The sequence below is a fragment of the Tachysurus fulvidraco genome, chromosome 22, assembly GCF_022655615.1.
Source record: "Tachysurus fulvidraco isolate hzauxx_2018 chromosome 22, HZAU_PFXX_2.0, whole genome shotgun sequence".
NCBI classification, from domain to species: domain Eukaryota; kingdom Metazoa; phylum Chordata; class Actinopteri; order Siluriformes; family Bagridae; genus Tachysurus; species Tachysurus fulvidraco.
In genome coordinates this window covers 15786555-15930222 of record NC_062539.1, presented here as the reverse complement: position 1 = coordinate 15930222, position 143668 = coordinate 15786555, and the positions used below count along the sequence as shown (strand labels likewise).

General features: G+C 40.4%; 10 protein-coding genes across 23 annotated transcripts; 3 read left to right on the top strand and 7 right to left on the bottom strand.

The window, feature by feature from the left end:
* The first annotated feature begins 6955 nt into the window (after positions 1-6955).
* Positions 6956-13679, top strand: LOC113640348 (myosin regulatory light chain 2B, cardiac muscle isoform-like). Its single transcript, XM_027142809.2, has 7 exons — positions 6956-7086; positions 8923-9009; positions 9260-9335; positions 10377-10481; positions 10562-10640; positions 11640-11688; positions 13412-13679. The coding sequence occupies exons 1-7, from the start codon at positions 7084-7086 to the stop codon at positions 13514-13516; spliced, it is 504 nt and encodes a 167-aa protein (XP_026998610.1). The 5' UTR covers positions 6956-7083; the 3' UTR covers positions 13517-13679.
* Positions 13680-17205: 3526 nt separating this feature from the next.
* On the bottom strand, positions 17206-57464 carry LOC113640227 (collagen alpha-1(XXVI) chain). Of its 3 annotated transcripts, none has more exons than XM_047806735.1 (14): positions 56915-57464; positions 54532-54654; positions 54170-54267; positions 39857-39918; positions 38503-38629; positions 33327-33407; positions 31480-31605; positions 22804-22842; positions 22007-22059; positions 21627-21689; positions 19942-19977; positions 19796-19849; positions 19492-19576; positions 17206-18751 (listed from the first exon to the last, which is right to left on the bottom strand). In XM_047806735.1, exons 1-14 carry the CDS (start codon positions 57082-57084, stop codon positions 18615-18617), a joined length of 1254 nt encoding a protein of 417 aa, XP_047662691.1. In that variant the 5' UTR covers positions 57085-57464; the 3' UTR covers positions 17206-18614. The 3 variants fall into 3 exon arrangements, with proteins under 3 accessions (XP_047662691.1, XP_026998421.2, XP_047662690.1); XM_027142620.2 differs by having other exon boundaries at positions 54170-54273; positions 56915-57447; XM_047806734.1 differs by having other exon boundaries at positions 22804-22839; positions 54170-54273; positions 56915-57442.
* A 2971-nt stretch (positions 57465-60435) lies between these two features.
* srprb (SRP receptor subunit beta) lies at positions 60436-64455 on the top strand. Its single transcript, XM_027142740.2, has 7 exons — positions 60436-60643; positions 60959-61053; positions 61144-61221; positions 61307-61383; positions 62533-62669; positions 62965-63019; positions 63860-64455. The coding sequence occupies exons 1-7, from the start codon at positions 60451-60453 to the stop codon at positions 64065-64067; spliced, it is 843 nt and encodes a 280-aa protein (XP_026998541.2). The 5' UTR covers positions 60436-60450; the 3' UTR covers positions 64068-64455.
* Positions 64456-65146: 691 nt separating this feature from the next.
* Positions 65147-68501, bottom strand: wdr53 (WD repeat domain 53). 4 transcript variants are annotated; one of them, XM_047806530.1, is made up of 3 exons: positions 68307-68501; positions 67165-67686; positions 65147-65896 (listed from the first exon to the last, which is right to left on the bottom strand). In XM_047806530.1, exons 2-3 carry the CDS (start codon positions 67651-67653, stop codon positions 65258-65260), a joined length of 1128 nt encoding a protein of 375 aa, XP_047662486.1. In that variant the 5' UTR covers positions 67654-67686; positions 68307-68501; the 3' UTR covers positions 65147-65257. The 4 variants fall into 4 exon arrangements, with proteins under 4 accessions (XP_047662486.1, XP_047662484.1, XP_047662485.1 ...); XM_047806528.1 differs by having other exon boundaries at positions 67165-67671; XM_047806529.1 differs by having other exon boundaries at positions 67165-67666.
* An 883-nt stretch (positions 68502-69384) lies between these two features.
* Positions 69385-76774, top strand: neu4 (sialidase 4). 3 transcript variants are annotated; one of them, XM_027142737.2, is made up of 6 exons: positions 69385-69626; positions 72074-72119; positions 72565-72627; positions 73866-74081; positions 74172-74427; positions 75668-76774. In XM_027142737.2, exons 4-6 carry the CDS (start codon positions 73872-73874, stop codon positions 76513-76515), a joined length of 1314 nt encoding a protein of 437 aa, XP_026998538.2. In that variant the 5' UTR covers positions 69385-69626; positions 72074-72119; positions 72565-72627; positions 73866-73871; the 3' UTR covers positions 76516-76774. The 3 variants fall into 3 exon arrangements, with proteins under 3 accessions (XP_026998538.2, XP_026998537.2, XP_026998536.2); XM_027142736.2 differs by lacking the exon at positions 72074-72119 and adding an exon at positions 70512-70621; XM_027142735.2 differs by lacking the exon at positions 72074-72119 and having other exon boundaries at positions 69386-69626.
* Positions 76775-78122: 1348 nt separating this feature from the next.
* On the bottom strand, positions 78123-80320 carry LOC113640232 (G-protein coupled receptor 87-like). Of its 2 annotated transcripts, none has more exons than XM_027142626.2 (2): positions 80186-80320; positions 78123-79268 (listed from the first exon to the last, which is right to left on the bottom strand). In XM_027142626.2, the coding sequence occupies exons 1-2, from the start codon at positions 80277-80279 to the stop codon at positions 78256-78258; spliced, it is 1107 nt and encodes a 368-aa protein (XP_026998427.1). In that variant the 5' UTR covers positions 80280-80320; the 3' UTR covers positions 78123-78255. The 2 variants fall into 2 exon arrangements, with proteins under 2 accessions (XP_026998427.1, XP_026998428.1); XM_027142627.2 differs by having other exon boundaries at positions 80178-80273.
* Positions 80321-87160: 6840 nt separating this feature from the next.
* On the bottom strand, positions 87161-93645 carry LOC113640391 (P2Y purinoceptor 13-like). Of its 2 annotated transcripts, none has more exons than XM_027142863.2 (3): positions 93324-93645; positions 89980-90700; positions 87161-89070 (listed from the first exon to the last, which is right to left on the bottom strand). In XM_027142863.2, exons 2-3 carry the CDS (start codon positions 90679-90681, stop codon positions 88726-88728), a joined length of 1047 nt encoding a protein of 348 aa, XP_026998664.1. In that variant the 5' UTR covers positions 90682-90700; positions 93324-93645; the 3' UTR covers positions 87161-88725. The 2 variants fall into 2 exon arrangements, with proteins under 2 accessions (XP_026998664.1, XP_047662604.1); XM_047806648.1 differs by lacking the exon at positions 93324-93645 and adding an exon at positions 92407-92508.
* Positions 93646-100548: 6903 nt separating this feature from the next.
* Positions 100549-103540, bottom strand: LOC113640414 (P2Y purinoceptor 13-like). Of its 3 annotated transcripts, XM_027142898.2 has the most exons (3): positions 103391-103432; positions 103161-103239; positions 100549-102044 (listed from the first exon to the last, which is right to left on the bottom strand). In XM_027142898.2, the coding sequence occupies exon 3, from the start codon at positions 102034-102036 to the stop codon at positions 101020-101022; it is 1017 nt and encodes a 338-aa protein (XP_026998699.1). In that variant the 5' UTR covers positions 102037-102044; positions 103161-103239; positions 103391-103432; the 3' UTR covers positions 100549-101019. The 3 variants fall into 3 exon arrangements, with proteins under 3 accessions (XP_026998699.1, XP_026998697.1, XP_026998698.1); XM_027142896.2 differs by lacking the exon at positions 103161-103239 and having other exon boundaries at positions 103391-103540; XM_027142897.2 differs by lacking the exons at positions 103161-103239; positions 103391-103432 and adding an exon at positions 102631-102998.
* A 1336-nt stretch (positions 103541-104876) lies between these two features.
* On the bottom strand, positions 104877-110373 carry p2ry12 (purinergic receptor P2Y12). 2 transcript variants are annotated; one of them, XM_047806638.1, is made up of 4 exons: positions 110203-110373; positions 109466-109581; positions 108280-108338; positions 104877-106255 (listed from the first exon to the last, which is right to left on the bottom strand). In XM_047806638.1, the coding sequence occupies exon 4, from the start codon at positions 106239-106241 to the stop codon at positions 105180-105182; it is 1062 nt and encodes a 353-aa protein (XP_047662594.1). In that variant the 5' UTR covers positions 106242-106255; positions 108280-108338; positions 109466-109581; positions 110203-110373; the 3' UTR covers positions 104877-105179. The 2 variants fall into 2 exon arrangements, with proteins under 2 accessions (XP_047662594.1, XP_026998696.1); XM_027142895.2 differs by lacking the exon at positions 110203-110373 and having other exon boundaries at positions 109466-109783.
* A 10409-nt stretch (positions 110374-120782) lies between these two features.
* Positions 120783-133608, bottom strand: igsf10 (immunoglobulin superfamily, member 10). Of its 2 annotated transcripts, XM_047806744.1 has the most exons (7): positions 133352-133608; positions 131782-132058; positions 130828-130957; positions 129460-129850; positions 125034-129194; positions 124014-124911; positions 120783-123346 (listed from the first exon to the last, which is right to left on the bottom strand). In XM_047806744.1, the coding sequence occupies exons 2-7, from the start codon at positions 131982-131984 to the stop codon at positions 121432-121434; spliced, it is 7698 nt and encodes a 2565-aa protein (XP_047662700.1). In that variant the 5' UTR covers positions 131985-132058; positions 133352-133608; the 3' UTR covers positions 120783-121431. The 2 variants fall into 2 exon arrangements, with proteins under 2 accessions (XP_047662700.1, XP_026998426.2); XM_027142625.2 differs by lacking the exon at positions 133352-133608 and having other exon boundaries at positions 131782-132419.
* Positions 133609-143668: the final 10060 nt, after the last annotated feature.

The following is a 143668-nucleotide window of genomic DNA, read 5'->3' as shown; positions in this document are numbered from 1 at the left end:
ACAGTAAGGCAGTTAGATAGTCAAACATTTATTTATTAAGTCATTTAGACAAGACTCAGGAAGCGCTAAATGAATTTACCTTCCTGTAAAGATGGTCTACCAGTTTGACCAGCTCGGCTTCGGTGTGTTAACAACCGATAGCGATGTTTGTTTTAGCAAGGTAATAAAGACTTGTGTTCGAAGCCTGAAATACCAAAACAAATCACCTTCACTGTAATTAAGAAGGAAGGGAGTTAGCTAAGTTAATCAGTCAAAAGTCCAAAAGAACAACAGAAAACTGCTGTCACTCCCTTGCTAACAAAACCAATGGAATAATAATCCACAAAGAAAAGACACACAGTCCTTACAGGTATTTTCACAATAACAGACGTGCATAGTTTACTCGTGTTACAAACATGCTATATACAGTAAGTGACCTATTTACGCTTCTTAGCCGCGTAGACAGTTTTCAATAATAACATTACTGTAAAGCAGGGCTCTCAAGTTTTGAAGACAGGCAAACATGACCCCCCCCCCCCCCCCTAAATAAATAAATAAATAAATAAATAATATTAGGGGCATTGTTGTATGAAGTATCACTGACCGCAATTTAACCAAATACTTAAACAAATATTTGTTTATTTTCCATTTATTCATTTGTCTGTGTGCGCATGGGTGTGTGTGTGTGTGTGTGTGTGTGTGTGTGTGTGTGTGTGTGTGTGTGTGAGAGAGAGAGAGAGAGAGAGAGAGAGAGAGAGAGAGAGAGAAAGAGAGAGAGAGAGAGAGAGAGAGAGAGAGATTATGACTGGTGGTGTTTATTGTAAGTGTTTGTCGCCTTTTTGGATTCCTTTATCATTTGTAATGCTGCTCCCATTTAAAACAGTTCAGCACAAGCCCAGACGTTTTTAGTGGCATGATTGAGGACAATGTCCCGTCCAGAGACAAGCTGATTCGTGTTGAGGTTTTGTTCAAACCGACCATCTAAAATACCCTCTCTAATGAATGTTTTTTTTTTCATTGGTCGTTGCGTTAAATCTTACCCAGATAGTGCTATTTTCTGATTGGCTATTTTCTCAATGCGTGACACTTGACAGCCCTGGTAAAGCAACAACAAATACATACATCATACCGTACATACTTAGAAGACACGATGCATTCCGCTCATACTATACTCGTTAATCGACCATAAACATTTTCGGTACGACAGAGACGGCGATTTTCCGAGTGATCTTGTAACGGTCTTCGTTTACTGTATTTAAAAATGCGACCTAATCATGCCATGTTAAAAAACAAAACATAGTGAAAAAAAATCTCCACACATTAACTAATTTATTGCCTGGGTGAACAAGCTAATGCTCATCGACGACCATTAGCGACGGCTAATTAAGCTTGATAATGTGCTTTTTTTTCTTCTCCTCTTTGCTGTGGCGGTTATGTCGGTTAACAAATTCACACATTCGATTTCAATAAATCAATTCAAAGTCTCTTTCCTAACTTGATGTTATGGTTCGATTGAAATCCGAACTAGAGGTCTTCTCGGGTCTAAAGAAATGTACCCGACCCGAAGTGACCCGAATCACTTTTTGCCTGAACCCGACGTGCATAATTTATTATTTCTTTTAAGAACGACCCGACCCGACTGGACCCGGATGTTGCGTAACTCTACACTAAAGTAACCGCTACAGCGTGGATTCAAAATTGATTGACAGGTCTGTTTCAACGAGAATTAGCTTAGCGACAGCCACACGTCGCCAGCCACATGTCGCAAACGGTCTTGGCAAACAGAGGAGAGGTTGGAAAAGGACTCGAGTCGATGCACACACACGAGATACAGTAGTTCGTGTCTTCTCGGGTCTGTTCGGTAAAAACACATTCATTTTAAATTACCCGAGACCCGATGCCGCTATTATTAGTTTTCGGATCTAAGTGTACCCGTGAAGACCTCTAATTCGAACAGAAAATGAGCTGTTTGTGCTAGTTAGCGTCAATCACTAAAAAGCTAGCATGAAATGTATGAAACTACTGAAAATACACAGATATCAAGGAAGTGGGGAAAATCTCAACAGATTTCTTCAATTCTTCAAGAAAGAAAAGTAGAAATTGGTCAGTTTACTCAAACTAAAAGTACTAGAAGGAAAACATACGATCTTTCACCGAGGAACCATCTGGGTCCTCATCTCTAAAACGCGAACTAGCCGAACGTACATAACTAGCTGCTAGTTAGATTACAGTTCGATATTGTGTCTCATTTCTTTTCTGTCGAATCGCGTTATATTTTAGATTTGTTCGGGATTAAGCTTCTTGACTCTAACGGATGCTATTAATAAAAATAAATACACCTTATGACAAGTATACTGTATGATTGTAGCCAAATATAGTGATGTTTGAGTACAGAGTTCAGAAAATGCAAAGAAAGAAAGAAAAGATAGTTGTAGTGTAACATGTACTGTATATTAGCTGCCATGAGCTTCTTCACCACACAAGATGTTACTGCTGTCTTTCCAAATAGCTGTTAAGGTTTGGCTTGTCTTTCTCCCAGGGGTTGCTTTCTTTCCATCTCTCTCTCTCTCTCTCTCTCTCTCTCTCTCTCTCTCTCTCTCTCTCTCTCTCTCTCTCTCTCTTTAAGACACTCATATCTCCTGCCAGTGATTTGTTCTTCCAGCCCACCGATGCTTTGCGTATCCCCCACTTCCCCACGCTCCTGCCATTTCTGTCTCCCTGGTGGACGCCCCCATCCTCCATCCCAGACACCCCTTGCTTCACTGCCTCCTCCTCCTCCTTCTTGTCCTGTCTTATCTTGCTTGTTTTAATCCAACGTTGCCTCTCAGGAGGCCAGGCCTAATTTTAAATAGCTTTTGGTACATGGGATTAAAGTTTAATTATGAGGGATGCCGGACCTCTCAGAACAATCGAGGAATTAAAGAAATGGGGCATGGGAAGTGCACTGGGTCCTGTCTCTGTGTGTATCTGTGAGAGATGATGTGTACGTGATAATCTGTATTAATGTTTAAGGCCTACATTATATTTCTGTAAGATGATGGAGATCAGACATGTTCATGGTTATGTATGCAGCTGAGGCGCCACTCAGTGGTAGCTGAATATTATTACACCTAATTTTATACTCTGTTTGATTACGGAAAACCGTGTACGGGTAAAAACCTTAATTTTTTTTAGTCTGAATATATTTCACAATTACAATGATTCATTTTCTTATGCTTTAATTCATTTGATTATAAAAAAAATAAATGCTGAAATTCGTAAGCATTAAATTCAGCAGTAAAACAGACTTAAGATCAGAAAGTAACCTCAAAACTAATATACATCCTGATGGACAAATAATCCAATTTACACTAAAGCGCTGTTAAATTCTCAGATCTGATTGGTCAGAAGCTCTGGCTACATCTAATTCTTTATTGTTTCTATGGTAACAACTTACACAGGGACTTGTGGTTATGTTATGGTCCACAGATTTAAAAGAAACGTCATAGTTGTTGATATGGTTAGAAGATTTCTGTCATTTTTTATTTACCATAACTTGATTATTAATCTTTTTTTTTTTTAGATTAAATATCATATTTCACGTGTAACGGTCAAAGTTTACGTTTTTGTGATGCAGTATTCAGAAGTCTTCAGCACAGACAGCTTTGTGGTTGGATTTTTTTTTATAAACAAACAGAGTCTGGTGTATGCATGTTCTCCCCGTGCCTCGGGGGTTTCCTCCGGGTACTCCGGTTTCCTCCCCCGGTCCAAACACCTGCATGGTAGGTTGATTGGCATCTCTGGAAAATTGTCCGTAGTGTGTGAGTGTGTGAGTGAATGCGAGTGTGTGTGCCCTGTGATGGGTTGGCACTCCGTCCAGGGTGTATCCTGCCTCGATGCCCGATGATGCCTGAGATAGGCACAGGCTCCCCGTGACCCGAGGTAGTTCGGATAAGCGGTTGAAAATGAATGAATGAATGAATGAATGAATGAATGAGTCTGGTGTAAATCTGTAGGACGCAAGCTGAGGTCCTATCTGATGGCTTGAAAATGACCTAAGTGCTGTGGAGTCCTGAATACGGCATGCAGCAACACGTGAATGTGCTATATATACATCTAGTAGCCAAGTAAAAAAAATAAAAATAAAATGACATGTAGAATACATTTACAGCATTTTCTTTCTTTCATTCATTCATCCTTAGTAACTGCCCGGTCAGTGGTTTAAATTAAACTACTGGATTGTTCAGATTATAAATATTGTAGCCTGGTACAAATCATGATAATAATGATGTGAGCCAGATTTAAATAATAATAATAATAATAATAATAATAATAATAATATTAATAATAATAATAATAATAATAATAATAATAATAATAATAATAATAATAATAATAATAATAATAACAATAATATTAATAATAATAATAATAATAATAACTGTCAGACTGTCAGAGTCAGAGTTCAGACCATGCCTACTTTGGGTGTCAATAATAATATAGATACAGTTCGGTCAGAACAACAAGTACAGACAGTGTCACTGCATTAATAACACAACATCAACAAAAGCTTCTCACAAAAGTAGCCTGATTATAAATATGACGAAACAGTAAACACACACAATGTTGATCCTTCTGACACCAGGGTTGATATATGATATGTTAATAGTGGGTCCAATTTTACACACACACACACACACACACACACACACACACATGCGCGCACACACACACACACATGCGCGCACACACACATGCACATACATGCAGATCAAACATGAAGATCACAATCTTTGAAAAAGTTAATTTCACACACAGACACACACAGACACACACACACTCACACACACACTCTCACACAAACACACACACTCGCACACACACAGACACACATTCACATGCAGATCAAACATGAAGATCACAATCTTTGAAAAAGTAAATTTCACACACATACACACACTCACACACACACACACACACTCACACACACACACACACACACACACACACACACACACACACACACACACACACACACACACACACACACACACACACACACACACACAAACACACACACAAACACACAGACACACACACACTCTCACACAAACACACACTCACATACACACTCACACACACACAAACACACACTCACATACACACTCACACTCTCACACACACACACACATAGACACACACACACAGTCACACACACATAGACACACACACACACACAGTCACACACACACAGTCACACACAGAGAGAGAGAGAGCCCGGCTGCTGCTAACCCGTTATAAGTCACCTCATACATAATGCCAATAATGCCCCAGTCTATATTTAGCCCCTGACCCCATATTAGGCTTACTCCTCCACCTGTCCAGGTTGTGTTCTCCTGATAGACGCCATCGTTTCCCTGCCAGCAGCCAAAAAAGTGCTCTGTCTGTCTGTCTGTTAGTTTTTTTGTGACAACTAAGAATAAACGCAGCACGGCTCATGTTAATCATTCATTTCTCTCCCAGTTTAGACGCAGACTCAGTGATGACATAATAACGACAGCGGTCTGGGTCACAGAATCAAGTACAATGGAGTACAATCATTTGCTCCATCCATTTAAACCTCGTTTACTACGTAGCATCTGGCTGCACGTGGATCAGCGCTGGAACGTCTGAGCTCTGGTCTATTTCGGTCGTCAATTCGTGGAAAGAGTTTAATCTGAAGCTTAGTTGGGGTGACTATACCTCGGTTCAGGGGGTAAGAGCGGCAATCCGTATTAGACAAGCGCCCGTAAAGTTAAAGAAGTCGACCACCGAACATGAGTATGTCTTGTTTATTTCCACCATTTTGCTCGATCTCGGCTTTAACTACAGACCGACCCGACTTATTGGTCTAACTCCACCGTCTGAAGGTTTGATGTTGCCACAAAAATTTAAAAAAATACTGACTTTGTGTATTGTACGTAGAATTTGTCAATAAAACTCTGTAGAATGCCATTGGAGGTTTAACATATTTAAATACAGTAATCCTTTTTGTGATTAAAGGAAAGTGCTTGTCCTTAGGGGCAGTCGTGGTTCAAGTGGTTAATGCACCGAGTTGTTGATTGGAAGGTCAGGGGTCAAACCCCAGCACTGCCAAACTGCCACTGTTGGGCCCTTGGTCTAGGGGTGCTGTATCATAGCAGCCCTAGCACTCTGACCCCAACATCCTCGGCGAGGATACGCAAAGGTAAGCCTTCTACTGAGCTGTAATATACGTATATGTGGTCATAATAAAGGCTTCTTTGCCCCAATTTAATTAATACTAAAGAAAAACCTGCTAGCTGCAGAGACGTGAACTACACGTAACACCCACGTTATGTCGCTCTTTGGATTTAAGTCGTCCTATATACTGTATATATTTCTATCTAATATAAAACCTGTACATGTTAATATGAGGTGTGTGCCAATCTGATAAATTATCCCATGCAGTGGTGATAAGAATAACTCTTGGCTCTTGTGAACACTCATCGTCAGGTCACGCACCAGCCGGACCCCATGATTCGTGATGAATTACGTTTATCGAGCTGATGATTTATCTGAACTATGCTAACGTGCCTGACAATGAATAACAGCTAGCGAAAATCAGATAGCATGATAACCCATATCTCTAGCTACTTTTCTCTATCTTTGTACCTTAAAAAATATTTATAACAAACAAAAAAACATCACCTTGAAATTTTAGCAATTAGCAACAGTTCCATTCTAGCTAGCGTATACTATTCTGCATGGATGTCTGCTACAGTATGTGTTGAGAATGAAGGTTTTTTTTTTTTTCATGTTAAACTGAACTGTTTCCTCTGGAACATAAGTACTACAGAGTATTTAGGTTCATATATAACTGTCCTGACCCCTGGCTGTCGATCACGAACACAGCTCTCTGTTTAAAGAAGCCAAAGAGTCGCACATGGTCTGAATACCACACAAGGGCGCTTAGTTATTGCATATTTCCAAGCTAGGATCTATTGTCTAAATTTAGAGCAGGTATGCCTGGCCACCGCAAGTTTCGTATATAAAACAACAGCGCTAGGACTCGATTGTCTCCCCAGGCTTTAACCGAGTGTCTGCAGGATCTCAGCCACCGTCACAATGGTAGGATATCATTCAAGCTTCGGTTTTTTATTAATGATTTTATAGTGATAAATGAGCAGAAATTAATTAACGTTACGGATGCATGCAGAGGATCGTGGACAGTCACCATGTCAAGGTCAATTGCATGTCGGGTAATAAATTGCAGTGTTTACAGATTAGTTTAAGATGGTTTCACGCTTGGAAATTTATAAAGGTTGGGTGTAAAGTCACTAAGATTAAGGGTAAGGGTTAGTTTTGTTTGAAATCGTACGTAAATCTTATGTCAGATCATTTGTGATGATTGTGCTGAAAATTAACGATAAAATACACAATTAAAAAAAAGGAAAAATATTCATCTTAAGGTGGAAGAGGGATTATACATTTTTATACATATTAAAAAAAAAATCCAACCCTATTGCCTTTATTTATTTGTTGTTGTTGTTTTTTTTTTGTAAAATTCCATCTTCTTTTTATGATATGCTAAAATTCTTTGTGAAAATAAAAATATATAAATATATATGAAGAGATACAGACAAACTGAGCTTGATGTTAAAGACTTGTATGTCATTTATAAATCTTTTAGTAAAGCTGTGTGCTGAAACTGTTTAGATCGGCTAGCGTAGCGTGCGCTAAATCTAGCAACAACGCGGTTTATCCGCTACACGGCACCTTGGCTACATCTGCTCTTCTCTATCACTGTTTTGCAGCATATCACTCCATATTTTTTGTCCAGATCAAATAGCGGGTATTTTACTATGGATTTGTATTGAATGGCTTTAATTAAATTTTAATTATAAATTGACATATTTTCCCAAGCTTTCCCAAATAAACTATCTAATAGTGACGGTGCAATCTGTAAGGTATATACATTGTTAGTAATTCAGAAGAATATCATGTACATATACTTACATTCGGCAAGAGAAATTAATAATTAATCCTATTATAAGGATTTAACCTTTATTTATCAGTACATTGACTTTCCATTCCAACAGCGAATTATCAGATATTTTTAATGAATAATGAATAAACAAATGAATTCTTTCACAGTCCGATAAAAAGATAATCAGGACACTGTTAGCTTTCAATGTCTAACGTATCGGGATTCTGCTGTTTAGCTGCTGTCGAGCAGGATGATGAGAAATGAGTAGTATGAGGAAGAGCCACTTACTGTACTGAGGAAATCATTCATTCCTCTCAACAGTAATGCTGAGATAAAATATAAAAGTTAGGCTGGGAATAAAACAGAATTTTTAATACAACTAATAATAATAACAGCACATTATGAATGTCATTGTTTATTCTCTCTCTCACTCACTCATTTTCTACCGCATATCCGAACTTCTCGGGTCACGGGGAGCCTGTGCCTATCTCAGGCGTCAATGGGCATCGAGGCAGGATACATCCTGGATGGAGTGCCAACCCATCACAGGGCACACACACACTCATTCACTCACACACACACACACTACGGACAATTTTCCAGAGATGCCAATCAACCTACCATGCATGTCTTTGGACCGGGGGAGGAAACCGGAGTACCCGGAGGAAACCCCCGAGGCACGGGGAGAATATGCAAACTCCACACACACAAGGCGGAGGTGGGAATCGAACCCCCAACCCTTTAGGTGTGAGGCGAACGTGCTAACCACTAAGCCACCGTGACCCCCGTCATTGTTTATTTGAGGCATCAAAAACACCTGTGTGGAGTGTAACATGATGAAAAACACTGCCCCAGCCTATGAAAAAAGGCAGAAATATTTGACGTGTTATGTTAGGGATACGAATAAGAAAATTTGAATCATGCGTTTCATTTTGGAAGCCATAATGCTTTTAATAATCTCTGCTAATGTTCTTCAGTCACCCAAAAAGGCCAAGAAGAAGGAGTCAGCCAGCTCCAATGTGTTCACCATGTTCGAGCAGTCCCAGATTCAGGAATTCAAAGAGGCAAGAGCGTTTTCCTCATTCATCCCAACGTGTATGATATACGACATTTCCAAACAATACAAACCATAACTCACGGGAGCTTTGAGCTTAACAGCCGATTCCTTGTCTGAGACCAGACGTAGACTATAATCACTGTAATTTACAACGCACATGATGGATGGACTCTTTAAGACATTAGTCGTAGCACATTTCTTTGATATATAGAGAGCGGATGATGTATCTTGAGTTAGCATGTTGTAAATGCCTGCAGGCGTTCACCATTATGGACCAGAACAGAGACGGATTCATCGACAAGAATGATCTCAGAGACACTTTCGCCGCTGTAGGTAAACGCTCTCGGCTTCTCAAGTGACACTTCGTCGGGTCGAATTCACGATCGGGGTGCCATTCGTGTCCCACTCAGATTACATTTAAAAACACGGACGGACGTTAAAAGACAGATTAAATAAATGAAACGTATCTGCTTTGCTTTAGATAAACATCTTAAAACGGTAATAAAAAAATATAAATAAATAAATAAATGAATAAAAAAAACCCACCTCCGTTCCAGACCACTCTAACTACACTCGTAAAAATCAGATCATAAATATCATTGATTTCACTTTAATGCTCGAGTCCTTTTAACAGCACATGCTTGAACTCCCATTTTGATGAAAAATGTATATTTTAGTCCCAGAACTTTCATCCAACCCTGTTTTTTGGAACCGTTTGGGATCGTCACATAATATAATGTGCTAATGGCGTTAGCAATAAATGCTAGTTAACTACACATTGTGTATTTGCTAATTCTATGCTAACAACTCGACACTGTTACTCGTTTAAAAGCAAACTCGAAATGACAAAGAAAACTTGTAGAGAATGAGATTAAAGAGATTAAATTCATAATTTATTAGATTTTAGATAGATAGATAGATAGATAGATAGATAGATAGATAGATAGATAGATAGATAGATAGATAGATATTAGGTATAAGGGCTACATAGAACGGGGGCACAGAAGCCTTTATTATCACCACATATACATTACAGCACAGTGGAATTCTTTTCTTCACATACCCCAACTGAGGAGGTTGGGGTCAGAGTGCAGGGGCAGCTATGATACAGCGCCCCTGGAGCAGGGAGGGTTGAGGGCCTTGCTCAAGGGCCCAGCAGTGGCAGCTTGACTGTGCTGGACCTTGAACCCCGATCCTTCGATCAACAACCCAGGGCCTTAACCAGTTGAGCCAGCACTGCCCCCTCACAAATGGCACCCCGATAATGAAATGGAACAGCCCGAATTACAAGTTACCTCATGACAATTCATGAGAGCTTTAACTGACGGATGATTTGTGTTGTTTAAGTGTAGACATTCATGTGTGTGTTTCCAGGTCGTCTGAACGTAGGGAGCGATGAGCTCGATGACATGCTAAAGGAAGCCCCCGGCGCCATCAACTTTACAGTGTTCCTTAGCATGTTTGGGGAGAAGCTCAAAGGTACACTCCAGCTTCACGTATAATAATAATGATACATTGATAACTTTAATCCCAGATTATAACTAAGAAGAACATTTCAGGTACTGACCCTGAGGAGAACATTCTGAACGCCTTCAAGATTTTCGACCCAGAAGGAACTGGTGTACTGAAGGGAGACGAGTGAGTGATTCACTTTTTACTTAAGACGGGTTGTTTCTGTACAATTGGCATGTAAACCACTGGTCCATGACTGCGTTAACGGATGAATTATTAATGTGTTCATTTGTCCACTTGAACCCTTTAATATTATGACCACATTCTATAGCATTCCAACCTCAAAATGAATGGAATTACTTGAGATATATGAACATTAACATGGAAGATCAATGTTCATTCATTCATTCATTTTCTCCCGCTTATCCAAACTTCTCGGGTCACGGGGAGCCTTAGCCTATCTCAGGCGTCATCGGGCATCGAGGCAGGATACACCCTGGACGGAGTGCCAACCCATCACAGGGCACACACACTCTCATTCACTCATACACACACACTGTGGACAATTTTCCAGAGATGCCAATCAACCTACCATGCATGTCTTTGGACCGGCGGAGGAAACCGGAGTACCCGGAGGAAACCCCTGAGGCACGGGGAGAACATGCAAACTCCACACACACATGGCGGAGGCGGGAATCGAACCCCCAACCCTGGAGGTGTGAGGCGAACGTGCTAACTACTAAGCCACCGTGCCCCCCAAGATCAATGTAATTTGGCAAATTATTCACAATAGTAGCAAAGATCCTTTTGGAGACTCAGGAAACATGCATCAAAACATTACATGATAAGATAAAGAAAATGTAAGTCTTGGGATTTGGTATAAAAATAAAACGTGGTACCTGTTGTGAAAACCTAACAGTGCTCATCGGACAAAGAACATTATCCATACAGTGAAGCATGGTGGTGGTAGTATCATGTTCCATGTACCACAAAGGTTCTTTGTAGGTTTGAGCAAAGTTTAACATACCGTATAATGTCCATCCCGTTTATGTCCATTTTATTTCTAGGTTGTGACTCTACAAAATGTGGGATTTTTACAGGGAATGAATATTTATGCAACTTGCCATGAAATGACAGTAAATAATTCATGCTCCATGCTTGTTTTTTTTTTCTGTTCTCCTACAGGATCAAGTACTACCTGATGTCACAAGCAGATAAATTTACCGAAGCTGAGGTGAGCAACATGAATGTACTCTCGACAGTTCGCTTTATTAATTGAAATAATTAAATATTTGCAATTTTCTATGTCATTATCATTATTTTATCTGCCAGTTAATAGTTCAGACAGTGGATTTAATAAAACACACACACACACACACACACACACACACACACACACACACACACACACACACACACGCACGCGCGTGCGCTAGCATAAAAAGAAACACAATATTAGCCTTCCAACTGGTATGATCAGGGCATTATTTTCTCTCTCTCACCCTCATGCACACAAGAGTCACTCATTTTGTGTAGCAGCTTTCATGCACCATATATCAAAGCTTTGAAAATAAATGCCTGTGTAACACACGCACACACACACTCGTTCACACACACATAAAAACAAACAAGCCCTCTGTTCCCATGGCAGCAGTGTGCAGTAATCTGATGGCTGGCTTCCCATGGCACCCTGTTCTGACTCACTGATGGCTCCTGTGATTACAATAATCCATCTTCCTGTCAAATACCCCCCAAAACCCCACATAGGATAATGTGGGGGAGGGGGTAAAATGAACGAAGAAAAATTGCATAGGCACACTTTGGCTCCCACGTGTCCAGCAGATGAGCGACCATGCTGCGTTGGCAGGGCAATGCACGCTCGGGTAGGGAGGGGGGGGGCGTCCGCAGGGGCTTGTGGGCAGCGCTCTTGATCAGCCATGTGGGTACACACAGGAGACATGTGCTCACGCTCATGATCAAACACCGTGCCACTCGTTCCCCATAGGCGGATCCCGCTGGGTTTATACCGACATCGGTTTCAGCTGACGGGAGCAAGAAAAACACCCACACCCACATGCAGGCTCACTAAGGGAGGCAGTAAACGACAGAGAGCGAGTGTAGAGCAAGACAGACAGGAAGACACAGTGACCGGGTGAGACAGGGATCAGAGGTGACATAAAGAAATAAGTGGGTTTTCTTTCAGTACTGTAGCACAAGCAAGGATCTTTAAAGGTATAAAGTTAATTTCATTTATTCTATCGCTGTCACGGATAAGTTCAGTTCACACAACATACACTCGGCAACAGAGCGGTTTTACAATCCCGGGTACCGCTGTGTATCAACGATTCATTACGCTATCGGTAAAAAGGTGCTAATATACAGTGGCATTAGCAAGGAGCAAGTTAGCAAGTTCAACCAGGAAGCATCGTCAATACAGTGTACTCGCGCTTTTATACATAGATAAACCTCCATTAACAGCTCAAACTTTCCGCTCAGGACTCAGCTGTAAAATGAACACAAATGAACAGAAAACACACAACACACAACACACAACACGCTAACATTAAATTGCAGTGATGCTACAAAATGGTCTTGCTAGCATCTTATTATCATAGCGTTTATTCTATGCACTCATTCCTTTTGTCGTGTGATGTTATAGGTATTCCTACGTACAGTATGATCCTGAAAGGAAAATAAATAAGCAGCCTTGAGTACAGCCTACCGCTAGTCATCTCATAATTAGCTTGTGTACACGTTCTCATTTGCTCTTGTGATCATCCTCTGCTACAGTTGTATTTATTAATGGAAGAACAAGAATAGTATGAACACTCAATAGAAACCGATTAGGCTAGCGACTTGAGAATTGTAACCAAGCGATAAGTTGTCCACCACTTTAATTTTTTGTGCCCGTTAAGCATTTCAAACCCCATTATTTGCTTTATTCACTCCTCCCGCAGATAAATCAGATGTTTCAGATGTTCCCTCTGGACGTTTCTGGTAATCTCGACTACAAGAATCTCTGCTATGTGATCACACATGGAGAAGAAAAAGAGCAGGAATGAGGAGACCAGGGACTAAACTTTGATTTGCCATCACATTCATCAATGTCATTGTCATTGGTACCTTTGTTACTGAATATGGTCCTTGAGATTTGAAGACTAGAACAATGTATATTTGGTGCTGTAACTCTGAAGATGTATAAAGACATTTTGGATTGTACACAGACTCCATTTCTGGGAACAATTTATTCAAGTCTTAAGTCAAGTACAGTATTAAAGTCTTGTGAGCATGCCTGGGGTCAATGGCGTAAGCTTGATTTTGACATTGGTGGGGACATAATTTATTTGAAATTGGTGGGGACAACATTCCCTGTATTTTGTGCATAAAACTGTTGTTATAAGAATACTTCCTTACTCACATACCGGTATCCTGCATAATCACGTTGCATATTGCTTCATACAACGGAATATAGCTGCGGCCGACCTCAACACATTAGCGAGAAAGACAAAGCCAATCAAACAGCGACCGTGGGTTAGAGAGGCGGGACTCAAAAAAGGCAAAGGCCAATCATTTCAGAGTTACAGAGGCGGGATTCATTGCAGGGGGTAGATCTGTTAAACCCACAAGTTGCGCTATTTTTTACAGAACGCCATTGTAAAATATTTTTCAACTTGTTTAATGATTCCTGAATAAATGTTAACTGAAATCAGTAAAAAAGCACAAGACACAGACGGATATCAGTGGTTATGTATAAATGTGTATATATAGGCTTGGTCGAATTATTGCTAGGGACAATTGAGTGTTCCCTGGATATTGGTAGGGACATGTCCCTACCGTCCCTACCCAAATCGACGCCCTTGTCTGGGGTGAAATATCCTTTGAAACCCTAAGTGTATGTATTTTAAATAGTAAACGTATTGAAGACATAATGTAACATGACAAGGTGGCACAACTAGTAAGGTTGCTGCCTCTTAGCCTCAGGGGAACTGGTTCAATTTTGAGCTTGGGTTACTGCTGTCTGGAGTTGCATGTTCATGTTCTCACCGTGTCCCAGGAGTTCGGTTTCCTCCCAATCATGAAAGTAGGTGGATCGTGTGCTTGGTACAACAATCCAATAATACCTCTTGATCTCTTACCACTGCTTTCCGCTGGACCAAAAACACTGCTCAGGGGTCACAAGACTGTGTCAGGTATCAGGAAGGGAAATAAAGGGGCCACAGTCTCGCTAATTACACATAAATTCTCTATTCACCTCTTTTATGCAAAGCAACCTACAACTGAGACAGGATACACATGACAAGAGTTGAAGGTTAAGGGTCTTGCTCAAAGGCCCGGTTGTTGATGCAGGGATATGATCTTGTGACCTTCCAGTTGGAAACCCAATGCCTAAACCCCTAACAGAAAGACATCTCAGAATGCACCATATATCTGACATTGTCCCAAATGCCCCTTTTCCACCGAGGCAGTTCGAGTGCAGGTTCGGAGCCTAATTTAGAACCAGTTCTTTCTGTTTCGACCGCCAAAGCACCGGCTCCGAACCAGGAAAAGTGGTTCTTAAGTAGCACCAAAACGTCGCTGGTCTAGACTTAAGAACCGCTTGTGTCAGGAGCTGTGGGCGGGGCTACTGTTAGCGCATTTGATAATGTACCTTAAGTATACTAATGTTTAATACACTTTTACTTTACCGCGATATGATACATTATCAGCACACATGATAGTAGGTAGCTACATGCTAAGGCTAAATTTTTTTCTGTGTTAGCGATAAAATAACGTTATGTACTTTATCGATTACAACCTCCGTTTATACAGATTACACGGAGCCGCACGTACACGTTTTATTCACCGCGTTTGGATGCCGATGTAGGTTCGCAAAGCCATGAGCATTAACAGTGAAGCAACATCCGCCATTGTTGTTGTGTTTGTGTTTGCTGCTGATGCGCTAACGTCGCTGGGACACGTGACACGTATACAGTGACGTCACACTCGGCGCTGTGATGGCTCTCTAGCCGGTGGAAAGGCAAACCGGTTCTTAGAAGGTTCGCAAGTGGAACCAACTTTGAACCAGCACCAACACTAGCTCTGAACCAGCACCCGGTTCTTTCTGGTGGAAAAGAGGCAAAAGAGGCTACTAGAGCTGAAGCCGATCTCATATGCCAACCTTGTCAGGGTGAAAGCTGGACTCTGGAGGACCAGGATAAGGTTGTTTCATGATTTTAATCCAGGCTCTTTTTGTCCTTCTTGCCGATGGTAAGATCAGAACTTGGCACAAACATTATGAGTCCATTGAAATTTCTATTTGGTGATGTGGTGATGTTTTCTTTGAATGCATGATGAACAGGGTATGGCTGGCATAGCCCATCTGACACTTTGGACACTTTAGAATGCCTGGTATGTCAAGGCATGTAGCATTTCATTTTCACAATAGCTTAAAGAAAGCTTTCTTTGTTTTGGTGGCTTCTGGAATCTTTTGTATTATACTAAACAGAATAATGACACAGCAAGACTATGAAAGACATACGATTGACTTCACACTTCCCATTAACCAAAATTCCTGCACACCAAATGTGGAAAAACCCTTTCCCAGCAGAACTCATGTTGTCCTGGGCCTGGACTTGGACTTCAATGACATTTTGTGTAGGCCTATATGATCAAATCATGTTGGTCAAAAACACGTTTTTTTTGTCTCAAGTTCTGGCATTATGCACAGCAGACCTGATTTATGTTAGCTTTTCATCCACCTATCCATTTTGTGAAACTTTTATCATACACAGGGTCATGGGGAGCCTGGATGCACAAGGCATGAGACACCTTGTGCAGGGTGCCACTCCATTACACACACTTACAGTACACACTTGTTCTCATACGATGAACAAGACATGGGGATCAGCCTACCAACCATTTTAGGACGGTCGAGGAAACCAGTGAATCTGGAGGAAACCTGTACAGGGAAGAGTTGGGAATCAAACCCCCAACACTGCAAGGGTGAGTCAAACAAATAACAAATAAACCACCGTGTAAATGCTTTCCCCTCACATTGAGATATTCATTCATTCATTCATTCATTTTCTACCACTTATCCGAACTTCTCGGGTCACGGGGAGCCTGTGCCTATCTCAGGCGTCATCAAGCATCGAGGCAGGATACACCCTGGACGGAGTGGCAACCCATCGCAGGGCACACACACACTCACATTCACTCACACACTCACACACACACTACGGACAATTTTCCAAAGATGCCTATCAACCTACCATGCATGTCTTTGGACCGGAGGAGGAAACCGGAGTACCCGGAGGAAACCCCCGAGGCACGGGGAGAACATGCAAACTCCACACACACAAAGCGGAGGCGGGAATCGAACCCCCAGCCCTGGAGGTGTGAGGCAGACGTGCTAACCACTAAGCCACCATGCCCCCACATTGGGATATTGTGACTGTGAATCTAAACAATTCTTTAGCCTGGAGCATAGCTGACCCTGCTGTCTCGGTGGGTGAGATAGATCTCTCTCTCCTCTATTAATCACAGTGACTCTAGCCGATACAGAATAGAGGTAGCGACAGTGCTCTAAGCAGATTCAATTACCATATGAGTATATGTTGGAAGAGTGGTATGTTTTCTTTACCTCCCAGATTAGTAGCTGCTATACCATGTAGCACCACTAGCTAGGGGTCGGGGAGTGGAAGAAAGTGGGGTAAAAAAATAAGTGCAACATAGATCAAAGAGAAATCAACAACATACTCGAAATCCAAAAGAAGTTTTCAGTTTTTTTTTTATTAAATGACATTACATTTTTTTGGGTGCACCGATTTTCGCAAACAACCTTCGAATCGTTTTTTATAACGCCGTGTCAGTGCCATATCAACCTGACACGAGAGTGCAAAAATAGTAAATATCGTCTGAATACAAGGCAGAATATACTAACAGCCATGACACCATACAGTCTCCAGTACAGTACAAAGTCAAACTAATTCACGTCATGTTTTGTTGTTCGATATTTTTCACACTGCTGTATATCAACAAACCATTAACAAACCAAATATCTGATTTGACCGAACCAGCAGTGTACCACCGCTGATCAGCTGCTGATGTAAGAAAGAGGTCACCTTAGGGTAAAATCTTACAGGCTACAGAGAAAGTAAACCAACGATTAAAAATACATAACATCTAAGCTAAAATGACAGTAATCGTTAAATAAATGATTGGAAATAAGGTCCTAATGCACAGAAGTCAATATACACTATAATCTTGTCTCACTGTTAATGGAGCATAAATGAGTGAGACGAATGTTATCTGGGAAACCGGCTTTCGAAAAACAAATGGCTTATAAATAGGGCGATCCCATTACAGCAGAGCACCGAGTCACAGAAACATGTTTCGTTATCTTAGAGTAAGTACCCTATTAATTTCCCTTCTACAGAGCCAGCTGTACTCTCAGTAAACATACTCGGGAGAAAAGATGGTCTGCAAATTGCGAGAGAAGAAAAGCTGCAGTCCAACTGATATGTTTGTTATACTTACTCGCACAGTAGGGTGAGACAAATAATACAGAAAAGAAGCACAGAGAAAGCCAAGACTACGGGGAATCAAAGCCATGCTTGCAATTTAGCTGACAGAAAACATCCTACAAAATCCGAACAAGCTGTTTTCAGAACTGCCGGACCAAAACAATAGGTGGCTGGGGTGTTTGTTTGCTTTTTGAGCCTGATCCAGATGTTTCTTATTTGGAGCTGCCTCTCAGGCAGGAGCCTCATTTGTTCCTACCTGACTCACTACGGCCTTAACGAGCTCGAGAACTGAGAACGAGCCTGAAAGACGCTGACGAGCCATCACCAGGTGTAGTGCGGACCTGTCTACGAGTGTGTGTTTACCGGGTACGAGTAAGAAACGACTGGAGTGCAGAGACTGTAAGATGAAATGTTGCACATAGTCCGTAAAGTAGAAAAATCTGAAATCACAAAGAGTACACAAACACACACATACGTACGTAGGTACATACACACAAATAGAGACACACAAAAATATAAAACCACTTTCAATGTCGAGCGACACCGACTTCTTATGAATGATGAAATGTCCTTAATAGTTCTGTTTGCTCAGGCTTTCGAAAGATCATTATTAACAGTAATGAATAACAGCTAGACAAATTCACTAGTGTAAATGTCAAACACTCCGTCTCTTTTGTTGGCCAGCGGAGAGAGAGCGGAAGCGCACCGATTCGGCCCGTTTGATCTTCCCTGCCGGTAGACCGAGAGCATCTGACAGGCCGTCTAGTCCGGAGCCAGCCTCTGCTGGGTTCTCTACAGGCAGAAAAACACACATGTATGCACATTAAAACAGTGGTGTCCAACCCTGGTCCTGAAGGTCTGAAGACCAGCATTATTCTCTCATTCATTCATTCATTCATTTTCTACCGCTTATCCTAACTATCTCGGGTCACAGAGAGCCTGTGCCTATCTCAGGCGTCATCGGGCATCGAGGCAGGATACACCCTGGACGGAGTGCCAACCCATTGCAGGGCACACACACAGTCTCATTCACTCACACACTACGGACAATTTTCCAGAGATGCCAACCAACCTACCATGCATGTCTTTGGACCGGTGGAGGAAACCGGAGTACCCGCAGGAAACCCCCGAGGCACGGGGAGAACTCCACACACACAAGGCGGAGGCGGGAATCGAACCCCCAACCCCGGAGGTGTGAGGCGAACGTGCTAACCACTAAGCCACCGTGCCTCCCCTAGCATTCTTCTTCTTCTTGAAAATTAAAAGAATCGCTACTTTATTAAACATCCGAAATGGTTTGTTGATTCTGCACTCGTTCATTTTAAGAGTGTACGCTAGATGACATACACTTCCCGTGAAGGAAAGCCGAAGGGAGTGTATTATAGAACAGAAGGCAGATCTCACTAATCATTCTTGCACGAGGCAAAAAAAACCCCCTATTCTCTAAGAATCTCAGACCCATTATGAGACCAAACTGATGGACACTTGATAAATGGCTGCAGGAGCATGAATAAGTAAAACATTCCCATTACCGTGGATGCCAATCATGTGCTCCAGAATGAGCACTCGTTCCGCCAGAATCTTCAGAGCTTCTCTCAGCTGCTGAACTCCTTCACCCTGCAATCACATCATACCCAGTCAGGTTAAATTCGATCTAATGTGACGTACAATTTTTTGAGAAGCTGAAAATCTGTCTTCAGTTCTATGAATAAAAGTAACCTTAAGGTAGAAAAACTAGCATAGAAACAGTCGTTATACAACGCTAACTGCCAAACATTAATTTCAGTCATTCCTTCAGACTCGGCTCAGACGTATAGTAGTGTTAAAGCGGCTCACGTCGGCCAGGCTCTCCCCTGGATCGCCTTTCTGCCCCTTGGCACCCACTGGGCCCTGTGAAGGCAACAATTACATTAAAGTCATGGCAAAAACGATCGTATTCTTAGTAGCCAAAAATGTGTATGCTGAGGTTGAGATCCACTTACAGCCAAGCCTTGCTCCCCAATTAATCCTGGAGGTCCCTGGATAAAAAATATTTACAAATTACTGTACGAAATTCACACTTTTGCACTCATGTATCTATGAGTGGATAGATATGGGCTTTTAGCGTCGGGGGTCACCACAGCGAATTATCAGTTTCCGTCTAACTCTATCCTGGGCATCCTCTACACTCGCACCAATTACCTTCATCTTCAGATTGTCCTTCCTCTTGACCTCTTACCTGCAGCTCCATATCCAACATCCTCTTACCAACATAACCATCTCCCTCCTTTGTACATGTCCAAACCATCTCAATCTAGTCTCTCTGACCTTGTCCCCAAAACAGCCAACCTGATTCGGTCCCTCTGATGTCCTCGTTCCTAATCCTGTCCATCCTCGTCACTCCTAAAGAGAACTCCAACATCCTCATCTCTGCTACCTCAATCTCTGCCTCATGTCTTTTCCTCACGGCTACAGTCTCTAACACATACGGCAGAGCTGCTCTCACTACTTTCTTTTACACTCCTGACACATTTCTCCACCCAATCCATCCCACCTGCACCAGCCCCTTGACCTCTTTTCCACATGCCCCGTCACACTGCACGGTTGAACCCAAATACTTAAACTCCTGAACCTTCTTGTCCTCAGCCCCCTTTAACCTCACTGTTCTACTTCCCTCCCTCTCATACATACACATGTATTCTGTCTCACTACGACTGACATTTATTCCTATTCTTTCCAGAGCAGACCTCCACCTTTCCATCTGTCCCTCCACCTGCTCTCGACTCTCATTACAGATCGCAATGTCATCCACAAGCATCACTGTCTACTTCCACAGGCTGCGTCATTACACAGATTGTGTGAAAATAAAGAGCTGTTTGATTCGTCAAAAGGTTTGACCCAGAAATGTAGAACGGGGGCCACATATACATTACAGCACAGTGGAATTCTTTTCTCACATAACCCAACTGAGGAGGTTGGGGTCAGAGTGCAGGGGCAGCTATGAAACAGTGCCCCTGGAGCAGGGAGCGTTGAGGGCCTTGCTCAAGGGCCCAGCAGTGGCAGCTTGGCTGTGCTGGACCTTGAATCCTTCAATCAACAACCCAGAGCCTTAACCAGTTGAGCCACCACTGCCCCCCCAAATGGCACCCCGATAATGAAATGTAACAGCCCAGAATCGGCACTGGAAGAATATCAGATCAGATCGTTGATTAAACACAGAAATATAACCAACGTTGTTTTGAGAGCTCAGTTTCAAAATGATCATTAATCTTGAAAAAGTGAGAAGTAGCTTACACTTTATAATGTCAGATCCTCAGTGGTGTGTAAATTTGTGTTGAAATGAATGGAGAGGGTTAAGCAGCAGTGGCTCAAGGCTAGGCATCGCTAACTATAGTGTCAACAGGTTTCAGAAAAGTTTATTGTCATGCACAGTACATGAAGAGCGCTTTATGTGAAAGCAACTAAAAAGCTGATCAAATCAATAGAAATTAGGCTTATATCAGTCAAATAGAGTCATTTTTTAATGGTTGGTGACACAAAACCACTCATTAGCACATCGGGGCTGTTGTGAACGACGATTTTTACGTTCCTGAGGATGAGCTACGAGTGCGTATAAGAGGAACATGACAGCACCTGAGCAATCATGAGATGATTCGAGATTCAGTAACGTAGTAGAATGAGACCTCACCCTTTCACCTCGGTCTCCTTTAAATCCTGGTAATCCAGCTTTGCCTGGCAGACCCTTCTGTGCCTAAACACACACACACACACACACACACACACACACACACACACGACCTTTGCTTCTTTAGTTGATGTATCTAGGAAGTCGATGTTATCATGTTTCATACATCATATTATATATATATATATATATATATATATATATATATATATATATATATATATATATATATATATATATATATATACATATGTATATATATATATATATATATATATATATATGCAAACATTTTTTATGAATCTGCATTCTTCTTCTTCTTTTTATTATTATTAATATTGTATTTTATTATTTTATTATTTTTGCTGTGACCATGTACCTACATCTTGTCCAGGTAAACCTGGAAGGCCAGGAGCTCCAGCAGGACCTGGGGGGCCTAATAAAAACAGCATAAATAAGTGTGAATGTTATAATACTAGAATCTGATTATGCACTTTTTTTTCTAATTAAAGCAGAACACGTAAAGAAAAAAAATTAACACCTTCCATAGAAATCTTTACAATTAACCTTCACTGCTTGGTGCTTTTATTTTAATTTTAATCTCGTTCAATGACAATTTGGTCTATTCCTAAATGACCTACAATGCAGTTTGACCACTTACTACTAGTGTTGATGTGGGATTTTGCCCTCGTTTCATCTCCGACTTAAGAGAACGATGAGGCCATGCTTTATTCTGGTTTTGTGTAATCGAGCTCCATAAACCGTGTCCTATAGTTGTCCTAACTCTGAGTCTAACGTGTTTATTAATTAATATTTATTAATATTAAATTTCTCGTTAATAGGATATAGAAGGTTGCTAAAAAAATGGCTAGTGAGAAAAGTAAGCACTTATGTTTTTAGGGACTAAGAGCAAAATCTAACGCTTATGTTTATTCCTCAAGTTTGAGAGTTTGTCCTGCTATGACCTCAGAGCGTTACACAACTGCTAACAACCGCTAATTTCTCATGCTAATAAGAAAACCAACAAATTAGCACCAGAATGAAATCATTTTGTGTTTCAGAGTGGAGTTTGGCTGTTGAAGAGAAAATACTGCAGTATAAAAAGTGTGTGTGTGTGTGTGTGTGTGTGTGTGTGTGTGTGTGTGTGTGTGTGTGTGTGTGTGTATGTATTATGACATACCGGAAGGACCGGGTGGGCCTGGAGGTCCTATACGACCTGCTTATAACAACACAGAGACAGTAAGCATTAATGCTGTGTGTGAGCTCCAGTGAGACTCAGACTCATTTTCCACAGATCTTTACCTGTAATATTGAGTGAAAGAAATTCAACCGTAATGTTCTTTTGTACAGCAGGTGGGTGTGCTGTTCATTTTTGCTCCAATAACATGACAAAAGCCTGAATTTAGGAGCAGGAAACAGATGAAATGAGAAACCCTTTGTGCTGGTGCTCTCAACACTTCCTCCCAGACATAATGAATGAGTGATTGCATATATATATATATATGTGTGTGTGTGTGTGTGTGTGTGTGTGTGTGTGTGTGTTTGGGGAAGCAGCAGATGTGGAAGCATGTATTTATATCTTGGTGGGGAAAGATAATTATATCTGAGAGTTTGAGAGTTTTGCATATGTTGGGGACATTTGGCTGGTCCTCCTGAGGCTGCTTTGACAAAATCAAGGTTACCGAGGTTAATGTTAGGGTCAAAAAGCTATCTTAAATTAATTCAATGAAAGGTCTATAAAAGGATACTAAGACAAAAATGTGTGTGGTAGGGGTGTAGGTGTGTGTATATGTGTGTGGGGGGGGTATGTGTTTATTGATGGGGTTAGATTGATAGGGCATGTACATATTGGTGAGGAAGAAGAGCTACATTTGTGGGGACATTTGGTTGGTTAATGTCAAAGTTGGGTTAGGATAGTTTACTTAAGAATTATGTCAAAGAAAGGTCCTCATAAGGATACTAGGACAAAAACGTGTGTGTGTGTGTGTGTGTGTGTGTGTGTGTGTGTGTGTGTGTGTGTTGAACCATTAAGAGTCAGCGACAGTCATTACTGGATATCTAGTCATTGATTGAGATCCAATAACCTGCCAAGGAATTCGTTCCAAAGCACACGAGACAAAGTCACGTCCTTTCAGTCCTGGAACACCATTTGCTCTGGTCTCATAGGGACACAAAAAAGGGACAGCTGTCCTACACACGCTCGCTCTCCGTACTTTTGCGATGAGGTTTGGATGGAATCGGGCCCACAAGCTCAACACGGCTGTCAGCGAGTGGCAGTCACATGAGCGAGTAAGAAGGGGAGATGAATGATGTTACACAGTGGAGGTGAAATGTGTGGGCTACATTTAGAGCCTTAAAAAGTGCTAAGCGCTCGAAAGTATTCTTGATTTGTACAGTCTGGCTGTGATTATTGACAAAATTAATTATCCTCCATCTCGGGCTTGTAACATATCCAAGCGAGACGGCTGGTGGTCGGATGTAAAGTCCTTTTCTTTCTGGAAAAAATCCTGACCATAATCCAGATACTTTCGTCTTTTTTTTTCTTCTTTAATTCAGCGCTATTTTCAGCATATTCACTAATAATAAATGATTCAAAATACACTTCATACGCTATAAACAGAAGAGCTTAAGGAGAAGACAGTCCTGCTATAACGAGCGGTGACTGAAAGCCGCATGCATGTGCGTATACTCAAAAGATATTAAGGCTAATTCGAGAAATCGTCATCAAAGTCCGTCGCTAAGATAAGGATAAATCTATGATCGTGTACAGACGGCACAGGCACACGTCATGTGACACGTGACACATGGACTGGAATTTCTGAGGTAAAAATACGTTAAGACTTCAGGTCCTCCTTAGATGTTTGTTTGTACCAATTTCTTGGTAGTAATTATTGCCCCTTTTCCACCGAGGCAGTTCGAGTGCTGGTTCGGAGCCTAATTTAGAACCAGTTCTTTCTGTTTCGACCGCCAAAGCACTGGCTCCGAACGAGGAAAAGTGGTTCTTAAGTAGCACCAAAAAGTCGCTGGTCTAGACTTAAGAACCGCTTGCATCAGGAGCTGTGGGCGGGGCTACTGTTAGCGCATTTGATAATGTACCTTAAGTATACTAATGTTTAATACACTTTTACTTTACCGCGATATGATACATTATCAGCACACATGATAGTAGGTAGCTACATGCTAAGGCTTATTTTTTTCTGTGTTAGCGATAAAAAAACGTTATGTACTTTATCGATTACAACCTCCGTTTATACAGATTACACGAAGCCGCAAGTACACGTTTTATTCGACGCGTTTGGATGACGATGTAGGTTCACAAAGCCATGAGCATTAACAGTGAAGCGACATCCTCCATTGTTGCTGTGTATGTGTTTGCCGCTGCTGCGCTAACGTCGCTGGGACACGTGACACGTATACAGTGATGTCACACTCGGTGCTGTGACGGCTCTCTAGCCGGTGGAAAGGCAAACCGGTTCTTAGAAGGTTCGCCAGTGGAACCAACTATGAAACAGCTCCAGCATTAGCTCGGAACCAGCACCTGGTTCTTTCCGGTGGAAAAGAGGCATTTGTCAACATTTTGTTTTCCTATTTAAGCTTAGACAAAAATTTATCAAGAGTAACTCCTCCTAGGGCTTTTGAGCCACATAAACCAAATTCGGATATACAGAGTTATAGACGCTGGTCTGAAGTTTGTTTCTGTTACTTTTCTAAGCGATCCGAGTTCCGGTACTTCCGGTCCCGGGTCTGAAAGTGGCCTTTTTTCCCATAGACTCCCATTATAAATTTTGGAGGTTTATAACTCGACAAGCTTTTGAACTATTTACACCAAATTCAACCAGCTCCTTTAGGGTGATACTCTGAACCAAGGTTTAAATCGGTGTACCGACTGGCCTTTCGGTTGTGCCGCAGCCCCGCCCCCAAAATATGCAAAATCAAAAAACTTTTTACAACATGGACATGTGACCTATCAAAACACTCAGAACAATGAGGGGAACCTCCTCACAGGTATTCGGATGACATCACATCACATGCTCGTCTCCACTTACCTCCAAATGTTTTGGCACCCTAGCTTTCTGTCTACTTGTTTTCAAAAATAACACTGACCCTTATGTCCACTCACCTCCAAAAAGCACCGGCCTTTGTGAATACTTGCACCGTCAAAGCCAACATCAAAGTTCGTCGCGACGGACTTTACAAATCTAGTTACGTTGTTGTGTTTGTTCAGGTGGTTTTAGACGAAAACAAAAAAAGGATGAAGGTTGAAACCGTCAGTATAGTGTGCATAACTATCTCTTAAATGCGTTTAACTTGTAACTATATTTCCGACAGACAGCAAAAGACACGACAGGATGTAAATACACAAATTAATCAAAGGCTGTATGGAAAACAGAAAACAGCACAATCGGGAAATCAGAAGGAGGCAAATCAAAACAAAAGCACATGAGGTATAAAGTTTTTCTAACTGAAAGTAAAATGGTGAGCTTTTTTTTTTTTTTTTACTATATTCAAATAATCAAATGACGACAAAAAAAGCGAATCGCTTTCCTTTAATCGTATGCCACAAAGTGCTTTATTTTGCTTGTACCACACTAATTTGCCAATGCTAACATCTGTATGGATTAAACAATAACATAGCATGCATTTTATTTGTTTCTAGTAACAGCATTTATTTGAGTTGATGTAATTGGGGTAATTTAAAATAAAAAATCTCCACAGAATGTCATGGAGTGTTCTTGATTAAATTTAAGTTAATCCTTGAGATTCTGGTTGTGAAAGGATTCTGAGATAAGTTCTTGCCCTGCCGGTCTCACTATTCTCTTTGTTGTGAAGTTAATGAGAGGAAAAAAAAAAAACAGAGGTTGTCTGGTTACGATTAAACCGCAAAGCAGATCGGCCTCGGTCCTGAAATCTTTCCCATGTCAGAAATCTTATTCAGTCATCTTTACCTAACGTCAGAGCTGCTGTTAATCGACCGCACGTGATCAGTCAGATTTGAGAATTGAAAAGCCCTGTGTAATAAGACCCAGGTGAGAGACAGGTGAGAAAACCTAGACTAAACACGAACCACACAAGACACGAAGATTCTGTTTTCAGTTAGCTTGGTGTCTAGTGAACCGTGTAGTCATCATCTATTTATACGTACGATATAATGAGTCCCCAGACCGTTGATGGCATGCATTGCACTATGTGTGAAAGAGGCCAGAAAGTCTACATTCAGTCGCATTCACACCCCCTTCACTGTGCCTCCAGAGACTCAGCAGGAGGTTTCTGCTCTTCTTGTCGAACGTCTGAGTCTCAGCACCGAGTCCTGCCTCCAGCCTCAGGGGAACCCAGCCGCCACAACCCTCTTCCTCCAACTTCGAAAACATGCAAAGCTACTCGAGGAGGTTGGCCTGCTTGGCAGCGTCCCTCTGGAACCAATTTCTGGAGCTCCGACCGTCTTGAAGGGGGGCAGGATTGAGGGAGGGGGGGCGGAACGTCTCGCCCTTGCCTTTTTACACGCCGCTGCTCTTTGGCACTGAGCTTCCAAAAGCAGACGGCTGCGCTGACAGCTTACAAATTAGAGCTGATTTGTGCTCAAGCCAGAGGCCTAATCAAAAACAGCTCGGCTCGGCCGGACTTACAGCAGGACTCTGCTGTCCCCTGCTGGAACCTCAAGAAAGTGTTAGGGGAAATTTATTTGTGGCTTTCTGAACGTGTTCGAGAAGAAAGAAGAAGAGCCACAGTTGGGTAAAGTCCCAAAGGTCAGAGCATCTGAACCTGTGTTCAGACCTTTGGGACTTTACCCAACTGTGGCACTTTGGCAGTTCTTACTTTATTGCCTTGGGACCTGACTTGCCAATCATGCCATAATTAGACAGAACTTTGTTCAAGCTACATCAAATCTATTAAGGTTGGAAACTGAAAAAAAAAATACATTGGTTAAGAAATCTGTTTATTTATATTTTACATTAAAAAAATACTATAAAAATGATGCCAGTATTTGATTTATATTTTGTTGATAACCCTCTATTTTAAAAGTCCACCAATAGCGTTAGGGAAAATTTGTGCAGGTTTTTTTTTTTTAAAGGAAATAAGCTAGTAAATATTTATCTGAGCATCCTGAAAATTCTGTCACATTTGTAATGTTTTAAAGTTGTTGTTTTTTTCAGCAAAACCCAGAAGCCTTCATTATGTTTTTCTTTGGTCTGCGAAGCGGTCTGTTACATAACAAGTCGCTTTCGTTATTTATTTCCGTAACATATAAACAAATTTGATTTGTTAGCAAATAAAGAAATTCAGAAAACGTACGTCGGTTTTATGTCTATGTTTTCTAAAGGAAAAAAGGGCTTTGTGTTGTTATTATCTTTGTTTAGAAATGTGCCAGATGTAAGATTTGGATTTTTTTTTTCTAGTTTGAAATAAAATAAATAAATAAATAAATAAATAAAAAACGAGTGTTCGATACGAATCTTTAAAATTCTAATTAAACTTTACCAAAAAAATTTACAGATTTTATGTAAGATAGTACAAAAGGTGACGCATGTGGTGATGCATGCAAGATCCCCAGGCAAAAGTAGATGCTCTCAGAGTTGTCAGACTTAGCATTTATCTAATCAAGTAAGAAACATGGAGTTAAAATGGAAGATATGACCCATAATGAAGCAGATAGATCTCAAATGTTTCAGATTCTACTGAAGTCTTCTTTTGAAGTAGCTTACTTCTAATTAAGCAGCTAATTTCCAGTTTTCAGCTGCTAATGATTGCAAGTAAGCTAATGTTAGCATTTAAAGATTTAACATCATAGTACAACATAAAATCCTTCTCTGAAAGCATCCACTTTTCCCTGGGAATCCTGGATGCTTCACCTCTTCCCTAATCCACATTCATTCATTCATTCATTTTCTACCGCTTAACCGAACTTCTCGGGTCACGGGGAGCCTGTGCCTATCTCAGGCGTCATCGGGCATCGAGGCAGGATACACCCTGGACGGAGTGCCAACCCATCGCAGGGCACACACACACTCTCATTCACTCACACACTTACACACTACCGACAATTTTTCAGAGATGCCAATCAACCTACCATGCATGTCTTTGGACCGGGGGAGGCATGTGGAGAACATGCAAACTCCACACACACAAGGCAGAGGTGGGAATCGAACCCCCAACCCTTAAGGTGTGACGCAAATGTGCTAACCACTAAGCCACCATGTCCCCCCAATCCACATGCAAATTATATTTTTACATTTAGATTTTAATATTTGTGAGAGATGTTCCTCAGAATGATATTATTATTGATATTATTGATATCTACATTCTTTCTTCCAAGCTCCATTCAAACTACCGTTTCTTTTCCGTCTGGTTTTCTAAGCACAGTTTGAATTAAATTCACTGGATTCAAATTCCACCTTAAATAAAGAAGGATTACAAAATCTCACAGAAAATTGTTCTTTGCATGCTATGAATAAATTAGATCTTATGGCCAGAGTGAGGTCTGGATGCCGTCTGTACACATAACACTAATTACGAAGCGAACAATTACGAAGCTGCTCTAGGGGTCGACGTGGCCGGTGCTTTTCCAAATAAAAAACAAAGGAAACTAAGGTCAGAATAATAGCTGGTGATGTAAGGAAATTACAGTCAAATGTAGGAAACAGATGAGTGGAAAAATAACACCTGGAAACTCAAAATCTCTCGAAGATACGATGACGTCAACGGAGCCTATTATTGAGAAAAAAAACAATATGTAATCAATAAATCCCGAGTTCAGATCGAAAAAAAAAAAGAACTAAAATCCATTCGACCTTCGAAAGACTCTCCGACATTAAAACTTATCATAGCTTATCGAGGCTGAAACGGTTCTGACCTCCGACCCGTATTGGTAAAAAAGCCACAATTTCCTTTTTTACGCATGCCGGAAAATCTGCTCTTGGTGCGATGGAGAGAAGATTACGCTTTGAGACGATTTACCATTGCAGAAAGGTATGCTGTTGAATATGGAAATTTTAATCACGAGCCATGGTTCAGAGTCATGAAGCACATGTAGCTCAAAACAATGCGGTTGCTCTTGGCGATCGTTTCGCACAAGGTAAATTATGTGAAACGATCCGTGAGAACATCTGTAAGAAATTGGGTGTGCATTTATGATTCGGTTATATGAAGGCAAGAAACCTGTCTCGGAGTGCTCCTACTGTGGGAGGGAACTCGTTTACTGGAAACTGGGGATGATTCCGAAAAAAAAAAACAAAGAACATTTTCGATGATTTTACTTATAGATTCAAATGAGGATGGAACGCAGATGTGTCATGCGTATCCTTATTTATCTAGTGCTCCAGATATCCACCTCTAAAGTCGGCACGACGATTAAAAAAATCCCAGATGTAGAAATGGCAGAAGTTTGAGTATGGAGTGAGAATTCGAGCTCAGTTCCTCAAACACAGCTCCATCACTCGAGTTCATAATTGGTCTCAGACAAAGATGTGTGGTAGTTACTAAGGATGAAGAAATGAATGGATGCATCCAGAGATTCTTCGTTTTCGTTCAAAGAAAGAAAATCCTCTAGCTTGATGCATGATGTCATGATACAGAACTCCTGGAGCAGAGAAAATTAAGGGCGTTTCTCAAGGGACCAAAAGTGGCACCTTGGCACCAGAGGTCTTCTCGCGTCTAAAGAAAGAAACCCGACCCGAAGTGATCCGAATCACTTTTTACCCGAACCCGACGTGCATAATTTTTATTTTTTTTAAGAAAAGACCCGACCCGAGACAAACCCGGAAAAATTAGACCCGAGTCCGACCCGACGGCAATTTTTTTTTAACCCGACTGGACCCGAATGTTGCATAACTCTACACTAAAGTAACTGCTATAGAGTGAATTCTAAATTGATTGACAGGTCTGTTTCGACGAAAATTAGCTTACCGCCAGCCACACGTCACCAGCCACATGTCGCAAGCGGTCTTGGCAAACAGAGGAGAGGTTGGAAAAGGACTCGAGTCGATGCACACACACGAGATGCAGTAGTTCGGGTCTTCTCGGGTCCGTTCAGTAAAAACACATTCATTAAATTACCCGAGACCCGATGTCGCTATTATTATACCAGACCCTTGTCCGAGGCACACGTGAAACTTTTAGACCCGAACCCGCTCGGGTCTCGGGTCGGACCCCGGGTATTCGGATCTAAGTGGACCCGTGAAGACCTCTGCTTGGCACTACTCAGGCTCGGAGTCTTAACCACTGATCCACCAGCTAAACTCATCAGAGTAGCTCAGACTATATCGGTGAAACAATTCATTTGCATTTACAGCATTTGACTCATTGCATTGAAGTTGCTGGTATGGAACTCAAATGAGTCAAGGGAATCAAATGAGTAATGGATTCGATTCATAGTTTTAAGAATTTTTTTTTTTTTTTTTTTGCAAACACACCGTGGCTTATATGGTCATCAATATTGTTTCAGACACTTCAGCAGAAATGATGACTAAAAGGGCTGAGCGCTTGGCTGCACGCGTACATTTATTCTCGACCGTATGTTAATTAACCATCTGTGTAAACATGCAGCTTATTTTTAGACAACTCTTAGGTCAAACGATATCTACGGGTCAGTGCTGGTCCCACTTTGACATTTACCAGTGACAAGACTTTAAAATAAACATTTTAACATACAGAAACTCTTGTTAAAACACTGTAAAAACATACTGTATGTGACACGGACACTGGAACTTAACATTGTAGTAAAAAGTGACACCTGTCATTAGCATCCTAGTAGCTTTAGTGCTACAGTATGATTGACTATCATCTGGATTACTGAAAATTACTTCACACACTCACACACAGACACACACACCCTAAACAGTTTGAGAGTGTTTCCACTCACCCGTTTCATCTGTACCGAGACCCTGAAATACATCCCCTCGGAGAGGAATGGAGTTAGGAAGGCCAGGTTGTCCTGGAGGACCCGGAAGACCAATTTCACCTGGAAAGCCTCTTTCACCCTTTGGGCCTGTAAGCAAAAATGATCACCAGTGACTATTAACATTTAAGTATCTATACAGTAGCCTGTAGTCATGTATATCATGATGATGTGAATTCTTAAATCTGATTGGTCAAAACAGCGAAAACTAGTTGTGGCTGTAACTTAAAACGCACGTGAATACTGTATTAACGTTCGAATTCATTATTGTTTCTATACTTATGTCAATCTATGTTAATAATGAATATGTTGTTATTTAACAAACCTAGAATGGTTGAGATAGTGAAGTTTTGTGTATTTTTGTTTTGAGTCTCTAGTCTCAGCTCTACTTTCCCATAACAGCGCATGTAACACTACTATGAAGATCCTGCTCCCTCCTTGGTTGCGCTGCATTGTATATACAATATATAATGGCTCTGAGTTGTCTTGTATCCTCCCAGTATCTTGCAAATGTTTCCACCATAACTTTAAGCTTATAACAGTGACTCATTCATTGTTCCTTTTTTTTCCATGTAATAGCTCCTTGGATCTTGTTTTCCTCGTCTCCCTAACAATGATTCATGGTCTGTTAGTATTGACTAACGATTCTTGTTTTTCACCCTGATTATGCCTTTTATGGATTTTTTGGAAATACAATTTTCACAGTTAAAAATTCAACATTAAAGGTTGACTGTCCCTTAAAGACAGGGTCTCCAAATGTCGACATTTGAAATCACCAAAACAAACACGCCCCTAACCCAAATGGGTCCCACCCCTGTATCGATAGCTCCGCCCACACATACATACGTAACCCAGGCGAGTAACGGAAAGAAACGTGTCTTTATCATAGCTGAAGGGAAGAACAATACGATTGTAGATAAACAAACAAGCAAAAATGACACACAAGCATAATCATGTAAAGGACAAAGGCATATATTAGTTCTGTGTAACAAAGCAAAACCAACGTTACTCACCTATCGAGAAGGAAAAAAGCGCCTCGGCGTCTTAAGTAAAGTCGGCCACATATTCACAGGTCGAAGTTTCCCGAGTCGATAACTCCTGAGCTAAACGCTGTTACTACACAAAACGCGGTTGTAGCTGCCTCTCTACATTACTATGATAGAAAAGAGGTGTTATTTGTGTAGTAACAGCGTTTAGCTCAGGAGTTATTGACTCGGGAAACTCCAACCTGTGAATATGTGGCCAACTTCCTGCTCCTTCAGTTCTCTCCAGCGCTGGAAAGCTGATCCTATATTAACACGTCCTACTTCTTGTCCTTATCGTAAGTCTTTCTTCTCTTTCTTTCTTTGTTTTTATCCTCCATGTCGATGTTAAAACCGCTTTCTGCTAACGTCACACACGCGCACTGAACACTCTCTCTGCCCATATCGACAAGCCCCGCCCCTTTCTGCTCATTGGCTACACGTGTGTTTTGATTTTTGTTTTGATTTTTGTTTATTATCGGCCCGACTCCGTTTTCTGAAGCATTTCTCAAAAATCGGAGACCCCGCCTTTAAATTAAGCCACAAACCTTCCATCTAAGTCTAAAAAGATATTGTTTGAGTATATACAGTATCTACAAATGCTGCTTATATGTATAATTACTAATGTGAAGACTGGGTATATTTTGTATTTGAAGATATTGCTAGAAAGTCAAAACGTCAATGCTTCTGATGCTAAGTGTTGACAGAACATTGAGATTAAACATGTTAAAGAAACTTTATGTACAGCAAATTATACATTTATATCACAGAAAAGACAGCGACTCTGACCTGTGGGTCCTGGTCGGCCTGGAGCACCTGCCTCTCCTTTAGGTCCAGGGGGTCCTATTGGCCCTGGGGGGCCCCGTGTCCCTATATACAGTATATTTCATATTAACATTTCCATTAACTCTATTCATACATTTAAAGTTTATAAACATGTAAAAATCTATTTATCCTTCATTTCTATGGGGAAAAACAAAATACTTTTCAAAATAAAAGAGACAAATGGTTGTTGACCTGCACAAATTAGCACTCAGAACAATTACGTCCACAAGAAAAAAGGTTTCACATGTCTGAAAATGCTGGAACAGGATTTGAGCACACTGTCCCTCTGTACAGCGAGGAGGACGACGAAAGAGAAAACATTTGTGGTTGTCAAGTTTCAAATTTGATTTTATATTACTTAGAGAAAGTTAGGGTGCTTTCACACCTGCCTTGTTTAGTTCGATTGAATCGTACCAGAGTTCGATCGCTCATTTGGTGCGGTTCGTTTGGGCAGGTGAGAATGCAGCAATCGAACTCTGGTGCGCACCAAACAAGCGTACCGAGACCTCCTTGAAGAGATGGTCTCTGTACGCTTTCAAACGTACTCTGGTACGGTTCGTTTGTGGTGAGAACACGGTCAGAGATCGAATAGATCTAACTGCAAAAAGTATTGTGCATTTTGGACTAAACCAGCTGCCGTAGTGGGTTGTTGGCAATATTTTCGGAATATGAGCATGTCACAGTTTCACAAAAGTAATGCTCGCCGCCTCCTGAAGTGTCTTGCGATGCGTCTTCGCCATTTGCAGTGCATTAAAATGATATTTTCAAGCCGCATCCGCGCTTCATTCTGAAAATGAAGACTTTGTATAGAACGCTGTATACAAGCGATGTAGTAGATTACAACCACGAACATAATCGCGGCGCGCGGTCGTCTCTCCGTGGTGTACTGTATGCTGTATTTTCCTCTTTTTGTTTACTTCCGGAGTTTCGTTGAAATTTCCCGCACGTTTATTCTGACTGATCGAGAAGCAGTTTAGGAAATACGCTCAAAGACGTGTGGCCAATGAGTGATGTGGATGTTATCACATGACTGTATTTTGGTTCGTTTCAACTGGTGCGGATCAGAACGATCAGTGTGGTGTGAAAAGGAACCAAAACTGATAAAAAGCTACAATGGGTCATTTTTTGCTTTTGGTCCGGACCAAATGAACCGAACTATAGATGTGAAAGCACCCTAACTGTTCTTGAAAGTGTCCCCCATGATGAAGCACCTGAACTTCACCAAGCATCCTGAACAAATTTTGGTAAAAAAAAAAAAAAACAACAACAAAAAAAACAGCACTGCTTATGAGGAAACAACACCTGATGGCTTTGGTAAGATCAGGTGATAAGTACCAGGAAATTTCAGCCCAGATCTTGGTTGCATCTGCCGAGAGGTTATGGTTATAATTGGAGCTTTCAACAAGACATTGAACAGGATTTTTATACATATTTTACACATTAACAATCTCAGTCTCCAGATTTGAACCAGAACAGAACGGAAGAACTTTCAAACATTCTGCATGGAGTAAAGAAACAAGATTATTCTAGAAATCTATCTCAGCTTCTTGGACAATACAGATAGAACTAAATATTAATAGTAAGGGTTTTAAAACATGCATCTACTATTGAATAATATGCATAATAATCTTAATTAGTGAATTAAATGAATAATCATTATTTAAAAGAACATACAGGTTGTTAGCTTCAGGAAAAGCTTCTTTCTGGAACTAAATATATATATATATATATATATATATATATATATATATATATATATATATATATATATATTTAAAGGCCATATAAGAATAAATATTTGATACCTACATGTACGCAATGGTAATCGCACTGAAAACAAAAGCGAGTCCCTAAATTGATTTTTTTAATATCTTTCAGCCTCTTTTTCTATTTTTCCCCATTTACATTTTAAAGCCCGATAGTTATAGTAATAAAACGCACCATTTCCTCATGCATATTAAGCTCCTTGGCAAAATAAAACGAAACAAAACATTCATTATCTGAGTATCTGTTAAGTCAGACGGATGTCTAAAACAACTGCGGAGCCTATTCCGTCAGGCTTTCAACATAAATTTATAAGCTGGATATGCTAGACCCTGTTAATTTGGAATAACCGAATGTTCTCACAGCCTGAAATCTACCCTCACTAATTCTTTCTCCCTGCCTGGGTGTCCTGTGTGTTATACTATAGAACTCTTTTTGTGCTGCCTCGCTGAGGGAGTTTACCTCGAATCTATTAAGCTGATTCGATGCAGTGAAACCAGGACTTGGTTGGGATTGCCAGATTAAACAGTGCACGAGCCCACACAGATGTAAATAGGCAAAATGATGAAGAAGGACCTCATGGGATAATGACATTTTATTTGAAGTTGAGATTTTAATGGAAATCTAATCTTGGCTTGTAAAGAGAGTAAAGCCCCACTGAAAACAATAGCACACTCATTAGTCTGCTGTATGCGGTTTTACTGATGGACCCAGAGGCAGGGTGCTGAACACTGGATCTGTGAGACTGGAGAACGTTGGAAAAGATCAATTAGGTTTCATGGCAGCAGCTATTTTACTGCTTATCGTACAGATGGATGTGTTTATTTCAACAATATTTGCGCTAACTTCCTAAGCTGTTGGAAAAAAAAAAACAATAATAAAAGCCATATGGACTAGTTTGTAATTTAATAGCAGTTTAGTAGTTTTTCTAATTCATATTCTTATTACTGTACATTGATAAAAAAAATTGTATCAGCAACCGATGTAACTGACAGGGAATCGCATTGCCGTTCAAGACCAGCCACAGGTACACTTTACACTCGTTTTACTCACAAATAAATGTACCGATACCACTTTTTCTCTTCTGATCCGATTCCGATCCCCGCGTTTGCCGGTATCAGCCGATAACGATACCGATCCGATATCTGTGTTCTTTTCTACCTTTAAAACTTTTAAGAATGTATACAACTCGCTTAGTTATTACAATTTATTTGTTTCTGGCAAAGAAATACAAAAATGCCCTTATTATTGTATGTAAAATGAAAACACAAGAAACCTTAGAAAATTATTAATGCCGTAGCAAACAGTACTTTTAACAGTTAGTGGTATAACAATCTAAACCATGTACACTGCAATTATTAAATTAAATAATTTTCTGAAGAAAAAGCAATATTTTAAAGCGAATCTTATCTCTTGAAACACAATGCAAAATGTATTAAACAGTAAACCTTGCACCCAAATGAGCGACATGTTTAACGCGCGAGGTAAATGGAAAGTGCGCCTACTAAACCTGTCCTGTCCCACCCACATATAACGGTTCTGACGACCATGACCACGGGTATCGGATTCGGATCGGTCACGCACCACCGATACCCAATCCACTCAAAATGCTTGGATCCGTGCCGATACCGATCCGAAATATCGGATCGGTACATCCCTACTCACAAACAGCAAGTCCAATCATACCAGAGAAAATCCCTTGCCAACCAAATTCAGTCGCTATCACAAATAAAGCTAGCTAGTTATATTAGCTGTGAGGTTAGCTAAGAAACACAAGAATATTTAGGGGTTCTGTCTAAATCTAAGGATTTCTTTTGATGTCTTATGATTTTTTTATACCAAATTTCTGTGAGCAATTCAAACAAATAAGTGATGTGATGGAATTCATGCCAATCAATCGACAATCTCTTTATCTGTTTTTAGGTACAAATTTACACAAACTTAGAAGTCAAGAATCTAACTTTTTTCACATGAACTTTTTCATGCAGGGTTGCCAGGTCTCAGTAAAATCTCCAGCTCATCAACATCTCACAAACAGCACAACACTTCCTGAAACTAACCCAAAGTCAGACTAACCCAGAGATTTGTATTTTTTCCTCTTTCCCTTACTCTTTGCGTGGGAAACAAGTTCATCTTGCAGTGCACGCGTTTCTGAATTTCCAGTACCTGCAACACGCATTTTTTCCCCCTCATTGTCTGGTACGAAAATTATCCCCCTATAATCCTCCACTCTGAAATCCTCCGTTTAATGTACCGATCTTTGCAATATATCTTACTACCAGATATTTTTCTGTATATCGTAGATTCACTGTCACCACACCTAATTTCTCTTAGCCTCGTGTCGGCTATGTTTGCTTAAATGTTTCAGATTTAATTTCCGATTATTTGCTTTAAAGATCTATTAAAGGATCTTTAAAGATTCTTTTTTTTTCATTTGAAGTGAAGTGAAGTGAAGTGACATACGGCTAATTCGGTGCCTTGCTCAAGGGCACCTCAGTCGTGGCCGGCCCGAGACTCGAACCCACAACCTTCGGGTTACAAGTCAGACATTTCTAACCATTAGGCCACGACTGCCCCTGATTTGCAACTTTGTTCCAAAATGTGCTCAGTTTGGCATAAATAACAAGACCCTGGCAACCCTCTTTTACATTTACAGCATTTAGCGGACACCCTTATCCAGAGCAACTTACATTTTTATCTCATTTTTATACAACTGAGCAATTGAGGGTTAAGGGCCTTGCTCAGGGGCCCAGCAGTGGGAACCTGGTGGATGTAAAAATCGAACTCACAACCTTCCGATTGGTAGCCCAACACCTTAACCACTAGGCTACCACATCCCACATCCCTTTTGACAACGATTTCTTGAGTCAATGCAGCTACAAATAATTTATGAATGAATTTGTTTTTATCCAGCTGGATAAATGACACCCGACTGTCCCCTTGGCAGTCAACGCGACCTTTCCGAAGCTTCTACTGCTCGTATGACGCTATTAGACAATTCTACGGCCTGAATCAAAACTTTCCTGGGGGTTGAGTCATGGAACCATTGCGCATCGATACTCGTATTCTGACCTGCTTAACTTTTAACATTCGCCAGAGAAGACTTTTTAACACTTTTAAAAAGCAGGTGAGATTTTTCAGACACAAGACGTTTTTGGCAGCTTGAGCCCTCATGAAATATGTATATACTTTGTTCATGTCTCTAAGCACCAGCATTTATAGACTCAACATGTCATTACTCCTCCACTCCTATGGACATTACTTTCTACATGTATGTGGCCGCAAATCTCAGGGAGGCTCTCTTCTCGGGGTGAAACGCTGGTCCCTGTTAAAATGAGGGATTGTTAAGAAAAGTGATGGCAGGTGATTGGCTCACCTGGCTGCCAAAAAGGTGGGGGTCCCCTAGGGGTGGGCTCTGGGGTTTCTACCTCGTTGTCTGTTGATCTCTCCGGCAGAGTATTGATTGATGGAAGCCGAGGTCCAGCCTCCTGTAACAACTTGATCTAAAACACATCCAAAAGCACAAAAAAGGTCAAGAAACCATTGCACTCACATAAAAACTTTACTGTTGATATCCTACTGTCCACAGTACATTACATATACATTTATTCATTTGGCAGAGAGTTTTTATTTAAAAAAAAAACAAATATGGGACAAAATCCAATCCAAGCATAGATCTGCTTAGTGGAGGCTTAAGGGCCTTTCCTATTAGGTCCATTTTCATTTTTCCTTTCTGTATAATATTTCAGAGAAGGTTTTTAAAACCACAAATGGATCTTACGAGAAATCTTCATAAGAAACTTGATTAGGGTTTGAGACTAAACACTGATGTTGACCGATTAAAACGCACTTCTGACCTGCCTTAAATAGGGTTCATTGAAAAAGGATCAGAGCTTTTGTCTTTGGATTTGTTTTATTCAAATGGAAGGAAGGAATGCAATTTGCTATTTTTGGGAAACCATCTCTTCAGATTTTTGGTGATTTCCACCATAAAAATAAAAAAATCACAGGACTCCTGGCTATGAATCCCAAACTGAATTTTGAAAATGACTCCTGCTCCCGACAATGTCGTTTTTCATTCATTCATTTTCTACCGCTTATCCGAACTTCTCGGGTCACGGGGAGCCTGTGCCTATCTCAGGCGTCATTGGGCATCGAGGCAGGATACACCCTAGACGGAGTGCCAACCCATCACAGGGCACACACACACTCGCATTCACTCACACACGACGGACAATTTTCCAGAGATGCCAATCAACCTACCATGCATGTCTTTGGACCGGGGGAGGAAACCGGAGTACCCGGAGGAAACCCCCGAGGCACGGGGAGAATATGCAAACTCCACACACACAATGCGGAGGCGGGAATCGAACCCCCAACCCCGGAGGTGTGAGTCGAACGTGCTAACCACCAAGCCACCATGCCCCCCACCCCCCCCACCCCCACCCTGACAATGTCGTGAGTAAAAAAAATTATGAATGTAACCTACTTGGTGAAAATACCAAAGACAAGGAAAAAGAGAATTAGGAGTAAGAACTTGGGAGTAAGTTATAAGCTGCGGTTTAATTCTTGACCTCAAGCCTCCAAATGAAATCTGGGCCACCGTTTACTTGCTTTATGCACCAAAATCTCTGCCAAAATGGGTGACTTTGAAACATTTAATCGATTGATTGAGGAAAAGCAGGAGATACTTTACGCATGTCTTAAGCATAAGAGTTCGTTGCTCTTACCTTACTCTCAATGTTGTTCAGGCGATTGTTCAGATCGTTGTAACCCGTACAGTTCATACATTCTGCAATCAGAGATAAAAAGAGTCATTTTAAAAAATACTTTTTTTTTTACACAAAATGCTCCATTTAGTCAAAACAAACAAACAAACAAACAAACAAACAAACAAATAAATAAATAATTAAAACAAGATCTGTTTACTCTACTGTGCTTTTATGGAACGAGTGCCTTATTTCTCTGGAATATCCATATCACAAAGAACTCAATATCTGTTAGCTATCATATACTATCTAGTAAAACATACAGACTTAATGCAGGGACATTAATTGGAAGGGATTTCTGGGAACATTGTTCAGAAATTAGCGGTAGTGAGTTGGCAGCTGAAGTATAGCAGAGTGCCAGCAGATGAATGCCTCCAACGAGTCCCCTGAGTGAATGCATTACTGTAACAACAAATTACGACTCGTTACTGTATTATTCCAGCACTAAATCATCCCATTCGTCAGGAGCTCATGGTCTGACACACCTACAAGTACGGACAGGCTTTCTCTTCTCTTTTACTTCCTCTGCTGTCACTGCCTTTATTTACTGCTCTATCGCTGTCTTAACTTCCGAGCGCTTGTTTTCTGTCTGTCTGCCTTGTGACAGATTCCTTGCTGTGTGCCCAGATGCTAGGAAGACAATGTGCCAACCTAGCCACCACTATGGACTATAGATCTTTTGGTCAGATGTCAGGGTGCTAGTCAGAGCTTACCAAATTGTTTCCATAAACAACCCCTTCCCAACCGTTTTTCTAGATAAACACTTCTTTTATGGACAAGTCTGCAATGGGAACAAGTATTTCAAACAGTCTTCTTTATAACAATAATCAAATAAAGAGGCAATGCTGAAAGACAAATTGTGGCATCCTGCCCAGTATAGCTATTTCCATAGGACTCTTCTTCGTTATGGACTGGTTTGGTACATGGGGACTACACAATGATCGGTCTGGATGTGGTGTAGAAAGCCCAAAGCAGTCATAAGAACCAAGTCTTAAGGAGGAGTCAGGATTTCCGTTTGGGAAGGTTTAATTACATGGGTAGGGAAAACAAGCTCCTTAGGCTGGGTATAATAAAAAATCTGGTTGCTAGCTCAATGTTTACTAACCTGAAGACAGCATTGCGTCTATGAGGCTTACAGCCTTTACATGCATCTGGAAAAATATTTAATTTTAAGACCACATGGCTGTTAAATTATTTTCAGCCCTCACTGGAAACAAACAGTGGATTATGAACACATACAGATGTAACACACAGTATGTTATGAACAAAGCCTGTTTAAAATGCGATCAATGATAGCTCCTAATCTCAGCATTAAAGTAATACTCCAGCATTTTGCAACTTTTATCTCCTACATCTGCAGTACAGTAAGTGCAATTACCACAGATAAGAAATTCAATATGTCCGGTATTGAGAAAAGGACATGAAACCTGTTCCGGACTCAGAAATAATAGAAGTCTTAAGGATGTTGTTTAGTACCATGATTAAACATTTATGCAAATGCTTTCAGGAATACTTTAATCAGGAAGGGCATCCGGTGTAAAACCTGTGCCAAAATGTAATATGCGGATCGGATGACCTGCTGTGGTGACCCCGAACAAGGAGTGGCTGAAAGATTAACGACACTCACTCACTCATTATCTACCGCTTATCCGAACTTCTCGGGTCACGGGGAGCCTGTGCCTATCTCAGGCGTCATCGGGCATCGAGGCAGGATACACCCTGGACGGAGTGCCAACCCATCGCAGGTCACAAACACACTCTCATTCACTCACACACACTACAGACAATTTTCCAGAGATGCCAATCAACCTACCATGCATGTCTTTGGACCGGGGGAGGAAACCGGAGTACCCGGAGGAAACCCCCGAGGCACGGGGAGAACATGCAAACTCCACACACACAAGGCGGAGGCGGGAATCGAACCCCCAACCCTGGAGGTGTGAGGCGAACGAGATTAGCAACAATAATGACAAATTTCAGGAATGTTTTTTGTAAAGTAAGTTTTAAATCTGTATGATTTGTTATTCAACGATGGAGCAACATTTCAGAGGGATGAATTTGTAGTATTCAGATGAAATGCTATAAAGATTTGCTCAAGGTTTTCACCTCATGGTAACTGGATTCTGGCAAAACATTCACTAGGATCTAAGATCTTTATCCGTGTTCTATATTTTCACATTGTGTGTACTGCAACAAGACAAAGGGTTCTATAAGATACGAGCAATCGAAAGTGACACTGCCAAAGGTGACTGGACAGAGGTGATGCAGGGAAAGGTGACGTGACTGGTGGTGACACGATCAGAGCTGATGGGATCAGAAGAAATGTCACTAGAAGTGATAGGTTCATCTGTAAAACAATTAGAGGTGACACATCTGGATCCAGAGGTAACGTAACTGGAGGTAATTTAACCAGAGGTGACATGACTAGTGGTGACACAACCAGACGCTGCATGTTTTTACAGATGACTCGACCAGAGATGACACAAGTGGAGGTAACAAGGCTGGATGTGACTCGACTTGAGGTGACATGACCGGAGATGCTAAAAGCAGCGTCATGACATAAGCGGAGGTGTCAAAACTGGTTGGTCAGCAATGTTTGGGGGTGGCATGACCGGTGGTGACACAACTAGAGGTTACATGATCATAGGTCACACAACTCCAGGTTACATGACCGGAGGTGACACAACTCGAGGTTACATGACCGGAGGTGACACAACTAGAGGTGACATGACTGGAGGTGACACAACTAGAGGTGACATGACTGGAGGTGACACAACTAGAGGTTACATGACCGGAGGTGACACAACTAGAAGTGACATGATCGGAGGTGACACAACTAGAAGTGACATGACCAGAGGTGACACAACTAGAGGTGACATGACCAGAGGTGACACAACTAGAGGTTACATGACCGGAGGTGACACAACTAGAAGTGACATGACCGGAGGTGACACAACTAGAGGTGACATGACCGGAGGTGACACAACTAGAGGTGACATGACCGGAGGTGACACAACTAGGGGTGACATGACCGGAGGTGACACAACTAGAGGTGACATGACCAGAGGTGACACAACTAGAGGTGACATGACCGGAGGTGACACAACTAGAGGTGACATGACCAGAGGTGACAAGACCAGGGGAGTGCGGAGGTGGCGGAGATGACACAACTGGAGATGGTGCAAACAGGGGTGACCTGACCTGAGGTCACACAGCTGGAGGTGACATGACCAGACGTGACCCAGAGGTGACACATGCACCACCACCACCACCAATTGTATCATCTTCGGTTGGCACAACCGGAGGTGACATGCAACCTTAAATGACAAGCATGGAAGCGATGTGATTGGAGTTGATGTGATGCAACCAGCGCTAACGATACCATTGATGGTGTAAGTGGGTGGGGTGATTGATAGAATATAGTGAGTGAAGTTTACATTTATGCAAACGAAAAGAAACGAAACGTCGAGACTCTCCATATGGATATGTGATGATGTACAAAATCTGCTTTTGCTCTGAAAGCAAAGCACACAAACACACATCGGTCTCCCTCTCACACATACTTGTGGACAGACATCTACAAACACTTTCTCTTTCTGGATGCAAAAAACATTCCTGCTCACCATCATTTTGGGGAAATATTTTCAGCACATGACTATTATATCGGAGAATTGCACCTCAGAGGACTTGACCAAGAACAAGAAGAAATATGCATGATTATATGACTCTTGATTTTATGATCAAAATCTATTCCAGAAAAAAAAAAAAAAAACACTAGTCCACGTAGTCCAGACAGAGTCACTATACAATGACAAAACAAAATATTTCTATGTACTGTCCAGTTTCAATGAGTTCAAATATATCCCTTCACAAGACAGCCCCTGGCACCAACATACACTGCAGCTGTCCTGTGGAATGCCAACCTTTTCGTGAACAGCTGTTGGACGACATAAGTTACATGTCTGAAGGGGTCAGGGGTTACGCAGGTCTAGCCTGGAAATTCAGTTCCAATCAGTCTAGATATAGGATGACACAGAGGAAGGCTCATTGATTCTGAGCTGCAACTCATGGTAATAAAACATATGAGAAGACTCGATGCGTTACGGCTAAACGTGAGATGGCTTCTTAAGGGGACGGACTCGTTTTATTCATAAATATTACTGATCTCCCAGAGCATAACAATTTTACACATTTATCCTGACATGCCAGAGTTATTTATACGTCTAAGTCAAAAGTTCAACATATGTTTTGCAAATGAAAATAGAGAAGAAAAGGATGGAAGGTGGGAGGACATGAGCAAGAAAGAGATGAAAAGGGAAGTGCACAAGCGATCGAATGGCTTGGGCATGGCGCCCATTGGACATTTAAAAGAAGAGAAGAGCTGAATTTCAACCAAGATATACATGGGGTATGAGGGGGTGTGTGTGGCCAGCCATGACCGACGGAATGCCTCCTGCTGCCAGACCTCTCCCAGACATCTGTGCTGTGTGTCTGGGGCAGTGTGTGGCCGGACATGACTGCTCGATCGGCAGACATGCCAGCATAATTTTGTCCCGTCCAAGAAAACCAAGCAGCTGTTTCCCCAGAGCTGAGCAGGTGATTCTCATCACCATGCCAGGCTGGTGTATTCGCCGCTAAATAAGACGAACCTGTTGAACACACACTACGGTCTGGCAAGTAAAAAAGTATCCTGCTAAGATGAATATTTATTAGAAAGATCAGTATGTTTCCAAAAGCTTCTAAGGAACTCCCAAAATTATATTTCTGAAAACGTCTGCTCAAATAATAGTTTGCAGCAAAATCTTATTACAATTTTACTCAGAGTTGTAGTAACAGTTATTAATTTGATGGAAAACATTAGCGAATGCCCAGATGACTGAACGTTCTTTGAGCCAAAAGGTTCCTAGAAATGTTCCTAGAAAACTTAAAAATATTGGCGAAATTGTACATAGTCAGTCTAGGATAAAGAAAGATTTAATGGCTTAGCATTAACTACCATTCTACAAACCAAAACTCTCTGTCTTCAAAGCTTCTTAAAGTTGGATTTGCCTGGTAGAAGCCCTTCTTTTCTGATATTTTAAACACATCCTCCGTCGTGCTGGAAGTGGCTCTGGGGAAGGAGTTATCGAGTCAGAGAGGTAGCGTTAGCGTGCTAACGAAAACATGTGGAGAAAAAAAACTGTTCTGTCTAGTCAACGAATTTTTTTGTATTTATTACAATCCAATATGTGTATTTTGTCATCCAAATTGAGGTCTCAAGTGGGTCTTTCAGATAACAAGCTAATTTTACCTGGCGAGTATACGGTCATTAAGTTTGGGCCAATTACTAAAGCTGGACTTTGATGATGTATGACTTCAGACCTATAGTGTATGTCTGAAAACTCCTGCCAAATTATGGAGCTGCCAGACCAACGTTTTTTTTTTCTTCACCTGGTTCAAAAAGGTGCTTTTTTTATTTTAACAATAGCCAGCAGCGTCTGTGTTATGTAAGTAAGTAAGGTGACTTCTCAAATAAACTAGAGCGCACAGAAGCCTCTTTGCTGAGAACCGATGCTAAATCACTGACTCACAGTCAATGGCCACCTCCACTTCCTTTCTAGATCTGCCATCGTGTCTAACGTCTCACCAGATCTGTGTGCTAAGGAAGCAGGCTCTCCATCAGCCAAAGAGTTGTGCGAAATCTGCTGAAATAATCAACAGCTGCAACGTGATATGGTGTGACATGTCTTTAACACCACATACAGTACTGTATGTCTCACTGAAGTATGTGTCGTGTGTGATGCGACTAGAGTTAAAGCTGAACCGAGTTAACATGGGAAACTTACACAGAAACTTTTTAATACATTTATTTTCCTCACTTTATCACAAAGTACAATAGGCCTAACCGTTGGACAGAGAGACAGAGGGTCCACTTTTTGTTGGGTAGGTGGTGTTTTCTATTTGTACTGCATTATAAACAGGATCGTCAAGCTCCGTTTAAATAGTAAAAGCTTCATATAGTGTTTTGCGTTTCCAAGTGGGAAATTCTCCATTGTAGATTTCTAGATTGAACCAAGAACAAATGTAATGAAAGAAGGGATGTTAAGAGTGCTAAGAATCGAATGCACCTAGCATCTCATAATTCAATTTAGAAGTCATGTTAAAGTCAGAAAGAAGTGACCACTAGCACTGCCAAGTAATTATTCCTGAAAACCCCTGGAATACCTTCTAGGCAAGATGCATCTCTGCAGGGTCCCTCGATCTTAATCGACTTCCAGTGTCAAGCATATTCAGCAGGCTAGTCATGACAAACACTTAATATAACTCGAGCTGTTGGAATGTCTGCATTTTAAGCCGCCTGGCACCGACTTATTCAGCTGGAATGCAAGACTTTGTCACGTAGCATGCATGTAAAAGCCAAGATAACCTCTGAGCTTGCGTTTGATGAGTTGACTAATATTGCTGACACAGACATTACGTCATAAATCAGACATGGCCACACAACCAGAGCTTTGACAAGGCAGTGGTGAGTTACTGTAGAACGTTGTTCGGGTTCAGAACTTTCCGAATGATTTTGATGTACATAATCATTGAATCAGACTCAAAACTTTGGTTTTGGTAGTTCTTAACTGTTTTAAATACAGACTAATGGCTGTTAAATCAATCATTAAATTCCAAACTGATTTCTTTGCAGTGTGTGGAAGCTTGGTGAGAAATTCTGGCCAACACCTTGAATAATGCAGATTTCTTCGAGAAGATTCTTGACTGTCTTTCATTCATTCATTCATTCATTCATTCATTCATTCATTCATTCATTCATTCACTCATTCATTCATTTTCTACCACTTATCCGAACTTCTCGGGTCACGGGGAGCCTGTGCCTATCTCAGGATACACCCTGGACGGAGTACCAACTCATCGCAGGGCACACACACACTCTCATTCACTCACGCAATCACACACTCTGACAATTTTCCAGAGATGCCAATCAACCTACCATGCATGTCTTTGGACCGGGGGAGGAAACCGGAGTACTCGGAGGAAACCACGAGGCACGAGGAGAACATGCAAACTCCACACACACGGTGGAGGTGGGAATCGAACACCCAACCCTGGAGGTGTGAGGCGAACGTGCTAACCACTAAGCCACCGTGCCCCCCCTTTGACATTGACTTTATGTAAAAAAAACAAAACTTAATCACAGTTTTAGGACGCCCACCAACATTGCTTGCAAAAATATTTTTTGCACTGACTTGGATGGAACAGCTAAGTCTCTACAACAAATTGGACAATGATATCATGATTGGAGTCCCTACACCCACTGAGGTTTCTCAGGAAATTATCATAGTGTCAGTATTTACAAATTTAGTCAGTTCTACGGCTGAGCAATAACTGGCTGCTACAGTCTATGGTTAGAAGGTATGCTTCCTGCTGGACTTTCATGACATAAGTTACTGGGTGGTGCATGCAAAGCTAGCAATCAAGCATTTTACACCATCCTACTGTTTTTGCCTCACTTACATTTTGGAGTCACGGATAAACCAGACAATTACGTATATCCCACCACACATCAACTTGATTTTTGAACATCGGTAGATGTAACACAGAGTCTGGCCAGCTTTCACTTCATCTAAGTGCATAATCGCACAGACAATCATGATGGGAGTTTGAGTATACCTTGTACTGTAACCCTGGAGCAGTCGGGGTTTTGCCTCAAGGTCTAAATCAAGTGAATCTTTTACTTGCAGAATTGAGATCCTGGTCAAAAACATTTAAAGATATTTAAAGGAACAAATTAATGTAGCTCCGGCATCTTACAAGGATGCCACTGGTTGGCTCCTGCTTGTCCAAATGGAATAAGAGCTCCAGGGAAAACCCGGGACTGCTGGAGAGAATAACGGTCAATCTTGGCTTGGGAATGTCTGGGGATCTCTGATTAAGAGCTGGAATTTGTGGCAAGGGACAGAGAAGTCCGAGCTGACCATCTAGGGCAAGAATGAATGAATGTATAGGAAGGTTAGCATGGCAGAGCAAGACTCGAGTTGTCTCCAGAGACTATACTCATTTTACAGATTAAAAATAAGCAAAATTGGAGGAAGCCTGGGCCCGACTCACCATTCCTAACCTGAAGTCCCTCACTATACCCAAACAGCAGAGGTTTCTACATCCTGAATATGTTGAAATCCAGACACCAGAATGTTCCCTCGTCCATTACCTTCAGGCTCTGGGACTATAGTCTAAGATATCCATCAGCAGCTCGGTGTAAAAGGTGATGGGGGGGGGGGGGGGGCAATGGCAGGAAAATTGCTACCAGATTTTGACTGATGTGTTCCATGCCATCAGTACCACACAAACCGCTGATCTGTTTTGACATTTTCCATTAAAAAGAACCATTTCTGAACGAGTCCATGATTCAAAATGTAGCTTAAACAACCAGTCATGTGACATTAGGATGTTGCAAAATGTCAAGTTTTAGACATTCTTGCCTGATTCTTACAAGGTTTTTAGTATACATTATCATTACCTAACTCTGGATTCTGTCGAAGGTAGGAACACTCGAGAAAAAGGACTTGTCACGGGTTACGTTGCTCCCCTTTAAAGATATGGAGTTGGAGCAGTCTGCTTAAAATCCAGTGGCTTGCCTAAAACCATGGTCGAGAACGTCTACAACAGGATGCTGAAACTTTTAGTTTTCTTTGGCACTGTTTCATGTTTCTTTTCAACAGCTTAGGGAGGAATGTTTCAAAAATGGAACTGGTCACAATGACATGTGGGAGGGATTGATAAACTGGAAGGGAGAGGAGATGAGATGAGCGCACAAGCCGACTTATATGTTCTTCGGTGTTTGACTAAGTTAAATGTGGCCCCTTACAGGATGATGGTACAGCCAAAATATGCAATAACACCTCACTTTACATTAGAAATATGATCTAAAGACAAAGTGTTCGATTCATGTTTTCCATTTTCCAAAATTCCAGTCTTTTAACTTTGCATGTCTTTGTATTTAAGTTTTGTGCCTATGTAAGTATGAATGGAAATTCATCACTGTGCAAACAGGGTCACATTCTGCATATGGAAAAAAAAAGGAAAGCAAACTGTCGTGTCGGCCCCAGCGGTCCAGTGAAAAGTTCTTAGCACTACGTGGATCTCTAGCTATCACTCATTGAGTTTTTATTACATGGCCCCATAAACTCAGCTGTTTCAAACTAAAGATTTAAAGCTTAGTGCAAGGATAGAACTCTCTTCCACATACCATCAAGCCAGACTGAAACAAACTGGGTCCTGGGTCTCATCAAGATCAAGATTCTATCCCTTAGAAATGCTCTGCCCCAGTGGAAAATCCTCTTTGCTGGGGTAAAGACAGCTTGTCTGGGCCTCATTAGCATCAAATGCCCCAAACTTAAAGAAACTGAGGCATCTGCTGAACAATCCAGAGTGATCCCCCCCCCCCCCCAAACATTTTCCAGTTGCAGCACCAGTGTATATGTGTAATATGTTGGAGGGCAAAATATGATTAGAGTTGTTGAGTCACAAAAAAGTGTTTTGTTTTTTTTTATTTGGAGATGTGTGTACTCCTCAAAGAACAATGACGAACAAACTATTTTCAATCACTTACAATGCTTAATATACTGTATGTCTGAGAATCTAGTTATGTCGCTATGTAGAAGCCAACATTCTGTTTTCTTATTTAAGCTTAGACAAAAAAATTTATCAAGAGTAACTCCTCCGGCATTTTCCACCGAGGCAGTTCGAGTGCTGGTTCGGAGCCTAATTTAGAACCAGTTCTTTCTGTTTCGACCGCCAAAGCACCGGTTCCGAACCAGGAAAAGTGGTCCTTAAGTAGCACCAAAACGTTGCTGGTCTAGACTTAATGTTTAATACACTTTTACTTTACCGCGATATGATACATTATCATCACACATGATAGTAGGTAGCTACATGCTAAGGCTAACGTTTTTTCTGTGTTAACGATAAAAATAACGTTATGTACTTTATCGATTACAACCTCCGTTTATACAGATTACACGGAGCCGCACGTACACGTTTTATTCGCCGCGTTTGGATGCCGATGTAGGTTCGCAAAGCCATGAGCATTAACAGTAAAGCAACATCCGCCATTGTTGTTGTGTTTGTGTTTGCCGCTGCTGCGCTAACATCGCTGGGACACGAGACACGTATACAGTGACGTCACACTCGGCGCTGTGACGGCTCTCTAGCCGGTTCTTTCCGGTGGAAAAGAGGCACTAGAGCTTTGGAGCCACATGCACCAAATTCGGATATGTTGTAGACCATGGTCTGAAGTTTGTTGGTATTACTTTTCTAAGCGATCTGAGGTACTTCCGGTATGGGGTCTCAAATTGGCCTTTTTTTCACATGGACTCCCATTATAAACCAAACTCGGCCAGCTCCTTTAGGGTGATACCCTGAACAAAGTTTTACATCGGTGTACCGACTGGCCTTTCGGTTGTACCACAGCCACCCCCCCAAAATATGCAACATGGACATGTGACCTATCAAGACACTCAGAACAATGAGGGGAACTTCCTCACGTGTATACTGATGACGTCACGTGACGTCACGTGATGTCACGTGAAAACAAAAAAAAAGCACAACATGGACATGTGACATATCAAAACACTGCGTCACAAGTTTGCGTATGACGTCACATGCCCGTCTCCATTTGCCTCCAAATGTTTTGGCACCGTAGCACTCCACTAGATTTCACAAGTTTTATGTCCACTCCCCTCCAAAAAACACCGGCCTTTGTGAATACTTGCCTCGTCAAAGCCAACACCAAAGTTTGTCGTGACGAACTTTACAAATCAAGTTTTAAGAAATTATTCTGCCTCTTGAAATTGAAAGGTCATGCTAGTCAATCGTGCCTTTGTAGTCTTGAACATTCTTTATCATAAAGGACGCTCCGTAAATCTTAATCCTTAATCTTCTTTTATCTATTTGATCTCTTATTTTCCACCTTTATTCTGGCAAATATAAAACCTTGCTTTGTCAGGTGATCCTTCGGTAGGTTTATTTCTCTCTGTTAAGTTCTCAGCCTGTCCTTCCCATATGGATGTGATTTTCTGAGGACTTAGCCCATTAGTGCGCACACATACATTTTGCCAAAGGTAAAGCAAACAAAGAAAGTCTGCCGTTACTTTCCCACAACCTCTTTTGTGTATGTATAAATACACAGTATGTCAGGAACAGGTTTTAAACTTTAAGTTGCTACACTTTTCTTTATTAAGGAAGGGAGGACTTTTGAAAATATCAGTACTTATCTGTTATAGCTATCTTACCTCATGCAGTCCTGAAAAGACCTTTGGCTTATACCTTATTTGGATCAGCAAGTAAACTGTATTTATTATAAAAGCTAAATATTTGTCATCGAGCAGACAAAACGTCTCAAATGTACCCTTGAGGACCTGTGTCACTCTGTACAAGATGGTCCTTGGAAAACTGCTGATTTTCTACATACTGCCTCTTTGGAGAGGAAATGAAGTGATATGAGAGAAAACAGAGCATGCTGATGAATGTATACAAATACATCCAGTACCTCTGTGGTCTTAACCCAAAGACAAGCAGTGTAAAAAGAGAAAAGAAAGAAGGACAGGGAGGGGACATATGGTTTGTGGAGCACCACAAAGAATCCTGATGGGGATTGGCTTATATAAATATGTGAACAAACATCAGGGGGTAGTGTCTGTGACCTGCGAAAAACATCTCAAAGCGTCTCGTTTTCTCCCACCATGAACACTCCCCCAAAACACTGACCACGGAATTCTCTCTCACGCATGTTCCCATGCAAGCAAGACATACACACACACACACACACACACACACACACACACACACACTGTAACGAGACTGGCATATCCATGGATTTTAAGTAAAGCCATGCTTTTCATCAGCAATATACATTTTTTTCTTAAAGGTTGTGGAAACAATCACTAATGTGTATGTGAGTGAGTGAGTGAGTGAGTGAGTGAGTGAGTGAGTGAGTGAGTGAGTGAGTGAGTGAGTGAGTGAGTGTGTGTGTGTTCTATCCCCTTCAAAGAGCTAATGCTGTTTCATCGGCAGACAGAACTAAACATTAAATCCATTAAGCACTAACATTCAACTGCATTCCAACAACATAAATGCCGGAAGACAGCTTGGATTTCTCTAGGACAGGATCCAAAATCCCCAGGTGGCAAATTTTGCAGTGCTCCCAAAGAACAGGAAGAAGGGGTACTTTGTTGGTTGCTGGCGTTTTGATTCCTACTGCGTAACAGGTCATAAACAGGCTTTTTAATTCAGCGATACATGAGCAAAGAGGGTTAATTAGCATCTGACAAAGCTTTCCTCAGATAGCTTTATTTCTGCACGTCTCTGTTTTAACAAGGTGATCGATTTCCGCCCGTCGCTACACAGCCCGATATTTGTGGGAACAAGGTGTAGCCCCTGTGGCTGCTTTTCCATCAACTCTTTTAACAAGCAAGCGAGGAAGGATTTTACGTGCACCACAAGTGCCCTTGTTATCATTCACATGCTCTTTAATACACTCCCCTGGTTTTCAGGATAAAACGCAGCTCGGATATGTGTGTAATCTAGCTGTGTGTGAGTGACGCGCTCTCCCTAGCTGGCTCACTCCTTCAAGCACCAAAAGGCCCACAGCGCTTCCAGATGTTCTGCAGCCCAGACGGCTGGCCCATGCTCAAGCATGACGGCCTCCACTAAAGCCCCCCTACCTCACCCCACCCCAACCGCCCCTTAGATCCATGCAGGCCGAAAGTTGGGCCGACACAATACAAAACAGTCAATGTTGTGGTATCGAAGCTGTGAAAAAGGTCAACGAACGAGCCTAAGGCTGGAACTAGTTCCAAAAGTGCCCGATGACAGCGAGAGTACGTGAATTAGGTATGCACCAGGGAAAAACGACGGTACGGTATAGCATTATGGAAGGCTAAAATGTAAGACGAAGGAGCTATGTGTATGTGTGCATGTGGGGGGCTGATATTCCATGCCTGTGGTGGATGATCTCACTCTTTTTTCGAAAAGAAAGACACAGAAGAATCTCGATTAAGGAGCGTGAAACCACGGAGCACTTATGACCGAAAGCCTGCAGAGGAAAAGTACAAGACAGAAACATTTGAGCTTAGTCACTTGGCCAAGATACAAGAAGAGATAATGGAATAAGTAGGAATCAGAATTCCAGCATACTCTTAAGAACTGTGTGCAGGATTTTCTCCAGCTCCATCCATACCTAACCCTCACACTAATGAGTGCAAAATTGGATTTTGGTTCAGTCATCCCTAATGCTTTTTTCTCACTAATCAGCACACTATGGCAAGAAACAATACACCCGGACCCATTACTACCCCATAACATTTTCAAAAACATTCAAACCATGGCAACAATTAACCAATGGACACATCCCAACTATAGCAGAGCCACAGAGGTTGTATTAAGAGTGTATTAATTCCCTTCATATGATTTCAATAAGTAAATAGAGCCTCCAGCATCCACAGTGAAGATTAACTTGGACAGAAAAGCATTTTTTCTTCAAAGATAAAAAGAGGATCACTATTTGTTCAGAGAAAATGTACTTCCTGGATCACGAAAATTTATTACAATGGATCCATGTTAGATTTCACGGATTTCCTGCTACAGAACATGAGTTTGTGAAACATTTGTATGCCATTGAATAAGCGAGATTGGATTTTGGGTGAGTTGAAACACATTACCAGGTGACCACTGCTCATGATATTAGATGCGTGGGATAAAATCAATGGATTAACTAAAGGAGATGGAGAGGCACGGTGGCTTAGTGGTTAGCACGTTCGCCTCACACCTTCAGGGTTGGGGGTTCGATTCCCGCCTCCGCCTTGTGTGTGTGGAGTTTGCATGTTCTCCCCGTGCCTCGGGGGTTTCCTCCGAGTACTCTAGTTTCCTCCCCCGGTACAAAGACATGCATGGTAGGTTGATTGGCATCTCTGGAAAATTGTCCGTAGTGTGTGAGTGTGTGAGTGAATGAGTGTGTGTGTGTGCCCTGTGATGGGTTGGCACTCCGTCCAGGGTGTATCCTGCCTCCATGCCCGATGACGCCTGAGATAGGCACAGGCTCCCCGTGACCCGAGAAGTTCGGATAAGCGGTAGAAAATGGATGGATGAATGAACTAATGGAGACCTTCATGTATGGTGATAGGAAAACATTTGCTTATTAATCTATTTTTAGCCTCCAAGATTATTGGTCCAAAAAAGGATAAAAAAAAAGTAAGTAATGTGATTGTTATGAATCGTATTTTTTTTACCCACCTACACTGCAGTCACTTCCCAGGAAGCCGGGACAGCACCTCCATTCGAGCGCGGTCACTTGTCGATACGCCACTTTATACGCAGGCCTGATCACAGTCCTGTAACTACCAATGCAACAGAATCAGCACTGTACTGTATATCTAACCCATTCCAGCCTTTGCATTCGGATACCTTCAGCTGGATATGATTCACAATTCTTGCAACAGTGGCTTTGGATTGCTGTAGGGACGTTTTTAGTTTCAAAATTTGATTATACTCAAGACTTGAGCCAACATCTCATTCGTTTTAACTGAACTGTCCTGTAGTAGTTTTTTTTTTTTTTTGCATTCACACATGAAAGAGTGAATGATACAGGTTCTTACCTGATGACTTTGGAGCAGTGTCCCGGCCATCGACAGCCCTGGAAAACCCTCTGCACCGTCGTCTCTGTGCCGTTATGTACCTGGCACGTCACCGTCTTCGATACCGTGTACTGGCACCAGTTCCTGCATTGAAATATAAGAAATGATGAGCCCATGAATGCACAAAAGCTTCAGCATTCCAGGATGTTTAACATCGGTTCTCCAACCAGCAGTTACGGTATTCAGATCAGACGCTGTACGTCTGATTTTCTAGGCTGCTTTAGATTAAACTGTGGGGGGAACGAAACAATGGACATGGAATGTGAAGAAGATTTGGGTCAGACAGGTTTTTTAACAATATAACATTCATAAATTCCATCGCTTAATCATGCGACTAAGACTGAACAAATGCTCGACATATGCGAACGTTCACCACAGTATTGACTGACGCTATAAAGATTATTCCGGAGCGGCACGGCACGGCCAGATTGATAAAAAACGATCTCTCTGGTTATCATTTATCGTTGGATGTTATGGGCATAGACGGTAGAAATGAGCTGCAATTCATTGTTAAATAAAAAACATCTCAGACACGGAAAAGGGGGGTAAAATAGAGTCTAGGGTCTAATTTGAAATTCCGAGACAGGAACTGGAGAAACATCGACCATGCCTGAGTTCGCTGATATAAACACACCTGACACGCAGTCAACAGCAAACAGATTTCTCTTGACACAAAAAATCTGTTTTAAGTTTAGATTTATAAAGTAATTATTTTGATTTCAGGCCATTTTTATTAATCCTGATCATTTTAAGGCACACACGTGAACAGCTTGGCGCGGTGTCGGCTCGAGCGGTTGAGGCCCTGGATTGTTGATCAGAGGCTCGGGATTCAAGCCCCAGCGCTGTCAGGCTGCCACTGTTGGGCCCTTGAGCAAGGCCCTTAACCCTCTCTGCTCCAGTGGTGCTGGATCATGTCTGACCCTGTGTTCTGACCCCAGCCTCCAAAGTTAGAATAGAAGAAAGAATTCAAATTAATTCTATTCTAGTTAGTAGGTTAGTTAAAAATATTCAATTTATATTCAAATTAATATTTCTATTTATCTCTAATGAGTAAGACTGAGGTTACTGTAGCAAGGGAAAAACTTCCTGAGATGATATGAGAAAGAAACCTTGAGAGGATCCAGATTACGGATTACTGAATTTAAACCCGAACAACAGATTACTGGATTTAGACCTTTTTTTTTCCTGGAAATAGAGATTTTATAGGTTTTGTTTTGTTTCGTAAATTCTAATGAAACCAGCAGCAGCAATCAAACCACTGCGGCTCTGATCAGGCAGTTACTAAGGATGAATCAATCGACTCTTACTGTAAAGCCAATGGTCTTGTTAGTGCATAACGTTTTTTGAGAACCGTAATGTTTCCATTCAAACTCCATGTAAAACATTTTTTTTTTAAACCTGAGTGAACACACATCTATTTTTTTTTCAATGTGTAAGTGTCCTACATTTTGTTTGTCCTACATGCTCTCTTTTGTGTGTGTGTGTGTGTGTGTGTGTGTGTGTGTGTGTGTGTGTGTGTGTGTGTGTGTGTGTGTGTGTGTGTTCAGAGGGATCTCCGTTCCAGCAGGAACTTCCTATCCATCCCTGTATTTGAACCTGTTTACAACACGTGATCAGTACTCAGCTACATCTCTATTACGTATTTTGTTTGGAAAGTTAATACAGAAATATTAATGTGGAATAACAACTTAAAATTGTTCAAATGAATCAGATATGAATCATTCCGTCTCTGAATCCGAATCGTTCCGTCTCTGCGAGTGAACAAGTGGCAGATGATTTTTTCTAATGGCTTTATGATGTGTTTTCTTTAAAGATCTTTGTGTTCTTTTCTTAAGTAACTTTAATGTCAAGTCCAAAACTGATTTGGAACATTGAACTGATTTGCCTACTCACCACTTTAGCTTATAAGACTCTGGCACTGATTCGGAGCAATTTTTTTTTTGGGAACATGTTTTACCTGAGAAGGTGCATGTGCTGGAGAGTAGACCAACTGGCCCAAGTGTGTATTTTTTAAATGGTTCACTATATTCATGATTCCTTGTGAAGGTACAAACGATACAGTTATCCGGGGTGATCCTAACCTAGTAATAAGGAAAAGAAGAGCATACTGCATTTAGGATTTGTAAATAAGATTAGGGGAAAAAAGAAAGAAAGGCTGGAGTGAACTTTTCTGCAACTTTTCTCAAGATTGGAGTTGCTTTGAATGTTTCTAATTAGGAGCAATCTGGCAACCCAGTTAATGGCACTCGTTTATGTAAGTGAATATGGATTCCTAGGAAATAAGGCTTTAGTGCTTGAAATGCGTGGAGAGTAAGTAAGAAAGTTGAGCGTGTGTGTGTTTTACCTGCGCTGAGAGCTGATGCCTGCTGCAGGGGGTCCGGCGACGCTTTGTTCTGCGCTCACATGCTGCAGTGTGAGTCCTTGGAAGGGGTAGATGAAAGTGGTACCGTAAGAAAGTCCGACGCAGGACATGAAGAAGAGACACAGTGTGCTCCAAAATGCGCAGCGCGCCATCGCTCCGGTCCTGCGAGAAAGCACCAAGGTTCTGCTCAATGCCGCGGCGAAGCGCAGCCACACATCCGCACTGGAGGAATCAGATAACCAAGAAGGCTATACAATGGTACAGCGACACGCTCTTCACCCCACAGAGGAACTAAATCATGCAGATGCAGGATTTTCTCACACCACCCCCACTTTCTTCAGCTCGACCTCCAGAGTGGATTGAAGTGTCTCTGTAAACGGTTGGAGCGCGCGTAATGACGCACCGACTTCACACGAGCAGTATAAGTTAGGAAGAAGAAAAAAAAATAAAGTGGGTGAAATCTAGAAAAGCAAAGACTCCTTATAAGATCATCAGGAAGATTCGGTGCTGAAATCAATATAAAAGAGAGTTTTATCATGAGACACCAGGAGTTCTCAAACGTTTTACAGCCAATGTACAATTTACAAAAAAAAAAAAAAAGGAATCTTATTTAAACATAAGCAATACTATTTTGTCTTGTTTGTCACTTGATCAGAGTTTGTCCTGAAACAGCATTTTGATTCTGTTTTAAAAGTGTAGTTTCTTCATATTATCCTAATCTTAAGAAACAATCTTTCTTCACACCTCTCTGTATGGTGTTGAGCCTGATAGTGAGCCTGGTCGATCTATTCAGTGGAGAAGATACAGAGTTTAATATGAATGCACAAGACTTTCTTCTCTGCTGTAGAGTTACTGTACATTTAAAAACTTTTGAGTGACTAAGTAAAAAAATATGGGTTAAAAATTTACAGGTAAATATCACTTTCAGAGTTAACCAAAAAAAAAAAAAAAAAAAAAAAGCCTTGGAGAAACAGGAGCAATTAAAAGAGATGATGCAAAAATAGCAGCTCTTTTGATTTCTACGTGTAATTTTTGCTGTCTTGTGAAAAGCTTTCCTGTGTGGTTCCACATTAATAGAACTTTTAATCATTTCCAAAGAGGAACAACAAGAAGAATATTTCCTAAGATTGCTAGAATTAACCTATCATTGAGAGAGATAGATAGATAGATAGATAGATAGATAGATAGATAGATAGATAGATAGATAGATAGATAGATAGATAGATAGATAGAGTGAGAGAAAGAGAGAGAGAGAGAGAGAGAGAGAGAGAGAGAGAGAGAGAGATTTCCTAAAAGAACCTGATATAGAGAATAAGAACCGCTAACTATCCAATAAACCATAGAACTAAGTTTTTATTCTAAACCCTTCAGGGGTTCCTTCAGAGAGAAAAAGCAAAGGAATGATTCTAGATTTAGACAAATACTTTTAGCTACTTTTACAAAAAAATGTCATTAAAAAATAAAATAAATAAAATTATATATTGTCTGTCATCAATACATCATTGTGATCCCTGATTTTACTGTTTACTTTTTTTCTAAGATGTTCACAAGTCTGGTCTGTCCGTGCTCCAGTCAGAGCCACAGAAATGTTTTGTGTGACAGAAAAAAATCTTTTCATTTATCATTTATCCCCCCAGACGTGAAGGTGAGAATATTGACAGATTGTTGAAGAAAATCTTTTGTCCCTTTCCGGAAAGTGAAGCTTGCTGTAAGGCTGTCTGATGAGCTGATGATTTTGATCAGCTGTTCTACAGAACAAAGGACTTCTCTGTAGCCGTTAGTGCTCTGAGCTGTGCAGTTGGTCTGAATCTGAAGACGAGAGTGAGGGTCTCCAGCCCTCTTTCTGCAGGCTTCAGCTCCAAACCACATCTAACATACTTGATTCTACTAATCAAGCTCTTCTGGAGACACTAATCAGGATCTAAAGGTGGATCGGATGTTTTAGATTAGAGTTGGAACTGAAGTCTGTGAGAAGCACTCGAGGAGGAGGGTTGCACTCGAGAGCCATGCACGAGAGTTCGAGGATAAACAGCTTATTATAGATATTATTAATGCCGTATGCAAATATGTTTATGTTTATTCGTTCTTCTTGTTTATTTAACAAGGATGAGATTTTGTGTTTGTATTTTGCATCACTTGTGTAGTGTATTTTTTACAGACTGCAGCTGTAAACGCTGGTTCTAAGCATGTTTTTTTTTTGCTTGAGATAACTGAACAAATACATGTTACAGGCTTACAGAGCATAAAGCCCATAACTGGCTTTGTGTCACATATGAAGTCACTTAAAAGTACACGCCAGCATTACTCTGCTGTATGAGGAACAATACACAACAGAAAGGTGAGATGTAACCATTACCACTCCGTGCCTGATGCCATGTCCTCAGGTGTTTCATTCCTCTGTTTTTGATTTCTGAAGATTTTGGATCTCCACTGAGATGAGGGTGACTCTGTGAGGATCCTGAGGCTTCTAGAGATCTACCAGCTCCAGTTAGACTCTGCTGTACTAAAAAGGAGACACCAACTCCATGTGGTCTTTGAGGACAACAATCTCCTCACTGATACAACATTCATCAGACTGTATATTTATAACCACACCCTCCAGTGACACCTAAAGGAAGATGAGGTTCCCCTTTGAGTCTGGTTCCTCTCAAGGTTTCTTCCTCTTCCATCTAAGGGAGTTTTTCCTCCCCGCAGTCAGCCGAGTCACCTCAGACTCGTTCATTGGGGATAAATACAAACGCATTTCAATATATCTAATATTGATCTTGATTTTTTTGTATTATATTAATCTTTATATTAATCTTTTGTTCTATGTTTATGTTTTGTAAAGCTGCTTTGAGACGATGTGCATTGTAAAAAAAAGCTCTATGGAAATAAAATTGAATTGAATTGAATTCGTTAAGGTTGCATGGTGGCTTAGTGGTTAGCACGTTTGCCTCACACCTTCAGGGTTGTGGGTTCGATTCCCGCCTCCACCTTGTGTGTGTGGAGTTTGCATGTTCTCCCCGTGCCTCGGGGGTTTCCTCCGGGTACTCCGGTTTCCTCCCCCGGTCCAAAGACATGCATGGTAGGTTGATTGGCATCTCTGGGAAAATTGTCCGTAGTGTGTGAGTGTGTGAGTGAATGAGAGTGTGTGTGTTTGCCCTGTGATGGGTTGGCACTCCGTCCAGGGTGTATCCTGCCTCGATGCCCGATGACGCCTGAGATAGGCACAGGCTCCCCGTGACCCGAGAAGTTCGGATAAGCGGTAGAAAATGAATGAATGAATTAATACGGTGAAACACCCACAAAACATCCACTTACATAATAAGTGCACACACACCAGCCTTTATTTTTATTCTCTTCATGAGTTGAGCAATTATAATACATTATATAATACACTATAAAATACACATATCATTAAATATACATTTCAGTACAGTGAATCCTAAACAGCTGGAACCAAATTACCTGATTCTGATTCTCTAGGGCTGCTTTGATTCTGATTCTCTAGGGCTGCTGTGAGACGTTTCCTGCGCATGCGCAAGACTTGTGACACGTGTGTCAGCAGCAGCGGCAGCAGCAGCACCGCCATGGAGGAGAAGCTGAACTTAGATTTGGAGAATTTTTCCATGGAGCCATTTTTTGACGACCTCGTGAAGGCAATAACAGAAGACCCTTCATTTCTAATTGGGATTTTTGTCGCTGTAGCTGTTGTTATTATTACATTCGGTAAGAAAGCTTTCTTTGGGCCTTTTAGCAACGTCTACAAGGAATATACTAGTTCCCAATCGTTTTCTGACAAATCCCGCCTTCTTGGCGATGATTGGCTGGTACGAGTGCTGTCCGGCTCCGTTTGGCTAGTAGATCCTGAGCCTTTTTTTTATTGGTAGTGAGTGAAAAGTATTAGCCAATCACAGCGCATGTGGCGGAATACGGGTAGGAAGAGCAAAAAAAGCTATTATATTTTTGTGACTGTATTAGCTTGTTTGTAATAGAAATAAAAAAAATAATTGCCACTAAATATAACATTTATCTACATTACAGTGTTTCTGAAAATTTTTCTGGGCTCTAAGAAGACAAGAAACGCAGTTTTACTAGTTGGTTTATGTGACTCTGGAAAATCTCTGATCTTCAGCCGGGTGAGGAAGGAAAATGTCGCTGTTTTAATGCGTTAGATTTCATGAATGTTAGAGAAATGATTGAAATAACCGGTTAGTTTTGTCTTACAGCTGCTAACAGGGAAATTCACCCCAACTGTGACCTCCATCAAAGAGACTAAAGCTCCATACAGAGCAAAAAATGAGAAGGTACCAAATAAAACCCCGACAAAACTCATGGTTTTTAAAGTTTTTCATGTATTTCTCTGTAAATATCTCTGTTTCTTCTCCACAGAGAACCAGCTGGACTCTTGTGGATATTCCTGGTCATGACAGAGCTCAGTTTGTGGATAAGTTCAAGGAGACAGCCAGGTAATAATCCTGGACATGATGTTCATTCCTACGAGACCCTTTTTGGAGGGTTTTCGGGACACTTTAAGCTCGGGTTGTGCTTGGGACGTCTCTGTCTTTGTTTTACGTTGACGTCGCTTTGGAAGATTCCGTCGTCTGCGTTGTCTTGTATGGTTTGTATTTATGTCTGTACTTTTGAGAGTCACAAACAGCTGGAACCACATTCCCTGTGTGTGTTAACACACTTAGCCAATAAACCTTCTGATTCTGATTCTGATTCGTCAGGACCGGATGTGGTGTAGCGTCCATCGATGACCTACTCGTACTGTGTAAAGAGAACGTGATCTATAAAGATGACCGAACTAAAGCCTGGTTAGAGAGGAGTCAGTACAGTAAAGCACGTGATTCCCTGATTATAACTACGTATCTTAAAGGTGCGGTGCAGGATGTTTGAAAAATGCTTCAGAAAACTGAGTCGGGCCGACTAACAGAACAAATGTGTAGCCAATGAGCAGAAAGGGGCGTGTCTTGTCAATATGCGGCGGAGAGAGTGTTCAATGCGCATGTGTGACATTAGCAGAAAGCGATTGAAACACTGACATGGCGGATACCTGCCGTTACCTCCGACTCGGGTTCTAGGTGTTGAACGTCGTCTTCCGCGTGAAAGAAGCTAAACCTTTCACGGTACAACACACAGTACTACAAAAACACATTCGTATCACCACAGTATTACTCATTGTGTTCATTTATTGATAAAAACATCCCCTCGGCCAGCCGCCCCAACAGGTTCCGCCGTCATAGTCGCCTGGGTTACGTATGTATGTGTGGGGCGGAGCTATCAAAACAGGGGTGACACCCATTTGGGTTAGGGGCGTGTTTGTTTTGGTGATTTCAAATGTCAACATAGGCTTTCAAAGATCGTACACCCCACCTTTAATGCTCTCTTAGTAGTTGCCATGGGAACACACGGGTACGCAAAATGGCCAAATGTTTCTGGACACCTGACAATTATTCTTCGTTCTACTGCAAGAACCGCACTCGTACAGGACGTCTTCGTATAGTGTAGAATTTTATTTTGAACGACGTAAGTTCTAAACAGTTATCGCAATATGAATGTCATTTGTATAAAGTCGTATTTAGAAGCTTGACCGCTTGTCTTCGTCCCCCCAGAGCGATCGTGTTCGTGGTGGACAGCGTCCTGTTCCAGAGGGAGGTAAAGGACGTGGCCGGGTTCCTTTACTTCCTCCTGACTGACAGCGTGCTGATGAACAACACTCCGACCTTATTGGTAGTCTGCAACAAACAAGGTTTTTTTTTCCTCTCTTCTTTACTTTTCCAAAGTTTGTTGAAATGAATTGGACAAAAACGTATGCAGCTTGTAATGAACATTTCTGACCAATCAGAAAGTATTTAAGTATTTCTTTCTATACCATAAACATCTGGCTCAGGAAATCCCTGAATTTATAGACTTGATCCAGTACATTGTGTAGAAATGGTACAGATTGACACGAGCACATTAAAAACGAGTTTAATACAAGTGCACTGACGCAGAATTGAACTTTGGCTCCTCCCACTTTCTTATTTATTTTTTCTGTTTAATAGACCTCACCATGGCGAAATCGGCCAAACTGATTCAACAGCAGCTGGAGAAAGAACTGTAAGTGTTCAAAACGGTATACCCTTAGTGTAAAGAGAACCTCCTCGTGATGATATTGTAATAAAATGAGTAGAAATGTTGGTGTTTCCCCTTAAAATGAAAGAGAAGATGGTAGTAAAGGTAAAAGTTCTTCATAAAGCATCTTAACCCTTGAAAGAGCTCATAAGGTTAAAAAGTGTTAGAAGTGAGGAGGACTTTCAAGAGGATGAAGAGTTTGTTTCTCAGAGTAGAAAATGTCTGAAAGGTGAAGGAGAAGAAACGTGTTGTGTACGATATTTAATAACGATGGTGAGTTAATAAGATGATACGGATTAGATCGTGTAGGGATTATTTTTGTCACCAATCCGATTAGAGATTAGATCTCAGACACAGCAGAAATGCCATAGCGACAGAAATATGTCTCTATGAGGTTTCTGCTCTGTGTCAGAGATGTTTACATTTATAACATGCAGATGTTAGCGCATCTCTAACGTGATGGGTCACGAACATAATCCCTACACGACATAGACTCAAATATCTTAACATAAAGACAAAGTGAAGGTTTATAACAGACCTGATGTTAAAAGCGTGCCTGATTTTATTAAACAACCAATCACAGTCTTTATAAGAAGGTGTCATTCCTAGTAACGGGTTAAGCCCCGCCTCCTCTCTAAGATAAAAGTCCTTGTTCAGAGTTTCTTTGAGATTATTCCTAGTTAGAAATGTTTAAGTTAAATTAGGAGCTCCCTGAGATCATCATTAGTGTCTTTATGAACACGAGGCCTGATCTTTCTAATCAGACATTAATTAAATAGGATTGAATTATATATTAAGTATATTCGTCTGTGTCCATTTCGACAGAACCACTCTGAGAGTGACTCGACTGGCGGCGCTCTCGTCTCAGGACGGCTCGGTTCGTTCCACGGTTCACTTGGGGAAGAAAGGCAAGGACTTTGAGTTCTCTCAGCTGCCCATGAAAGTGGAGTTTTTGGAGTGCAGCGCGTTCGGCAGCGTCGAGGAAAAAGGCGCCGGAATCGAGGCTTTGGAGAAGAGTTTGGCCAAATTATGAACAGAGGAATAAACAAAACGGGTCGCCGTTAGAAATCTACAAAGTCGTGCGTTTAGACTCGAAGTCTTTTATTACACAGTATTGTTTTGTATAGTACACTTACATCAGTTAGTGTCTTTACTTTGTTCCAGTTTTGTGAGGTTCTTCATCCCAAACATTCACACAGGTTTATTTATACAGACTACACACTTCATCCAGAAGGGTTTCATTTAACACCATAAACTTTCTTTTTTTTTAAGGTACCAGGAGTGTTACCGTGTTTAAACATTTATTTCGACGTCACTCCGCGCCTGCTTTGTGCCTTACGTCTAAAATGTTTGACTGTGTATTTACGCTAACTCCTTAGGCTCTGAGTTGAATCCTGTAAATAAACTGTGTGGTTTTTGCATGTTCGGCTTTTAATCGGTGTCCTGAACTCGTTTTAATTAAACGCATGTTATAATTCATGGCATGAAAAGAATACACGATATCCGGCAGGTCGGTGACTGATTCGTCTACGTCACTCGTTATGTTCCTATAAAAAACACCATGATGTTTTGAATACTTTTTTTAAAAAGGAGTTTTGTTTAACTGGTGCAATAATAAACCACTGAAGTTGTTCAGTGATACACAATGATTCGCTCCGGTCCTATTCCGACACGATTCGCCGTATTGGAGCCCCGATTTTGATTCAAGTCTCTGAACTAAGTAAAATAACGACAGATAAATGAATAAATAAAAAACTACGAACAGAGAGTTAACACTGAAATGAACCCCCTTGGTGTTTATTCTCTCGTTTTGATCGAACAAGGTGTCTGACTGAAACATCTATCGGTGTTACTTTAAACTTCTTTCATGAAAGAATGACGTCACTGATGCTTCAGTACAATTATCGTTAGCCGATCGTTGACCCACGGACTGCGGGTTCGACTGTCTGTATCTGCACTGGAAACACGGCTCTCAATAGTGCATGAGAAAAAAAAAACTGGAACGTTAAACACACAATAATGATAAGTATTAATCAGACATGTCGTTGCTATGTATGAAGAACCGGCCCTGGAGTTTCAAACACCCACACACACACGATAAGCAGACAGAAATCAGTCAGTCTGATGTACTCTGTATTTAAAAGCACCCTTTGTTTAACCACAAGGCAAATAAATAAAGATAAACAGTTCTTTTTCCCCACACTGTTGATGGAGAAAATGCAGCTAAAGCCCAGACAGAGAGTACACAGATAAACTGGAGCTCTGATCCGCCACAAGTAAGCTAGGTTGTCCTTTTAGAAGAGCCGGACACACCCAGTTCACCTTCTCCCCGTGGGCCAGTTTCAGTTTCGACGCCATCTTCGTCCGACTCGGGTCGATACTTCTAGCCTCCTCTGCGAGCTCCTCTTCGCTTCTCTTTCCCTCTTGCGCTTCGTGAGTCGCCGGCTTTGACGTCTTGTTTTTGGGCTTCCTGCGTTGCGCCTTGGCCTTGACCTCTCCTGCCACAACAGGCTCCTCGCTGATATCCCACAGTGCCACTACTCCGTCGTTGCCTCCGGTGGCCAGCCAGTAAGGATGAGGCATGAAGTTAAGGAAGTGAGCTTGAGAAGCTCCCTGACTGTGAGCCTTTATCGCCCCCTGCTGCTCAAGTCTGGAACCGGCACCCACGCGGGCGAGGTGTACGCGCCCGTCCTCTGCGGCACACGCCAAAATGTTTCCACACGCTGCCACGCTGACACAGTGAGCCAGAGGCGGGTTGAAAAGCTGACCTGCTCGTTGATGGGATCTCTCTTCTTCCTCCGTCGCCTCCTGTAGACTGTAGGTCCACACTGGACGAGCTTTCTGCAGGTTCCACAGCATCAGCTAGAGAAAGAGAAATAAGAACTGTGTTAAATGTCAACTCCATTCAAATGTAAAATGCATAAGACGGTCATATAGAAAAACTTAAACGTCGTCCAGCTTCCGCATCTGTTTAGGAGAAAACATGCCTTAGTGAGCCACAATGCTCACTATGCTGCTGAGTCTCATGTTTTGGTTGCCAGAAATCAAACTAAGCAACTTTTGTGAATTATTATTCTTATCTTAGCCAGGACAGATCACATCATTGTATCATGCAACGAATATAGAGAAATAAAATTTCATTCCAGTGAATCCAGGTTCGAACTGCTATGAGACGTGTCACCACTAGAGGGCAGCAAATCCGCACTGATCCTGTATTTATGATCATTCCGATAGCACATGGAGGCTGCATGATCTCATACCCTCTGGTTGTGGTAAACACAGTTACTGTTTTATATTAGTGGGATTTGTATGCAAGACATCAACACTGACTTCTAAATGAGTGTAAAGCTGTTTAAGTTGTAAGGCTGAATGTCATTTCAGCATTCAGTCTGAATTGTTTACTAAACAACAGAAAACAAGGAAAGTTGTGTATCTGAGTTAGATGGAAGCAACGTGAGCGTCTGACCGTGACCAGATTTAACTCGATCGACATTATCACTGATCTTCAACACCTCTGTATAATTCTCTCAAATTTCCATCAGTCTCTGTGCACCTTGTCGTACCGAACACGTGGTCTGTTTTAAGGCATCTAACCTTGAGGATGAAATTCCAGGACACAAATAGGTTCAGCTAAACAAACCCCAGCTGCAGGGAGATAAGGACATTCAGTCTCCTAATATGGGTCTATAAAATCGATTACCGATAAATAGCACGTCCAAGAAAGCGTCTTCTTAGGAACTGTTCGGCTTTGTTGAAGTTTTATGACTTACAGGCTGTATAAACCTAGAACGGCTGACACACACAAAGTGTCATCTAATGTAGTGGAGTGAAATCCTTTAGCCTCACTTGTGTTCTGGTTGTTAGAGATATATTGTGTGTTTTTGTGCTGCACTCTACACCGCAGTCCCTTTTCCACTCAAGTCCAGTCATTTCCTTTATTACAGAATTACTGTATAGCAGTCGTTCAGGTCAATTAATATGCCTGTGGAAACACAGTCCAGACTAACAGCCAGACCAAGTTCTGCATCACGTAATTACAGAATCTGCTTTTCCTGGGATAATGATTTGTTCATCCCATCATTAGGTTTTAATCTTGTAATTTTGTCTGCTGTAAAATCTGTCCCTCTCACCTGCATGTCCAATCCGGCGGACACGAGGCTCTGTGGCCTCTGGGGTCGGAAGGTGACGGAAGAACAGATGTTGGTATGCTTTCGTAGAGTGCGGCTCACTTTACCCGTCTGTAAGTCCACCACCCTGACAGCCCCGGAATCGTCCGCCAGTGCCAGCGAGGCGCCCGTTTCGCTCACCGAGAGCGAGTTGATTTCGTCCTCACCGACATCCTTGAGTTCCTCCACCGGCTTCTTCAGACTGCGTGGGTCCAGGATGCTCACTGTCTCACCGTGAGACACGTACAACAATCCAGGTGCCGCGTTGGAGAAAACCGTACACGTGACATCGTCTCGAGAGGTCAAACGCAGCTGTGAGAGAGGCTTTCCTTCCTGAGTCCACACGGTCACCTCGCCTCCTTCGGCCCCCGACGCCAGAAATCCGTCGCCTCCTCCTGCGGCTCCGACGCACAGCACCGGGGCAGTGTGGCCTCCTGCCCAGTGCTGCGCCATGCTGCTTACTGACCTGTACTGGGAAGAAGCATCCTTATAAACGTCATTCAAGATTAAAAACGACACAATCAACATAATATTCTTCTATATGCATGCAACATCAATGTATGACTATTGTTGTTCAGTATTATGTTCACACGTGCTGCAGATTTATACTTTAACCTAAATACCTTCTCAAGTTCGGTGTAAAGTCACCAGTTGTTGTTAAGAGTCACGTGGTTCACGTGACATTGATGTCCCAGCTATAATATTACACTTTAAACCTGTTTGAACCTTTGTTTTTGTTGTTCGTTTGCTTTTTTTAAGGACACTGAAATCTAAATAACGAGTTTGTTCTAAGAAAACAACATTAAATAAACCCAGAATTCTGACTTATAGATGTACATTATATACAGTATACAGACTAAGAACCCGGATGTAAGTCATTTAGCATGTTTTAAGTTTACTCGCCTTCTATAGAATAATAAAGATAAGAAAATAAAACCCTAAAACTGGAAACACAACTCCTTTATGCGTTTTATCTGATTAAAACATCTTCTAGCTCCAGTTTCACGTTAATAAATGAACGAAACGTCAACAAAATTGAACCAAAATGCTAATTTGTTGTTAGCTAATTTGTTAGCCAAGAGGAATAACACCACATTAACACCTACCTGAGTGAATTTGTATGAAACCAATGGCTGTATTAATCCAAACTAGGCTTCAATACTTTTCCTTTAACATGTCGATAACAAAATAAAATGTATTTCTCAAACATAAACACAATAATTGCTGATTCCTGCGCTACACGTGCAGCGAATACGGAAAGGTCGCGCTTTGATGACGCCATCACCCTGCGCGCTTGGGTAACCTAGTTACACCATTTAAAGCGTGGGTGACAGAAAACAACATAGAGAGGTATAAATATTTAATACCTCTAATCTGTCTATTTAGATTTGAACAGTTAGATTTTAACTGTTTATTCCTGATCATTCATCAGACCATCAGGATAATAACTATGAATGAAAACTCAATAATAAATGGGACAACTTTGGTTATGGTGCTTGGAACTTACACCAGAGTGATAATAAACACACACAACTATTTGGTTTGTCTAGTTAATACATGCACTTGCTTGAGATTTTATTAACTACCATGTGAGTCACTTTATAAGGTCCCTGGACCCTCTTTATTGTAAGGGAGCCACGGTACAACACAAATAATGGTGCTTCAGTGTGTCATGCACAGCAGTGGTGCTGGCATTTTTAAACCCTGTACACTTCCTTTATTCGGCACACCTTCCTTATCGGTGTACGTTAAAGTTATAGGTGTGCAATATCAGATATCCCAACCCAATTCAATACTCAACAATCCTGCATTAATGTAAGAAGCTGTTCCATAAAATGGGACATTCAGGGACCAACATGAAATTTTCATGGATTGTTACTAGAATGGAAAACAAGTTGTATGTCAATAAATAATATATATGTATACGTATAATGTAAGGATTGAACATTCAAAACGCAAAATATATTGTACCATATGCCCTGTTCGTTAGACATACCAGGCAATAACCAGTCTTTAAACAATGCGTAATTCACACTTGTTACGTTCTATGCTTGTGGGTTCTATGCTCTTTGCTCCACTATCTTTTCAGATCCCTACCATTGGACACTTCCTGTCAATCTTCATTATCCTGTGTGATGTCACCCGTCGATCCACCAGTCAACCAGAATCAGGATTAGAATCAGAAACAGAGACAGAAACAGAAGGAAAAAGAAGATGTGTGCTAATTTGTTAGAGGGCTCTATTGTTGTTCATTTGGTTTTAGTATGTCAGACTGTTCATGTATCCCAATTTGTTAGTTATTTTGTGTATGTGACTTGAGGGTCACTTTGTGTATGTGACTTGAGGGACACTCGTTCTGCATCTGGATGCTTGTGTTTCTTCGCTTTATGGATATGACTTTGTTTTTTTTGGGGAAAACTGGACAGGTGAGTACTTCACATGACATATATTGTACAACAGGTAGGTAAGCTTTTCTGTATTAGACACACTAGGTTAGGAGCGTGTGCCACCATCTGTACCTTTTGTTTGGATAGGAAGTATAGATTAGTTAGGGCTTCATTGACGCTGAAGCTTTGTTTTATTACTTTCCTTTGTAGTTCCTTTGTGTATTATAATAGAGACAGGTTTTGCCCACTATTTGTTGTTCATGTCGTTGATTGCCACATACACACCAGAAGTCTAACATTTTGTCTAACATATTGTTACATCCCAACCATACCCCTAAACATAATTTGGGTTCGTAACACTTGTAATGTCAAATAACATGTCATTGGTTTCCAGAAGTGTGAACTAGCTGAGACAAACATGTCTTTTACTGCTGAGACATTCACCACAGCCAAGATTACAACTTCATTTATTTGCAGCACTTGGCACTTGACACCCTTATCCATAGTGATTTACATTTTAATACAAGTGAGCAATTGGGGGTTAAGGGCCTTGCTCAGGGGCTCAGCAGAGATGGTTTGGTAGACCTTGGATTCAAGCTCACAACCATCCAAGCAGTAGTCTAATACCTTAACCACTATGCTACCACATTCCCCAACAATGTCTACTGAAAACCATTAGAGTATAATCAATACTTGCTTTGACTGTATATTGAAATGTTTACCACTGAAACTTACTAAGTTGAAAAAAGTATTCAGATTTTAACAAGATGGATGGAAAGAGATTTATACAAATCAATGTGAGAACTGCACCAGCCTTCATGACAGGCTCATAGCAGCTCACACAAACACACACAACGTCAGTGTCAGTACAACACAAACATTTAAGTAATGATTTTCCAACCGTCCCATTCCTTTGAATGACAGGATACAGGACTACATATGGGCTACAACCTGATATGAAATGGTCTGGAAAGCCTTATATTTGCTGTTTTCGGTGATACATCTTTAAATCAAGTCATTAACTAAACCATAAGGTAGGTAGGTCTACAGTGATTTTCAGTGATCCGGTGAGAATAAAACACTGGGGATATTATTTTAAACCAATGCTAACATGATACACCACCAGAGGAGGAAGGGGGACCCGTACACAGGATAGCTTCAAAGGAGTGGGGTTTAATAAATGACAAAGACAAATACAGGACAATGACGAGGACTCAAATAATACACATGACGAAACCTAACCTAGACTAGACGTAACCAATGAATCCGCGCTGCCATCGGCAACGCGGCTCACATTTATACACAGGACGATAATGACACAATGAGGAGCAGGTGTGGTGACAGGGAGGAGCAGACGAAGGCGGGGCAGACACTTGACGAGGAACGACAACAAACACACGTGGCCGAAAGTCTGTGCTGAACCCTGACAACAATATGTTTACAGGATGTGTTTTGCACAAAACCTAGCACAACATGATGCTAGCTTGTTTGCTTCTTGTGCTTAACTTTAGAAGAATGATGCAATATGTTACTGTGCACAGTGTGAGGTTTGCATCACTGCTGGTAAAAGGAACGCAACTTTTCATGTAACAGGAATTTGTTTAGAATAGTCGCAGTGCTGGAGGGTTCTCACATACACAGTTTCAGATTTAGTGCACTGTTAACTTCCATACAACTAAACTAGACCCCTTTTAATAAAAATGAAAGATGTATCGAAAGATTGCCTGTGAACCCCTGTTTACTTTTTTATTCAGCATTATTTTCATCCATGCAAAAAAAAAAAAAAACCCTCATGATCAAAATTGATCATGTCTAGCTTACTTTTGTTAGCAAGGTAACAAACTAGCTCAGGGTCAGTGGTGGCGGATGTGGTTAAGGCTCTGAGTTGTTGATCAGAAGGTCAGGGTTTAAGCCCCAGCCCTGCTGAGCTGCCACTGTCGGGCAACTGAGCAAGACCCTTAACCCTCCCTGTGCTAGAGTGCTGTATCATAACTGCCCCTGAGCTCTGACCCCAACCTCCAAAGCTGGTATATGTGATGAAAAGACTTCCACTGTGCTGAAATGTCCACTGTGCTGAAATGTTCACTGTGCTGAAATAAAGGCTTCTATGCCCCAATTTCACTTCATTCACTAGCATCAGGTAGACACACACACACACACACACACACACACACACACACACACACACACACACACACACACACACACACACACACACACACATTATTTAATGTTGCTGATTTTCAGTAGCTTTGATGAGTTGAGTCCATTTCTGGGTCAGTGGTTTAGGACACTGGACAGGCCTCTAATGCACATGGTCATGCAAAATGGCATTGTGTGTGTTTCTCTCTCTCTCTCTCTCTCTCTCTCTCTCTCTCTCTCTCTCTCTCTCTCTCTCTCTCTCTCTCTCTCTCTTCTTTCACAAACACCCCCCCCCACACACACATGCACATTTGCGTGCTTACAAAATCTCACAATTCAAATAGGTGTCAAGCTGTCAGAGTCTCTTAACCACTGAAGATCTATCCGTTAGTAAGTCTGTTTTTCATCTCTCATTACATTTTAAATACAGCATGAACGTCTGATGCATGTTTAAACAAATAACCAGTACAACTTGGTAAGTTATAGAGATTACAGGAGACAATTTTGTCATTGATTCATCAACATTCTTCTGCCTGATGTTTCTATTTAAACAAGCAATGCAACAAGGCATCAAAAAAAGAAAAGATGTTTGTATGTCTAAAAATGTTAACAAGGGATAACTGTAAGCAATATAGTCTGATTCAATCCCTATAGCATTTATTACTAGTGCTTTAGATCAAGATTTAATATAATTATTGCATATAAAATATAAGAGATGACGATGGTAGTTACAAGAAAGTTTGTGCATTACAAAAGTGTTTAAGGCGACTCAACACATCGGACAGACAATGTGTTACTGACAAATGACACTATTCGTTTTTCACCCACACCGCAGACGCTGGAAGAAAGAACGTGAGGAAGACGTGCCAGCGTTCTCAGTACGAGCCAAACATCAAAGGTAAAAGCAAGCAATTCATACAGTTTACTGTACATGGTGTTGTCTGTAGAGCCGTTTTAGTTTATCTTTGTCACAAATAAATGATTTGAATCAGTAATCATTTGTTTGCTGTGTAAGAAACACCGTGAAATATATATATATATATATAAACATCCAGCATGATTCTTTAGGGTTTATTACATGAAAATATCCTTCTTCTTTGTCATTTCTGACTTTTAACCATACCACCGATCCCACTTTACAACATTTAACAAGAATATCAGAGCTCATATGGCGCAATCGTTTGACGCAAAGGTTCAGACGCAAATGTTTTGTTAAGATCTCACTGATAGACCATCAGCTACCTGGCTGGCTCGCTGCTTGTTGGGCTAACGATTTATGTCGCTTCTTCTTTTTCAGTTTCAGATTCAAAATTTAATTTATTTGTATGTCGCTTTTAACATTTCCCATTGTCTCAAAGTAGCTTTACAGAGGTTTGGAAACAGAAGCGAGAAGAAAAAAGTAATAAATATATAATAATAATAATAATAATAATAATAATAATAAGAAGAAGAAGAAGAAGAAGAAGAAGAAAAAATAAGGATAAAAATAAGTAAATGAGTATGTACAATTAAAGTTTAAAATTAATTACATTTTACAATTATAAATTAATTAAATACTATATATATCGATCTCTATCCCTGAGCAAGCCGGAGGCGACGGCTGCAAGGAAAATCTCCCTGAGAAGATATGAGGAAGAAATCTTGAGAGGAACCAGAATCAGAAGGGAACTTCATTCTCATTTTCCTGAAACTGAACAGGAAATAATATTAAGTAAATGTAAATAATGTCCTTTCTACAACAGTTTCAAATAGTGCAACCGAGAGCTCCTGAGGAACCAATGGGTCATCGCAAACTCTGAGTTCGTTACAGACCTGATTGCTGATAAAGACCAGACCCTATTGCTGACTGACACAACATTGGTTCAGAGAAGGCATGAAGGTCTCGAGGCAGTTCCATCCACAACAGTGGAACTATATGTGTATAACCACACACTAACATGTGTGGTTATACTACATATAAGCAGAGTTAGAATGATGGTTGTTCAATCAGATTAGCCATAATGAAACAAAAGTACACACCAAGAAGTTAGCTTGAATACTGAATGTTCTTTGAAGATTATGTGATTGCCGAGGATTCCGCTCAGAACAACTGGATTCTGATTCTGACTGTAACCTGAGGTAATTTTTCCCCCCCAGTACCTTATGGATTCCCATCACGGCACCTATTTCCCTACCCGTTCAGTGCTGTTCCGGCAGGAAGCGAATGGAGTGACGTATCGCATACCTGCTCTGATCTTCTTGAAGCACTCTTCGTGCTTCCTGGCCTTCTGTGAGGAGAGATTCAGTCCTGCAGATTCCCAGGCTCATCTGCTCGTCATGCGCAAGGGCGTGTTCTACAGGAACTACGTAGAGGTCTGAGAGAAAGAAGCAACACCTTTAATTCTTTTAGTCTTGAATGCATACGTTTTAGCTACGTCTCCTTCGCTCTATTCCTCATTCTAGTGGCAAGACATGCGAGTCGTTAGCACGGCCTTTCTGAAAGGCCACCGTTCAATGAACCCGTGTCCCGTGTACGACTCCTTCACCGGGACGCTCTTTCTCTTCTTCATTGCCGTGCTTGGTCACACCACAGAGGGGTACCAACTGAAGACAGGCCACAATGTCACTAGGCTATGCTACGTGTACAGTCAGGACAATGGGGAGACCTGGAGTCCTGCCACTGACCTCACTAAGAAGGTCATAGGTAACACAATTAAAGGTAAATTCTCAGTTTCTGGATGCTATATTAGTTATTGACTAAATTTAAACCTGTCTTGTTCACTAGAATGTTAAATTTGAGACCACAATTATGGTGAAACAGGAACTGAAAGAAGCAAAAACAATATTGTTTACTAATACTAGTACTCTATCGGGGACCACAGCACTATTAGATAAAGGATTTATTGGATCCCCTCTCACTCATTTTCTCCCGCTTATCCGAACTTCTTGGGTCACGGGGAGCCTGTGCCTATCTCAGGCGTCATCGGGCATCGAGGCAGGATACACCCTGGACGGAGTGCCAACCCATCGCAGGGCACACACACTCTCATTCACACACACACACACTACGGACAATTTTCCAGAGATGCCAATCAACCTACCATGCATGTCTTTGAACCGGGGGAGGAAACCGGAGTACCCGGAGGAAACCCCCAAGGCACGGGGAGAACATGCAAACTCCACACACACACGGCGGGGGCGGGAATCGAACCCCCAACCTTGGAGTGCTAACCACTAAGCCACCATGCCGCTCTTATTGGATCCTTACATTCAGAAATACCAAACTATACTTTTCCTTATTGCTGGAAACCTGCACTATCCTAGGTATAAATTTCAAAAGATACAGCTTTCCAAGGCTCCTGATTACATTTAGTTACCTTGACATTACCTCATGGGGGGCACGGTGGCTTAGTGGTTAGCACGTTTGCCTCACACCTCCAGGGTTGGGGGTTCGATTCCCGCCTCCGCCTTGTGTGTGTGGAGTTTGCATGTTCTCCCCGTGCCTCGGGGGTTTCCTCCGGGTACTCCGGTTTCCTCCACCGGTCCAAGACATGCATGGTAGGTTGATTGGCATCTCTGGAAAATTGTCCGTAGTGTGTGAGTGCGTGAGTGAATGAGAGTGTGTGTGTGTGCCCTGTGATGGGTTGGCACTCCGTCCAGGGTGTATCCTGCCTCGATGCCCGATGACGCCTGAGATAGGCACAGGCTCCCCGTGACCCGAGAAGTTCGGATGAGCGGTAGAAGATGAATGAATGAATGATTGACATTACCTCCTTCTGGTAATGGATTTATCCAAAGCAACTTATATTTGAGGCTGGATGAAACTGAGCAGATTTTGTCAAAGTTTTTGTATATGGTGCCAAAACCTAGCAAACATTTCAACCATACCATGTATGCCAAAGGTTAAATGTACATTTAATGTAACACTGTAGATGATCTTATTCTGTTTTTGTCCATAGCATGGGCTACCTTCGCTCTCGGACCAGGCCATGCGATACAGTTAAAGTCTGGCCGTCTGCTTATCCCAGCCTACACCTACTACATTGACTGCAGGCAGTGCTTCGGAAAGCTGTGTAAAACCACTCCCCATGCCTTCTGCTTCTACAGTGACACACATGGCAAGACTTGGCATTTTGGTGAATTGGTGCCAGAACCTGAATGTGTTGAGTGTCAGCTGGTCTCGGTGGACGAAGAGGACGGGACCAACGTGCTCTACCTTAACGGCCGCAGTACCCTTGGATCCCGCGTTCAGGCCCTCAGTTTTGATGACGGCATCGTTTTCAAAAGAGGACAACTCGTGCACAAGCTTGTGGAGCCTAGAAATGGCTGTCATGGGAGTGTAATTGGATTTCCAGCTCCTTTTAACCTCCTCCAGAAGTCCAGACTGGGTAACGTCCATTCACCTACTGCAGCAAGCGCATCTGAGAATTTTTTACCACCAACCTGGGTGGTATATGGACATCCAACCTGGCCCAATGCTCGACGGGATCTTGGCTTGTACCTTAACGTGCGGCCACGTGACCCGGACAGCTGGACAGAACCGTGGGTCATCTACGAGGGTCCGAGTGGATACTCAGACCTGGCTTACGTAGAGGTGGCATCTACAGACAAACCACCAGTTCCTGTTTTTGCCTGTTTGTTTGAAAATGGCACAAGCACAGCATATGATGAGATTTCATTTTGCACATTTACACTGTTTGAGCTTATTAATAACCTCCCACCATATCTGAGTAGTGTAAAAACGGCAGAGAAGAAAAAAAAAAGAAGGAAGAAGAAGAAAATGAGTCAGTTTTGTAGAGTGTGTTAGCAGAATATAATCAAACTAGAAATTCTATTTTTTTCCTGCATTAAGAAAAGAAACAAAAATCTATTGAACCTACAGAGTAGAATTTTATGGACAATTGACGAGCTCCATCACTAATGTTCTTATATATGTCTGTATGGTGATAATTATCATCGTAAAGCATATAAACTTTTGGAGATTTTGGAATTGATGGACTAGATCTATAAAATAGATTTTGGATTTGATCCAAACACTGAAATTAAAATTTTCTTCAAGAACTTAATTCTTATTTGTCATTTAGAGCTACTCACACATTCAAGGCTCGTTTCCCGGTCTTTTTTTCACATCTGTTTGTTTTTCTGTTAATCAGACCATCTATTCTCATGAACTCGATATCTCAAGAGCATCTGGTTGAACATTTACATGAATGCTGTTGGAACTGGATCAACAAAATTAGATCAAAGTCAAATATCTTAAATAGTTTTTCAATAGCTTACTTTTAATCAAAGAAGAGTCAGTGGTTTATCATTATAAGTTGATCATTTTACCCAAATTTAGTACTTTCAGTTATACAGTATATTGCCAACTAAAAAAAACAGTGGTTAGATTCTTTAAGTTATTTTTAATATAAAAAATACAATACAAACAGTGATATAATCAAACAACAGGTATTTATAACAGGTTTATGTACAGTTTAATAGCCCTTACTGCCCACAACAATATGTCCACCTGCACATTTATCCAATTATCTTAAAGGTGAGGTGTACGATGTTTGAGAAGTGCTTCAGAAAACTGAGTCGGGCCAAAAAACATAACAAACAAAACAAACGTGTAGCCAATGAGCAGAAAGGGGCGTGTCTTGTCAATATGCGGCTTAGAGAGTGTTCAGAGCGCATGTCTGACATCAGCCGAAGAGAATGAAACATTGACATGGCGGATATAAAAACAAAAAGCGAAGAAAGGCTTACGATAAGGCATGAAGTAGGACCCGTGTAAATATAGGATCAGCTGTCCAGCGCTGGAGAGAACCGAGGGAGCAAGAAGGCCTGCGATGGGACGCCGAGGCGCTTTTTTCCTTCTCGATAGGTGAGTAACGTTGGTTTTGCTTTGTTACACAGAACTAATATATGCCTTTGTCCTTTACATGATTATGCTTGTGTGGCATCTTTGCTTGTTTGTTTATCTGCAATCGTATTGTTCTTCCCTTCAGCTATGATAAAGACACATTTCTTTCCATTAATTGCCTGGGTTGCATATGTATGTGTGGGCAGAGCTATCGATACAGGGGTGGGACCCATTTGGGTTAGGGCCGTGTTTGTTTTGGTGATTACAAATGTCAACACTGGCTTTCAAACATCGTACACCCCACCTTTAATTGCCATTCAAAGTGGCAGCTGCGTAATGCAGGAAGTCATACGGATACGGATCAATCATAAAGATGAGGAAAACAAATGTGATCAAAGTGAGTCTAAAGTATCTACATAAAGGTGCAAAAGAATATTTGAGAATGGTCAGACTGGTTTGAGCAGACAGGAAGGCTACAGTGAGTCTAATAACCACTCTACAACCATGGTGAGCAGTAATTATTAGTATTTTAGTAAATGACCACCACATCGTTTTCCACCTGAAGAACAGTAATCTGAGGCTACAGGTTAAACAAAGTAGATAAATTAATGAATGGAAAAACATCAGTCTTGATCTGCTCAGTAAAATATCTGCTGAGTATGTATAAGTTATGTATAAACTTTCTGTCCACAGAACACCTCAAGAAGATTGGCTTTCCTTAAAGAGCATGACTACTGTTGCTTTCTTTGTAGATGCAGGAGAGTATATGGACATTTTGTCACTGAGTGTCCAGATTCCCAGGTTTTGAGACAGCTTACTTCTAAAAGACTTGGACATGAGGAAGTAAATGACCGGGTCCAGACAGACATTGAACATAGACAACAAAAGCGTTGCCTTTTTCCCAGTCTTCAAGGCAGAACTCATCTGCTCTCCATTAGTCTGGCTTTCAGTGAATCGGATCCTACAAAGGTGGTACGGAACGAAGCAGATAAAAAACACAACCAGTAAGACTAGAATGTTCTGGCCTTTTTTCTTACGTGGCGTTGTCTCTCCGACTATGACAAACTGGGCAGAGGATCGATGGATGTGTCTATAGATGGATATGTAGCAGGTAAGCAGAGTGATGAGAACTAGGCAGAAGATCAGTATGTTGATGTAGACCACCACTGTGTGCCAATTTTTACCTAGATGACTTTTTAGACCTGCACAATTATTTATTTTTTCTACTGTAGTCTGATTGGTCAGTATCGCATTGGGAAGCGAAAGACCTATCATTGTGAACCACACTATAGCAGCCATGGCTGCGGTGAACGAGTAACTGTAAAGACAAGCGCCGCACATTCCACCGAACGGCCTCACGATCTTTAAGTAACGATCCAGAGCCACCAATCCGAGGAAGAGGATGCTGGTGTACATGCAGCAGTAAAAGAGCACTGCTGTGTAATTGCATGACACGGCTTTAAGACTCGGGGGTGCTAATTTGGCCTCGTTGAGTATTTCGATCGGTAGCGTAAGGGTCATGAGGAGGTCAGCCACAGCCATGTTGCGGAGGTATAACATGAAGGTTCGCCTCTGTGTACGGATCTGGAAGAACACCCACACAGCCATGGAGTTCAGGACCAGGCCAGCCACGAAGATCAGTATGTACAGGCAGATGAAGACGATGGAGGAGAGTCCTAATGAGTCATCATGTAGGTGGCTATGATCCATGGCTGAGAATAAAACAAGCACAAAATTACTGAAAGATCTGGAGCCAGATCTCTCAAAAATGTCTTCATTCCAACTGGCTTGAGTTTCACTACAGATTTACTTCCATCTCAGATACTGTTTACATGAGTTGCGACTGACTTTCGAGCCCTTATAAGGGTATGATTAAAAAGCCAGATTTTCTACTAACAGACTTTTATTTTTTTTCATGTCCTGCAATGAAGATCACACAACTTACATCTTTCCAGCATCAGATCCTAGCGTCATGAAGTATTACAAACGAATCGTTCATAATTTAATACTTTCAGCGTGCATTTTGTTGCTGTATCCATTTATCATAATAATATTAATCTGATGATCCGTCAAGACTCTTACAACATAGATTTGGTTTCTAATAATGATCAACGGCGAAGAACATGCAAACATTTGTAATTGTGATTGTGCTGTTGCTATAGAAACGCCATCAATCACATCTGCATTAAGATAAACCCGTGATTTGAATTACAGACGATTGTTATAGACGGAATTAATTACTGTGCTATAAAACATCAACAATGAGAGCACACAATAAGTGTTATTCACATTTTTTTTTAACTTTCCTTTCCTGCAGTCCAACATTTTCTACTTGCAGTGTTTACTTTAAGACTTAAAGCACTTCGAAATATCTGAACACTAAAAAAACTATCAGTGCTTCCTGGGAAACTTTAAAAAAAAAAAAAAAATCATAAACTAATGCTTCTATTAAAAAAAAAAAATCTAAGATGACTCATTAATCACAATAAAAACACACACATGGCTTTATTCTGTCTGAGATGAACTGCATGGATGGAACCTGAGCTGACCTCATACCGATAAACATGATAAGCAACTATATGTAAAATATTATATATAGTATATTATAAATAATGACATACGATCTCACCTGGATCACTGTGGTTAGCTCTGTCCTGCTGTCTTGATCCGTTCTCTGTGTTCGTATGAAAGCAGGAAACAGCAACAAAGGAACTCTGCTCCATAGTTTATTACTGAATGGAGTGACGAAATTCATCTCTACTACTGATCTGTTTGGACTTGCAGTGGAGGTTCATTGCTTTCCCTGGAAATGACTATCAACCCTATCGGATTATCAGATGACTGTTTGTTTTTTTTTTAACGCTGCCTGGAAAAAATCAATTTACATGCTTTAATATGGCATGTAATCTGTTTCTGTGAAAACCAAGTCATCAGTTAAAATATAATGTAATATAATAACAAGACTAATAATAATAATAATGATAATAATAATAATAACAACGAGGCTTCAATGGTATTTCTTGTGTAAAACGGTTATAAATTGTAGTTTATTTCTTTTTGTATTGTCTTGCAACTTTTTGTCTACACTGTCTTTTGTCCTGCACTGTCTTGTCTGTCTTGCTTGTCTTGTCCTGCACTGTTTGCACCAGGTTGCACAATTGCACTTTATGTGGCTAAGACTAGTTACAAGTCCTTAGCCCTGTTTTTGTTTTTATGGTTGAAATGACAATTAAAGATTCTTGACTCGACTTGACTAAAAGCATCGCTGCTCTGGATTTTGTTGTAAACAAGGCTTGCTGTAAATGAGGCTCATTTGCCAAAATATCTTATTTACGAAAATCCTGTAATTTCATAACAACAAAACAAAAAAATAAATGGAATGAGTGTAAATTTTTGCCAAAATAAAAATGGCTTACAAATCGTATAAAATGTGATGAAATCTGTATAAAGTAAATTATTTCTATCTATCTATCTATCTATCTATCTATCTATCTATCTATCTATCTATCTATCTATCTATCTATCTATCTATCTATCTATCTATCTATCTATCTATCTATCATCTAACTGTTGGCAAACTGCTGATTAAAGCACATCGAGACATGTCTGTAACCTCACAACCCTTTTTGCATCACCCTGTTGTTCCGTACATGCCAGGAATACTGCACTGAAACATCCTGAAGCTGGTAAATTCATGTCAAGCAAAATGTTATTGTGAGTGTGTTCAAGGAGCGTTGATGTCACAGGCTTATCTGCTTTCTTATCACCTCTGAGAGCACACAATATCTAATGCTGCCAACAGGATGTGTTTACTATATGGTAAGTTCTGGGCGTTCACATACGGTCACACACATACCTGTGATATAAAAGGTGTGCTATTGATAATATCATAATTATGTATATCACATGCAGTTTTCTGTTTTTTTTTCTCCCAACAGTTTGTAAGGAAGATTACAGGGAAGCCAGGGAAGGTAAATACTTCTTCATATACAAGCTCACAGATTCCCGCGCATGGCTAGTTTCCAACAAGGCAAATGCTTTCCTGTTACTCCAATTTATTTATTCAAATGTATGTGTGTTTTCTTCTTCTAAAGTTGTCTCCTAATTGTTTTTCTTTTCTTTTGAGAACGACTTCCATCGTCAGTGTCTAACGTGATACGGTTAAAGGCTGAACGTGTGAGTGGCTGTGAAGCAACACGAGCATTTAGGTGGCGTTAGCGACGTCGTGTTCTTCTGAGTGTTGTTAGATTGATAGTTGATAAAGTTAGAAAAATGGTAAAAGCGAAAGCAGAGATAGTAGTGATTATAGTGATAGAAGGGCAAAGCGGTTAAGGCTCTGGGTTGTTGATCGGAGGATCAGAGTTCAAGCCCCAGCACTGCCAAGCTGCCAGATTTGGGTGCTTGTACAAGGCCCTTAACCTTCCCTGCCACAGGGTAGCTGTATCATAGCTGCCCTCGCTCTCTGACCCCATTCTCCTCAGTCAGGATCTGCAAAGAAAAGTATTCCACTGTGCTGTAATGTATATCCGAACTTCATTACGCCTCAGACGTCACCTGCCATGTCTAAGGAAAGTCTGGAACAGCTCTAAAAACAGTGTTTCTTTCCTATGTATGCTGATGTTTATTTATCTGCATCAGGGGCGGTTCTACGCCTTTATTCGGGTGGCTTCAGCCCCCTGTAATCTCAGCCACCTTAAAACTATAAGGATAATTTTTACTTTCATTAATAAACAATACAAATGACGTTATAATACAGGACATGGCGTCGATGGGAAAGAAAATTATTTATCAGTTTGATCCAAGAGCGATTTTTTTACTTTGCTTTTACGTGCGTGTGTTGTAGTCTTTCAAAAGTGCGTCTTCAGCTGTCTGCTTTATTTGAACGGAGAAGCACAGGTACGCGCAGCGTGCACGCGCAGTCAGAGCTGGAGGCGTTTATCTATAACGTTAATCGGCGGAAAGACGCAAAGACGGCAACCAAAAGCAGTGAAATGTCACTATTCTTATTACCAGAGTTGTCATATAATACAGTATATAATATAGAACTCTTCTTGTTTTAAATTCTCACTGAGGGCTAAAAACCCCCTAAAGATGAAATCCTAGAACCGCCCCTGATCTGCATCATCTTTTCTAGTAAGTTGTTTAAACTCAGCGAATAATGATCTATTAATTATTATAAAATGTTTATTATTTATTCATCTTCAGAAACCGGTTTAGGTCAGAAATCCAAAAAAAAAAAGACAAAAATATAAACTCAGTTGGACATGTCCATTCTTTCATGCCTTTTGATATGCTTTACACACACACACACACACACACACCACACACACACACACACACACACACACACACACACACACACACGCACCCTCGCACGCACGCACACGCACACACACACACACACACACACACACACACACACACACACACACACACACACACACACACACACACACACACACACACACACACACACACACACACACAGGGCTCTCAAGTGTCACGCATTGAGAGTGACAGTCACGCATTTCGGTCTTTTGTCACGCTCTCTCGCCACACATCGTATTTCTCATGCAGAAAAAACTTTTTGACTATTTATCATATATTTAATCAGCCGCAGCGCCCAAAATGTATCAGTCCGCACCGCTTAGTCGAGCCTGACACTTATCAGCCAATCAAAAAAAAGAGGCTACACAATAGCCAATCAGAAAATAGCACTATCTCGGTAGGATTTAACGCAACAACCAAAAAAAAAAAAAAAAAAACATTCATTAGCGATTAATCATAACCCTAAAAATGTCTGGGCTTGAGCTGAACTGTTTTACATTACAAATGATAACCAGTCATAATCTCTCTCTCTCTCTCTCTCTCTCTCTCTCTCTCTCTCTCACACACACACACACACACACACACACACACACACACACACACACACACACACACACAGTTTTATTGAACGTCGAATGTCTGAGAATTTGCATAATCTGTTAGAAAAAAATGGAGGTTCAGTTATAAAGTTGTGACTCCATCTGCTGGATAAACACACACACACACACACACACACACACACACACACACACACACACACACACACACACACACACACACACACACACACACACACACACACACAGTTTTATTGAACGTCGAATGTCTGAGAATTTGCATAAGCTGTTAGAAAAAATGGAGGTTCAGTTATAAAGTTGTGACTCCATCTGCTAGATAAACACACACACACACACACACACACACACACACACACACACACACACACACACACACACACACACACATTTGTTTTATCATCCTTGTAAGGATCTTGTACGGAATTATTAATATATCTCAAACTTTAGCCTCAGTAATCAAAAAGAACCGTTTGGATTTTTTTTATTTATTTAAAATAAAATTAAATTCCAAAATTTGAGTTTAGGCCAAAGTCAGCATGGACGACAACAATTCAACTTGACTGTCATTTGTTATCAGTCTCTCCCGTCATGTCCGCTGGATTCTCATGCAAATCGTGCTGGACCTGGGATTCAAACTCACGGTCTTCCGGTCAGCCCTGGATAGGGCATCAACCCACTGCAAGGCACAATTTCACACCAATGCACCCATTCACAAACTACAGACAATTTAGAGATGCCAAACAGCCTTCAACACACGTCTTTATACTAGAGAGGAAACCGGTGTACCTGGAGGAAACCACCTCTCCAAACTCTACACACACATAGTGGAGATTCAAATCAGACCACCAACTGTGTGTTTGTGAGGCAAAGGTGATAACCACTAAGCCACTGTCATCTAGTGCCTGCTAATATTATGATCAGCAGCTATGCTAATTCCTCTTCACTTGCTTCTTGTTTAACCCACCAGCTCCAGTTTCACACATTAAAAGAGCTGACTTTAGGAGAACAACCTCTTAATCAATACAGAATATAACATTCGACATATGCTAGATCTCCATCATTGAGCATTTAAAGGCCTAAAGTGTTGAATCTGAGTCTGGCTCCTCTCAAGGTTTCTTCATCTTCTATCTAATGGAGTAAATGCAAATAAATATACATACAAAGTTTATGTTCTTTAAAGATGCTTTGAGACAATGTCAATTGTTAAAAAGTGCTTTAAGAAATAAAATTGAATTGAATTGAAAGTAATTTAATGCAAATGCTTAACGTCTGACAATCTTCAATACTCCATGTGAGTCTACATTCTTCCACAAGGATGCACACTCAACTGGAGTCCATCCATCCATCCATCCATCCATCCATCCATCCATCCATCCATCCATGCATCATCTACTCCTATCATCCACAGGGACTCATGGCACAGTGGAAACCGGAGTCCCCTGCAACACCGTGCCCCTGGATAGCGTACCATCTCATTGCATGATACAATCACACACACATTCACACACTCAAACAAGGCATGACTCAGAGGTCAAAGGAAAAAACACAGCTTAAGCAAGATTAGTAGAAAGGAAATGAAAACAGCATGACTGCACAAAATGTGAATGTGTTTTTAATGCATGCAGCACTTTTCAGATCTCAGATACCTCACATAATGTGAGCATAAGCAATGTTTGAGAAATAAAAAGAGGAAAAAATAAATAAGTATTGTTAATACTTAAAATATGTACTGTTCGATTTGATATACACACACACATTCAAATGCACATGCTTAACCTCTGACAATCTTAAATACTCAATGATGTGAGTCTACATTCTACCACAAAGAGGCACACTCATCTGGAGTCTATCCATCCATCCATCCATCCTTCCATCATCTACTCCTATCATGACTCATGGCACAGTGGAAACTGGAGAACATGCAAACTCTGCAGACAGAGTGAAGGGGAAGGAATCGACTGCCAACCCCAGAAGTGCGAGATAAACGTGCTAACCACTACACAAGCCTCGATGCCAGCTTCGTGTGATCGGTGCAGCGACAGCAATGCTTCCTTTATTATTCATATATTTACTGTTCATTAGGTATTCATAGACGTTAAAGAAATTTGGTTTGTTCTTACCTTCTTTCTTGTGCATGAATGATGAGAAATACATTTTCAAGCAGTCTGGAAAATCTTTGCAGGTTTTCTTACATACCTTGTATTAAATATTACTAACTGCGTATGTAATTAATGGAGATGTGGTTAAGGTGTTGGACAACCAATCAGAAAGTGTGTGAGTTTGAATCCCAGGTCCAACAAGCTGTCAATGCTGGGCCCTTGAGCAAGGCCCTTAATCCTGGTATGGCTTTGGTTAAGCGTGTATACCATTAATGTAAATTAGTCTATTAGTCAGTAACTAACAAGAGTGATAATACTAATGATTGATTAACATGTCGTTGTCTATAACGTTCAGTGGTTTTAGCAAGTTTTAGGTACTAATTAACTAAAGAATCCTCATAGTTATTAATATTACCTCAAAGTTATTAATATTACCCCATAATTATTTATATTACCTCATAGTTATTAATATTACCTCATAGTTATTTAACTAACCTCATAGTTATTAATATTACCTCATAGTTTATGCCACATTTCCATTTATTAACAGACTTTGTTTTGACAATATTGAAAAATCACACGGAAGTTATTTTTAACTTGCCAAATAAACTGAAACTTAATTCTAAAGTGAAAGCACAACTATCCCACAGAAACAAGGCATAAAACAAGCCAAGTGAAAAAACACAGCTTAAGCAAGATTAGTAGAAAGGAAATGAAAACAGCATGACTGCACAAAATGTGAATGTGTTTTTATTGCATGCAGCACTTTTCAGATCTCAGATACCACACATAATTTGAGCATAAGCAATGTTTGAGAAATAAAAAGAGGAAAAAAATAAAAGGTCACCAAAAAAAAAAAAAAAAAAACCCTTGAAATGTGTACTGTTTGATCTGACAGTGATGTTTAGGGAAAAACAACCTGCATTCATTATCAGGTGCTTCATAATGTCAAAAGCTGATTTAAATTATATCATGCATACTATGTCATAATACACAGTGTCTTAGGCAATACTGGATAATTTTGATAGACAGACAGACAGACAGACAGACAGACAGACAGACAGACAGACAGATAGACAGACAGACAGACAGACAGACAAATACTTTATTCATCCCAGTGGGAAATTCTTAAATTCCAGCAGTATCCACAATGTGCAATAAGCCATACAATAAATTTTAGAAATTTTAAAAGTAATAAATCAAAATTTAAAATACATGTTGTGTTTAATCTATGTGGCTTTTTATGTACCGTTTTTTTTCTTTTTTCTTTTTACATATCCAGTATTTGTTAGATAAGTATGCAGGATTTATTTATTTATTTATTTATTTATTTATATTTATTTATTTATTTGTTTGTTATTTATTATGTATTTTAAAGATGCATTTGTATGATATGATCTTTTATCAACTTACAACTGTTGATTTTACCAACTTACAATGGAGAAGTCTAGAAATTTTAAAGTTAAATGAAAATTCTATAGGATTGATGTAAAGCATCCAGTCATTCGATGTATAAGAGAAATAGAATTCATGTCAAAAATGACACTTTTTAAGAGATGAAACTTTTTTAGTGTAAGTTTAGAAAAAAAAACATAAATGCAATTTTTTTCCAAATTTATTCGACATGCAAAGTATGTACAAGACTTCAAATTATTACATATTTCCTCATTGAATACTACATTAATTATAAAATAAAGTGCTATTCTAATTTTCAACAGTTGAAAATTCAAGAGATCCAAAGAAATCATGCGAAGGCAAAACGTTAAATATGGGAAAAAAAGGCGGCAAAAAAAATTTATGTACAGATGAACCCAATACATTAAAAAATATGCAATAAATATCTCTTTTTTTATTATTATTTTTATAAAGAAGCTTTGTCCAGATGTCTACATCACGGTTCACATTATACTCATTGCATTTAATTACATTTCAAATTAAATATCTGTTATAATATTTGAGATTTTAAAGCAGCAAATTTAACTACAATTTTTTTTTACGCTTATTAGCCTAGCATATATTAGCATATATTTACCAGAAGCTAATCCATTAGTTACCAAAAATCTTTAGTACTTTTTGTTTTTGCCATCTAATGCTGCTTCCCAAATAACGTACTACACCCTATACACTCTCGCTAACAGTAAATAAAATGAAACAAATAAAATATTAATGTTTTTCTTAGTAACCATCATTTTTATAGTGATTTTTTTTGTAAATGTTGAAAAATTAAACAACACACGTGGGCTATTTAAAAAAAACAAACAAAACATGTGTAAGGTGTCTTGTCCACCAGAGTGTCGTCAGCCATCTTAAAATATGACACTGGATTTTCTCATGCAGTGTCAGCGCCTGGTAGCTCCGCCTCTTTCCTGTTAAGTATGCAGAACTAAGCGAGCGTCGAGTGAATGAACTGTCCAACATTCTACACTTTGTGTATGAACACACAAAGACTCGAAAACGACATTGATCAATGCATGCGATTTGGGACACGGCTTAAAAATGTACATGTAAAAAAACTGAAACCAATAATTAAAGTTGGTTTGCTTCAATTCAAGATCCTTTGAATTCATTTTCAGGAATGTTGGAAATTTTGGAACGTTGGGAAAAAAAACTCCGTAAGTCGACGAGGTCTTAAAATTCCTTTTCTTATTCATGGTGCCAATGTAAGGTTATTAACTCATTCCAATTTTTTTATTTAGTCACTGGCCAGTATATGAGATCAGTAAGGAATCATAAATAAATAGCTATAAATATCTTTAAACATCTTCTCGGAATAGGGCCGTTTTAAGAGATTTATGGTTTATTAAAATTGAGATGGCAAAGAAATATATGATAGGAAGAGAAAGAGGCACGAGCCGTCTCTAATACTTACAGACATCGAGAAGGCAAATTCCAAGTACACACACTTTTCTCATAATATTAATATAGATTAGACTCTAACTCATTGAAATATTGTATCCTCGAGTCCTACATTAAAACTGCTTACAAGTGTTGTACTGGGTTTGGATAATTGTTTTAATAAAACCCAGTCATAGGATCTATGTACAGGTATTTCAACAGGTTTCAGTAAATGTACTATATATGCAGTAAAAAGTACCATTTTATAAAATTAATCTGATATCACCTCGAAGTCCAGGCATCATGTGACGTCCACGTTAATGATGACATTAATGCGAGTGGCTCTCTTTAGCATTGTTACACTGACCCATGTGAGACAGCTCCTGCTTGGTCGAGGTTTCTGTAGGGGACTCCAGCCCTCCACGGGGTAAAGGCTTGCGGCAAAGAGTAGCAGTTAATCTCCTGCGGAAGACCCGGCACAGGAAGACGTAGATGAGAGGGTCCAAGCAAATGTTGGTGGCTGACAGCCAGAGCGTGATCTCCTTCGCCAAGTAGAGCTGCTTCTGTGCCCAGCAATGTGTCGACGTGCCTCGGGTTTGAGTGAGGGTGTAGGGAACTCGGGCCAAGTGGAAGGGAGCGAAGCATACAAAGAACACGCCAACTACGACAAACACCTGAGAAGAAACGATAAGATACGAGACGTCAGCAACACGACTCACGGCGTGTCTGTTATCATCTGTACGCAAGCCACAAGCTTCTGATTTTTACTCTCTGCTTGTTTTTATGGACAAGATGCAGTTAGTGGGTCAAAAAATCAGCATTGAATGACCATCGATTATTTATTGTTTTCTAAGATCTTCTAAGAACTTCTTCGAAAATATGATTTATTATTACACTGTACAGATTAGCGTCAGATATCCGTTGGATGCAAACAACATCCAAAGACCCTGTAAAATGTTTAATTACACGTCTAAACAATAAAACGTAACAAAGTGTGTCGGGCGGAAGAGAATTTAACAGCACTTGCTGAAATATTTCATTTCTTTTACACCACAATAGATAACATTTTTTTAATTATTAAAGAAAGACAGATAAAAAAAATTGTCAGTTGATTTAATGATGCTCAATGTCTATGAACAATTTTTCGTTATCACGTACTATCGATGTTTAAACTTTATATCTATTTTATTAAGAAATATTGCTATGTCGCGTAGGTATATTACTTAATACAATTATTTGGATTATTCAAACTCGGTAAGCTGTATAATGGAATCTTGTGATTTGAACAGCTTTGCGATAAACTTTTGTACACACGCAGATCTGTATAATATTTGTTTTCCGAAACTTCCTATCTCGTGATTTTTCACAAATCCTAAGTTTCAATTTCAGATCATTGCGAATGCTCATTTTGTATCGCTTCCTCTATTAGCTTTGTGATAGTTTCCTTACTTTGCACATAACATCATTCGCCCAAATTAGCAGTATTTTAGTAGTGTATGTTTAGCCTCGATGAGCAGTATTCACTCCCATATTTCCCATATTTGATTTGAATGTCAGTCAGAGTAACATGTACTGCATGGTACCTTGGACTTGGTGCGTTTGCTGGCCTTGCCGGAGCTGCTCCTTGAAGCGCGGTACGACTCGTAAACCTTCCTGCTGATGAAGGTGTAGCAGATGACCATTAAAATCAGCGTCCCCCAGAACACCACCTGGCAAAAGTAGTTAAAGCCCTCGTGCCAGCGTAGGCCAGGCTTACTCTTCATGCTGCTGCATTTCAGCTTTCCACTACGACTCACAGGAAGCTCACGGTCACTCAGGATCACATTTGGCAGCGCAAAAGCCACCATGACGGCCCAGACCCCTGCGCACACTGCCTTACCCACGCCGACTCGCTGCAGCGCGCACTTTCCGAAAGGCCGCACGATTTTCAGGTAGCGGTCCAGGCTGATGAGACCCAGCAGCAGGATGCTGATGTACATGGTGGTGTAGAAGACCACGGCCGTGTAGCGGCAGTAGATGGCTCTCAATGTGGCTGAGCCGATGCCTGCGTCCGTTAGTACCTTCAAAGGAACAGTCAGCGTCATGAGCAGGTCGGCCACCACCACGTTCTTTAGGTAGACTACAAAAGTGGAGCTGCTGTGAATCTGGAAGAAGATCCATGCAGCCAAGCAGTTGAGGATGATGGCAGCCAGGAAGAGGGCAGAGTACAAGCAGGGGAAGAGGACCGAGGTAATCCTGGTGTCCAGTTTGCATTGTATGGAGGTGTTCAGCTGACTCACATTCATCCTCACGGCCCCGCTTCAACTAGAAAATACATGTACAAGTACATGCTTCAAAATATATGTATTTGTATTTGTTTCTTAAAAATCTTAAACTATTTATTTGTTTGTTTGTTTGTTTGTTTATTTATTTGTTAAATAAATATCAACAACAATAATGAAAATAATTGTTATTGTTATGTAATTAATATTAATTTATAATTATTTATTTCATTATTTAATGATTGAATTGAATTTCATCGATTTTTATCATTTTCTTTTTTTAATTATTTAATACTTTATCCCCCACCACAAGGTGATGTGTGCATGTAGGCCAGTCGCCATAACAGTAGGGCAAATCATTATAAAACACCCTTTCTTTTTTTTTTTTTTTTACTAAACCACTGGATCTATATCATAGACATTTTGCAGTAGACATCGGACTAAATAATGCTTCATGTCCTGTATGACCACTATTTGTGTTATAACCAATCACAACGGCTCTGAGTAAACAATAACCCACGTGCATTGTCCCACCTGCATGACTTTTAAATAACAAATACAGGATCGTGGAAAGCAGAGGAAATTTTTAACGTGTATCTTATCACAACAGAACTGTTAAAGTGCAGATGAAAACAGTTGCACGCATATATACAACTTCCATAGTGGAAACTGGGTCAGCTGCATCACATAACCACACGGCGTAACCCTTACCCAGCAATATGATGATACACTTTCCTTAAGACTCTGGTTTCCACATGACACATTTAAGTGCTAATCATGAAGTGGCACAAACTCACCACTGCATTTTAATTATCAAGGTAAAAACAATTATATGTAAATATACCAATCATACACATCTGCGTCTGTATTAACTCTATCTATCATGCCAAAATGCCATTAAACTCCATCAAAAATATTACACTAATTTAATCCATGAAATTATTTTTTTTCTGTATATGATGCAACATAATCTTAATCAAAAACATGATTATAAACATAACTATTTAGTATAAAGTATATCTTATTCTGTAATTTAAAAGAGAGCACATGGATTAGATAGGTTCGACTAAAGGTTAACTCAACTCGGAATTTCTACTTGGGAACCTGGGATGTTGTGGCTCTCACTGAGCACACTATAAATAGCAACCGTACGCTAGTCGATTATCTAATCAGCCGAACGTGTGGAAGCAGAACGTTCTGGATGGGTTAGGGTTAGGGTTAGGGTTAGGGATAGTTGGTTTGGTTTGAGAATATTTCAGAAACTGATGATCTCCTTGGATTTTCCACACAAAAAAGACTCTGAAGTTTACACCCAATGGTGTGTGGATGATCTGCAGGCTGGAGCATATTGATGATGAAGAAAATGACCAGACCGGTTTGAGCTGACCGGAAGTCTCGATTATAGTAACTCAAATAAATAATCAACCTATGTTATATTATTTATATTTATACTTATACATACATACATATATGTCTAGTAGTACACTGTGTGTACTGACTATGTATGAGCACATTGCATCCTTTCCACATTTTCCACATTTGCACATTTCCAATGGTACTAAGCATTTTGAACATTTTTTTAACCTGTTTGTAAATTGTTCTATTTATGTTTCTTAACTATATGTGAATGGTTCTGCAATTTCTGGAGCTCGCACCCAAGTGATGTGACAATAAAGGTGACTTGACTTGACTTGACTTGACCTATACAACAATGCTGAGCAGAAATGTATCTCAGGCTTCACAACCTACAGGTGGATAATCTACAACATCAGTTTTGATGTATTTCTATCCACCAAGATCACGACTCATCACAGGTCATCACAGGTCATCATGGGTACAGAATCACCCAAACTGGATTGGACAATGAGTGGAAAAAGAAAAAAGATCATTTTTTTGTCATTGTCACCGGTCCAGTTTTTTTTAGTGAGCTTAGATCCAAAAGCTATAATATAATTTTCCCTTATTTTATTGGCACAATATTTTCTACCAGTAAAAACCACTTGGTTGACAAATTATCCTGCCTTAAATAATTCAATGACAAATCCCAAATATCATCCCTACTTCAGCTATCCACCCAAGACGAACAGATCGTGTGCTGATTTTATTTTTAAAGGCAGAAAAGCAGTACAACCGCCAAATGACCAATTTGGACTAATCTGAAATATAAAAAGCACATGCTTGGCTGTCATTTCTCAAGAATTCTTGTCGTTTCTCTCTACAACGTCCCTCGCTTCAGATTCGTTAGATGTTTTAAATGACATACAGGTAAATATAGCATTCAATAAATGTGAGAAACTGAATGGAAAACAGATGACAAAATGATAAAGAGGATGTTTTAAACCAACACGGGCAAGAAGAACGACCTATAAACGATCCTGTAGCGATTCTAACAATAATTAGAATACATCTTTAAGATTGAGAAGCATCTATTTCGTCTGATTTCCTCTATTTTCTATTTCTACAGTAAATAAACACGACATACGACATATATACTGTACATACATACTGTTTAGAGATAAATGTAAATTTTTAATTATATTATAACTTAATACCAAATGATGCATTTAATACGATTAGAAAAAAAAATAGCATATGATTAAATAAAATGAAGAAAAATAAGCTTTCGGTCTATAGCGTGATCTAATTCTGTTGGATCATGGACTTACCAGCTGCTTTTGGAGAAGTGAAAAATTCTTCTGTTTCTTTTTTTTCCCAGCTGAAACGGTTACATGAAAATTGTTAAATGCCTGAGACCTCCCATTCACGCTTTGCCTATCCCTCTGTGCTGCACAGATATACACATGCAAACATGACACACACACACACACACACACACACACACACACACACACACACACACACACACACACACACACACACACACACACACATACACACTTGTTCTCTCTACTGGTGGCCCCTTAAAGACTTCCTTTCTCATTACAATAGGTCTGCCACAGCAGTGCCAGGGTGACTATCCCCATCCTGTTCTATTTCCTGTCCTTTGTCTCAGTGTGGCCCCTGGTTCTGCTTAATACCCGACTTTATTTACTCATTTGCATAAGTGTCAATAGGCCCGAGAGGTGATATGCGATGCTGCACAACATTAGGACGTGACGTCTTTTCAGGAACCGCCACTCTTGCTATCTCTTGGAAACAAGGCCACATGTACATATCTGTAAAAGGATTTCTCACTGTCTGGAAAAACAGACAAGTGAAAGAATGTGTGTTTCGGGTGCATGCATTGTGAGCGCTTGTGCAAGTGCACGCTGATATCTGTAAGACACACAGCTGTTTGTGGTCAGCTCAGCGTATTCTGCAACCTACGCCAAGCACCAACCGCCCCCTCCCCTCTACCAGTTTGTCTGTGGGTACATGTGTATACTTGCGTGTCTGTGTTTGTGTGTGTGTGTGTGTGTGTGGGGGGGGGGGGGGCAGGACGGAGATATCACGTATCTACGTACTCTTCTGATAAAAATTTTAGGTCATGTACATTTTCTATTTTTATGAATACACAGAAGTACAAAATGTTTTTAACCCACACCCTATGTTTTACTTTTGCCCTCACTGATATGATGTACAATATACCACAGTGCTACTGAATTTTATAAATCCGCTAGACAATAGATATTGATTCATTTTTTAGAACGGCGGCTCTGACGATAGATCCTGCTGCAAATCACAAGCACAACTGAAGCATAATGTTCATTCATTCATTTACTACCGCTTATCCGAACTTCTCGGGTCACGGGGAGCCTGTGCCTATCTCAGGCGTCATCGGGCATCGAGGCAGGATACACCCTGGACGGAGTGCCAACCCATCGCAGGGCACACACACACTCTCATTCACACACACACTCACACACTACAGACAATTTTCCAGAGATGCCAATCAACCTACCATGCATGTCTTTGGACTGGGGAGGAAACCGGAGTACCCGGGGGAAACCCCCGAGACACGGGGAGAACATGCAAACTCTACACACACAAGGCGGAGGCCGGAATCGAACCCCGAACCCTGGAGGTGTGAGGCGAACGTGCTAACCACTAAGCCACCGTGCCCCCAAGACTAATGTTATTTATTTACAAATAAAAACGCATAACTGGTCATATGATGAAGCTTTCTTTAACAGTTTTATTTAGCTATTTATTACGAAAGGAGTCTCCAGTGCCAGAATTGACAGGTAACACTCAATCAGCTGCTTTCATTTTACATAATAATAGTTAATGTAATTACGTCAGTAATTAATTTAATAACAGGAACAAACATGGATTTTCATGGATATTTCACAGCATTACATGTAACTATCATCGGATAAAAATTATACCGGTTATTCATTAATTAAAAAAACAAAGACAATTGGCGGTAAAAGGAATAAAACTCTCTAGGCAACTCTACTAGAAAACATAACATTGTGTATAAATCTTAATGTCTGTGATAACAGTGACGTGTTATTAGATATCGGTATTAATATTAATAGCACCCTGATAGCATGCTGTTGTTTTTGGATATAGTCTTTTTTCTACCCATTTATATATCTAGAAAGAAAACACAATGAATAAACACAATGGTGACTTAGAGCATAATGTCCGACTACCGGCTATGTTTGTTAGCGTCTCGCTTCAGCAACTGCTAAGAATAGGTTTACTGTTAAAATAATAATTTGTAAATGTCGATGAGGTTCCTCTTTAAGACTGTTCACAGGAATACAGAAGTGCACTGGGTGCATTTGTTGATGTAAAACCACTCTGTTGTAAACACCAGAGTATTTTAATAACACTTTACAATACTAATCCCGCTCGCTAATGACTAGTTAAGCTACTAAATGAACTCTGGAAAATTGTCCGTACAGTAGTGTGTGTGTGTGTGAGTGAATGAGAGTGTGTGTGTGTTCCCTGTGATGGGTTGGCACTCCGTCCAGGGTGTATCCTGCCTCGATGCCCGATGACGCCTGAGATAGGCACAGGCTCCCCGTGACCCGAGAAGTTCGGATAAGCGGTAGGAAATGAATAAATGAATGAATGAATAATACAAAAATGTTATTTAAATGTATTTATCCCCAATGTGACTGTGGTGAGGAAAAACTCCCTTGGATTGTGAAACCTTGAAAGGAACCAGACTTAAAGCGGAACTTCATCCTCATTTGGGTGACACTGGAGGGTGTGACTATAAATATATGCTAATTCAATATACAGTTGTATTAATCATATTGATGAGGAGTTTGTTGTCCTTAAAGACCACATGTAGTTGGCATCTCCTCTTAGTATGTCCGTATACTCAATGAAGCAGCGTCCAACTGGAGCTGCTAAATCTCTAGATGTCTCAGGATACTCCCCTTGAAGGTAGGTTCTGAAATGCTTCAGAAAACTGCGTTGGGAAACCAAACAAAACAAAAACAAAACAAACGTGTAGCCAATGAGCAGAAAGGGGCGTGTCTGGTCTATGTGGGCGGAGAGAATGTTCAGTGCGCATGTGTGACGTTAGCAGAAAATGGTTTTAATATTGACATGGAGGATTAAAACAAAGAAAGAAAGAGAAGAAAGACTTACGATAAGGCAAGAAGTAGGACGTGTTAATATAGGATCAGCTTTCCAGCGCTGGAGAGAACTGAAGGAGCAGGAAGTCGGCCACATATTCACAGGTTGGAGTTTCCCGAGTCAATAACTCCTGAGCTATAACTAATTTGAGATTAGTTCATGCATGGTACTCATCTGGCAGACACCTTTATCCAGGAGGGTTAGGGGCCTTGCTCAGGGACCCAGCATTGTCAGCTTGGTGGACTTGGTAGATTTGAACTCAGAACCTTCTGATCAGTTGTCTAACACCATAACCACTAGGTTAACACATCTTATCCAGAGTGGCTTAGATTCATTCATTTTCTACCGCTTTATCCGAACTTCTCGGGTCACGGGGAGCCTGTGCCTATCTCAGGCGTCATCGGGTATCAAGGCAGGATACACCCTGGACGGAGTGCCAACCCATCGCAGGGCACACACACTCTCATTCACTCACACACTACGGACAATTTTCCAGAGATGCCAGTTAACCTATCATGCATGTCTTTGGACCAGGGGAGGAAACCGGAGCACCCGGAGGAAACCCCCGATGCACGGGGAGAACATGCAAACTCCGCACACACAAGGCGGAGGCGGGAATCGAACCCCGACCCTGGAGGTGTGAGGCGAACGTGCTACCCACTAAGCCACCGTGCCCCCCTGGCTTAGATTTTTATAGTTATTTTTATTTCAATTGAGTATTAAGTGCCTTGCTCATAGCGACCAGCAGTGGAAGCTTTGTGGACCTGGGATTCAAACTCACAACCTTCTCCAATCAGTAGCCAAACATCTTAAACACTAAGATTTTATCGATTTGGAACATTTTAGTTCGAAGTGCTGAACAAGTTTTCAGCAAGCTCTTTGTAGACCATGGCTTCAGCAGTCTGATGAAGAAGACGAAAATGAAGAAGAAGAAAAAGATGTAAAGAAAATCTTACCGAAAACGGCGGATCTTTATTCGGGGTTAATCAGAACCATGTCACCGATGACAGCTGTATGTTGATTACTTCTGGCCATGAGATTAAATAAGATTATTTATTTATTTATTTATTACAAAAATATGCCATGCCAATTTTAAAGGAATTTATAGAATTATTCTGAACAATTTATATTCATTGTTCATATATACTGTATACTTGCAGGGTAGATCTTGCTTCCACCAGCAGTGGTCATCATTAGACTACATACCACAGCTTCCTCTTGCAGATTTTTCCTATTCCTACAGTATTTGCCCCAAGCACACCCTTCTTCTTCTTCTTCTTCTTCTTCTTCTTCTTCTTCTTCTTCTTCTTCTTCTTCTTCTTCTTTTTTTTAAATTACAGCTCTAAAATTTTGCTTACTATTTTTTCTATACACTTCCTGTAAGTCTTTTTTCTTTACCTTTCAGTAATCAGTCCTATTTATTGCCTACATGACAAGATAGAAGTGATAATTATTTCAGCATTTTTCTTCCTGATGTAATACCTTATCAAATTACATCATTACCGGCAAGTCACACATTAGAAATTGTGAAATGTGTGATTTTTTTTAACTATCTGTACTGTACTTTTAGAAAAGCACATACTTTTCTTTAAACCTAGAAAATCTGCCAGTAAATAATATACACTATTAAAGCAGAGTTTGTGTTTTCTAGGTGAATAACAGATTGCTGTCAGTTGCAATAGTTTGAACGTATCGTAAAAGCAACAGGTAATGAAAGCTAACGAAATTAAACTATTACGTAATGTGCAAATGAATGGTAGGGAAAATGCAATGCCTCACACATCCAGGGTCTCATTGTGCCACTGAGGTTTCCTCAGGGTTCTCTGGTTTCCTCCTCAAGTCCAAAGACATACTTTGAAGGCAGATTGGCATTTCTGACTTGTCTCGTGTTACTTAAGTCCTAGTTAAGTTCAAGATCTCACGATCCTCAGGTAGCGGTCAAGGCTGATGAGTCCCATCAAAATCACGCTCATGTTCACGGTCAGGTAGAAAAAGACGCTGCAGAATCGTCAAGCTACTACAAGGTTCAGCAGAGGAGCAGAAGAACCTGTCTGTAGTGTGTAAATGGGTATGACGGGCCTGTGAGTGTGTGTGCGATGTAGAGGATGGATTGATGATGGATCTTTGCACTTTATCGGCAAGCCTTTACAATACACTATATAGTCAAACGTATGTGAGCTTTTGTTTGTATGTGGACTATTACACCTATCCGATCTTGTTGGAGATCCCATTCCAAAAACCCTTCCATGTCACAATAGTAGCGCTCACTGTTGACTTTGGCAAAGGAGTGTAGAAGGGCACAAATTTCATGAACTGACCATCGAGCCAATAATGGCATCCATGTTTAAAGTTGACAGCCCATTCTACTGCTAGTGTAAATTGCTGTCAGAGGTTAATGAGGTCAGAGGTTAATGAAACAAAACTTGCCAGACCACAGGGCTTGGGGTGGTTCTGGTGGTGGTTTCTGGCAAGCAGATTATTTATGTAGTATATATTGTGTTTATTCCCATGTGGGCAGTGCCACACCATTTACTAATGTGTTTTCCTGCTTTTCCAGCTGTCCCTAATTTCCCTTTATGCACAGCTCAATATAAGCTTTCCACGTAGTCTTTGTGGTTGTCAGTCATTGTACCTGTGATCCGATAGGCAAGAACCCGTGACATCAAGGTTTTTTATTTAGAGATCCGGCTCTGATCTCCGGCTCTGGTGGCGTTTCTCGTGTCTTGCTACAATTGCATGGCTACGTTCGTTGATTTTACTCATCTGAACTCATCATCATCATGAACTCATCATCATCATCATCATCATCATCATCATCATCATTTTACTCATCATCATTTTACTCATCATCATCATCATCATGAACTCATGAACTCATCATCATCATGAAAATATCACATATCACATATACTCAATATTGATGTAAAAAAGAAGACTGGATGGACTGGACGTACTTATTGGAACTTTATACTGTAGTATAAAGTTCCAATCCACAAGGCCTCCAATTTCCCTATACATCACATATGCTTGTACATAAACACCTCTTTTACAACAGGGATTTTATTTTAATATGTTCCTGTCGCCGTGAACTTGCCATGCCGGTGACTTGGTGAGTAGACTGCTCTCTATTGTGATAACTTTGCATGTAAGTGTTGTGTTGTGTTGTGTAAGCGTTACTGAATGCTGCTAGCCTGAGGCGTCAGTCATAAAAACACCCTGCGTGTTGGAAAAAAAGCAAATGGCCACCATTCAAATTTTCTTATCTACTGAAATCTACTGCATATATATATAGACGGTGACATCTGATATCTGAGCATTATCTACGTTGTGTTAGTGTTATGTAAATGTACCGTTTTTGTACCGCGTTAAAACAAGTCTTAACCTTCAAGTAATAAATAACAGAGGCTTATGTGTTATGTACTGTTTTGTACTGAGACCTAACTTTAGTTACCATTGATGTTTTAATAATGTCCCATGTGGTAATATGTGACCATGGTGACGATGTTTAAGAAAGTTCTGGTCCATCAATCTTGGAAGCAAAGAAGAGAAAAACAAACACTACTGTATGTTTTATGTCTCTCTGGAGTTATGTGTCTTTATCCTAACCTACAGACCTCCTGTGACTGAAGGACAAGCTCTAAGCAATGGTGGTTAGTTCTAAACACGCTGCCGTGAATACTTGGGTGGCTTGAGAGCTGCTACTCTAGGTAGAATATTTCATCTGAGGTAAAGTAAAATAAGCGATCAAGAAAATGACTCAAGAAAAAAGAAAGAAAGAAAGAAAGAAAGAAGATGAGAAAGAAATTAGAGCTGATCAGCTCACTCCAACAGACACTAAGTCAACAACAACAACAACAACAACAACAATAATAATAATAATAATAATAATAATTAAAAATAGGGGGGCTTAGTGGTTAGGGGGTTGGGGATTCGATTCCCGCCTCCGCCTTGTGTGTATGGAGTTTGCATGTTCTCCCCGTGCCTCGGGGGTTTCCTCCGGGTACTCCGGTTTCCTCCCCCGGTCCAAAGACATGCATGGTAGGTTGATTGGCATCTCTGGAAACTTGTCCGTAGTGTGTGTGTGAGTGAATGAGAGTGTGTGTGACCTGCGATGGGTTGGCACTCCGTCCAGGGTGTATCCTGCCTCGATGCCCGATGACGCCTGAGATAGGCACAGGCTCCCCGTGACCCGAGAAGTTCTGATAAGCGGTAGTAAATGAATGAATGAATGAATGAATGAATGAATAATAATAATAATAATAATAATAATAATAATAATAATAATAATAATAATGATAATAATATGAAATACCTGTAATAACTGTAATAATAATAATAATCCATATAATAAAATGTAATTAGAATAAAACTTTATTGTATACATTTCATGCATTAAAATACAAATCTAGTAACTAAGGCAGCAATGTCTAAATTAAACACAATTACATTCTTATTAATGCATTGTAGCCTATACATTAGCAAAACAAAATATTTCTGAACTGGTATAGTCATTGGGTCAGGTTTCCACAGATACCGCAGTTCAGCTCTTAGACCTTTAGACATTTTGTACAATAAAAATAAATGTAAAAAAAAAATAATTACATCACAAAAAAACCTTGACTGACATTTTTATATAATAACAAACACTGTTGTGTAAAAAGCTATATTTTGGTCTCTAAAGTGAGGTCACAAATTTGAGCTTTCGTGTTGAGGTTTCAACACCATTTCACTTCACACGCACTCATACCATGGAGATTATTTACAAAAATAAAAAAAAAACACATTCTCACTGCTTGCAGCCGTACATCTATTGAGCCGTACTATCTATTGAGCTTGCTGTGATGTATCTGTGGTCTGAGATGCATCTTTGTTTTTTCGATAGGATGGAAAAAGACTTTTTATGTCACATATCTCCAAAAACCTCTCCCTGAAATCCCGGCAGAGAAAAAAGTAGATCAAGGGGTCCAGGCAGACGTTTATAGCTGAGAGCCAGAGCGTGAAGTCCTTACCAATTCTAAGTGATTGCTTGTAACATGTGACATTAGCTTGAACCTGTAGATTAGTATAAGGTATTCTGATGGAGTGGTACGGTAAATAACAGATAAAAAAAACGAGAAGAATGAGAAAAACACGAAACTTCGCTTTACGTTTCCGCTTGTCGTTGTTGCCGCGAGACCTCTGGTATGACTCCAAAACCGTCTTAGCAATGAAGGTATAACAGAACACGTTCAAAATGCACACGGCCCAAAATATGACCTTGCTTATTATTATGACCGCCTCGTGCCAAGCAATTCCTAGTTTAGATTTCATGGCTATGCAGAACTCTCCGGTCTTGTTGGTAGGGTCTTGGTTTGACGTGATTATAATCGGTAACGTATTCGAGCAGATCAATGCAAACCAGAAAAAGAATGAGAGGATGTTACTAAAGAGCAGGTTCTGACACAGAAGACTTCCTCCAGATCTCACGATCTTCAGGTAGCGGTCAAGGCTGATGAGTCCCATCAAAATCACGCTCATGTTCATGGCCAGGTAGAAAAAGACGCTGGAGAATCGGCAGGCGAAAGCATGCAGCCCATCTGAAGCTCCCGGGAGCTCGCTGGCACCACGGATGGGGTAGGTCATGGTCATGAGGAGGTCAGCTGCCACCAAGTGCTTCAGGTACACCATGAAATTTGAGTTGGTTTTGAGGTGTAAACATATCCAAGCTACTACAAGGTTCAGCAGAAGGGCAGGTGGGAAAATAGCGAAATAGAGGCTGGGAAGCGCTAATGCCCACGCTTCCATATTAATCCCACAATCCTCAACGGGTTTAGTTGAATTCGTGGTTGTGTTTGAAGCCATGGTTAAACCTAAAAAAAAACAAATATAAGATGAATATACCTGCATTGGATACTCGCTTTTCAACATCAAATTATTTTCCCAGTCCCTTTAACAATCTAAAATGCGTATGAATGAATTAAAAAAATGAAGATTTCCTAATTTGGTAAAAATGTCTTTGTAATGAATGCTGGAGGTGTGTGTGTGTGTGTGTGTGTGTGTGTGTGTGTGTGTGTGTGTGTGTGTTTTACAAAAAAAAAAAACCTTGTCATGCTTTCTGTGCTGTTAGTAAAGTCATTTGCAAGATAATGATCATGAATGTGCAGATAAAGCAGCCTTAATGATCTTATCTCTCTTAGTTGTGTGATTAACCTTGAAACGAATCTGCCACTGTAGCATTATAAAAATCCTTGATGCGCTAGAGATACTTCAAGACATCCATGTACCAGTGGAATACATCTCTGAGACACCCAAGGAGATATCTTTATTTAATATATAACTAAAACAAACTAGACGTAGTTTTTAAAAATTGTAGCGTGGTTTGCGAAAATGTGTAAAAATGTGTAGTTTAATTAATTAGTGAACTCCGGCAAAGGCACCGAGACATAAAAGACGCACAGATTCATAACGACGTGCGCATCTATGTATCGACGGACATCCAGTCGCCGTCGTCCTTCGGCTGTTTCCAGTTCGAAGTCGTTCAAAGATGTTTTCAAGGTTCAACCCCTTAATTTCATCCAGCCTTGTGTCCAGAACTGAGAGCGAACCCCTCAGTGGCTGGGTTGGTTCCCTGCCTGCGAATTTATCCCAAACTCCATCAATGAAGGTGTGAAATCTTGTTTCTGGACCACCGGCGAGATTACTGACCATTTTCTGAGCAACCTTAAAGGAACTCACGCATGACGATTTCATTCAACCTTTCCCATCTTTCCTCATTCGTGTACAGAGCAATACTGGGTGTCTCAACAGTGCCACTTTTACTGCCGATAAATTTGGACTGATATTAGACGGTGTTAATTAAATGAACGTCACATTACTCACTTTATCCAAGTTTCCTGGTTGTAAGGCAGGAACACACCCTTTAAGGGGTGCTATTCTATTACAGCACATAATACACACCTAGAGGTCATTTATCTTAGTCCGTTTACCTGCTCAGAGGTTTTAAGGAGTGTTTACGCAGAAAACTGGGATCCTGGAGCTGACGATGTTACCTACTGTACCATCTTGCTGTCATAAAATCCAGAAGAAAGTAGAAGAGATTGCTGCAAATTGTCCATTGTTGAAGGATTTCTAATAGATTTAGTGTGTGTATATATATACAAATTTTTAGGAAAAATTTTCCTTTTGGTAAATTTTCACAAAAAAATATTTCACCTACCTCTTAAAGACATGAGCGTGTTAAACTGTTCTGGTGTCTTGCGTGTCAGTCGTTCATCTGTCACCTCGATTGTGAAGCAAGTCTAGTTAACAGTTCAACGGAGTGAGGAAACACACCCCTGACATGACAACTTCTCTGTTGGTGCCAATAACAAGTGCTGAACTTATTTTGGTGCATTAGAAACCACATGACCATGCACAATACAAAAAATAAATACCACTACATATTTGATGCATTTCCAGGAAATTATTTAACCTCCCTAAGGTCTATCTTTTCTTTTAAAGCCTTCCTATGTAATAATTACTGATAAAAAGCAACTCTAATTTGCCCGAGTTCCTCTTTCACCAGTAGTGGTCACTAACTGACAGCACATTAATCTTTCTCAAGTTGCTGTTGCTTCATGTGTCGTATGTATTGTGTAATATCTTTTAAACAGCTTTAAAGTTAAAGGTTTCTTCCAGATAAAAAGGCGGGCTGCCGTCTGCTGCCTGGAGTTGTGGAAATGAGTTTATTATTAATGAATGACAAAGGAAATGAAAACAGGAAGAAAGCAGAAAGCACTCGCAAATATCTATTTCTGGTCCCGAGCCCTGCTTTTGGTGTTTTATCACTTCTTGCACTGCACCTCGCTCACTCGGGTCTCGGACCCACCGTCTCTCGGGGTAAGATATAGACTCATTTCCGTTCTGGCATCGAGGTGGTAGAATGAATTTCCTCTAGATGTCCGAACGAGCCACTGGCTATCTTTAAGCACTTCGACTAGCACTTTCCTCCTGATGGTTTATATGTATATTTAAAAAAATGAACAGTTTTAGGTTGATGGTATCTTAAGTCTGTAATCTAGTGAACCAGTGTTAGGGTTAGGGTTAGGGTTAGGATTTCTAGCATTTATAAATTCTAGCATTTATACAACCAAGTAGGAGTGAGGGTTAAGGCTCTTGCTCAAGGGCCAAGTAGTCTAATGCCCTAACGATTAAGCACACCGATGTACTTTTTTTTAATGTTGCATTGCATTACATTGCATCCACATGCCTTCCTTTGGGGCCCTTTTCCGACGGCCTAATTTGTTCACCTGCTCCGAGTTCAGCCTTTCATTTCTTCTCTTCTTTTGTCCTGACGCAAGAATGCAATACTAGTTCAATCAGGTTAATGTTGCTTTATTTGGTGGTGCGCTTGCTTTATGTGGCCACCGTAATGATTGACGCTTCCTTCCTGATTTTAGCTTTATGGTAGATTTCCATCAACACAGATGAGTTCTTGTATGAGAGAATGCAGTATAATTGACAACATTCTATCATTTTTCTATCACTAAAGGTAAAGCAAATGCTTTTCTGTGAGAAAAAATTATTACAAGAACAACACTGAAGCATTTTTATATGATTATAGTGAAACGGAAGTCAGAGCTGCTGTTATGGAAAATAAAGTCGCTGTAAAAAATAAAAATGAAACAACAACAACAACAACAACAACAACAACAACAACAACAACATGGTGGGCTATTTTAATGATATTTAAAGAAGTATTTAGTGAAATAGATGCAAACGTCAAGCAAGTCAGTCATTAAAATTGGTTAATTACAAAAAAACACATTTTAATTGGATTTATAAATTTAATCTACTGATTTATTTAGAATATAAAGATTAAAGTGTCTAATTGACTTTTTCTCATTGATTTAATTTTCATTGCAAAAATACAGTACAAATTTCTCCATATTATAAAACATTACCAGAGGTTTAAAACATTCACATTCAGGATCGTTTGTAAAAGAGTCCCACAGGGAAAACCTTGACTATATTCGTGTCGAACGTCCTCCCACAGGGTTGCTATCAGCAGGAGTGTCCGCACTGAACAGCGATGTTCCGCACCTCCCGTTCGAGAGGTGTAGGATTTTGAAGAGCGAGTCCCTGAAGGACCTACAGAGGAAGAAATAGATGAGCGGGTCTAGAAGAGAGTTCAGAGAGGACAGCCACAATGTGCTCTCTTTCACCTGGAAGAAGATAAGTTTCTGTCTGCAGTCGAAACGATGCTCCCTCGTCTGGCTCAAGGTGTAAGGGACTCGGGCGAAGTGGAACGGCACGAAGCATATGAAGAACACTGCGAGAACTAGGAAGACGTTAGCTCTCACTTTGTTCTTCCTCTGCTGGCTCTCAGCTGCCGTACTCAGAATGCGAGTCCGTGCGAAGGATTTAAAGAGCTCCTTGGAGATGAGTACATAACACACCACTACTGCTATCAGATTACCCCAGAAAATTACCTGACAGATGTGGTTGACTATTTCGTGCCACTTTAACCCCAGCTCGGTTTTCAGGCTACTGCAGCTAAAATGGTCCGATTTAGGCATCTTGCTGGTGAGAATCATGTTAGGGAGAGACAGCACCAGCATGGCCACCCAGATCCCAGCCGATAGGAGCTTCCTGTAGGCCAGCCGTTTAGAATTGGTGACAACAAAAGGGTAGAGAGTCTTTTTACAGCGGTCAATACTGATAAAGCCAAAGAAGATGATGCTGATGTACATGGTAAGGTAGAAAACCACGGAGGACACGCGGCAGACGAAGATGCGGAGACTAGCCGAGGCCATGTTTGAGTCAGACAGGATCTTAAACGGGAAAGTCAGGGTCATGAAGATATCAGCCACCACAATGTTCTTGAGGTAAATGATGAAGTGCGAGCGACTCGGGATGCTGAAAAACACCCATGCCGCTAGACCATTGAGGATGATTCCTAGCAGGAAAAGAAGAGAATAGAGGACGGGGAAAACCGTCGTCTTCACGACGTTATTACGGGAACACGAGGAATTAGTCAGGTTCCTGAAATCCACCAGGCTCGTCGATGTTTCTTCTATGGACTCCATTAGTTGTGAGGTCACTGTGGATAGATACAAAAGATTAAAAGGAAGCCATATACCGTATCGTTTACCGTGATAACAGCTAAAACAGGCAACCTGCTAGAGATATTCATCAACAGCATTCAACAACCTACTTCTTTTTTGGTCATGGCACTATCAGGGACATCGAGGAACACTCTTTTATCTGCCAGTAAAAGGCAAAGCATTAAGCAAGGTGCCATAAATACTATATAGCGTTCAGCATCAGTTCAGGCAGGCCACATAGTCGAGCTCTGCTATCAGCTGATGTTAAATTTTCTAAATTCGCCCATCAGCTGATCTGATTCCTAAGCACGCTATTGGTCCCTTTCAAACAGGGCGCCCTATTTAAATGCATTCTTCAGTCTGTCTGCTTGGCTGTTTCCTCTGCAATGCTGCAACCCACCTCTTCCCCTTCCTCCTCCCCTTGAAACTTTGTGTTTATCATAATCAGTGTCGTTCTGTTGTCACTGATGCAGGCTCTGTTCTAAATGGGGTGAGTTTGTCCACTGCTTTCCCAGTTAAATGGGAGATTGTCCCCAGAAGCTGCTGCTGTTCCCTGACTAGCTTTCATGGAGCTCATGAAAAGGATGGGGAATTCAGAACAGAGCCATACCGCCAAATGTAAATTTTTATAAGCTTGCAAATAAAAAAAAAAATCAAATATGTCAAAGAATTGTCTTTATTTTGTGACTCAAGTGGTCCTGACTGAAATTGCTTGCATATGAAGGAATTTGTGAGGGTGCATCGAGAAAGGAAGTGAGAATGAAAAAAAAAAAACACTTCAGCACTTCTGCTCACACAGTTAGAGCCGATACTGTGATTTAAAATTAATCAGCAGCCCAGTAACCACATAACTGGTGCATTGGTTAATGCTGGCGTGAAACCAGGAATTGGTGTAAAGTACTATATAGACTTCATTTGAATGCTTTGAATATTTTACAAGCTACAGTTTTAGGATACTCTGTATACACACACACATATATATATATATATATATATGTGTGTGTGTGTGTGTGAGTGTGTGTGTGTGTGTGTGTGTGTGTTTCTAAAACATTCGTATTTTACTTCTTACTTCTAAGCCTTACAGAAATATATCCATTTCCTGTATTTAATAAAACCCATTTCCTGTTCAGTCAAAATAATAAATATTTGTCCATTAACAAGGTTAAGGAATTGACGCTGTTCATGCTGTTCGGGTGTAAATTGAAGCCATAAGTTTCGTTATTTCATTCCATTTACTTTATTATGAACTTCAGATATTAACTGTAGGTCATAACAAAGATGTTCCTCAATTCAGTAGGCAGCAATTAAGTCCTGGAGCTTATATACATACATATATAAATATATATATATATATATATATATATATATATATATATATATATATATATATACTGGTTATATATATATATATATTCAAATATTCGTATATGTTCAGAGGAAAATAAACATAAAATGCCCCAGCAACAGTATTTTAACGTCTTAAAATACACACATCCAGGTTTTTCACTGTGTTTTAGACCTGAACCAGTTTTTTCCTCCACTGATTTAGCAAATATACATTTTTTTACATTATCTCTATTCGGACAGATTAATAGAACCAATCGTTATCAGTGAAGCACATTTTCAGTCAGACGCTCTGTAACAGAATTTCACAATGTTTGACGTTTATGGCTGAACTGTTGACTGGATTCCTAAATAGCCTCATTTGAACAAATGACCTCAAATCCGTATTTAGGAAACTGATAGTACATTGTGTCATTATATATTATCCTGGATGATCGAACTTCACACCTAAAGCAGGACTTAAAAGGTACAGTTCACACACACACACACACACACACACACACACACACACACACACACACACACACACACACACACACACACACACACACACACATTTGCATTTATGTTTGCATTATTCCCGCTCTAGTACCTCGGAAATGACCTCATTTTGCTGCGCTATCCTGGAAAAATATCAGTAATACAGTGTTTGGTGTACACCGTACACCGTACTCACCTGTCGGACACGGCTTAGTCTTGATGTACTTCTTAGTCTAACGATCCTCGTCTGCAAGTCTGAACAAAAAAAAGTAAAAGTAAATATATTAGGAAAAAAACTTTCTCTTCTGTTTTTTGTTTCCTGACAAGCTGTGTGTGTACAGAGGTTTGGAGCACCAAAATAGTATGTCATATGTTTGAACTGCGCAATCCGGCTCATGCATTTATATTTATATTTGTTTAGTTCCATTATTTTAGAATTCATGGTTGGATTTTTTTTTATGTTCTGAATTTTTTATTATTTCTATTATTTTGATATAGTTTTTTTTTATCTACTTACAATGATTTTTGTATTTATTTATTTATTTATTTATTTATTTATTTATTTATTTATTTATTTATTTTGATCTTTTTATTACACTAATTACAATTACACACCTTTCTGTATGATGATGATGATTATGATGATGATGATGATGATGATTATGATGATGATATATACATATAAAGCCATATACACTCATGGTCCACTTTATAAGGAACAAATCTGTATAGTTATCTAATGGCAGCAGCGTAATTCAAAGGATCATGCAGAGACATGAACAAGAGCTTCGATTTAACATGTTAACATGAAACATCATAATGAAAAAAGTGTGAACTCTGAGACTGCGTAAATATACAGGTGTTCCTAATAAAGTGGACAGTGAAAGCAAAAGAAATTTAGATAGTTTGTACTGTAGGTGATTTATAATTGGTGCTTCAATGCATTTCAATCATTGCCTTTTAAACAAACGCAAGTACAAAACAGTCCGATTTTACGCCTCGAGTGTGTGAGAATGGGGTCTCAGGATGGACTAGTGTTCCATCCGTTATACTGCTTATGTCCTGTATTCCCTTCTCACATAAAATGTCCTCCAAGATCCATCTTGATCCTGACCAGAAAGATGAAGGAATTCATGAATGAATAAAGCCAGTTTAAAGGAGACAGAGCTGTAAAGGTTTTTTCCCCATATGAGCAGTTTTTATCGCAGACTTCTCCTTTTTAAAAGAAAGTTGTCTTGACTCATTGCCCCATAAGCAGAAGTTTGCTTCGTTTTTAAGAATAGTGAAGTCAGTTCAAGGAGTCGACCCGACGGAAAGATGGAAAAACGTGAAGAACATCTAAATTAACGAACTGCGTTTAAATTGCATAATAAAATACTCACTGTAGAAGGTAGAAGTTCCAAAAGGCATAAACATACAGCCAGCTAACATGATACATCAACGAGGCGCATGAGAGGCCGTCCATCGGTGTCCACGAGGTTCAATGATCCCTGTCTTTCTGCAAACAGACTGTGAAAGTCAACCTGACACCTCAGTAAAGCAGAATTTCATCTCATTGTCCCTTGTCACGCCTTACATCAAAGGCTCTTTATGTTAATAGAACATCATACAGTACCTTATTCTCATATTACATCCCGCGAATACAAAAAGAGTATATAGCCACACCCCGAATATGCTTCTGGGACAATTTGTCATTCTTTACCATGCCATTGTAAATTCATATGTTTAACCACCAGATTACGACCATTTTTACAGTAGCCTTAGTTTCCTGACATGGTATTTACTGCTTCAGAGAAATGACTCTGAAATGCTAAATGGCAGCCGTTTCAGCCGACCGTTCCCGGTGTGTTTATGTGGAAGCCGGTGCTTAACGTCTTGGATCCGTTTCTAAAAGCTTTTATGGATCAGACTTAAGCCTCGTGTTCACTGTGCGATTACAGCCGTATTATAAAATTATACCTCGTCACACTCTCACACTCGACGAGACGATCCCGATAAACTCTTGGCCGCGTTACACGTAACGTCGCAGACGGGGAATAACGTGTGCTGTTCGATAGATTACGCAACGCAGATCCTCTAATAATAGAACTAAAGCTGCAGAAATAACCTGCATATTTACCTGCTTTACACTTTCCATGTCTGTAACGTTTTCCACTGTCATGATAGAAAGTCTTTCTCTCTCCTCTGCCGTAATCAAACAAACAAAAAAACCACATGTTTTGTTTATGCATCGCCATTTCCAATACGATTCTTGTAGCTTTCCAAGAGGTTGTCCTACTATCCAGAGACTATTAGAAAGAATCAGGGTATGTGCCTAAAAATGCATGGTAGATGTGGTGTTAGATAGATAGTAGTTTGTATCTAGATAGATATTAGTTTGTATGTTTACATTACGTAGGCATGGGCGTAATACCGGGCATGCTCTTTCATGCAAAGCGATAGCATACTGTGTCTTCCGTGTCAATTACTATGACTATCAAATCTTGGGGTTTTTGCAGAAGAGGGCTGATTGTGCTTTTCTCTAAGTGTGTTATGCATCCATGTGTTGCATGCATGGTTTTTGGTTATTAGAACATCTCTACCACAGTTCTGTCTCATCTTTTCTTCAGTTGTTTTGTTTTGGCTTTCATTGTTTGAGATAGCGTCGTATGTTACTTATGATAATGATAATTACATTTATTTCGTATAGCGCCTTTAAAAGTAGCTTCTCAAAGCGCTTGACATAAAATATGAAATTATGTTCATATTTTTGGCACATGGAGAACATGCAAACTCCACACACACGAGGCGGAGGCAAGAATCCAACCCTGGAGGTGTGAGGCAAATGTGCTAACCACTAAGCCACTGTGCGCCCCTCTCACAAATATCGAGGGGCCAAATTGTTCAAGGCCTTATAAGTGAGCATTCATTCATTCATTCATTACCGCTTATCCGAACTTCTCGGTCACGGGGAGCCTGTGCACGGGGAGCCTGTGCCTATCTCAGGCGTCATCGGGCATCGAGGCAGGATACACCCTGGACGGAGTGCCAACCCATCGCAGGGCACACACACTCTCATTCACTCACACACTCACACACTACGGACAAATTTCCAGAAATGCCAATCAACCTACCATGCATGTCTTTGGACCGGGGGAGGAAACCGGAGTACCCGGAGGAAACCCCCGAGGCACGGGGAGAACATGCAAACTCCACACACACACAAGACGGAGGCGGGAATCGAACCCCAACCCTGGAGGTGTGAGGCGACCGTGCTAACCACAAAGCCACCGTGGCCCCCATAAGTGAGCATGAGAATTTTAAAATCAATATGAAAACTAACTTTTTCCAGGATAGGTGTAATGTGCTCCCTTGCACTGGTCCTAGTCAGAATTCTAGCAGCTGAATTTTGTACCAACTGTAATTTACTTAGGGTAGCGTTAGGAACTCCAGCCAGCAAAGCATTACAGTAGTCAGGATATGAAAATACAAAAGTGTTGATTAACTTTTCAGCCACAGAGAAAGTCAACATGGGACGTAATTTGGCAATGCTTCTGAGATGATAAAAAAAATGACGATACTTACTGGAAGACGGCCGGCCTTCAGGGACCTCCATAAAAACTCAGGGCCCCAAGTGACATCTTGGCTATTGGTGGTTTCATGCTGAGCATCAAAGCAGACGTCATTCTCTGAGAGCTACATTTTTATGCAGGAAAATCCATTATCCGTTCCATGACACCAAAAAAAATCTAACCATCTTTTTTGGTTACTTTAACTGCTAAACTAGTTGCTTTATTTACTTCAGATTAATTTCTTAGATCTGATACGAACTCTTGTCAAGCGGTCTGTTATTATTATGTTCTCAGCTTTATTCTGATTTATCTCTGTCTTTTCATTGGACCGTTGTCTGTGTCCCATCCATTGCCTGCTAGACTGAAATGTTCACAAAAGATCACACATCTGGATTCAATATTTTTCTTTCTCATCCTTATTTGTTGCACAGAGATTGGAGCAGTTATGACTCAAGTGGCTAAGGCTCTGGGTTGTTGATCAGGGTTCAAGCCCTAGCACTGCCAAGCTACCGCTGAAGCAATGCCCTTAACTCCCTCTACTCCAGGATCGACGTATCATGTCTGACCCTGTGTTCTGACCCCGACTTCCAAAGTTAGGATATGTGAAGAAAGAATTTCACAGTGCTGTAAGGTATATGTTGCAAAAAAAAATGAGAAAGGCTTCATCTTAAGAAGCAAGTACATCCACGGATACCATCGATCGAAGAAGCGATTAGTTATGATTCAAACCCCATGAATGTAGGAGGTTTTAGGATCTCTATGAAGAGCATTTGTGCTTATGATGATCTCATGATAAGTAATAAGTAAAAAGCCGACACTACTGGTTCAGAAACAAACTCAAGACGAATCACTCTGTAAACATGGCGTCAGCTTCATTAAATGAGATTTTGCTTCCTGTTTTTTTTTCTTCTTTTTTTTTTCTTTCAGCTGTACTACTGAGATTGAGGTTTATTTATCAGTCTGTATGTCACTTTCACATCATCTGATTACCCACATAATGTTCCCGCAGCTTCCCATGTATTCTTCCTAGAACAACAATCATCAGCTATATCTGGGGTTTTTTTCTGCATGTGACGTTCATAGGGATATTTTTGTGAACAATGCAGATTTGTACTGTCTCAGGAGCACTCCGGTGTGAAAACAGCAGATTAATCCTCACCGTACACACTCCCAGCTATTGCTCTTGACTCTGTTCCAGCACCGGTATGAACATACGACTCAAAACGTCTGTCTCAGCCTGGATGTGTGGACGGGTTTAAGATCCGTACTCAATAGGAACGAGAGTGTTACATTGGCGTCGTTATTTTAACTCCAGGTTTTTGTTTGGTTTTGATTTTTACTTGCCCTCCTACCGTAATTTTACAACCTGCTTCATTTACATCTTGCGAACAATCCGAACGTGATGCATACAGCCTTAAAGTTCATATGAAAGAAAATCTTATGAAAGTAGAATTATTTTCGGAGTTCCTACGGAAGTGAGAGAATAAAAATAAAGCTAACATTCAGAATAACATCACATTGGTTCTGCTGTCCTGATACTAAAGCCTTGTTCTTCAAAAAAATAACCAAAGGAATGGGAAAAAGGAAAAGCAGGAATTTGACACTGCTCCTGGTTTTCCATTTAAACCCCCACTCTTTCCTACCTCCTGGGCCCCCGTATCGTCTGCATCCCATTCGTTCGGCCCCAGCTCCTTCATGTGCGACGTAGGCTACCGTCGTCCTACCCCTGCCAAAACAAACACTTCACTCATGTGTGGCTTTGAAGGGAAAAGAGAGGAAAACATCTCCTTTACTACATAATCCTGGCTAGAATACGCCTGTGTCTTTATACAGCTTTTGGCAGTGCTGATGTTGTACCTCTCTCTCATAGCAACACAATGAAATACAAGCAGCAACCCTGACGACCAGCTTTTATTGGTCTCTGTCTTCCTGACGGCAAAAATTACACCAAACCTTTCCAGGACAACGTGGAGTAGGGAAATAAGTCTCCACTCTGACACCCAATTTATGCACTTTATTAATATACAGCATGATTCTGGTGATTATAGAGATTCTGATGCTAATTTGTTGACTGGTGCTGTATTTGAGGTTTAAACAGAGCAAATTTGGAATCCTTGTGACTTATTATATGAGCTGGGTGTCTAGTAACTGTGGTTTCTTCAGTCCTGGGCTGGTTGCTTTCTAACTGCTGTTTGTTCAGTGTAGGATTACTGTTATTACCAATCCTGGCACTTGCCTGATCAGCGTTTTTATACAGTGGCTACTGTTCAACAACTCCATGGTCTGGATTCTGAGCTCACTGTCTGTACAAGGTTAAGAAGAAATGAACTAGGCGCACAGCAAGCTGGCTCCGCTATTCCATGGTATGATCACAGTAGGTTGTCTGTCTAAAGCAAGTAGCACAAAAGCCTTTAGTTCTACTGTAGAGACCATTGAGATTTTTTAGCCAGGCTGATGGAACATTCATTCATTTTCTACTGCTTTATCCGATCTTCTCGGGTCACGGGGGGATCTCAGGCGTCATCGGGCATCGAGGCAGGATACACCCTGGACGGATTGCCAACCCATCACAGGGCACACACACACACACACACACACACACACACACACACACACACACACACACACACACACACACACACACACACACACACACACACACTACGGACAATTTTCCAGAGATGCCAATCAACCTACCATGCATGTATTTGGACCGGGGGAGGAAACCGGAGTACCCGGAGGAAACCCCCGAGGCACGGGGAGAACATGCAAACTCCACACACACAAGGCGGAGGCGGGAATCGAACCCCCAACCCTGGAGGTGTGAGGCAAACGTGCTAACCATTAAGCCACAGTGCCCCCCGCTGATGGAACATATTATGGTCTACACCCCTCCCCCTTCTCAACCATCAACCACCTTATGAGTCAGAGTTATGCTTGATCTCTATTTTCTCCATCCACTAAGATTCAAGTTTCTTCTTTTTTCGCCACGATTATTTCGCCATTTACATATAGCTTTCAACTTTTGTTCTGTTAAGGTTGAAGTTTTATTAACCATTACTTAGTTATTTCCATGGTTATCTTTCTTATTTTTTGGTTTTGTTCTCAAATTGTGAAGCAGCCTTGAGGGTCAGAGAAGCAGTACTGAATTCAATGGAAGTTTCATATATGGGGTTTTGATCTACATAAATATAAGTTAAAACGTTAATTTTTGATGCATAGCATCAAGATTGTCTAATATCATGCTAGTTATTACAAAGTTGGTATGTATGATATGTTGACAATGAGGAGCCTGTAGCTTCACGACCATCAATTATTTCACATAGAAAAAGAGTGCTGACATTCAAAAAATTTTTTTGTGAACTTCCTGTAGTTACATGCATCCACCACAGAGGTCTCCAAATCCCTAAATCTCCATGAGATATTTACTGCAGCTTTAAGTTTTCCAAAAATGACTTCACTGTCTTCACATCAGATGAACTCACTCTGTTCCCAGTATGATTTTACAGTATAGGCGTTTCATTCTACAAATCAACTCTCCAAAAGAGTGCTTCCAAGTGAGCTGGTGATGTATTTCATAAACACACACACAAATATTCTAAGAGCAAACAGCAAACAGACTCATTAAAATATGGTTTGATTAAGTTTTTTTTTCCAGTGCCATTAATTTCAGTTTCAAATTAAGTAAAATGAGAAGCATATTGTAGTAACACCAAAGAGCATGCTCCTCCGAGTTATGTTGTTTATTAAATAAAGTCTTTATTGGATTGCATTGCTGTTGTTGTGTTGATTTGTGTATTATGGCGTGACACTGTAGTTGTCACCTTGAGCTTGTGCTTAGTCCTGTTGTGGAGTGTGTGATGTTTGTGGTGCGGAATGTCCTGGACTATGTTGCTGTTGACCCAGTTTTGCACACAGCTGCCTGCTGGCGTTTGATTTTACAACCAAATGTATTCATCCACCGAGGTTAATTAATTCCTGCATTAGTGCATTTGCAGCCATCGGTACCGAGTGCTGTATAATCGACCACAAACATATCACTATCCACTGCATGTAAAGAATAAACCATGGACAAAATAATCATGGTTGGCATGGATAATTATTTCTCTTATATCAAGTATTATTATTTAGTTTTTAATTAACGAACACGTTGTACTTTTTATCCATTTTTTGTTGCATTTAGAGTATAATAATAAAAAAAAAGGTTTGTCATTTTACATAAACTTCAACAAGCACTGCAACTTATATGTTAACCAAATATCTACTCACATTCTTACATACATCGCTTCATTTTTATTTTAGGCTTAGAATTATGTACAGCATCCGCCTTACAAACTTATGAGCTGTTGCTATAGAAACAATAACGTATTCAACAACGCTAGTGCTAAGGTCGGTGCTGCTGTAACAGAAAGGTAATCACTAAATAATCTGCTGATTTTATTGCCTCAAAATTATTAATTGCCCACAAAGTGATGCCAAACTTCACCTTTGAGGGTAAACATAGTCTGCATGTTTTAGTAAAAATTACCCATAAACACAAGCTTAAATCAACAGATTTATTTTTCCTCTGCGGCCCCATGTGACGTCCCGCTGATGTTTTGAGTGTTCCTAGTGAATGATGTCACCGTATGTATGGAAATAAACTTTAATGTGTGGAGGTTCTGTAGATCCCATGACCTGCACTATGTTTTTATTGCCCAAATATTCCTTCTATATCTGAACAAGAGCGAAAAGTAGGACAACGGTCTGTGTGTATGAAGATACAGGCTGGATGAATGAGTAGCACATCATCCTCTCTCTTGACCTGTCATAGTAATAACCTCTGAAACATTTTTGAGATTCTTTTAAAAATATAGGACCTCTATTAAAATGTTCACACCATAAACAACTTGTGTATATTTATTAGTGGTATGTATTTTAGGCATTAACTAAACTGAACACCTTAACTGAAAAAATTAAATACTAAAGACGCTATTTATGTATAAGACGGATGTTGGATGTACGGTTTGCACACAAGCATCAAGACTGATATACATTTGGTTCTCATTAAGTAAGGTTTCTTTTCATAGCTACTTATTTACAAAAAGTGTAAAAAGCCACATGGCAGACATAACAGTTATAACCAGTGGTGTGAAATGTTAGAAGCAAACACTGACGACCTTAACATAAACTCTATAGACAGAGCTACAGTGTGACTTTACATATCGTAAGCATGCACTGTACTCGAATGACTTAACCCTTACTTGGTTTCAAAAATAAATGTCATTTTTATATCTTTATATAATTTTTATATCTTTAGCTATCTCTGGATCTCTGTATAGCTTTAAATTGTTTAAAGTATGACGCTTACCATGAGATTAAATCAAATATAGCTAGCTAGTATTATTGGTAGCAAGTAATATTGTAATTTTAGACAAGATGAAAACATCTACATAGAATTTCCATGTTGCTTTTGGTGAAATTATTGGTCACAATTATTATTGTTTGGCTGCTTCCCAGAATTCAGCAACTGGAAAAATTCCAATGGGTTTTCCCAATATGCCACTCAAGCACCTTTGATCCAACTGAACTTCATGAACCACTAATTAAGTCAACAGACAGCAATATTTGACACGCGTTCCCTTCAGTAAAATGGCTTTTAAGGACTAATAAGAACCAGATGGACTTTGCAGAAGTGAAGGTACTTAAAGCATGAGCTGTGATCCATTTATTAACTGCACAGTAGAGAACGGCATCATTTCCCTGCCCACCCTCTGCTACAACAACATGGTGCAGACATGTATTCAGACCCTTTGCCCCTCTGTCCCTAACAAACCATAACCACTCTACCGTGCTGCCTGGTTGGAGAATTGGAAACATCATCTCAGAGACAGGAAGCTTTTCCTGGCTTCAAAAGAAAGCTGTGCTGTTGCAAACTGTATTTAGTGTAAAATAAACAAAGTCTGCTCTATATTTAAAGGTCTGAGTTGAAACCCTGGGGGAGGTAATAATATAAGACTGATTTTGAAGCCTGGACTAATCAACCTTGGGCCTCAGGGTGTCTGGGAAAGGTGCTGACCAGTCCATGTGGTTAAGCCCGGCTTATACACGATCACCTGGAGCTCATTATATGGTCTGGAACTTAATTTATCAAGGAAAGTAACTTCATATGTTCGATCTGAAAATGGTCAATTAAAAATATTTTGTGACATCCCAGAGCAGCAGCCGCTGGAAATAATTCATGCTGCTAATTTCCAGTTTTGTGTTACTACACATTCAGTAACGGGAAATCTGTGATGGAAACAGAAAGATGAATCTATCCTTTGTGGCTGTGGGACCAACATGCAGATTTTCAACCACCGTTGTGAAATTCCTGTATCACCATAGCAGGCTTGGTGGAAAATATTCGAACACAGGTTATAGAAATGGAATGCTGTGAGAAAAGTTCTACAGAAATTCTCCAACATGCTCATGAATAGAGAGCTAATTTTAATGCTAGGAAAATGAATCCATTCAAACTATTCTCTTCACTTCCCTTGTTTAGATTCATTGTTAACATTTAAGGATGAACTACTTCCTAAAAACCCAGAAAAGATCGTAATCACCTGATGGAGGAAATATGTTTGTTAAGAGCAATTTAGCATTATCGGTTTACCTCTGAGTGCAGGTGGAGTACAGAAAGTACCCTGAGACATGAGGAAGTAGATTGTGTTTAAAATTCAAGTTCTATATTTTGGCAGACTGAACAATTTCATCTACGTATTTGACTTTTTACTACTGTACCTTCTACCTTCGAGTATGTAACATTAAACGGTCAGACTGCTACCCAGCGTATATACACTAGATTTCACAAATGATTACAATCTAAAAGTCCCTCAATTTACTGTATAAAATGTCCATCTTAAGCAGGATCATCTCATTAGATGAAGTTTACAGAAGTGATCAGTGTTTGTGGAGAACTCTGGAGAACTTGTATCAGATATGGCAGGCTTTTGAGAAAGCCTCTGACTGAAATGGGCAAGCTTTATTTTTCCATTACTCTTCATGTGCTGTGTTGTAGCCAGCTGGAATCCTAAAAACGTTCATTCCAACTGGGGGAATCCACTGGCCAGATGTTACCCAAAGGACAGCACGGATGGATTTGACATATAACATAAACTAAAACATCTTTTTAGACTTTATTCATTTGAACAAAAATAAATCAACCAACACAGGCAAGAAAAGCAGATAATGCATACTGTGTTGCCAATATTTCACAACACCGATGTGACTCCTACAGTATATGACTTCCCAGTATTTGAGTCATTATTATTTAACTGTATAAATTTTAATTCTTTAGATTTAAATGATATCTTATCTGTATTCAATTTTTGTTTTGCTTCTAGCAAAGCATAGGCTTCCAAATTCAAGCTCATAAAATCTGACTAATTCAGCCCAGATGAGCTCATCTTAATGAGCTAAGCTAATGCTATATTTCTACCCTCCAGTAAAAGGAACCAATGCCACTACAAATAATCTCGGATTTCTAACAAGGAGATACTTAATATACTCAGACAAAGGGGAATTTTTGTCTTTTATCGTTCAGTTCATTTATTATTAAAAAAGTTATATAGAAGTTAAAAACTTGGAAATCCCAGCAGCGGTCTTGTTTAGACTTTGACCTACTGATCACAAAGTTGTGAGTTTATCTCCTAGGCATTTTTATAAGTATGGAATTGTAAATTGCTCTTGATAAAAGCATTTGCTAAATGTCTACTTGAAGATAGTATATTTTTGAGGTATACAAAGTTACCCAATTGGAAACTCGAGCTATTTAAAGGTTTTTGTGCCAAGTATAATCAATGAATAGTAATCTGTCAATCTTTAAGCTCAAAGATAAATATCAGCACTACAAATTCTGTTTTTCTGACACAATTTATAAGTGATTTGCTTTTCTAGGCAGGATTACATAACCGAACCCAAATTACTATTTGTTACAGAGTCTATCTTGCCAAACCAGCTAATATCACTTGATTGTTCTTGTGAGCATATGCTAGTGGTTTCTCTAGCTTACAAATCAATTCCACATTCCAGTGTTAATGGAAAAGTCCTTCTCCAGCTTGTCTTACATATATTCTGGAAGATGTTTTGTCTGAAAACAAGAAAAACTTTAATTTATAGTGCCCGTTCATATTTAAACAGCGACTGTTGAAGCGTCAATAAACAGTAGGCAGGAGACGGGATAATGTGCTGTATAAACTAACGACTGGTACACATTTCTGTGAGAATACACAGAATTTGTGCTAACTTAAGTAATAATGTAAAAAAGGATAAAAAAAATCTATTTAAATCCTGACTTAAAGAGGTTTCTGAAATAAAGTAATATTACAGACAATAAGGGTGCTTTCACACCTACAGTTCGGTTCATTTTGTCCGGACCAAAAGCAAATAAATGGTACTTTGTAGCTTTTTATCAGGTTTGGTTCCTTTTCACACCACACTGATCGTTCTGTTCCGCCCCAGTTGAAACGAACCAAAATACAGTCATGTGATAACATCCACATCACTCATTGGCCACATGTCTTTGAGCGTATTTCCTAAACTGCTTCTCGATCGGTCAGAATAAACGTGCGGGAAATTTCAACGAAACTCCGGAAGTAAACAAAAAGAGGAAAATACAGCATACAGTACACCACGGAGAGACGACCGTGCGCTGTGATTATGTTCGTGGTTGTAATCTACTACATCGTTACTATTGTATACAGCACTCTATGCAAAGTCTTAATTTTCAGAATGAAGCGCGGATGCAGCTTTAAAATATAGTTTTAATGCACTGCAAACGGCGAAGATGCATCGCAGGACACTTTAGGAGGCGGCGAGCATTATGTTTGCGAAACTGTGACATGCTCATCTTCCGAAAATATTGCCAATGACCCTCTACGGCAGCTGGTTTAGTCCAAAATGCGCAATACTTTTTGCAGTTAGGTCTATTCTATCTCAGACCGTGTTCTCACCACAAACGAACCGTACCAGAGTTCGTTTGAAAGCGTACCGAGACCACCTCTTCAAGGAGGTCTCGGTACGCTTGTTTGGTCCGCTTTTGGTGTGCACCAGAGTTCGATCGCTGCATTCTCACCTGCCCAAACAAACCGCACCAAACGAGCGATCGAACTCTGGTACGATTCAACCGAACTAAACAAGGCAGGTGTGAAAGCACCCTAACATTCTACAGAAAGAAAATATTTCAATTGATGTGAAACAATACTGAAATATTTTATAAAGTATAAAAGTCACATAAATATTAAACACAAGTGTTTCAGAAAATACTTCAAAAGCCATTCATATAGTAACAAACACTATTGTTTCTTTAGTAGAATTATAAAAACGAGACCACTATACGTGTATACTATCAATCACATAAAAATTGTGATAGTTTTCCAAATATATTAATTCAGTCTTAAATGTTGTAACTTGCAAATATTTTACATCGACATAAACTGTGTTACAAAATGTATTGAAAAAATATATATATTGTTGTCAGCTGCTCACTATATGACTTATACGGGCAATAATAGTGAAATCACATACATAGCAATCTCAGAAACAGCTTTGCATGTATTAGCATCTGTGATTAGCGCCTCATATTGTATCAACATATAACTATTTGGTTGTACTTGACTGCAGATTTCAGGCCCTTGTCGGAAATTTAGGTTCTTGCCACTCTAAATGATAAAATATGCCATAATAGAATTTAATTTACAAAGGAGATTTTGGAAGCACTGGTGTCTGTCAATTGTCTTGAAGATTTAAAAAGCGCTGGTGGATGTTCGTTGACTCTTTTAAATAACCGTCAGAAATGTGACTCTGGTGTCTGTTCCAAGATGATTAGTTGCTAAGCACTTATAAGTGCCAGAGTCAGCTCTTGTTGGCTTCTGAATTATAAGTGTGCCTGATGGATGGAGTAGCTCACTACCTGCAGAACGTCCCTTTCCGGCTGTGGAGAGAACTGATCGGTCAGGCAGTTCCCAGGTGATTTCTGGTTTTGGTATTCCAACAGCAATGCAGGGTAGTTGCACTGGAGTGCCTGTTGTTGTCCTTACATTTGGTGGGGGTCCATTCGTGATGCGGGGTGTGTAGGCAACTATGACGACAGGCACAGATAGAAGTGCATCCCCTACATTATTCTTTGCACGGCACATATAATTCCCACGGTCGTGTAAATTGGTCTGGTGGATGACCAGCGTACCATTGTCCATTAGCTGATAGCGACCAGTGATCTGAGAGCGGCTTATGACATGACCTCCTGGCAGTGTCCAGAGGATGTTGGGACGAGGGCTTCCATCAGCCAAACAGTGGAGGAACAGTGGTTCTCCAGACACACTACGAATAATCCCTCTTGGTCGTGTCAGAATGTAAGGCTTTTGTCCAACCTCTAGAATAATTAGTTTCTCAATGTATCCCATCTTGTTCTTTGCAGCACAGCGATACTTGCCTGCATCCCCTTTGCTTGGATTATGTATGACAAATGTGCCATCACTGCCCAAATGATGATGAGATCCCATATTTTGCCTTCCAATCAACTGTGTACCATTGGGTAAAGTCCAGATCATATCTGGAGGTGGATTTCCATCAGCAGAACAGTTAAGTACTGTAGTTTTGCCTAGTCGAGTCATCAATCTCTCATTAAAGGGGTTTTTAAAGATAGGCCTCATAAGTTGGTTGGTAACCTCCAGGTGTATAACTAAGACAGATTCACCCCCATCATTCCGTGCTATACATATAAACTCAGCTGTGTCTGTAGGTCTAACATTGCGGATCTCTAGAGTTCCATTGTAGTGGACAATAACTCTGCTCCCATAGTAAGGAGCTGTAAGAAAGATATTGTCTGGCATTATCCATGTGATCTTTGGAGGTGGGTCTCCTTCTGCCTTGCAGTCTATGAACTTTCTAGAATATTTTTCTGCTGTATCCTTAACAACTGTCTTGTTCTGGTAATAGCCATTGATGATGGGTGGATTTCCATCTATTTCCAACTTGTATACTTTGCTCTCATCACCAGCAGCATTGCGAGCTATGCAAACATATTCTCCTGCATCAGATAATTTTACATTGCGGATATCGAGAGATCCATTGACATGCATCAAATATCGTTCATTTGATGCAGCAATCATGTCACTTGACGGTAGCATCCACAGAATCTTTGGTTTGGGTTCCCCAATGGCTTCACAGTCAAAGCGGACATTCCCTCCTGGCTTAACCTTGGCATAATTGAGGGCCGAGGGGCGTATCCGAGGTGCTGCACTCACAACAGTAATTTGAACATGCATTTCATCCTTGCCTAAGGTGTTCTCTGCATAACATGTATAGTCACCTTCTTCATCCATCCCCACCCTATTTAGATAAAGTGTTCCATTATCAAACAATATATAACGTTTGGATCGACTTCTAATTACGCCATCGGCTTGAAGAGCATTGTTGACCAATGTACCATCTGGCAAGCCCCATGAAATCTCTGGTACAGGGGCACCAGAAGCCTTGCAGTCCACCTTTAGTTCCTTGCCATATGGTACCTGTTTCTTACCAATAAACTTGGGTTCAATCTTAGCTGGCTTCATGGACACAAAGACTTTCATTAGTTGTAGATCATCTCCAGCATTGCTGCGTGCTACACAAAGGTAGTCTCCAGCATCCTTGTCACTAACTGAGTCGATGATAAGCGTGCCATTCTCCAACACCTGGATACGACTGCCCATTCTGTAATCATAAAAGTAAAAGTTTGTTAAGATAATAAGAAGCCTACTTTTAACCTAATTCATCACCAGATTTCTTTAAACTATACACCACCGCTAATAGAAAAAATGGAAATTGGAAGTTAGGTTCAAGATGCATTTTTTCTGCAAGCTGTTGTAAACCATTAATGTAAGAGGAAGATGTATGATTTGAGTAAAATGTATCTTTTGAATGAAGATATTTGATAAACTGTTTGATAGTTTTTGAGTATTTGAATGTTCATTCATTCATTCATTTTCTACCGCTTATCAGAACTTCTCGGGTCACGGGGAGCCTGTGCCTATCTCAGGCGTCATCGGGCATCGAGGCAGGATACACCATGGGTTGGAGTGCCAACCCATCGCAGGGCACACACACTCTCATTCACTCACACACTCACACACTACAAACAATTTTCCAGAGATGCCAATCAACCTACCATGCATGTCTTTGGACCGGGGGAGGAAACCGGAGTACCCGGAGGAAACCCCCGAGGCACGAGGAGAACATGCAAACTCCACACACACAAGGTGGAAGCGGGTATCGAACACCCAAACGTGCTAACCACTATGCCACCGTGCCCCAGTATTTGAATGTATTTGGTAAAATGTTATTTAAATGTATGCATGTGGATGTGTTTTTTTTTAATTACCTATGCCACTGGTCCACAAGGGCTTTGGAAGGAAGTCTCCAAATAATTTTGGGTTTGGGAATACCGGTTGCAGAACAGTTCAGACGAAGTTGGCTGCCATATGCCAGCTCAGTACTCTTGTCAGATGTTTCAATTATTTCTGGGGCAATTTCTGTTTTTTCCACTGATAGTGTGACTACTCGCCGCTCAGATCCTGTGGAACTTGTAGCAATACATTCATATTTTCCACTGTCAGAGACATCCAGGTTTTTCAAGTGAAGAGTACCATTAGGAAATGAGTACACTCTGGAGCTACTGTAAAGTGGCATTACAACCCTCCCATCCATCAAAACCCAGTGCGTAGTGGGTTGAGGGTCTCCTTGTGCTGTACAGGGCATCCATACACTCTGGCCAACATCAGTTCTCAACAGCTGCCGTTTTTCTTCCAAAATGCCAGGGGGAGCTGCCACCACCTGAAGACGCACGGTCGCTGTATCTATACCAGCTGGGTTACTTGCAATGCACTTATAATATCCTCGATCGTATATTGATACCTGTTGGATGACCAGAGTGCCTTCTTTTGTAACATTTACTCTGCCATGACCATTATTTTGAGCCCTAACCTGAGTGCGGTTTGCTAGAATCCACGCTACAACTGGCACAGGTCTTCCTTCTGTCTTGCATTTCAGCTCAACTTTTTCACCAGAGTGGACTTTAATCTCTCGAACCTTTGCTTCCAATATCCGGGAAGGATAAGCAACCACTGACAGCATGACAGTGAGTTTGTCAGACCCATAAGCATTCTCAGCCAGACAAACATACTGTCCTCTGTCTTTGACGTTTGCATTCTCAATCAACAATGTTCCATTCCTGAACACCTCAAATTTACCCAATTTTCCGTTAATGGTTAATGTAGTCCCTAAAATGAAAAAAATAAAATAAAACAAATGCATAAAAACACCATCTTTATAAAATTAAACACATTAAAACACAAAACCGATATTTTAAAACATTCATTTTAAACATTCAGAATTTGGGTACCTGTGTCTGGGGAAAACCGTTTCCAGCTGATGGCAGGTTCAGGATTACCTGAAGCCTCACAAGGAATGAGTGCATCAGAGTTGGATTCGACTGTAAAACTGGCTGCACGTCCACCAACAATTATTGGCTTAGATGCTATGTCATTTGTAGATGATTCAAATCCTTTGGTAGTTGGTGATATAGTGTCATAAACAGTAATGTGATCATAATTATTTGGAATTTGATTAGAGATACTTTTGCTGGATGGAAATGAAGTAAGCTTGTTGTTTTCTTCTGTTGTGACAACAGTTACTGCATCAAAAATTAGTGTCCTCTCGGTACTAGGCCTCTTTTTAGTGACCGGAGAAGCAGTTGTTGTTAGTTGTTCCAGATGCTCCCTGTTTTTGTTCACAGGTCTCTGAGTTTGATACCTTCCTCCACCTCTTTGTGGTGGGATTCTTTTATTGGAGTTTATTCTTGCTTTGGTTTTCTTTTTTTTCGACTGTGGTGTGTTGTAGGGCATTACTATATTAGTTGTATAAGAAAAGCTGGCTGTAGGTGAAAGTTCGCTCGGAATAGAATGAGTTTTTGGGAAATTGGTTGGTTTGGCTTTGGTTCTAAATTCCTTATTGTCGGAATCTATTTTGTCAGATGGTGTGTATATAGTAGATTTTGCAACCTCTGTAGTAGGTATATAGAATGGCTTGGTTAATCTTGAGGTTGTCTGTTGCATTAAAGTGGTGGTTTCAAATGTAGCAGATTTGGTAGTTGGGGCTTGTGTGGTAGATACTTTAAGTGGCCGTCTTCCTCTAAAACGCCGTCTGTGGAAACCAGGCTTTCGAATTCGTGAAGGTCTACCAGAAAATCCCCCAGACCCTCCAGAGTAAGACCCTGAGAACTCAGCTATGTCTTCTTTGTATGTCTTCTTTGTCATGGATGGTGGTATTGGTGTAATGTGAGATGCTGTAGCTGTAAATACCTTGGATGCATACATAGGTGTAGATGCTGTTGTGTACATTACTGTTGTTTTCTGGTACTTGCCAGATGGACTGGCAGTTGTAAATAAAGAGATGACTTTATGAGCATTCTGTGATTCTGCGAATTTTGACAAACTTGGTATGTTTTCAGGGGATTTCCCCAAATTGCCTTGATTTCCTTGTCTGACATGAGGTATGGCAGTCATTGGTGCAGCTATTGACTCAGCTGTAGGTAAGGAAGTTAAAACCATTGATGGTGCAGTTGTGGTCATAGTTCTGACAGTTGCTTTGCTTTTTATTGTTACTGATGGTTTAGATGGCTTTCTAAGTCTCTTGAGAATTTCCCGCTGACCCTGTTTGCTTCCGAACAATCTTTGCCATGGTATCTTTCCCTGTATGACTTTAGAAGCTTTAGTTGTTGTAGATGCAGCAGTGGTTAAAGCTTCTTTCATGGGACCTTCTGAAGGCTTTTGTTCAGGGACATTTGTAGTAGTGGACTTAGGGGATATCATCGATGAAGTAATAAATGGAGTGCTCAGGGTTGTTGTAATGAGCTTTTCCATTTTTCCTACAGAAGAGGTCTGCACTTGAAATCCTCTAGTTAAATGCTCTGCATTGGATTTTACAGTTGGCATTCTTCCTCTCTCATTATCACAACTTGTGGTCAGTTCCACTTTGTATGGAACAGTGGCATTGATCTCATACTCTACAGAAGGTCTTTTGAGCTTATCTAGTAAGGACTGTATATCTGTAATCTTGTTCGGCCGAATAATTCTGCGCCTGCTGAAAAAATTACGTCTCCTTCCTGGTTGCTTTTTATTGGGAGGAATAATTTTTATTTGCTGGTGTGAGATGATGGTAGATCCCGGGGGCAGATGTGGAGACTTGATTTTTTGCGTAGTATGAAATGTGATTTCATCCTGTTCTTTTTCTGTTGTAGTGATTGCTGTAAAAGTGGTATGACTCTCAGGATCGACAGACATGTGTACTACTGGGTTTACCCTTTGTGTTGGTCGATCCAGCACTGATGCCACATTACGGCTCTGTGTGTCGATACGTGGCAAGTCGTCAGTTGCAGTTTCTGGCATATCCCCAGAAAATTGAAGTTCCATTTCATCCATGGTCTCAGGAACTGTATACTTCATGGTAAATGGTTGCAAAGGTGTATCAGTGCTTCTTTCTGAGATGTAGGCTTTACTACTACTAGGACCAATGTCATAATCTTGGGTGGTTTTAAAAGGTGTTGTCTCATCATCATTTTGAAATTCATAATTGCTAAGAGTAACACTTGGCACCATTGGGCTGTCGTCTATGTGAGAGTAGGAGCCTGTTGTGATAGTTCTCATGTTTTCTGTTGTTGCTATAGAATTGCTTAGTACCTCTGTGATTTCAGTAACCTTATTCTGATCATTTTCTAGCAGGTGATATGTGGTCATAACACTACCATAAATATTTTCTGGATTTTCTGTAGTTGATATCGCTTGATCTGGCATGGAACCTTTACCTTCAAACCCTGAAATTCCTGAACCTGTCTCATCATCGACAGAAAGTGCTACATTAGCTTGTGATTTATCTGACTGGTTTATATGGCCATCTTTATCATTCCCTGATTTTTTGTTTTGAGATCTTTTGATATAATCTGCTAATCTCACAGGGTCTACTCTCCTGTACGCTTTGTCAAACACCCTTCTAGACCACCCGGTTTGTCTGCTACCTCCCCTTCTATTTGTTGCTCCATGGCGAAGTGAGGGCTTGAGCCTTGGGTATGGTCTATCTGAAGTAATTGTCCTTGATTCCTGGTTAACTCTACTAGAAAGACCTTCACTGTAAAGTATTTGTCTATTTTCTGTACTTAGCAGTTCATCATCACCAGAGCCATCTATGCTGGTCAGTGGAACAACTTTTGAAACATCGTTAGAAACATTTGCTAAGGAGGTTAATAAATCTACCCCAAGATGGTTAGCCGCAAGGCATCTGTAAAAACCCCTGTCTCTCTCAGTCAGTGGATGTATTGCTAAAGTACCATTTGGGTAGATTTTCCTGTTTCCAAAAGACCGGTCCACAACTGTGTGGTCTGGTAATATCCATTGAACAGTGGCTTGTGGAGTGCCATTTGCTTCGCAATCAAGAACTAAGCTCCCACCCACTGTTCGGGAATGCTGAACACCATTGACCTCTTCCTCCTCAACATCTGGGGACAGTACAGTAACCCTAAAAGAAAGTACATCGGCATCTAGATAATTAGTGGCAATGCAGTGGTAAATACCAGAATCTGAGCTATCTGCTGCCTTTAAAGTAAGCTTCCCATTGTCTAAAATAACTATCCTCCGGTCCTCACTGCTATATGGTGCACGGACCTTTATTCCATCTGGTAATATCCACTCTATGGAAGGTTTGGGATCACCAAAGGTCTCACAGTTCAGTTCAGACACACCACCAGAAAGTACTGAAAACTCAGTCTTGGTCTGGTTGTCCTTTTTGATCATAGTCCAGCTGAATCGGTCTCTTCTCACTTTATTGCTTTCAATATTTATTTCAATATTGGAGAAATACTTAACGTGGAGGGTTGAATATGTAGTGGTAGTAAGGTCCAACTGTAGGTTAATGGTACCTTGCATTAACCATGCAGGATTTGCCTTAATTTCCGCCTCGATCTCTGTGAACATTTCATTCAGCCCAGGATCAGCTGTTCTTGCTTGCTTGTAGGTGTAGATCATTTCTGGTGACATGGTTAGAAGAAATTCCCTCTCAAGTCTCATTGGAGAATCACTATACGAGGCCAAGATGTTCCAAAGCTGTCGAATGTGATCATAATCAATATTACAAACAAGCCATGTAGACACGGTAGCACTGAGTGTTGTAACATTTTCACCTACTACTCCTTGGGTTACGTTCAAGTTTTCCAAACCCCCTGGCCTCTGTACAACACAGGAGACGCTGGCATTATTGTTATACTGGTCTATGATTTTCATTTCCATCGACCCTATTGGAGCAATAAAGTCTTTGGGAAGAACTTGAGTATAGCTATTCTCTTCCATTGTGATATTTCTCTGTTTCAAACGGGAATGAATCCATGGCTTAGAACATGTGTAAGCTTGACTTGACAGATAAATAATATTATTGCCTCTGGAGGTAAGTGGTGAGTCACACATGGGGCACATCTGTTCTACAGAGAGCTTCCTGTCTCTTTTGCATTTCAAGACACCTATAAAAACAAAATTGATGTTTTAGGCAGAAGCAACAAGCTAAGAACATCAGGTAATAGTTGTATTATAGCAATTTACACAGAAATTTGTGCATTCTCTGTGAACATAATTTTGGCCTTAGACACTTTGTGTGTAAAGTCCACCAAAAATCTATGTTCAGTAAACAGAAAAAAACTGTTCCTTTAATGTTGTCACAGATGATCATAAATGGAAGTCAGTATTTTGTATGCAGTGACTTGAAGGAAAGGGCTCTGTCATCCGTACCTGGATTCCTTTTGATCCATGCTGCAAGCCAGTCCATTCGACAATCGCACGACCAAGGGTTTCCACTGAGAAAGAGATTCTCAAGCTGGTAACAACCAGTGAACACTGTAGCCGGTAGAGTGGTCAGTGCATTTTCTGAGAGATATATGGTCTTGATAGATGAAAATTTGAATATCTGGTTGTGTCTCAGAGTTATGAAAGTATCTGGATGAAGTTGCTGGAGTATGTTGCCTTCGAGATTGATCAACTGTAGAGAAGTCAGACCATAGAAAGCTTCTGGATGGATGAATTCGATTACATTATGGTCCATATAGAGACGAAACAAATTGTCCAGGCCTTGGAATGTATCTTTGCGTAGCTCTTTCACTCTATTGTAACTAATTTTTAATACCTAAGGAGGCAAAATCATCAAGAAACCCTTGTTAGTATTAAAACAGTATAGTGCACTATAGTGTACATAGAGTCTTTTGTGTCTATATGTGTGTGTGTGTGTGTGTGTGTTTTATCTTTATCTATAGTACTCAAGGGTTAATAATTTATTCAATATATTATTTTCAATATACTGCCTGAGAAAAAGCTTAATCTCAAGTTTTGTGTATTGTAGCTTATTTTATTTGTTTTATATATTATCATATTTTTTATTGTATTACATATAATCACAAACATTGGCATACTAGTGTGATACAATTGTGAGGTTTGTAAATGTAAAGTTTGGCAAGGATTCACAGTCATTTTTCTGGCATTATCATACCTCATTTTGTTGGGGCTTTTGTCCATGTCTTGTGTTTACATATGTTTTGGTCTATGATTATGAGCCATTACTATGTCTCAGTGTGTTTTAGGGGAGATTCTCATGTTCTGGATTCCTGGAAAAAAGCCTAATGGATGTGCCCAGCACTTACTGCCATCCCGAGACACTGTCCAGTATGCTATAATCAGTATTTGAGCACCAGTAGAACCTTCCTAATTGTAGTACTATTGTATAGAATACTATATACAGTATACTATGGTACTCTTTAACAACTGCTCGTCAATGTCAGAGTCTTGTAAAAAGAATCAATTGTTTTTCACAATGTTTTTCAATTGATGGCAGCTACACAACTCAGGCATTGTATTCCATAAATAATATTTTTGAGTTTACAATTGATGAGTCATCCTTTCATCTATCATCTGTTTCATTTTAGCATCTGACCATCGTTCAACACACGATTTGTTTCGGAAACAAACAGCCTGAGGTCCAAGTTTTTTTTTTCCACTACAAAGATTTATTTGTGCCTGACTTCGAACAGCTGAACCGCATATGCACACATCTCAAACATCAGCATTTCAGCACACCCGAGCCGGACGAGTTTAGAAACGGTCATTTACCTGCAGAGCCTTGAGGTCGACGAACGACCTGTCCTCAATGGTTTGGATGGTGTTACTGTGCAGCATTAACAACTCCAAGCTTTTCAAACCTGACAGTTCATGTTCTTTTAGGATTGTTAGGCTGTTGTAGCTAAAAATACAAACAATAAGAGATTATTAGCTGAAATATGGAGGTTCACGATGGAGTGGAACAAAACACAGGTACATGTGTGAATGAGGAAGTGTGTTAAAATAGTCAGATAGTCCTCTTAGCGTGTGTGTATACGTGTGTGTCAGAGAGAAAGAGATAGATAGATAGATAGAGAGAGAGAGAGAGAGAGAGAGAGAGAGAGAGAGAGAGAGAGAGAAAGAGATAGACAGAAATAGGGAGAGATAAATAGAAATATTGAGAGAAGAGAAAAGGATAGAGAGAAAGAGAGAGAGAGAGAGAGAGAGAGACAGAGACAGACAGAGACACAGACAGACAGATAGAGACACAGAGCGAGAGAGAGAGAGAGAGAGAGAGAGAGAGACAGACAGAGAGAGGCAGACAAAGAGAGAGAGAGAGAGAGAGAGAGAGAGAGAGAGAGAGAGTGAGAGAGCAGACAGACAGATAGAGACACAGACAGATAGAGAGAGAGAGAGAGAGAGAGAGAGAGAGAGAGAGAGAGAGAGAGAGAGAGAGAAGCAGGTATAGGCACAGACAGACAGATAGAGACACAGACAGGTATAGACACAGACAGACTGATAGAGACACAGACAGACAGATAGAGACACAGACAAGTATAGACACAGACAGACTGATAGAGACACAGACAGGTAGAGACACAGACAAACTGATAGAGACACAGACAAACTGATAGAGACACAGACAGACAGATAGAGACACAGACAGGTATAGACACAGACAGACTGATAGAGACACAGACAGGTAGAGACACAGACAGATATATAGAGAGAAACACCGTCTCTTACCCCAGGTTAATTTTCTTCACATCTGAGTGAACCCCCCTGGGCATTATGCTCAGGGACTTAAACGTACAGTGCACCTCGGTGGTAAAGTGGCACACACAAGGCGCAGGACACGCGCCGCTCCCGCATCGCGCCTGGAGCAAAAACAGCACGAGCGCCAAGAATCCGGCGCGCAGGTTGCGCGAGCCTCCACGGAAAGCGTGCATCCTGGGCACGCACGCGCGGTCTCACGTTCAGTCCTTTCTAAATGCTCCAGCTTCACGTGTCCATCAGTGCAGAGCTGTAGGTGGAGAAGCAATGTCATCCCCGAACAATAAAACACGCATGTGGCTTTCAAATGATGCTCGTGCTGAACAATGTGCTGGCGTTCTTCACGCGTCAAAATAGATAATTGTTCCAAGAAGAAGATGAAAGAAAAAACTGGAATCTTTTTCTAATCATCCTTTCAGACTCCTTTAAAACTTTCTTGCTGTATTCCACCCCTGAATATTCACGTGATTCACACGTGAAATCTACAAACTTCATATAGTGTTTCAACCCCCAACACACACACACACACACACACACACACACACACACACACACACACACACACACACACACACACACACACACACACACACCTCATGTACGGTATGTAATACTATCACATGTGGTTCTGTTCACACGATTCATTTAATTTCCCATGCGATTCTTTCACATGATTCATTTGTTTTCACATATGATTCTTTTCACGATTCATTTGTGTTCATTCGTGATTCATTTGCATTCATATGTGATTCACAAAATTCATTTCATTTCACATACGATTCTGAACACTGGGATTCATTCTACATGATTCACATATAACATTTTTCATACAGTATGTGATTCTTTTCTGGTGATTCATTTAACTTCACTTGTTTATTTGTCACACTTAATGGTTATTTATCTAATTCTTTTCAAATTTATTCACAATCTCCGCTTTTTTCATCCCTTGTCGTTCTTTTAGTACCTTTTAAATACCTTTTTCACATGCAAGGCAAGTGCTTATATTTTCACATGGCAATTTATTTACAATATTATTAATGTCACTTGATTCACATATCTTCAGATGATATCCTTTCACACATTCATAATAAATCCTGTGCTGATTTTTTTTCATAATTCATAACAGTATATGGAATTCTTAATAGCATAAAAGTAATTGATTTTGTTTTTATAGGTGTTCTATTATTACCGGTACTGTTTGAATTTACTAGTGAAATAAGAATTGGCTAAGAAAATGTAATACTGTTAGAGCAGCATTCATTTTGGAATGAAGAAAAAGTTTAGAAGGAAACAGAAATAACATTCGAAAAGGAATTGTATAGAGAAGGAAAGAGAAAGCAATCACTGCAGTCACGACTGTTTATATGAAGAGAACACACACACACACACACACACACACACACACACACACACACACACACACACACACACACACACACACACACACACACACACACACCAACTACCACCGATTTTACTACATTAACTAAAAAAAGTACAAATTCCAGCTTAATCTAATGGATACGAGATGCCAGAAACTTACCCACTGCACCAACTTTTCAGGAATTTCTTGCAACTTTAAAACAACAATAAGTACATAAAGATAGATTTAGGAAATAAAGTAATCCAGATTGAAAAAAAAAAATAATCCATGTGATTATTAAGCGTTGTATCCACCAAGTTTCTTCCCAAAAAAGATCCTAGATCCCATATTCCATCTAGAGAAAGTCTGGATGTGAGACACTCTGTGTTTCAGGTAGAGGTGTATATGTGTGTGTGTGTGTGTGTGTGTGTGTGTGTGTGTGTGTGTGTGTGTGTGTGCGTGTGGATATGTATGTGCTCTCATCCACTACATTTCTTTCCTCCCTATTACACAGAAGGTGGGGGTGGGTGGGGAACAGTCATGTTAGATCAGGTTAGACCTCAAAAAGACTTACTAAGGTGGAAACTTTCTAAGAAGCATCATTCTAAAATCCAGAACATTAGAACTGAAGTATATTTAATTTGTAAAAAAATATTTTTATAATGGGACAACTGGGTCAGTTATTTTAAGGTGGAAATGTGAAAAAAAAAAAAACTCCTTTCTTTATCTTCATTTTTCTTTTCTAAGTTACTATTGTTTTCGGTATTTTTTTATTTTCATCGATCCTAAAGCAAACGACAGTAAGGATGTAACAGAAACTGAAGACTTTATTCAGAATATATTCTAACCGATAAAAATGTCATGCAAAAATGTGGGTTTACTTTAAGCTATACATTATTAATAATATAAATTAGGATGTTAGCTTGTTTAGATCAAAATTTAGTAGAACATATCACAGGCTGGTACTGTTCCTTAGTTGTGGATCTGAGATTGAGGAGCTGTTAACACATCAGTTTGAAAGGGCTGGTATTTCTACCACTGGAACCCATCCCGAGTTTTCCAGTGGTTTTGGGGGAAAACTGGTATAGAGTTCATGTTTTTTAAGCCATGTTGTTTAAGCCTTGCCAGATTTAGGTTTGAGTCCATATAAAGATTTAAATTTTTGATTTGTATCTAGACATTTTGGCAAATTAAACTTATTTTATCAGGTACACCATGATAACAATAAACCTAAACAACACAGGTAACATAGTAACGGCTATGAAAGAAAATGTGTGTTTATAATTAGAATAATATATAATTATAATTAGTTATCATTTTCCAGTTTCAGCAGTTATTTGGACCAGCAGGTACCAGAAACTGTTAATCTTTATATCTTAATCTAGGCATCATCATTCATTCATTCATTCATTCATTTTCTACCGCTTATCCGAACTTCTCGGGTCACGGGGAGCCTGTGCATATCTCAGGCGTCATCGGGCATCGAGGCAGGATACACCCTGGACGGAGTGCCAACCCATCGCAGGGCACACACACACACTCACACACTACGGACAATTTTCCAGAGATGCCAATCAACCTACCATGCATGTCTTTGGACCGGGGGAGGAAACCGGAGTACCCGGAGGAAACCCCCGATGCACAGGGAGAACATGCAAAATCCACACACACAAGGCGGAGGCGGGAATCGAACCCCCAACCCTCGAGGTGTGAGGCGAACGTGCTAACCACTAAGCCACCGTGTTCCCCAGGCATCATCATGTGAGATCAAAATTCTGTGCATTTTTTTTTTTTTTTTTAAAATGAGGCTCCGCAGGGATGCTGTGAAATCACTTTGAACCGTTTCAAAGTGCTCATGACTGGTGGAAACTGCCCTGCATGTTTATTAAGCAGTGATTGATTACTAACTGCCAGGGGCGCTAAAACAGATGTGTGTGTTAAAGTCATGCTGTAGTGATGATAGTCCGGTGTTGCTATTTCAAGAAAAGTTCTCAAGACCATTGAGATCAAGATCATGATCTTCTCAGTCAGAAGCCAATTAATTAATCTTCACCTTGTCTTGGACTTCAATGAGTCCTGAAAAATGAATGGGCATTATAATTTTTTTTATAGCATTACATAATCTGTGTTTTTTTTAAACAAGGCCATGCTCTCTATGGTAAATCAACAGAAATTGGCTTAATAAGCAGTAATAAATAATGAAATGTAATAAATGAGACTTTTTAAGGAGAAAATATAGTGATGTGTCATGAAAAAGTCTTGGTCTTGGTTAGTATACAGTAAGTCTTGGATTTGTCCTAGTTGTGATTGGTATAGGTTTAGACTGGTATGAGTCTATTCTTGTCCAGGTCTCTCTTGGTATAGGTCTTGGTCTTGTTTTGGTCGTGGTTTATGTAGATTTTGGTTGTGTATTGGTCGTCTTGGTTTTACCAAACTGAAACCATAATTGTTTTGCTGTCCTTTGGTATAGGTCTTGATCTTAACTTGATCTCAGTTGGTGTGGGTCTTGGGCTTGTGGAAATCTGTGGAAATCTTGGGTCTTTGTACTTGGTTGGTATAAGATCGGCTCTTGTTTTGGTTCTTGGTCTAAGCTTGTACAAATCTTTTCTCGTTGTTATTGTTCTTGTCTTTTAGTCAGTTGGCACTATGTAGAAGAGTCATCCACATCTTATAACAGATGCATTCATATTTGAATTTATTTAATTTGGTCTCCTGGTAAATAAATACAAATCCTTATATTGTATACAAAGACACACAGAAACCCACCGTCGATTCATGATCGTTCCACGGCCGGTCACATGCATTTTCCAAAAAAAAAAAATTCTATCAACACTTTTATTGAGCACAAGAAACACATCTAACTAACAATTTGCGAACAAAGGAAAGTCTTTTTGGTTTATTTTGATCTTTAGTTAAAATATATTATTATGATTTAAATCTCCAATTAAGGTTTCGGTTTAGAAACTCATTGTGGTCTGCTGAAAATGTTAGCCACACACACACACACACACACACACACACACACACACACACACACACACACACACACACACACACACACACACACACATCTAAATTAGGTTTTATTGAAGACATTCCAAGGCATTCTCTTTTAGGAAAACACTTCCAGGGCAAAAATGGAAAACCACCCAGACAGACAAAAACCGGGCAGAGAGATGGATGGAGAAACTGAACGAAAGCATGTTTCATGAAAGTGACAATCCTGTGTAGAGGTCAGGGGGCTTTTTGTTTCAATCACAACAGCAAATTTACACACTGTCCATCTTTTTATATAGCACATGAGTAACAGAGAAAGAGAGAGAGAGAGAAAGAGAGAGAGAGAGAGAAGAACAGTACTGTATATGCATTTAATTTTCCTCACGTTTGGATCTTCTCCAGCCAAGTGTGTGAGTGTACCTGACTCAAGCTGAAAGTGTCATGACACCCATACACATATGCTTGTGTGTGTGCATTGTGATATCAGACAACTCTTACTCTGATTTATACCTGTAGGTGTGCTTTCTAGGTTACTCCAACCCCTGAGTGTAGTTATAGTTCTCTATGTTCTTCCAACAAATATTTTGCACATGGTATCAGTGGAAACTTGCTGTCTTGCTGTCTCATGATCCCAAAGCAATCTTGTCTCTGAAGTACATATTTACATATATCTATTTTTTTCAAATGCAATTAACATGCTTTGATATAGCCTTAAAAGTTGACATTGTATATGAATGGATATTTTCATATTGTGCATTTAAGTCCAATTCTTCTCTCTTATTTTGGTTGCATTCATTTTCTCCCGCTTATCCGAACTACCTCGGGTAACGGGGAGCCTGTGCCTATCTCGGGCGTCATCGGGCATCGAGGCAGGATACACCCTGGACGGAGTGCCAACCCATCTCAGGGCACACACACACTCTCATTCACTCACACACTCACACACTATGGACAATTTTCCAGAGATGCCAATCAACCTACCATGCATGTCTTTGGACCGGGGGAGGAAACCAGAGTACCCTGAGGAAACCCCCGAGGCACGGGGAGAACATGCAAACTCCACACACACAAGTGGAGGCGGGAACCGAACCCCCAACCCTGGAGGTGTGAGGCGAACGTGCTAACCACTAAGCCACCGTGCCTCCTGGTTGCATTCAGTTTTTTTAACGGCATGTAATGGATTCTTTCAAAGCACTGGCAATGGCGACTCAATCCATAAACTTTAAAAAAAAAAGTCCTAATGATTTAATGTATTTTTTGTTGTCTAATTTAAGTTGAATTATCTTGAGCTCTCTTAAGACCCTGTGTATTAGCTGTTACTATGGAAATGATAACAAATTAAAATGAACACTTTAAAAAAAAAAAAAAAAAACCCAGAAGAAAAGAAATGTGATTTGTATTTGAGAAAAAAAAACAGCATGGTGAACTTCTTTTCTTCACATATCCGGAGCAAAGAGTCAGCCATGAATCAGCGATCCTTGTACAGAGAAGGTTAAGAGCCTTGCTCAAGGGCACAACAGAGGCAGCTTGGTGGTGCAGCAACACCTCTGAAAGAAGTTGTAAAGATGCTTCATCCTGTCATTTCCGGAAACATGAAAAATTATGTTGTGGTTGAAATAAAAAACTAGACACAACAACTTTTAACAACACTTAACGTTAACTCTCAGCATACTTTCTTTTATTTAAAAACATTCCATCTCTTCTTGCTATGTTTTGACTGGCTCTCAATTTAAACGTAGCCATCCATAAAATTGTACCTCAATAGAGATTGATATTCCATAACAGACATGCTTGATTACAGCACATTGACTCTGTATGAGGTTACGATTCAACATACTGTTGCACTTAACAATCCTTGCCCTTTATAGCAGCTTGATCAGGAAAAGGAGTTAAGGTTTGTTTCCATTTCTGTCTCTCGTTTCCAATTTTCCACTTTGCTTTCATGGACCTGATATACTGAATCCACTCTTCTCCTCCTCCTCCTCCTCCTCCTCCTCCCAGATCCTGAGGGTCTAGTTTGACAACTGGCGTGAAAACCCTTTAGGGAGAGTTTTACAGCTATGGTGTTTGTTATCTCAGACCTGAATCATAATCATAACATGTGGATGTTCAGATCACGTCCCCAGAGCACACACACATGGTCTTGCACAGTAGGAGTTGTTGTGTGAGTGTCATAGATCCTTATTTCATGCATGTCCAGAAAAGGGTGTAGTATTAGTCCATTTTTAGAAGCTATAGTTTTAAAGAGCAATTTCTTGCATCCTGCTGTAGAATCTTGATGAAAAAAAGAAAATAAATGTACAATGTGATTCAAAACAGGTCCACAACTGGCACTGAGAGTTAACCCTTCAGTGGCTGGATTGGTTTCCTGCCCAGGAATTGTATAATCATTATTATATCACAATTTTTCTTAATGTTTTTTTTCTCTTGTTCTTTATCACGTCCCAATTCAAACTTTTATACCCGGCTTTTTTATACGAAAACATTTATACCTCAGCTTCCTGCAAGAACTCCATGTATTCATGGAGCATGTGCATTATCTATTATTTGGAAGAATGGAAGTAAATGAATTAAGTAAATGAGTGATGCTCACACTTTTTCTGTACTTCCTTCCATATTAAAATAGAATACAATAAAAAAATACCTATATAAAAGTAGCTGCTTAATCCGCTACAGATGTTATAGCTTCTTTTTCATTTCTCTTACAGTGTCATGTATTCTGATGGATAGTTTTATAAATAGTTATAATAAAAGTGATGAATCCTCTATTTTTCTGAGAATGTGTGTTTTGGTGGTAAGTTGATCCTAGAAATGTTGTGCATTCTGTTTTTCAGGCAAAAATATTATATAGCCAAAAAATAAGAATGTGCTTGCTGGTGAAACCGTAAACCTTTTTCAGATCATTACTCATTCTTGGACGCAATTCCTTCATCCTGCCTGTTTTTCCTATCAGGTAATTCTTTTGTAATGGCTTCGTGTTTCAGTCAGGGTTCATGAAAACATTTAGTCTTGATTATGGTGCACTTTTTGATCTGCACAGTTTAATGACCTGTCTTTACAATAAAAAAAAGTTAAGTGCCTGCTTATAAAAGACCTACATGTTAGATTACATAAGTAATGAAGATTGGATCTGCTACCTTGCCATTGTGCCTTTTAATACATGTAGCCTAGTGCACTTTTCCTAGGTGTTGAGTTAGTCCGGTTTATTCCACCTTCTCTATTTTGACTGCAAACATGTTGATTAATGTTCTCTAACATTAATATCTAACTATCTATCTAACATTGTTAAAATGCATGGTGCCTCTGCTGGGGAAAAAAAAACAAATGTGCAGATAAGAAAAACAGGAGAATCCACACCTAGAATACACAAAGGCAATAAATAAATAAATAAATAAATAAATAAATAAATAAATAAATAAATAAATAAAAACAGATTAGCCAACCATAAAAGAAGACACATACACAAGAGACACCCAAACTACAACAAGGACTATGACAGAAAAAAAAAGAAATTCAACACAACGGGTGTAAATAGGGGAAGCGGTAGTGATACATTGGGAACAGGTGTGCAGAAGTGGGAAGGGACGAATGGGAAGGGACAAGTGGGAAGGGACTCGCTCAGGGCAATCACAGGTGGAGACACAAAATTAAAACATATGGCAAAGAACACACAAACTGCTGAAACGCCCCCTAATGTTCCGGCAGTAAAATGCCCAACCATCCCGACATATGTAGCAGTATGGAAGTAGTCTCCAGTGTTAATCGCTGGTAAACTGCAGTGGTTTAAGAGCTTTCCAAAGACTTTGAGAAATGCTGTGATTGGAAAATTACTGGAAAATTAATAACAATCCTATTGTCCTATTTTTTTCCTTATCTGTTTTTGAGCACTGTTTTGGTTCACTTTGTCTTTGACTGTCTTTCTGTACAAAAATTTTCATCATCATCATCATCATTGTCCAAAAATCAAGCATCGCGTTAGTTCTGGCAGGCCACGTCGTCAAGCGTGCATCAGCTGTTAATCAGCTGTCCACAACGCGCACCAATCCGATTACGACATCCGTATTACCCGACCATTTAAATTCCCATTCATAGAGTCGTTCAGCTCTTCGCTGCTGAGGCGATCTAAACTCCATCCTCCAACCCCGACTCCACCACGCCGGAACCCGTGTTCGCTGTACCAGTTTACGTCTTAAATCTCCACATATTTTTCTCTCTCTCTCCCTCTCTCTCTAATTATTTGATTATCTATCTATCTATCCATTCATTTATTACTTTCCAAAAACATGTAAGTGAGCTTATCAATACTATGCATGCTAGCGGTTCTGTTAGGGGGGGTCTATTCTATTTTCTAGTCGCTGCTCTCCCCGCTCTGTCCATGAATGCGCATTGACGGGCACGTGGATTCTTGCCCAGAACAGAACCCTACCAACAACACTAACTGTATGCGTATCATCTAATTCCCTTGTGACAAAGTGGTCCTGACAGAATATGCGATACTTGCATAAAATTGCAAAGTGTTTGTCGACTTAAATCCCAGTACTCGCTAATCTGTACATGACCAGGGTTTCAGTACTCAGAGAATCTCCTGCACTGGAGCTAAGAGATCATTCTAAATGACAGGAAAGGTCTTAGGCCTTAAGTTAAACTTGCATGGTAATAACAAGAAACCCTGGTCATAAAGAACAGATGAATTATCTACACTAAAAAGTCAGAATGTCATGATTTCAATGCAGGGGTCTTTGTAGCAATCATCAACAGATATATTTTACATACTGTAGCTGGGTTTCTCAAAGAAAGTCCTATTTATTATACAGCAGCACACACAACAGTTAATATTTACTACACATCGAATTCTGTTGCCAACTTGCATTATTATGATTATGACAGCATCGTTAACACCGGGAATTTAAGGTTTCAGGAGTTTTCAGAAGATCTCCTGGGTGTAATTAGCGTCCAGGCCGCGTCGAGCAAACCCAGTTAAGAAACGAGAAAGAGACGAAGGTTTAAAACACATGGAAGCTATCAGTGAGGTAATGCTTAATCCCTTATCTCTTCCGTTGCCCAAATTGTGTTAGCGATCTACTTTTCTGTCGTTGTGCCTTAAAACCACAAACGTCTACTATCCAGAAAAAAGAAAAAAACAATTATTGGAAGCTGACTCCCGTTTTTTGTTGTTTTGTTTTTTCCTCACTATGATAATAGCTTGCAGATGCAGTTTAACAATAGCATTTTACAAAACAGATGTAACATTAACTCTGGGTTTCCATTTCTGTCCAAACACACTGTGTGTTTTGTGTTGCTTTGTCTAAAGAAATACAGTAATGTGCAAAAGTTTTAGGCAGGTGTGAAAAAAATGCTTTAAAAAAAGCATGCTTTCAAAAAATTTTCATAAATGAACAAAATGCAATGAATAACCAAAAGAGAAATCTAAATCGAATCAATATTTGGTGTGACCGCCGTTTGTCTTCAAAACAGCAGCGATTCTTCTAAGTACACTCGCACACGGTTTTTGAAGGAACTCGGCCGGTAGGTTGTTCCAAACATCTTGGAGAACTTACCACAGATCTTCTGTGGATGTCGGCTTTCTCACATCCTTCTGTCTCTTCGTGTAATCCCAGACACACTCGATGATGTTGAGATCGGGGCTCTGAAGGCAAAAAAATAACACCAAATATTGATTTGATTTAGATTTTTCTTTTGTTTGCTCACTTTGCATTTTGTACATTGACAGAAATAAACACTCGTTATTTATATTTCCGAAAGCATTCTTTGTTAACCGTTTTTTTTCCACACCGGCCTAAAACTTTTGCACAGTACTGTATATATGTAATAAGTCTGTCTGTGTTTTTGCCCTGTTTCTGTCTGCTGTCTTGCCCGGCTGTTAATTGTTGGACCCGCCTACTCATTTGTTACCATGGACACTAATTGCACTCAATCTCTTCCCCAGGTGTTTGTCTCTGATTGTCTCCGCTTTGTGATTGGTTCCTGTTTAGTATATCTACTCTGTTTGTTCACTTCCCTGGTGTTAGTTGTTGTTGGTATGTGGTGTGTTCATGTCCATGTTCCTGTGTCCTGTTTTGTGTCCCCGTGTCCACGCCTTGTGTCCCCGTGTCCACGCCTTGTGTCCCCGTGTCCACGCCTTGTGTCCCCGTGTCCACGCCTTGTGTCCCCGTGTCCACGCCTTGTGTCCCCGTGTCCACGCCTTGTGTCCCCGTGTCCACGCCTTGTGTCCCCGTGTCCACGCCTTGTGTCCTGCCCTGTGTTCCCGTGTCCTTGCCTTGTGTCCTGCCCTGTGTTCCCGTGTCCTTGCCTTGTGTCCTGCCCTGTGTCCCTGTGTCCTTGCCTTGTGTCCTGCCCTGTGTTCCCATGTCCTTGCCTTGTGTCCTGCCCTGTGTTCCCGTGTCCTTGCCTTGTGTCCTGCCCTGTGTTCCCGTGTCCTTGCCTTGTGTCCTGCCCTGTGTTCCCGTGTCCTTGCCTTGTGTCCTGCCCTGTGTCCCTGTGTCCTTGCCTTGTGTCCTGCCCTGTGTTCCCATGTCCTTGCCTTGTGTCCTGCCCTGTGTTCCCGTGTCCTTGCCTTGTGTCCTGCCCTGTGTTCCCGTGTCCTTGCCTTGTGTCCTGCCCTGTGTTCGCGAGTCCTGCCCTGTGTTCGCGAGTCCTGCCCTGTGTTCGCGAGTCCTGCCCTGTGTTCGCGAGTCCTGCCCTGTATTCGCGTGTCCTGCCTTAAAACTTTAAACTGCATTTGGATCCTCACTCGCCTTTTGTCTCACTGTGCCTAATTGTGACTATATATAAAGGCCAAACACTTAATTAATACTTAATAGTTAATCATTCAGGGAATACGATATTGAATAAGCAAACTGAACTACTGACTATCGATGTTTGTAGAAATATACAGCAATTTTTAAATGAAATCTTTACAAACGTATAAACATAAACTTCACCCGAACTTTGCTCATTTTTTTTTTCTTTTTCATGTAAATCTACCCGTGTCAGTTGGAATAACTTTGCCATCAGGAAACTATGTTTAATATAACAGACAATATTATATAAACTCGTGTTTCGGGTCAGTTTGTTTCTACCAGTCGGCCTTTCTTAAGTTACAAAACGACTTAAGCAGATGGTTAGAAATAAAGGAGCCACAGTTACTTCGTCTCATCTGAGCAACTCATTTTGAAGTGAGGTCAGAGATCAGCGATGGGCGTCGAGAGGGTGATCGAACGTCTGTTCGTTCCACACCGTCGTCTCAGAAACACCAGACAATAAACATTAGCCACCTTGAAAAATACGGCAGATTTTAGAAATGTAGGAAATAAACTTAGATACATTTATTTTGTGGATTTGATGAATTTGGTTTTGTATTTTTAAAGACAACATACTGTATGTTACAACACCTGGATTCCTGCTTCCCACTCAAAGTTTTCGGGAACCGGTTCTGGACCGGCTGAGACCAAGAAAATCAGTGAGCGAAAAAATTTCATCAGCTAATGCTGCTTTCTCAAC

Coding starts and splice junctions, on each gene's coding strand:
- LOC113640348 (XM_027142809.2), top strand. Junction 9,010..9,259: donor AGATTCAGGAATTCAAAGAG/GCAAGAGCGTTT, acceptor AAATGCCTGCAG/GCGTTCACCATTATGGACCA. Junction 11,689..13,411: donor ATAAATTTACCGAAGCTGAG/GTGAGCAACATG, acceptor CTCCTCCCGCAG/ATAAATCAGATGTTTCAGAT.
- LOC113640227 (XM_027142620.2), bottom strand. CDS start 57,084: ATGGCGCGCTGCGCATTTTGGAGCACACTGTGTCTCTTCTTCATGTCC. Junction 21,690..22,006: donor CAGGTTTACCTGGACAAGAT/GTAGGTACATGG, acceptor GTGTGTGTTTAG/GCACAGAAGGGTCTGCCAGG. Junction 19,850..19,941: donor TTGGGGAGCAAGGCTTGGCT/GTAAGTGGATCT, acceptor TTGCCTTCACAG/GGCCCAGTGGGTGCCAAGGG.
- srprb (XM_027142740.2), top strand. CDS start 60,451: ATGCGCAAGACTTGTGACACGTGTGTCAGCAGCAGCGGCAGCAGCAGC. Junction 60,644..60,958: donor TGTTGTTATTATTACATTCG/GTAAGAAAGCTT, acceptor TCTACATTACAG/TGTTTCTGAAAATTTTTCTG. Junction 61,384..62,532: donor AAGTTCAAGGAGACAGCCAG/GTAATAATCCTG, acceptor TCGTCCCCCCAG/AGCGATCGTGTTCGTGGTGG.
- wdr53 (XM_047806530.1), bottom strand. CDS start 67,653: ATGGCGCAGCACTGGGCAGGAGGCCACACTGCCCCGGTGCTGTGCGTC. Junction 65,897..67,164: donor CCGCCGGATTGGACATGCAG/GTGAGAGGGACA, acceptor CTCTTTCTCTAG/CTGATGCTGTGGAACCTGCA.
- neu4 (XM_027142737.2), top strand. CDS start 73,872: ATGGATTCCCATCACGGCACCTATTTCCCTACCCGTTCAGTGCTGTTC. Junction 74,082..74,171: donor TCTACAGGAACTACGTAGAG/GTCTGAGAGAAA, acceptor TCCTCATTCTAG/TGGCAAGACATGCGAGTCGT. Junction 74,428..75,667: donor CATAGGTAACACAATTAAAG/GTAAATTCTCAG, acceptor TTTTGTCCATAG/CATGGGCTACCTTCGCTCTC.
- LOC113640232 (XM_027142626.2), bottom strand. CDS start 80,279: ATGGAGCAGAGTTCCTTTGTTGCTGTTTCCTGCTTTCATACGAACACA. Junction 79,269..80,185: donor AGCTAACCACAGTGATCCAG/GTGAGATCGTAT, acceptor TTTTATTCTCAG/CCATGGATCATAGCCACCTA.
- LOC113640391 (XM_027142863.2), bottom strand. CDS start 90,681: ATGAATGTGAGTCAGCTGAACACCTCCATACAATGCAAACTGGACACC. Junction 89,071..89,979: donor GCAAACGCACCAAGTCCAAG/GTACCATGCAGT, acceptor GTTTCTTCTCAG/GTGTTTGTCGTAGTTGGCGT.
- p2ry12 (XM_047806638.1), bottom strand. CDS start 106,241: ATGGAGTCCATAGAAGAAACATCGACGAGCCTGGTGGATTTCAGGAAC.
- igsf10 (XM_047806744.1), bottom strand. CDS start 131,984: ATGCACGCTTTCCGTGGAGGCTCGCGCAACCTGCGCGCCGGATTCTTG. Junction 129,851..130,827: donor TCGACCTCAAGGCTCTGCAG/GTAAATGACCGT, acceptor TTGCCTCCTTAG/GTATTAAAAATTAGTTACAA. Junction 123,347..124,013: donor CTTGTGGACCAGTGGCATAG/GTAATTAAAAAA, acceptor TTATGATTACAG/AATGGGCAGTCGTATCCAGG.